General features: G+C 38.1%; 1 protein-coding gene and 1 pseudogene across 1 annotated transcript; one reads left to right on the top strand and one right to left on the bottom strand.

Annotated features, from left to right (window-relative positions):
- Positions 1-25,562: 25,562 nt before the first annotated feature.
- Positions 25,563-28,377, top strand: LOC139727622 (protein SPMIP1-like). The gene has a single exon (XM_071638606.1). It carries the CDS (start codon positions 25,725-25,727, stop codon positions 26,283-26,285), a length of 561 nt encoding a protein of 186 aa, XP_071494707.1. The 5' UTR covers positions 25,563-25,724; the 3' UTR covers positions 26,286-28,377.
- Positions 28,378-32,807: 4,430 nt separating this feature from the next.
- LOC139727992 (uncharacterized) lies at positions 32,808-113,168 on the bottom strand (annotated as a pseudogene).
- Positions 113,169-126,221: the final 13,053 nt, after the last annotated feature.

Genomic DNA, 126,221 nt, shown 5'->3' with positions numbered 1-126,221 from the left:
CCAAAATACCACAGGAATTCCTGTGGTACTGTCCTGTGGTACGTCCCAAAATACCACAGGATACTGTCCTGTGGTACTGTTCTGTGGTACCGGTCCTGTGGTACTTTCCTGTGGTACTGCCCTGTGGTACCGTCCTGTGGTAATTACCACAGGAGTACCACAGGACTTTTTCGTAAGGGGATGTTAGCACTCCCGAGGGCAAGCCGCCTCACATGGTAATAGTATAGATAAATCTGACTTCAGAGCACTGTCGCTTAAATGGCAGCCGTAACTGGGGGCTTCCAAAGAAGAACAAAAGCACTTTCAATGGGTTGTGAGATGAGTCAGGTGCGTTGCATGTCAGTGCATGAATTATCTTTTGTCAGGCATACTTGAAGCCCCCGGTTAGAAATTACCAGAAAAACAGTACCCAAACCGAATTGGTCTATACGAGTGCCTCACATACTGGCAACCGAGAATTAGATAGTGAGCATTGATTTCGCATGATATCAAAGAATCTATTCTCCGTATAGAATCTTTTATGACATTCGACATTGCAAGGGTTTATCTGACAGGGAGTTATACCATATACGTACAGTTTAGGCTGAGTAATGGAAAATCTAACGGAATCGCTGATTCGTTAACTTTTTGAACGAACCAAGTACAGTAATTAGTCACTTATATGCTGTGGAACGATTTATTCCAAACCCTTATACACTGTAGAATAAATGGACGAGTAGCAAAATGGACAATTAGAAATTGTGCGTTTGATTCAAATGTTTATTGCAGAGTCTTTATGTCTGGAAAAGTACCAAACATAGCATGTTTGTTAGGCATTATAGATTCAGGAATTCATGCATGAACAGGTATGTTTATAATAAGACTGGTAGTAGCGCAGATATGTAGCTGTAAAGATTGGTCGAGTTGCTTGCATCGGCGGAGAATATGAAATTTTGTTTCTAGAGGTATTTGGGGGGCGCTGATTTAAAGGAAAAAAAATTGCCGGATCCAAAAGACATGACCACTGGGTCGGCCCCCATCCTGAATTCCAATACAGGGGCGGATCCAGGAATTCCGTAAAGAGGGGGCGCGTTTACAAAATTAAATGGGGGGCGCACGCACCCCTCCCCCCCCCCATTTTTTCTTTTTATTTCTTTTGTTTCAACAAAAAATAAAGGGGGGGGGGGGGCGTGCGCCGGTTGCGGTCCTCCCTGGATCCGCCCCTGCAATATCATGGCCGCCATGAAGAAACAATTAGGGCTTAAAAAATTTTGTCTTGGCTTCTAAATGACTTGTGGCAAAAATATTTCATGCACAAGGGCTTTTGGACATGCTAACTTCAAATTCATGTGACGGAGGGATTTGAAATGTCTGACAAACATATCGAAAGGCAGCCATTTTGAATTTCAGTGTGCATGCCGCCTTGACGAAAAGTTGAAAATCCCTATTAGTCCATGGGCCAAGACCCGAAAAATGGGTTGTTGGTACCATCTGAGGTGGCACAACCTTTTTGGTGTCATTTTGTTTGTCGGGCATAGATATGCTTATCAAGCTATGATAGCATTTCCAAATGAGTAGCTTAGTCATAATAAATGAATTTTTAACCAATTTGGTCTCGTATTTATACCCCTATACTTCTGAATCGAAACTAAACCGCTATACAAAGAAGAGCACTGCCTTCTGTATGTCCACAGGTGTTCTGTTGTTAACGCGGTGAACTTAGTCTTTATTCAAGGCAGCGAAGGGAATATCCAATGGTTATGATGTCCACAGCTGTCACGCGGTGCGCTTAGTTCTTTATCTAGACCAATGTACCGTTATCATATCTAAAGTTCCTCATAAAAGGGATTATCTATACTGTTTTTTATACTACCCTATCAACAAATACATCTGTTTTAAACATAAATCACTCTGTTCATTTACAATATCATTCATTATAATGTATCGTAGTGTATCGGTACATTGTTTTTGCATTATCTTATATTGTTGGAGGGAAAGCGACATCGGCGTGGTATCAGCGTTTTCACCGTAGCGTTTTCACCGGAAAATGATAAATGATTGAAAAATACGGTAAAATTCATTAGGAATTGCTTTTGTTGTTGTTGTTGTTTTTAGATAAAAGGATATACACTGTATCATACGCTTTGGATATTCCCTTCGCCGTCTAGAATAAAGACAAAGCGCTGTGGACATCATAACCTTTGGATATTCCCTTCGCTGCCTTGAACAAAGACTAAGCGCACCGCGTTTACAACAGAACACCTGTGAACATACCACAGAGCTGCATTTTACAGGTCTATGGAACATACAGAAGACAGTGCTCTTCTTTGTATGGCGGTTAGTTTCGATTCAGAAGTATAGGGATGTAACAACGAGACCAAATTGGTTAAAAATTCATTTACTATGACTAAGCTACTCATTTGGAAATGCTATCATAGCTTGATAAGCATATCTATGCCCGACAAACAAAATGACAACAAAAAGGTTTTGCCACCTCAGATGGTACCAATATCTGGCCTGGCCCAGGGACTATTATATCTTAAGTTCTATTTGACGAATGTCGCTCCGTGCAGGGAAGAATTAATGGGTGCGTTTATCAACTCCTTTTCTCGGCAGAAACAGGTTATCCAAACAGCTTTCAAGGAATTTTTACGAGTTGATAAACGCAAAGCTGTTTTGATAGCCCTTTAGGAAAGCCTTTTACGAAAGGGTGCGTTTATCAACTCTCCTTTCTCGGCAGAAACAGGTTATCCAAACAGCTTTCAAGGAATTTTCACGAGTTGATAAACGCAAAGCTATTTTGAAAGCCCTTTAGGAAAGCCTTTTCGAAAGCCCGAAATTATTGGCTGCGTTTATCAACTTTCCCCAGTTTAAACTACTTTCGAAAGCACTTTCGATAGCCCTTTCCATAGCCCTTTCGAAAGCCCTTTCCATAGCCCTTTCGAAAGCCCTGTCCACTCCCTGTACCATTAAAGGACAAGTTCACCTTCATAAACATAAGGATTAAGAGAATGTAGCAATATTAGTAGAACACATCAGTGAAAGCTTGAGGAAAATCAGACAATCCGTTCAAAAGTTATGAATTTTTGAAGTTTTTGTGCAGTAACCGCTGGATGAGAAGACTACTGCAGTGTATGAAAAACTTAGATGTCACATGCGTACAACAATATAAGGAAAATATAAAGAGAATTTCATAAAATTCCATCTTTTGAAAAAAAATACACATTCCCCTGACTCGTTACCGACAAATGTTATGGGTAATATTATTCCCCCTGCCTTTAGAAAGAGGCAAGTCAAGAGCTCCTTTATTATGCGAGAAAAGTGAAAATATGTTGAATTTTCTTTTACATTTTCTTTATACTGTTGTACGCATATGACTCACAAGCTGTAGTAGTCTCCTCATCCAGCGGTTCCAACACAAAAATTTAAAAAATTCACAACTTTTGCATCGATTGTCCAATTTTCGTCAAACTTTCACTGATGTGTTCTACTATTATTGTTGCATTCTCTCAATCCTTATGTTTATGAAGGTGAACTTGTCCTTTAATGTGCCGCTTGTTTTCGTCGGCTGCGTTTATCAACTTTCGATAGCCCTTTCCATAGCCCTTTCCATAACCCTTTCGAGAGCTCTTTCCAAAGCCCTGACTGCCTGTACTATTAATGTGCCGCTTGTTTTCTAAGAAGGGACGGCGAAAAGCAATTACCATCATAAAGACATATCTTCCTTTGAGAGTGAGGAGTCCTGACACAATGCCACATGAATCAATTGTCTTCCTATCGGTGAGGCAGCTCCAGTTTAGCACATACTTCAAATATTTCTGAGTAGCGGCATGAGACATGGTATCAAAGGGAATGAGACTGTTGTTACTTTATTTCTCAAACCTTGTTGGTGAGAGAAACATCTCCTTGTTCCAAGCATATGCGTGCATTACACACAGCTGTATGTATGCACCTGTGTACACGTACTCGTGTGCACTTTACGTGGCGCGCGTCTTTTCAGAAACTGGAAACGCATGGTTGCGCAACCGCAGTATAGGGCGACCTACAGGGCTTTCAAAACAGCTTTGCGTTTATCAACTTCGGAAGGCTTTTACAAACAGGTTTCTGCACCGTCTAGGAGATTGATTGATTGATTGATTGATTGATTGATTGATTGATTGATTGATTGATTGATTGATTGATTGATTGATTGATTGATTGATTGATTGTATGAATGATTGATTAGTTCTATGCGATTTGAAATTATTTCCATTTTGTGTTCGCTAGCACAAAAACAAACGTGATTGACTTACAATAATTATACAATAGCATTTTTGTACCTCCCTGTCCTTTATTGAAAAAAACCCCACACTTTTATTAGATTTTTTTTTAATGAACAAACATATCAGATATCAATATTATTGTGAGGCAATGACAATGTCCTCGTCACATATTACTAATGTGCTTGAGACGGCCATTGCAGTTTTGGAAAATGCAATAAACTTCGATAGTCATAAGCTTTCCATTCTTTAATTTCTGGATTCAACTTCTACCAATTTCTGCTTGTTTGGCCTTACTGTTCTGCCTAACAATACCACATTATTCGTAACAGATAGTTTATAGCGATGTTAGCACTCCCGAGGGCAAGCCGCCTCACATGGTAATAGTATAGATAAATCTGACTTCAGAGCACTGTCGCTTAAATGGCAGCCGTAACTGGGGGCTTCCAAAGAAGAACAAAAGCACTTTCAATGGGTTGTGAGATGAGTCAGGTGCGTTGCATGTCAGTGCATGAATTATCTTTTGTCAGGCATACTTGAAGCCCCCGGTTAGAAATTACCAGAAAAACAGTACCCAAACCGAATTGGTCTATACGAGTGCCTCACATACTGGCAACCGAGAATTAGATAGTGAGCATTGATTTCGCATGATATCAAAGAATCTATTCTCCGTATAGAATCTTTTATGACATTCGACATTGCAAGGGTTTATCTGACAGGGAGTTATACCATATACGTACAGTTTAGGCTGAGTAATGGAAAATCTAACGGAATCGCTGATTCGTTAACTTTTTGAACGAACCAAGTACAGTAATTAGTCACTTATATGCTGTGGAACGATTTATTCCAAACCCTTATACACTGTAGAATAAATGGACGAGTAGCAAAATGGACAATTAGAAATTGTGCGTTTGATTCAAATGTTTATTGCAGAGTCTTTATGTCTGGAAAAGTACCAAACATAGCATGTTTGTTAGGCATTATAGATTCAGGAATTCATGCATGAACAGGTATGTTTATAATAAGACTGGTAGTAGCGCAGATATGTAGCTGTAAAGATTGGTCGAGTTGCTTGCATCGGCGGAGAATATGAAATTTTGTTTCTAGAGGTATTTGGGGGGGCGCTGATTTAAAGGAAAAAAAATTGCCGGATCCAAAAGACATGACCACTGGGTCGGCCCCCATCCTGAATTCCAATACAGGGGCGGATCCAGGAATTCCGTAAAGAGGGGGCGCGTTTACAAAATTAAATGGGGGGGCGCACGCACCCCCCCCCCCATTTTTTCTTTTTATTTCTTTTGTTTCAACAAAAAATAAGGGGGGGGGGGCGTGCGCCTAAACAGGTTATCAGAAACCTGTTTGTAAAAGCCTTTCGAAGTTGATAAACGCAAAGCTGTTTTGAAAGCCCTTTAGGTCGCCCTATACTGCGGTTGCGCAACCATGCGTTTCCAGTTTCTGAAAAGACGCGCGCCACGTAAAGTGCACACGAGTACGCGTACACAGGTGTATACATACAGCTGTGTGTAATGCACGCATGCTGAGATGCTTGGAACAAGGAGATGTTTCTCTCACCAACAAGGTTTGAGAAATAAAGTAACAACAGTCTCATTCCCTTTGATCCCATGTCTCATGCCGCTACTCAGAAATATTTGAAGTATGTGCTAAACTGGAGCTGCCTCACAGATAGGAAGACAATTGATTCATGTGGCATTGTATCATGACTCCTCACTCTCAAAGGAAGATATGTCTTTATGATGGTAATTGCTTTTCGCCGTCCCTTCTTAGAAAACAAGCGGCACATTAATAGTACAGGCAGTCAGGGCTTTGGAAAGAGCTCTCGAAAGGGCTATGGAAAGGGCTATGGAAAGGGCTATGGAAAGTTGATAAACGCAGCCGACGAAAACAAGCGGCACATTAATGGTACAGGGAGTGGACAGGGCTTTCGAAAGGGCTATGGAAAGGGCTTTCGAAAGGGCTATGGAAAGGGCTATCAAAAGGGCTATCGAAAGGGGTTTCGAAAGTCGTTTAAATTGGGGAAAGTTGATAAACGCAGCCAATGAGATCTATCGCAGGTGTTGATGATTTGCTTCGACGAAACACAGCGTTCCTGTTTAAATATGCATAGTTCCTCAATCACAGCAAACCGAACGAGCAGCAGTTCGAAGCCCCTTTCAATACCTTCGGAAGCAATGTGGATAGAGAACAGGACACGTGAACAAAAATCAGTTTAAAAAATTTAGGCATACTTCGGATTGTTAACTGTAACATGATACTTAAGTATACACATAAATCGGGTCATGCTTTAGCCAATTACATTTCATAATCAGAAAGATTTCACATTCACGTTATAAACTTCCCAAACGAAGCCATTTTGTGCGCAAGGTATATAGTTGAATGATTTTTTTATGAAGAAAAACTGAAGGGATTTGTTCCCTACCATATTACCCCAAGTTCCACACAGGATTTCCACATTTCTTTCGAACGGAGGTCTCCATGATATATTCAAACTCTGTAAAAGAGCGGCTTAGAGCACAGTCAAAGACAGTGGAATGTCTGTAAGCATTCAAGAATTGGCATGCAATGAATCTACGAAAAAATTGCACAAAGTGCGAAGAGATTTCGCTCCTTCTCTAAGGCTGCGATCACATAGAAGTATTCGGTATTCGCTATTCGGTATTCGCTATTCGCTATTCGCTATTCGCTATTCGAGTACCGAATACACCATCACTCGCACCGTCAACTCACCATCCCATGTAGTGAGGATTTCTTCCTCCTACATCGCAGCAAATCTTATTAACAATTTCTAAACTGCATCAGAATGTCAGTCTATACAAGCTTATTTTTGCTAAAGGGCAAATCCAGACCAAAATTGTCATTATTTCATAAACGAGAGACGGTATACGCTGCAAGAAAATCGAACAAGCTCGATTCTCACTTTGCTACACTTTTCGCAGCTATTCGGTACTTTCGAATAGTGCCCTCTTATAATATTTTATGTGAACCGGTGTGTGGAAATCCTATCGTTCGATTCAAGCTATTCGCGTGCCCTCGAAAAACGAGCCCGAATACCCGAATAGTATACTTCTATGTGAACGCAGCCTAAAGGCATATCGAGATAACGAATGCCCAAACGAATTAAAAAAAAATGGAGATGCGTTCGGATCCGTTGCTAATGCTTAAGAATGGTTCATAACAATAAACCAAGTTTGACGTTCTTTATTTCCAGTAGCTATTTCGCAGAGATAAGCTGGAGCAGGTGTTGTTTGTTGTTGTTGTTGTTGTTGTTGTTTGTTGTTGTTGTTGTTGTTGTTGTTGTTGTTGTTGTTGTTGTTGTTGTTGTTGTTGTTGTTGTTGTTGTTGTTGTTGTTGTTGTTGTTGTTGTATCTCTGCGAATCCCTGTACAGCAGAGCAACAGCCCCGAGCTTTACATGCATTATTTGCAAGATATTCGACGGTCGAAAGCCTTCATTTGAACAAAGAAACGTTACCCAATTTGGCAAATTACGCATTTACGAGCCGGGATTACCTGTCATTGACAGTAGCATGGGGGTGTCAGAGGAGAAGAAACGAGAATCTTTTCTTTTGCCCATGCTCCATGCCGCCGAGAAGTTATGCACTCTACCGCAGGTGTTGATAAATTGCTTGCACCTAAGACAGCACTTCTGTTTAAGTATGCATCTGTTTAAGTATGCATCATTCCTAAAATACAACATCCTAGCCAGTAGCAATGCGCTGCCCCTCCAATATTTTCAGCACCAATTGTACAATGTGCAAAGAATATAGATCTATATAGGACAAACGAAGGAATGTAGCAAAATATGTACTTCTTTATCTGTAAAATGCGACTAAACAGGCAGATACACGCAATTGCCAAATACTAAATTCGAAAGATTTGATAATTCAGTGTTAAACCCGGCAAACAATATTATGCACTAAATATACGCAAGATTACCTTTTTTTGAGATATTAATATTCAGTCCAGAAGTATTAATAACAAGGAGATTTGAAGAAGAAAAAGAAATATTATTCCATACACGATTACCACCAAGTTGCATACAAGATTTCAAAATGTCCTCTGAAATACAGTTCAAAATTCCTTAATCAAGAACCTCTTCTTTGGTCTCTATATCCAAACACTAGGGAAGGGCGGCGTGGAGCATGGAACATCAAAGCCAGTGAAATGCTAAGGGTAGCGATAGGGTTTGTTTTGCTATAGAACCCATATGCTATTCGCACAAATTGCCAAGAGACTCCACTCCTTCTCCGACACTTTTTTTTTTTGGAGGGGGGGGGGGGAGGGGGGGTATAGTAGTGGAGAGCATTAGCTGTTATTTTAGACGCGATCGCCATAACAGAGTGACGTTTTGATTACGAAACTGTTGTATACAGTACATAAATGTATACCTCTATTTTCTCAGCCCCTCTGACATTTACAACGCGCCCAAATTCAGGAACTACTTGATTAACAAAAGACATTGGAATGCATCTTCACAGTATAGTGGACATAACTTGGGTGTTCAACTGCAATGTCTTTTAAACATGGAAGCATGACAGTTAGGCTAGGGAAAGCTGCATTCCAATTTCTTTCATTAATCATTAGTACCTAATTGACTGACTAAGGCCACTGGTAGGATCTTGGTTTTGCAGTGGGCTTTATTTTTATGGGCGTATAAGAAAAATAATAGAAGATTATATAATGAAACATATGACATGTATTTAGACATTCATTTGGTCATTGCACATCCCGTCGAGGGTATCATGAATCAACGCAAAGTCCACATGCATTTGCATTATAGGCCCTATAGTTCATTTACAGGAAAATCGAGTCTTTGTTCAACATGACTTTTGATAAGTAAAATAATGACATCAACCAAACACGTTACCGATGTATGTTTTTTAAATTATGGAAAATTTGGAAATCAGGGCTTTTTTAATGATTTCCCAGCAAAGTCATAATGAACAACCACAGACAAATCAGATAAGATGATGAATCCGTAAAAGCTCATATTCCTCTCCTGCATAAATGTTCGCTGTTTTTATTTCTTCGTTGATATGAATAGACAGGTAATGTATTAAGATATCATGCATGCTTATGATTGACAAAAGTTGCAAAGCTTGCCGGAGGCTGGCCCTACCATGGACCTAATATGCATGGACTGTTCACTGCAGTCTTTCTTTGATGTATATGATCGTCGCCGACACCTGATTATGTGCATCTTAATGAGTACATTTTGTTTCTAGAGGTATTTTGGGGGCGCTGATTTAAAAAAATGCAGGATCAAAGAGACATGACCACTGGGTCGGCCCCCATCCTGAATTCCAATATCATGGCCGCCATGAAGAAACAATTAGGGCTTTAAAAATTTTGTCTTGGCTTCTAAATGACTTGTGGCAATAATATTTCATGCACAAGGGCTTTTGGACATGCTAACTTCAAATTCATGTAACGGATGGATTTGAAATGTCTGACAAACATATCGAAAGGCAGCAATTTTGAATTTCAGTGTGCATGCCGCCTCGACGAAAAGTTGAAAATCCCTATCTTAAGTTCTATTTGACGAATGTCGCTCCGTGCAGGGAAGAATTAATGAGATCTATCGCAGGTGTTGATGATTTGCTTCGACGAAACACAGCGTTCCTGTTTAAATATGCATAGTTCCTCAATCACAGCAAACCGAACGAGCAGCAGTTCGAAGCCCCTTTCAATACCTTCGGAAGCAATGTGGATAGAGAGCAGGACACGTGAACAAAACTCAGTTTAAAAAATTTAGGCATACTTCGGATTGTTAACTGTAACATGATACTTAAGTATACACATAAATCGGGTCATGCTTTAGCCAATTACATTTCATAATCAGAAAGATTTCACATTCAAGTTCTAAACTTCCGAAACGAAGCCATTTTATGCGCAAGGTTCAAATTCATGTGACGGATGGACTTGAAATGTCTGACAAACATATCGAATGGCCGCCATTTTGAATTTCAGTATGCCGCCTCGACCAAAATGTTGAAAATCCCTCTAAATGACGAATTTCGCTGAAATTGGTTGCACATAAATATTATAACACGCTTGGTTAGGAAATGGAATAATGTGATCTGTCTGACGAACGGTTTGCCCGCCATTTTGAATTCCAATATGGCTGCTAAGACCAGTATTACGACTAATTACATAAAAAAATATAATAGGAGCTCGGGGGGGGGGGGGGCTGCTGATTCAATTTGCAATGGTGAAAAAAAGGATTTCGTCATGAGGGCAGAGAGTAGGTCTACACATCTTGCTCCTTTGGTTATGTCTACAGAAGTTGGTCTCAAAGGCAACAGGCGCCGATAATTGCTTGAGTAATCCTAGAATTCAATTTCTCACAGTTTGCAGGATTCATATGACAGGCCCCATGTAAAGCACAAGCTGTTTTGGTTGCGTAATATAGCAGGGGCCGCGGAACGTTTTTCAGGTTTTTTTTTTTTTGGGGGGGGGGGGGCTGCGCAGCCGGGGGGGGGGGTGGATATCAAGGTCTACGGAGCTTTTGCGTTTTTGAAATCAAGCACACTTTTTGTGAGAAATTCGGGTAGTGTGACTTTTCCCCCGATTTTTCCCCTTTCTTTCTTTTTATTTCTTATCTTTGTTTTCACGATCAAAAAGTGTGGGGGCTGCAGCCCCCAGCCCCCAGCCCCCCCCCCCCCCCCCGCTTCCGCGGCCCCTGTATAGTGTATGAAATCTGCTGAATCTCTGGTTGTTAGCACTGGAGACGACAAGGAATTTGTCTTCAAGGAAGAGACTTGTTTGCTTGTTTTCCTCCTTTGTAATGCTCACCGTTGCTTGCCTCACATAGCAACAGGCAGTCAGAGTTTGCATGCATTTGAATAGAATTCAGCTTTTGAAAGCATTCACTTAACTAGAAAATGTTATCTGCACTCAGTTTGGTGGCGCAGGCAGGTGGTTTCTAGAAAAGAAGTGACATCTCTTCGCGACTTTGCAAATTTATGCGTAGGCCCTATATGTGTAGGATGACAATTGAAAAAGTAGCATTTTTCTGGCTTTGGTGTTTCATGTTCCAAGCCACTCTATAACGCCTCCCTGTTTTCCTTCAGTTAGGCTGTCGGCGGTTATGATGGGATCCAAGTAGGAAAGCATGTTTAAAATATTATTGTAACACTTTTGACAGAAACTGTAATTAACGGGTGATGAATGTCCATGGTCAAAGCAATTCAGTATGAAACCTGCGATAGAGCGTGTAATGTTTTGTAATGTTAGTAGTAGCTTGCCTCACATAGCACCAGGTGGTGGGAGTTTGCATGCATTTGAATACGATTCAGGTTTTGAAAGGAATCAACTGACTAAGAATGTTAACCGTACCAAGTTTAGGTCGTGTGATAGGCTACGCCTACTTTGAGAAACTGCTGACTTTGTTGGCACCAATGAAAGCACGGCATTTTCTCGATAAGGCATCAATCGAGTGGTCAGGTTGCCTATTTTGCGATGTGGAGTTTGCCTCACACAGCATCAGTTAGCGAGAATTCGCATGCATTCGAATATATTTCAGCTTTTGAAAGGAATCATTTGACTAAGAATGTTAACCGCACCCAGTTTGGTTCGTGTGATAGGCCAGGCCTACCCTAAGAAACAGCTGATTTTGTTCGTAGCACCAATGAAGACACGGTATTTTGTCAATGGCCATTTTGCCCCATTTGACTTTTAAACATCATAAATGTGTTTTTGATGATATTTGCACCTACATCATATGGGAAATTACACATTCTAGGGTTATAAAGCTTCTCAAAGGGACACTTTTGAAACTCACACCCTTTGAGGTTTTTTAAAGAAATAAAAATGTAGTGTTGATCAGTTCTTCATAAGATGAATACCTAGAAGCAGGCAGTAATCTTTGATTATGGGGGTGTCATCATCACATTATTGCCTACAAAATACTTGAAAAGACTTTGTTCTGTCAAACAGACTAACTTCATGAATTTTGACCTCTTCCAGTGGTAGCCAAACAAAGAAATACATTAAAATAACACAGTCATTCAAAGTTGTGTGATACTGATGACTGCTATGTACAAAGGTCTATCTATACCACAACAACACAACAACATAATAAGAAAACAAATTATAGCCAAACAGAGTTGGGGGGGGGGGGGTAGAGGAGAAGGGGGGGGGGGGGGTAGGAAGGGGAAGGGGGGAGGGAGGAAGAGATCTGACACAATACAACAACATAAACCAGCAGAATTTGTATGGGATGAATACTTCCCATAGACTTGTGTGCATTGCATGCATCCTCTATAGGGCTCACACCCATAAATATTTCCCCATAGGGACGTGTGTTAAAAATCAAATTTCAAAAAATTCTGTAAAATAGCTGGGAGAAATGAGGTGTTTCAGCTTCACTAACCTGGATAAGTTAGATGTACCCTTTCATCCATCAAATTCTCTGGGTGGATAATTCAGTTCAAATTCTGTTCAGGGGTACGAAAAGCCAGACTACGAGTTCTTGTCACTCAAAAAGTCACCCATTTTCCGTGCACGTACCCAATGAAATATAGTCCCCTCAAATTCCACCAGAAAAGCTTTCATCTTCTAACCAAAATGCAATTTGTAGAGGAATTCATACTCAATATCTACAGCTATTCAGTTTTTTGCCAAACTGCATCATTGATTTTTAATTAATTTTTTTCTTCATTTATTTTGGTATCTTTGGTACGAATTTGTGAAGGGGTTTCGGACATTCCATTGTATTTACGGGTGTGAGCCCTATAGAAGAACAAGATCAGTGGTTGAAATAAGCTGCATGCATTGGCGGAGGTCTGCGATCTCAGAGTGCTTTTCTAGTTTTCGTTACCGTTGGTTCGTTGGTTAGTCGTTCGTTCGTTTGTCCGTGTGCAAAATAACTCAAAAAGTAGTTAACGGATTGGGATGAAACTTGCAGGAAAGGTTGAGAATGACACGAGTAATTAACGATTAACTTTTGGTAGTCATCCGAGAATTTTGGGGGAATTTATGAAGGATTTTGATATTTTGGCAGGTAGGGTCAATGAACTTGGGAGTTCAGGCTGCGCGTATTTGAGGTTTGCATGCGCGCACTAAAGTGCGTGCTCTAGTTTGATCTGCTGGGGAGAGGCGCGCCGCGCATCTGAGGGTTTATGACGTAACAAAGGCTTCTATATTGGGAACTCAGGCGATTATTTAAGTGGGTGTAAATCACTTATCTCTATACGAATGGAAGAGCAAGATCATTAGTGGAAAGTACTAGTAACTGCCTGGCGGAGGTCTGCGCTCTCGGAGTGCTTTCTAGTTATTATATGAGTTGATTATTGGCGTGCCCTTCACGGATGAATGTTCAGTTGCCAACCTTTTGACAGATATGTATGTAATTAAATGTTATTATACAGGAAACTCTTCATAGTATTGAAATTGTTATGAGAAAATTGAAAAAGCAGGCGAAGAAAATGAGTTTTGTTCCGAAAGGTGCTTTGTAGATCCGTATACTAGTAATTCAGCAGGATCCAAAATCAGAAATCCGTGTGCATGATGCGTGACCACGACCCCGAGCACTGCCCGGAGTGAGACCAGGCTGGCTAGCTTTTTCTGCTTTTGCAGCTTTCAGATGAACCACTATTACCTGTTGCTGTGAATATTTCATTTCTCTGCAAATTAACTTTGGAGAGCAGGAGGAAGCGGGAGGAGAATATAGATAGCAGAAAAACATCCAAGAACAAAATTACACAAGGTCACATAAACTTTTAACTGAAACAACTTTTACAAGTTGTTCATCACTTGCTGAAATTTCCAAAAGGTGCATACTTCACAAGATTAAAAAAAAATCCAAAAACATATTCTTTAACTAGAAAAGCACTATGAGAGCAGCTACTTTCCACTGATGATCTTGCTCTTCCCGAAGAGATTTTTCTCCTCTTCACCACTGGGGAAAAGCTCTTTGGGCTCTTCCATAGAGATCAGTGATTTCCACCCATAGGTTTACTATGAGCAAGATCATCAGCATTGGTTAGGCCTAAACTGGAGTATGCCTCTGAGGTTTGGAACCCTCACGCCTTGACGTCCATTAACAGCCTCGAACAAGTGCAGAAGGCAGCAGCCCGGTTTGTTGCTGGTGACTACAGATGGTCTACATCATCTACCCGTCTGGTGTCGGCACACGGATGGAACACGTTACACCACCGGCGACTCCTGGACCAATGTTCACTTTTTTACAAAATCCACTATGGAGTGGTAAGCCTACCATTGCCCTCAGTGGTTACCCTGCAACCTACTATGAAAGGAACGATCATGACCTCAAGTTCAACATACCCAAGACAACCATTGATGCATTCAAGTACTCATTCTTTCCAAGGACAATTTGGATCTGGAACCGCCTACCTAGTCAAGTTGTACATGCCACCACCTTAACAACATTCAGAGAAGCTGCTCTCCCATGTATTACAACCTTGCAGCCTTCTTCTGGATCACTCATCCTTTAAAGGAGGATGCATTCAGATTTTACTCGCACAGTGCACACTTTTATTGTAAATAGAGATCATCACCATGGCACCTCCCAATGGCACACATGTGTAGTTTCATCCCAGTATAGCTTCTTGAAGCTGCGAGAGGGATTACAGTATCAAGCATCAAGTACTACATCATCGCCCGCTTTCCCAATATATAAGCCTTTGTTACGTCATAAACCCTCAGCTGCATAACGCGCCTCGCCCTAGCAGAAACTAGGGCACGCACTTTAGTGCGCGTTGGAAAACCTAAAAAATGCGCATCTTGAACTCCCAAGTTCATTGACCCTACCTGTCAAAGTATAAAAAAAAGATCTTTCATAAATTCCAAAAAAAAAAAAAATCTCAGATCACTACCAAAATTTAATCATTTATTACCTGTGTCATTCTCAACCTTTACTATCAGTTTCATCCAAATCCGCAAAACTTTTTGAGTTATTTTGCACACGGACAAACAAGCAAACTAACTAACTAACTTAGAAAAGCACTCTGAGAGCGCAGACCTCCGCCAAGCAGCTACTTTCCACCGATGATCTTGCTCTTCCCGAAGAGATCTTTCTCCTCTCCACCACTGGAGAAAAGCTCTTTGGGCTCTCCCATATAGAGATCAGTGATTTCCACCCATAGGTATAATTACATCACCGCCCGCTTTCCCAATATAGAAGCCTTTGTTACGTCATAAACCCTCAGCTGCGTGACGCGCCTCGCCCCAGCAGAAACTAGAGCACGCACTTTAGTGCGCGCATGAAAACCAAAAAAAAAAAAAAGAAAAATGAAAAAAAAATGCGCAGCTTGAACTCCCAAGTTCATTGACCCTACCTGGCAAAATATCAAAAATCCTTCATAAATTGCAAAAAAAAAAAAAAAAAAAAAAAATCGGATTACTACGACACTTTAATCATCTGTTACTTGTGTCATTCTCAACCTTTCCTGCAAGTTTCATCCAACTCCGTGCACAACTTATGAGTTATTTTGCACACGGACAAACAAACGGTAACGAAAACATAACCTCCCCCCTTGGCGGAGGTAACAAACCAACGGTAATGAAAACATAACCTCCTCCTTTGGCGGAGGTAAAAATCAATGTAGACGCGCGTAGATTTTTCTGAGGCACATTTTCTTTATGCAACAGTGGGATTACTCTGATAATCATAATCGCATACTATAAAATCAATGCATCGAGACACTCAGAAGCATGTAAAACATTGTTTCCCTTCAATAGTGGATTTAGCACCTTTTGGATAGGAACTCTTCATAACATATACATCATGTGTGTGTGCGCGAATATGTGTTTGTGTGCGATTTTACTTCTGAAAAAAAGAACGACAACAACACTATATGCAGTGCATGTCATTCGAAATCCATAGTCTAGTGGGATTTCTGAAAAAGGGCTCTCTAAAATGGTGTTAGAGGCATTTTTGGGTAAAAGTTGGGAACCGATCTCTTTTACCTAATTTGAGTATGCTGAATCTGAAAAATCCGGTTCCCAAGCGAAATTCGCCGATCTTGACCATCTAATTTGCATAAACAAAATGGCTGCCAAGCCACAGAACAGTTTCAGATACGCATTTACCAGGAATTCTTTGCAAACGAGCTGGAAAAAAGTGATTTGAAATGTTTGTACGGAGAATATAATTACCAATAAACGTTTCTCAGGTGGTAAATAGTATATTTTTTCATAATTATGCAAATTATTACTGAAATATGCAGATGAATGTGTATATATATATATATATATATATATATACATTAACACTGATGGAAGAGTAATCTTGACCTTTATTTTTTCTTGAGAGGCAAATTAAATACTAAATATGTAAACTTTAAGGTTTTGAGGGTTAGAAAAACTCCGGTTCCCAAGCGAAATTCACCGATCTTGACCATCTAATTTGCATAAACAAAATGGCTGCCCAGCCACAGAAATTGTCAGATTCGGAGAGGCATTTTCGAGAAATTCTTCGCAAACGATCTGGAAAAAAAAAAGTGATTTCATATTTTGTACATAGAATATATAGAAGTAGCAGTTTGAGGGATAACGTTTCACAGATGGTAAATAGTATATTCTAATCATAATTTTGCAAATTGGTACTGAAATATGCAGATAAATGTATATTAAGACTGGATGAGTAATGTTACAATTTTTTCTTGAGAGGCAAGTTAAACACTAAATATGTAGACTTTAAAGATTTGAGGGTTAGGAAAACTCCGGTTCCCAAGCAAAATTCACCGATCTTGACCATCTAATTTGCATAAACAAAGTTTAATTGTGAGTTTCAGACAAGCATTTTCTAGATTTATTTTTTTTTTTTGGGGGGGGGGTTGGGGGTGGGGGAGGGGTAAACGAGCTGGAAAAAAGTGATTTGAATCTATGTACATAGAATGGAATAAGCAACTTGAGGGATAAACGTTTCTCAGGTGGTAAATAGTATATTTCTTACATAATTATGCAAATTAGTACTGAAATATGCAGATAAATATATATTAACACTTGAAGTTTTTTATTTTTTTTTCTTGAGAAAGCAGTTAAAAACACAAGATATAGAGACTTTTAGGTTTTGAGGGTTAGATAGTGACCAGAATCCCTTCTCAGTGGTATCAAAATAAATGCAAATATTGTAATTGGTATGCAAATTATATGTAGGCTCCATGAATTTTAGATGCACGCAGTTCATTCAATAGCCTATATACCATGGTAAAATTTTATTTTTTCAAATTCTCTAAAAAGGTCCTTTTGGATTTTTTTTTAAAGAATTCAAGTTAGGAACCCGATTCTTAACCAAAATTGATTGTGCTAGGCCAAAAAAACAAACAAAAACAAAACAAAAAACAAAACAAAACAAAACAAAAAACGGTCTTTTTCAAGCGAATGAACTTTAACATCTTATTTGCATAATACATGCAAATATAGCTGCAATATTGCCATAAAATTGTTAATTCCATGAAAAATATTTGTAGTACATCGATAATCACAAAACAAATTGATGAAAACTCTCTCTATGCGGATCATGACTCAACTTTTTTAGGGGGGGGGGATGCCATTTTGTTCATGTGCAACATCCTTTATTGTATTGTTCCAATATACAAATTCTATTTCCCAGTTAACCAGAGCATGGTAATCATATATATAAATGATTATATTTGATTATATATATCAAACATTCGTTTATAGGTTGAAATGGGATAGGTGGTTTTATTCTATTTTCTCTTGAAGCATTGCCTCGGCCAATGCAATCTGCGAAATTAAGGGGTTTACACCTTCCTGTTCCTTTTTATGTTTGTTTTCAATATACGTAGATAACATGCCGCCAGTGACGACCACCAAGTATGATGCATTTTGATTTATTCCTAACTGGACGACGCCATCACGCTCTCTTGTCTGTCTGACTTATGATATATCTCACCAGGTGTGATTCAGATCATATAGAAATAACACTCTCAACAAACAGGGCATCTAACTTTAAGGGCCAGTGGATTGTAAGAACTGAAGAATAATGGATACTCGTTAGAAACCATATTGAAACATACAGAATAGATTCCACTTCATATCAGACGTAATAGTCGGCATTTTGCCTCTCATCATATTATGCTTTATCAAGTATAGTTTTTAAATATCCATGTTTCATTTGAATTTCTGCCCAAGAATTGGGATATGGATCTTTTCATAGAGGACCTGGGTTTTCCACCACCTTGCGAACATGAAGTTACTTTTGTTCCCTCGAGAGATAATATCGATCCTATAGCTACCTTACAGAGGCCTTCTTCCGTAGATACTGAAGTTGTGCTTATGCCAGACTGATACTGACAGTAGCACTCTTATTAAAGCAAGTGATCAATGACAAGGATGCTGCTTGTACGAGACAAAAACTAAAGGGTTCAAAGAATATGGTTGTTATCAGTCTTCTTTATAAGAATAAACTTATATTCGATTCAAAAGATGCATCACGCAAGCTCGTTTGGCACAAATATGTTCCGCCATTTTAACGACAAAAGTAATTCTGAACTCTCGCGGAAGCATTTCAACGACAATACTCCTGTATCAAAAAAAAAAAGATTATAAAAAGAAGAAAATCCTGCTCATTGTGCCAGACCTGATCTTTCTTCACCAGTAGACAATGGGTGGGAAGGTTTTGATCTACAGCCTGTCTACAGCCTGTACAACTGATATATCTAGCTCCAATCCTGCAAAGTTAAATTGAGATGATTTCATGTGCATGCGAAAGCAATGCAGAATTTTTCGATGCAGATGTCACAAATCAGGCCTACGATATACAGCAGTGTGTGCATGTTAGCAACAATGTGATGATGCAACCCTTGCATGAATGTAGATCAATTTAGCTCGATTGAAAGAAATAAACTTTTCGACACAGATTATGTTTCTTTTTATCCCAAATATAAAGGTGTTGATGACTAGATTTACAACGTTCATCCTTCGTTTCTGTTTCCGACACTGTCCGCGAGATACCAGGATTTTTCTGACATTTTTTTTTTTGCTTGAGCCTGCAGGGTGGGTGAAAAAAACATGAATTATGACGAGATTTATGAAAGTTGCCACTTGATTTTAAATTCAACAGATTGAAAATAATCATAAACCAATCTATCCAATGAAAACGACAAAGTACATGCAGGGAAGGATAAAGTGACATTGCACTTATCCATAGAGTAATGTATAGTGATGTGATTGCCCGATAACTTTGATGGCAAGACCTTGTTTTGGTGGTAGATATGCATAGAAAATGGGTGAATATTTGCATAATTTATTATGCAAATGAGATCATAGATGTGTGTTGTTTAGTAGTTGCTCTCTCTCGTAATCACACCAGGAATCAGTAACAGGTCTTGATGTATAAAAACTGTTATGAAACATATTCATATATTGCGGCAGTGCGTTGTAGAATCTCGAAACCTGCCTGGTCTACGGTCTCTTGAATATCAATTTGCAAACATATTTCCCTTTAGTATCATTCAGTTCTCCTTTATTGATTGATTCCAGTAACTGATTTACTTCGGACTCTGACGACATCATAATGTGCAACTTTTTTGCCCGATAACTTAGCCGTATTTTAGGGCGCCAAGGTACATTTTGATAGCAAGACTTTGTTTAAGGGAATATATCCATAGAAATGGCCAAGTGTTTGTATAATTTCTATGCAAAATAGATTATTAGGGTATTTCTAATAGTTTTTTTTTTCTTGTATCTCCTTATCACAAAAGAATCATCAACTTATGTCTTGATATCATAACTATAAATGATTCAGATTCATAAATCGTGGCAATGTGTTGTAGAATCTTGCATACCAATTTGCATACGTTATTGCAAATATCTTTATTCATTTTTTTTTATTCTGAATTGGTTGATTCCAGTACTTGATTTTCCTCGGGCTCAGATGACACCATGTACACTTTGTTTGACAGATAGCATATCTATTTTTTCACTATGCCAAGGTGCATTTTGATAGTAAAACTTTGTTTTAGGGGAAAATATGTTGAGAAAATGAAAATATTTGCATGATTTATTATGCAAATGAGATGCATATTTTATTCAATACTTTAAGTTGGTTCTTTATCCACACTAGGAATCGTGAACCGGTCTTGATTCAATGAAACTATCATCAGATTTATGATTCAGATCCCTATTGCGGCAATGCGTTGTAGAATCTAGAATCCTGCCAGTTATGTATCCTCTTGTAATTTGCGTCTAGATATTTGCATAAGTGTATAAGTCATTTCTTTTGAATTTATTGAATTCTTTTGAATTGATTTATTTTGATTCGACTTTGGCGACACCAAATACTTTTGGTTTGCCCGATAACTTGTTAAAATGATTAAAAACAGAAGTGAACACGTTCTATAGGTATATATGCACGTGTATAGTATACTATACATGTGCATATATGCGGTAATGCATTGCTGTATCAGCGGCAACTCCTAATTTGCATATTTCACTTCTTAATTTGCATATATAAGTAAAAGTTATGAACAATTGATGACCTAGCTATTGTCTTTGCACCTTAATTTCTGAAATTATTACTATTTCTGCATGTCTAGGGAGATTTTATGAAAATTAGAACATCGAAACACCTTAAAAAGCAATGAATTGGCGGCCATTTTGTTTATGCAAATTAGATGCTCTTAGACTAAAAATTCCGCTTGGGAACCGGAATTTTTGGATTCAGCGTACTTGAATTATACAAAATAGACCGGTTCCCAACTTTTACTAAAAAATGCCTCTAACAGTCACATTTTCCCCAAATCCCACTAGACTACCAGAGTCGTTCTCTCACTTCAGAACGTTGGCGCAAGTCGATTTTTGCACTCTCGCAAATAATGCATCATGTTCATCCAAGTGTGAACACATACCACACCAAAATGATACCAAAAAAAAAAAAAAGAAAACAAAAAAATCGGGATAAAACCTCCTTTCCGACCATGTATGATAAATCGTTTCTTCTTATGGTTGTTGTTGTTGTTGTTTTTTAAGAATAAATGGCAATTTTCTGAGTACAAACTTTTTTTTTACTCACACTGTTCATCATCACGAAACTAGTGACTTCTTTTCGAGCGCATCATGCCTTCTGACTAGTTTCACATAACTAATAAAATGTCCAATACCTTTGTGAATCAGCGCAGTCCACAAAATGAGCATTAGAGACTCGAGATTAGTTGGCCTACTCTAATAGAATATGTTATTGAACATGATTAAGTTGATACAGAAAAACAGGTAAAATATATCAGCTAAGTTGGAGACAGTCTCTAAATATGAATTCTGACTTTTTTGTCAAATCCATACATGACGCCATCGCTACATAAAATGACAACTAGTGAAATCACAGGAATGAAACAATAATAAGAAAAATAAGATAATTGCATGAAAAATTGCGTGAAAATTGCATGAAGTTTTTTTTTTTTTAAAGAAAAGTGCATGCCATTTCATGTACCCGTATACTGACCCAGTGAGGGTTATGTTTTCCCGCCAAATTTCATCAGATTTGAATGGAATTAAAGAGAAGGCGTTGAAATTCAAGCGATTTTCGTCAATACTCTGCTCTCATGATGGCTCAGTCAAGTTCGTTTCGGAGTCATTCCTTTTAGATTAAATTTCATTCAACTATTAAGAGAGAGAAATTCATTCAATTTAACAACGCAAAGTTTGCATTCAATTTCGCGCCGGCTAGGCAGACGTTCAATTTCGTTCCAAGTACCAATTTCAATTTCATTTATAGGCACACAACTTCGCCTTTAAAATTTCGAATTCAATCAACATATAAACAAGCTCTATTTTATGGGACTCAAACAACATCTACACACGTAAAATTCCCATTTTCTACTTTAAAGAGGAAATCCACCCTAGACGTATAGATAGACTTCAAAAGAAAGGAAAAATTATTCCCTATATACAGAACGACACGAAAATAACAAAAATCAGGCACACGTCAGGTGAGAAATAAGGAAGAAATGAATTTTGGATATGACATTTTGAATTTTCGGAAAACATTTCTTGGTCATTTCAGTCCTTATATGAATATTCAAATGTGCGAGTTGATGATTTCTTATCATATACCCTCACAAATTTCTAATGTATGTATTTGTTTGGTTTTGTTTGTTTGTTTGATGCATTTTCTTCAACATAATTTTATATCCATGAATTAGAATTCTTTTCAGTAATACCTTAAAAACATCAGCACAGATTACAATGTAGTATACATGATTCAAAGGAGAAAAGATAAATTTATAGGCCTACATTGACTCCATGCCCAGAATATATTGCATTACCATACAAATTTGCAAATAATCATACCTGGGAAATTATGCAGAAGAAAGAATGCCACTGTGAGCGGATGCTTGAACACGTGGCAGCCGAATAAACCTATCTACGTATACATTATTAGTTTAGCAGAATGGAGAAAAAAATCTGAATGTGATAATAATAATGCATTAAGTTTTCATATTCCAGTGCATAGATACTATATGTAGGTATATGGTGAATTATATGATTATGATGAAAAGGTATGAGAAGAATAATGTGATCATGAAGATGATGGAGATAAAATGAAAAGGTATAGGCATAGAAACATTGTACATATTTACTGTTTACTGTAATTCTAAATCTACTTCTCAGTTCAAACTGATCAAAACAAAACAAAAATCAAAGTTCACAGATTATAGTCTGACAGTAACATAATTTCCAGTCTTGCCTTAATAAAAAAACTTTAAAAAAATCTTGAGAAAAATATAACGTTATCTATGAAATTCGATAAATTTGTATTTTTAGCTAATATAAGTAAAGCATCCGTTCCCATACCAAGACAGTGGCGGATCCAGGCGGGGCGCACGGACGCGGGGCCCCCTCAAATTAAAGAAAGGGGGGGGGGGGGGGGGTGCGCTCCCTTTGTTAAAAGGCGCCCCCTCTTTACGGAATGCCTGGATCCGCCCCTGCAAGAATGGGTTATGAGAGTTAACATTTATTCTTTTTTATTTTGGGTGGTAATAAGGCAAGTTTTATACTTATGCTGCTGAAATATGAGATTTTTGTTATTTCTGTATTCGAAATGAATAAGAAATTGTGAGAGTATGACATCATCAACTTGCTGATTTGAATATTCATATGTACTGGTCAAGAAAAGATTTCTGTATTCGATGAATAAAAAATTGTGAGAGCATGACATCATCAACTTGCTGATTTGAATATTCATACGAACTGGTCAAGAAATGATTTCCGAAAAAAAATTAATTTCAAAATGTCATAACATAGTCTATCTTCTTTTTCTTATCTGATTTTTTTTTTGTCATTTTTGTATCGTTTTGTATATAGGGAATACTCTTCACTTTCTTTTGAAGTTCATTTACTTTTGGGGTGAAAAAGATAATGTGATTAATAGGTCTATACATATAATTTCATTTACATTTCAAAGTTTCATTTAATATAATTTCACTAATATTTTATGTATTTCTCTTCTTTCTGTTTCTTCCAGTTTCACTTTATTCATCATCAACAACATGGATACATTTCTCAAATTTTTACACGCCCAGATCCATATTTACATTATCTCTTTGGCATGCTTGGTGAATTATCACCTTCCTCGTCTCTATGTGTACATTACGTTACTTGATCGAGCCGTATAGACCTGTCCCCCCCCCCCCCCCCCCCACCATGAGTGTATCAACAGTATATAAGCCTACTAATTTGCTGGTTGTCAAATGCTTCAGCTATATTACAGTTCTGTCCATATTCAAGCTATATGCATGATTATCAAGCAGACGCAAAAGTCGTTATAAATGAACTCATATGCATGCATACGTACATATGAAAGTTGTTGCATGTATGCATATAAAAGTTGTTGTTTTGGATAACGGTTTGTGAAAGGAACTAACAATTTCAGTATAAGTCAAAGACATCATACATTAATCTTGCATTATTTGTTCAAACAGAATGAAATGGGTTACTACTGAGAACATAAGCATGACAGTAACGATAAGCACTGCCCAAAATGCTGTGAGTGCCTTTTCATGAATTTGAATTCCTTAACGTTCATCAATACATGGCGGTGCTGATGCGAATTTGAATGCGTTTCGCGTGCAGTTTTAATTTGAACTCACTTTTTTTACACATGCATGAGAAAAAAAAACATGAAATAGAATGCTGAAGCAATCAAATTGAATGAAATAGCTAGCACTCAAATGTTGATTTCGATAATCATTCACATTCGCTTGAACTTGAATGATCGCATTACTACATCAAATCAAATGCAAATCTGATGAATGGGCTGGAAAACCTATTCCTCTGTCTTCTGAAAGAGACAAATTAAGAGGTCTTTGATCACAGTTCCGCTTTGCGCATGAGAAGGAAAAGGTGATTTGTGGAATCAGGCATGTTATTAAGCATCCATGAAATATAATGATTATTTACGTATTCCTTATAAATTAAGGTTGCTAGCACATCCCCTGACAGCAAGCCCGGACGGTATTTGGCAGCAATGTTAGAAAATGGTTGTTAATGCATTCAACACAAAACAATAAAATTGACGGACCTTTCTGGTCAGCCGATCTATATGGGCAAGTTTATTGGAAAAAAAAAAACCCAAAACGAATGAAGTGCCTACCCAACTGAGAAAAAAACCCCACCAGAAATGTCATTTGTACCAATGTGCACATGAGCTGATTGCGAACTGGCTTATCATACTTAAGAAGCAAAAAATTGTGGAGAACTAACTCAAAAACACTGAAAGACAGCCCCCGGTCTAAAAAAAAAAAAAAAAAAAAAAAAAAAAAAAAAAAAAAAAAAAAAAAAAAAAAAAAAAAAAATCAAACTTCAAATTTCAAACGATCTCTTCCCCGTCTCTACGTCTCTACCCATCAAAAATCAATTTCAATTAGGGTTACAACATTGTGTCTGGCTACCATGTTGACGTCCAGGAGGCGGGGCTCTACCACCTCCCTGATACAACGATGGTATCCATGTGTGCACGGCAATCACCGGCACAAGAGAGCCGACTGTGTCTCATCCACTTCTCATGGGGTCTGACTACAAATACTAGGAAAAAATATATTTTTTGCACATTAATTCTAACATCAATACTTTTACATATATAGTTCGTATTAATTGGCTAAAGCAATTACTTCTTGTTTTTATGAAAACACGAGAATGAAGTAAGTTTAATTCTATGATGCTCACGTTGCTCCCCTATCAATTGTATGGTACATGCCGTGCCATTGTCTAGTCTTGTAACCATAACGACACCCTTGTTGATATACCTCCACGCGCCGCCGGTATGCATGTGTGTGGGCCCATACATGCCACACGTTACGTACAGACAGATACCAATTATACACAACGTACATTACGTCGGATGATTACAGCCAGATAGTTGTGTAGATGGAACTGGTTTCCGCGGTTTCCGTTAATATTTGTGCCTGGTTATCCTTCAAGTGAAAAGGATAAGAAACCTGACTTTTCTTCAGCTCAAGTCACTGAAATAGTCTTATATTCTCAAGATGCCGCGTGAATTATTTGATGTCCAACGACAAAATTTCTGGACTGAATCCATCCACAAGGAGGCTTACACCCGCCTGGCATGGCACGAGAAATACAGCAAGGAGTTTGCCAGGGAGTCCCGCGAAGGCGGACAGGCGGCTATCGCTCGAAAGAAGCGCCCGGACATGGTTCCCAAAGTAAAGCTGATTCCTGTGCAGGCACTAAAAACCAAGAAGGCACCAGCAAAGACTGACGTGTCAAAGGCCCAGGAAGAATCTAAGCAGAAATTTGCAGAGCTGGCTGGAAAAAATCCTGATGCTCTTCTTGTGGAGATGAGACCCGCCACTCCGAAGGTGCGTGCACAATTGTATGAAGGATTTAGCAAGGAAGGCACTGGACGCTATGCCTATCTGCAGATTCGGAAGCTGAAGAAACCAGAGTGCAAATACGAAGTTCCACTTACCAGCTCCTGGGAATATGGTTGGAGACTAGATGACGTTGTGAAGGAATTCAAGGCCCCCTCATTTGGGCGTTCTCGCATTGTCAAGGACTCTTTCTATCGCACCAATGGCATATTCTAGATTGAGATACATACAAGAATGTCAGTTCTTGAAACTTCTCTTGCTGCAGTCATGCTGTGCATGAAGAGGGCAAAATCACTGTTGATGTCAGGCCTGGAGCCTGTCAAACCACTAACTTTAATGTAGAACATGCCTAACGGTTAACACATTTAAAGATGTGGTGAGGTCAAGATGGTTGGACTTGTCTAAATCAGTCCACAGAAGTGTTACTGTAAAAAGAGAATGATCAATTACAATATTATGCAAATAACTGATAACTTCCAGCTCCTGTCAAGCATGGATAGCCTTTCGCAGCATGATGATTTTATTGGACAATGGTGGTGTTTTAGCAAGAAATATAAAGTAGTGCAAGTTATCATTTCGAATGTGAATATATTTCAAACTCCTGATTTTCTCAAACTTAAACCGCTGCTCTCTACTTTTGCTTTTGTGGGGTACTTCCAAGAGACATCGATTTTACAGCCCTTTTTAGAAAACAAACGAACTGGCTCCTGCAATCCAGCTAGTAGACTATTAAAGTGTAATGTGAATTCAATTGTTTCCCTTTTTGTATTTAGATTTCAGGTGTATATTTGTCTAAATTAGATGGAGCTGTAGTGTTTTTGAACTATTTTGTATATGTCATATTCACAGACTCTAACCCGAAGCACCTTCTGATCTGGAGATTCTCCCGCCTGAAACCCCTAGCAAACGAAAGACTCCAAGTTTATGTGTGCGAAACGCGAAGTTCCTAGGGTTATAGATGCTCTCTGGTGCTATCTAAGGCTTATTTTTGCAACATACGATAGCAATACATGTGAGTAAGAAATCCTTTCCAACAGGAGACATTGAGCCAGGGCGGGAGAAATTAAATCTCAAACGTGAGAACGGGAGATTTTGCAAAAATGGGTTTTCGGCAGGAGATCTCCCATCGAAAACGGGAGAGTTGGAGTCTCTGCATATTCCAGATATCCAGCATCTTAGGAGTCTATCATATTCTTCCATTCATTTATGCAGGTACAGTTTTGTAGTTGCCCTGTCTATGCATATTTTTTTCTCATCCGAGGATGAACAAACTATTTCAGTGCTCTCCCACATACACCTACGTACAATACGTCATACAAGAGACTAAATAATGAGGTGGTCAAGTGACATTTTTACATTGTTACTTAGCACAGATGTATCATCTTGAAAGTAGACCAAATGTAGGTGTACACAGTACATTGCTATTGTAACAAACACATTTAAAACTAAATTCTTGTTACAACACACAGTAATTTGAATTGAAGTCCCAAAATTATATATGTATGTAAACATCTGATACACTGTACTGTTCAGCTGTAACAACATTTCAATATAATGAAAGAAAACCACCAGTCCTGTATGAGGACTTCCCTATAACAGGAATACACTGTACCAGCAGCTTCATAATCATTTCCTTCATTGTAATTGTGCATTATGGTATTAAAACCATGTCATTTCAGTGGACTATGAACTTGACAGAGAGGAGAGTAAACATACATATAGGCAGACTGCATTAAATTAAAGTGGCGGTATACTGGATTTGTATCATACATTTTAGTATTATTTTAAGAATTGCAAGTCATGAGAGATGCCTAAGCATATCAAATTGTGAGATTGAGAATACAGAATTACCACTTGTTACTGTGTAAGAAGCATTGTTTTACGACCGAGAAATCATGGAGTTTGTGTTATTAAAATGTCATCTTGCACCTCCTACAGTAGACATTTGGTATTTGTGAAGTCATCAACATTTTGTCATCACAGACATTGAACTGGCACATGGTGCTACATCTGTGCAGCAATTAGCATCAATATCCTGATGGCATAATCATCTACAGTGTTGTGTTAAGCCCACCGATATGTATATTATTACATAGAATTTCTACCACAAAGAGCTTGTAATAATAACTTGCACAAGTCAGAAAAAAAAAAGTTATTGTGCTATGTTCTGTCCTTGGAACAAATTAAGGTTGAACAATTGTTTCACACTTGTATAAAGAAATGCGACATTTATTCTGGTTAACGATTGTTACACTTTAATACTCCACATGTTCATGTATTAAAGAAAAAGTGTTGTGCTACATAAGTGTAATTTTGCTGTCATGGTGTTAGCATGATTGAGTTCTTGAATTAATGCAGTATTTCAGGAATAGTGATGGGAAGGTTGAAAGGTTGTACTCTTTGTATATCTACATATATGCATGTGTGTGTGTGTGTGTGTGTGTGTGTGTGTATATATGTATATGTGCGTGTGAAGGCAGTGCAAGTGTTACACATGGCCATAATGAATAATGATTCCTTGACATTATTTTCATTTAAGTAAGACATTAAGTACATGTAGATACACTTCATGTTGGAACATCTGGGCCCTTTGCCTATCAAAAAGTTGAGATCAAACAGAAGTCAGAATATCAAAGTCTCAAGATACCCAATTCTGATGGGCTGATAAACTCACTTATGATAACCCGACTTCTGTTTAATCTCAACTTTTATGAAACGTTTCCACTTTTACAATTAGCCTCTACAGTGCCAAGTTAATTGCAGGGAAAGAGAGAGAAAGTGAAGTACTGTAAGTAACCACAGCTGGGTGTGGAACTTTTTCAGGGTTGGCAAGAACAGAGTTACATGTGCAATGAACAGCTAGCATAAAGTGATTGGCAACTTGAGTTTCTTTACAGGATCACCTCCATAATCACGAATGCAAAATTCAGTCAACCACAATAAAATAAATGACACCAGAAACACTAGAATGACAACGTTTGTCTGGATTAATGAAGAAAATCTCTACTTTTAATTTGTATTTCACAAAATGAGAAAACATACAAACACATATCGACTTTCGGACAAAAGAAAACATCCAAAGAAATGAGTCTTTTAAATGAGATGTAAGTGTAAATTTCAAAGGTAGATGATTGTAAATGAGCAATGTTGCACATACATGTAGTATGTCTACCATTCTAGCATCTGGTCAAACTCTTCTATGTAGCATTTGGACACCAAACACAAAAATAGCGAAGCCTTGCCTCTATTCTGTGAATGACATAAAAAGAACAAAATGCAATGTTTGAAAACATGGATTATACAGATGCACTTCCATGCAAATGCAAATTAGAATGGCCTGTTCTTGTAGCACAAAGAATAGTCATAGACCCGGCACTAAAAAGTCACATCTGACTTGGTGGTGTAAATTATAGATCTGTTTGTGCATTTTTATTTTCATCTGACGGGTCAATAAAGCTGCAATGTTTGACTTTAATTTTTGATTCACAATCAACTACAAAAAAAACCCCCCAAAACCAAACAAACATAACAAACATGTATCTCGATCTAAAAATGAACAAAATCATGCTGAGACGATATTTAACAGGTATTCCCTTTATCGATTTTTTAACACTTGACTTCCCCCACAAATTATATTTCCCCAACAGATTAAATACCCCTGAAGCATGCAGCACTGAGGGAAAATAAAAGTCTCAAGGGACTGCCAAATATTATTTTACAATAGATGAGGCAATATCTCTTGTATGATATGGTCCACATAAATACATGTGATTTCATTCTAACCACGTCAGCAGCCAGCCAATTTCTGGAATTATATCACCTGATGTGGCATCACTGCTCAGAATACATTGTATAACAATTTCGACCCTTGCTGCGCAAGTCACATGATTGCATTTTGACTAATCATTGATTAGCATTTAATGCAGACCATCAAAAATGTGATGTGTCATCAAGAGAACCATATAATGTCAGAAAAATAAATTTGGGGGTTTTGGACGGATATTAACTTTTTAGATGATAAGCTTTAAGTTGATATATTATTTGCTCCACTTCATTACAAGGAAAATATTCTTAAAAAGAATTTAAAATGTTAGAAACGGCTCAGGTTATATTGCAAAAGTCAGCTTTACACATATTTTTCTTCCTTTTTATGGTATCAGACTTTATGCTGGAAACGTGATGACACACCACATATATACATGGTAACAACAACAAAGTAAATATTCAGGTCCCACAATTATTATCAATAAAGTTTATGGGGCAAAATTTCCTTCGGTTATAACATAATCTTAATTATGAAAAAGAAAACTATCAGTCTCAAGGATTTCTTTAAAATGGGAGTTGCCTGTGTGTGTATATCTTTAACCAGTTTGTTACTGACTCCAAACAGCCTGTGTAAACTGCTGAAACTACCAAAAAGGGGGGGGGGGTCCTTGAAAGAGAGGTCTATAGAAAGAGATTATATAACACAGAATGGTATTTGGCTGTACATTTTCCAAATCACATCAAAACAAACGTATAGCAACATAGTTGAAATAATTGTACATATATCCAAAATGTGACAAAAATCAAAATCACAGAACAGTTCCATCTTTGCCATGTTTTGTTTTGGTCTGTTTTCAAAGCTGTTAGTCCATCAAATCTCATAATTAAAGTGTACCAATACCCCGAGTATTATGTTTACTATATTTGTAGAATATACGTGAGACATGCCCTCTGCAAAATATTCAAATTTTCTGTCACTCTGATTTTTATTCATTGCGGTATAAAAGTAACTTTTAAAGAGTATACAAAACAGAAAGGACTTGTAATAGACTAGTCGATTACTTGATTCTTTAAATCAAACGATCACACTATTGATATTTGTTTTTATTATTCGTAAAAATGTACGCATATAGCTAGAATGCGCACAGGCCAGTACTGGCGCTTATGGAGCAGAACTTAAACGCGTGGAGCACAAGTGCCAGATTATTATAGATATATATTTTGATTTATCAAAATATGTATAGGCCTACTTTCAAGAGCTCCAACAGGTGAATTATGGCTGTTTTTTGTGTATCCTAGCTGCACACAAATTTGATTTCTAGGGTATTGGTACATGTTAAGATACTGAAATTCATTTATCGTAAATTCAGTGATTTAGAATTGTATATGACACAGCATATATATAAATCTTTCGTCAAAAATATGAAATTGAAAACAATCACTTACTTCTTCTTATCCATGATTTTGATAGAATGATAATTTAACGTGTAAATGTAAAAGCACACATTACTCATTACTACTCTAACACACACACTCTTTAAGTACTTTGTCTATTAACTTTGAAAGACCATGCCTGCTATAAATATACAAATATTATGGATACCTGCACAACTTAACTAGGACACCAAATAATGGGCGACATTGAAATCATAGTAAAAAACTATACTAATTACAAAATAGCAAATTCTACATTTACGAATATAAGATTTCTGCATTTGATATAAGGTATATACATCCATATTGTGCAAATGATAAAGCAAAGACAATGAAGTGAGATACAGAAAAAGGAGGATTGAAACAGTCATTGGTGATAAATTTACTACAATCCAAATATTTACAGTCTTCGTGATTGCCATGATACTCATGTATCTTGTCTGAATAAGTACACATGTGATTTACATAAAAAATGTGGACGGATGCACAATTTGATTACAATCATATCAAGGTGTCAAGATTTTTTTGGAAAGCATAGTTTTCATATAAAAATGCTGCTATCCAGAGTTTGCGCTAAAAATGTGGAATAGCACAATGTGTTGCGTACACAACAATTTCAGACTTCATAGAATGTTAGAATCACACATATTGATGAGAGTTTCATGATAAAATTCTGGGATTATCACGGTAAAGATCACTTTGCCATAACATGAACAGGATAAAAAAAAAAAAGAAAAAAAAAACACTATAATTTTGATTCACTATTTGAAATTGAGAGCAAAAGTACAGTTACAAGTTGGAAACATGTATGAGCAATTTTGGGCAGTAAAGTGATGTGGTGCATACAGACAGACTTATTGGATTTGCACCTTATGCCAAACTCTGATGAATAAACATATAGAGTGACATCTTTCATAAAATCTAAGATCATAGAGAATGCTATCTACAATGTGTTAGTTAACATAATGGAAAATGTCATTCCTTACTGAACTCATACATGTATACTAAATATGTTAATCAGATCATTATATCAAGAAAAAAAGAGAGAGAGAAGAAATACACCAAAGATGACATGTACCATACGGAATTGTAAAATGCAAAAAGACAAGCCCATCGGTAAGTGTCAATAATTTACATGTTTATGTGTGTGACCATGGGAGCATTTCATGAAGCATTTTGTCCGACAAGTTGTCGGACAAATTGGGCTCTCAGCCAATCAAATGCAAGGATTTCAATAGCTTTTAACAGTTTGTCAGAAAAATATCCGACCAAAATGCTTTATGAAATGCCCCCCATGAATCATATGACTGAATGTATTGCAGACTGGAATGGTGAGGCATATGTGATGGTGTTCTAGGTAAGGTATACTTGCACACAAACTTATCAAAACACATTTAATCATCTTCCTGGAATAAATGTTGCATATCAGCATGATATGATTACATTATGATCCTATAACAACTTTGAGAGTTCAACGGAAAATCTCAGATAACTGTCACAAAAGAAGACTAATATCAAACTTGAAGCTGACAAAGATCTTTAGAGGGCAGATCCTGCCTCACTGCTCTCCTCCTCCTCCACCTCTGTTTCCAACCTTGCCTTCTTTCTATCCTCAATCATTTGAGCCAGGGAGTCCATGTCCGGTGCAGCTGAGATGCTGTTGTTAGCCACCTTCTTGATCTCCCGTCGTTTGGCCTGCCTTGACTTGATCAGCCGCTCCCTCTCCTTCTGGCCCAGAAGGCGGCCAGTCTTTGGCCGGCTGCTACTTTGAGGAGTGGATGGCTTGGAGCCTGATGATGTCACAGATTCCAGCTCATCCTCATCAGGTTCAAAGGCCTACATTTGGAGAAGGTTAAAGAACCAAGGCAGAGCGAACCCCTTCAGAATCGAGAGCATTTTTAAACAGTAAGACTTAAAAGAGAAGCCTGACATTGAATATGGGTGAAATTTTCAGAATCAATTCATATTTGTGTCTACCTTCTTCATTTACCTTAAACAGTGGCCTTTGCAACATATTCAGATGAGACTAAGGCTTATATGGTGGCTTGTGTGAATCCCTAAAGGAGTTTGATATGATTTACATGATAAATAAAGTAATCATAAATATATCACTGTGACTGCATTATATGCAATCAAAAGGCCAAATTTCATTGTTTATCCACTCAAAAAAAAAAAAAAAAATCCTGAATATGAGACCATCAAGATATCAATAGATCAATAAAATTTGGAATAGTACTATATGTGCAACATTTCACCAGGGATACTGAGTGTGCATATTTAACTTTGCATCAACTTTGAGACGAAAAGTGCACTTGCTCATATATGCTGTATATACCAGAAAACAGAAAAAATATCATTGTATCAAACTGTAATCATTGTGAACATGCAAACTGAAATTTCCAGCATTTGTGCATACCATGAAAAAAATACAAGTCAAAAATCATAGTTTGTAGATTGCATCACAATTGATAAAGAAGGGTGCCAGTCAACTCTGTGGAATTCACATTCACAGAAAAACATTATAACTATGTGATATGATTGAAGACAAAATAAATTATCATTGACTGTAAGGGTCCAGATAACAAGTTGTTTTACATGCCTGGAATGAAAATCAAAAGAAGGAAAAAATCATGAATCTCCCAACGATGTGATTAAATAAAGAAAGCTGTAAATGACAATTTAAAAAAATTGTGTATTGTAATGATATAAGAGAACAAATGCTTACGAAAAAAAAAGATCTCAAAGGATAATAAAATACACTGCTATCACTTTTTTTTTCTAGAAAAATTGTAAGACCGACACTGCATGACACAAAGGACCAATGGTGGACACATGAAACATTGCAGCTCTATTATTATATTGACTGCTTTTGCATTATTTACTGCATGTACTTGCTTAACATATATCTAGTAATGGACATTTTATGTAAATTGGCTGAGATACAGTTGTATCTAGGTTTTATGTGAGACATCATGGTAGTCATTAATATTCCATGAACTAACATGATCTTTACAATTATTGTTGACTGATAAGCTTAAAAACAGTACAATCAATGGAAATTATGAAGATGAAATGCATCATTAGTCATTCCACAACTCTCCACTGATATCATTAAGAAGTGATTTTATATACCGAGTATTTGCCAGAACTGTCTCGAAATCTCTATTCAAAATAAAGGGGTAAGTCTTTTTTTTCTATTTTTTTTGAAATGCACATGCTTGGCACCAAAAAATATCACATGTGTTGTTTACTATTTTCAGACAATGTAATACCCTTTGGAACCATCGGTGCAATGTGGTGCTAATATTGAAGAAAAAGCAAAAGCAAAGGAAAATGATTAGTCTTTGTGTATGTGTGTGTGACCTACATAACGTCTCTGGACTGAAGAAACCATAAAAGATTAGAGCTCATTCCAAAAATTCATCACAGAGACTGACACATCATGGGTTAGCTGGTGCATTACTGGCACGAATGTACCTGCAAACAACTTCTGATCCTCGATCAAAAAGACACCCTGAAGTGTAGCTTCAGATTAGACACATGCACATAAAACCCAGAGAGAATTAAATCCAAGGATAGACTCCTCACAGAAAAGGTTAAAAAACATGTCCCAAAGATGCTCCTGAAATGAAATATACAATTGTAGCTCAAGGTGGCATCAGCATGAAGTATGGTCCCAATTTTTAATTCATTCAACTCAGTTCATTTATTGCCCCGGGTCCACTTCAAGAACAGCAAGCAAACTGTGAACAACTCTCCCAAAGTCATCGATGGGAAAGGTGCAAACATCAAAGGACACCAAAGCATAGAACACTCCATGTAAATTAATCACTATGACTACTGGCAGAGAACCGTTACCTTCATTCAAATGTTTCTAAAGCCATACTATCAATCTGGGGATGAGAGTTCACTTGAAATAACCTTTGTTGACTTCAAAGCCGCAGGAAAGAAGACCAAAACACAAAGAGGGAAACAAAACCAAAAAATGGCATCACAGCAGTTACCTCTGAAAGAAGACATGTTCCATACTGAAGACAATTTCATGCCCTTATTTGCTGCTGCATTATATCTTTTGATACTAATTCACAACATTAAACCAACAAACCTAGTTCTGCTTCGACTGAGGACTGATATCTATGATGTTTGACAAAGGCATGTTATCACTTTCAATTATGAGGTCATCAGTTCAAATATAGCCATCAAAAGCAATGTCCTAACCATGAAAGTTTTGCCAAGTCAGCACAACTGAGACAGGGCACCTGCAAAATCCAGAGGAAAAGCCCTGATCACTTTGTGCGCAATCTCTGGGATGCCATGTGTTCTTGTTCACTTCATGCCACAGAAAACGAAAAGAGCATGTTAAAGTCTAGTGGACCTCTTTGCACTCCTCAGAGTTATGAGACTTTACAAAACTTCAGTACCTATTGTAACCTTTACAAGAGTCTTTTCTAGAGAGGAAGGATGCTGAACTTCTAACATCACAACCATCTTCCACTGAAAATCACTCCTAGCACTGGAACTTTCACTAGGAACAGCTGAGATATTTGCATTGTCTCCAAGTTCACATTTGCAGACCAGTTTCTACCACATGAGTAAGGAGAAATACACCACCATACTGATACATGTAAATGCCCACAATAATAACTTTTACTCTTAATAGTTGAACCCGAAGATTTTCCTTCAGAACAGGATATTTTGGAGCATCACATACATAAGTGCACGTGCTCATGTGACAAAAAAAGAGAACTGATATGTAAATGCATTGAAATTGAAAAACTTTTCAAACATAGCCACATTAAATAATAAAAAAAATTTGAACTGGCAATAGCTGCGAGTGAAGGATCGCTTGAAGCCATTTTGGGATTAGCACATACAGTTTTTTTCACTTCCTCCTCAAAAATATGTCGACAGGCGTGACATCGACGGTTGAAGCTTTTGCTGAAAATTTGATGCTATGATATGAATTGAATTTTAAAGAATAATGCAAAAAACAACCAACAAAGCAAATATTTAAAATACTCAAGTAGTACATTCATTACCAACATCTGGATAAAATTGCTGCAATTCATTTCACCCACATATGAAGATGGTATATCAATCATTGAACAAGCTTACATGTACATTTCTTCCTTATTCATCTATCCATCAAATTATCTACTTTTCCTTTCTGTCTGTCCTTCAATCTTATTCACCAGTCCAATTTAAAGTCACCTTATCATCTGTGTATTCCATTCTATCCCAGCTTACAAAAGTATTCAATAGATAATATTACCACATGCTCTTAATAAAAATTACTTCAGTCATTCCAAGCCCTGTCAGTATGAAGAATGTTTGGCAATGGAACCTCTCTTGGGTAAGACCAGCAGCACTGAAATTATCAAACTTGAAATCAGTCAACTGAACTCAAATATGTTTCTTCATAAGCATATATGCCTTTATAAAAGATATGAAGTTTGCAATAATAAAATAAATACTTTGATTAAATGTTACATCCATTAGAAATGCATTTAAATCAATAAGAACTTCCAGCTCACTGTGGCTTATCTTGTTCATTGGAAGTAGCATATATCTCAGTTGACTGACAAAGAAGAAAAAAGAATATGTTTATTTTGCAAGCAGGGGGAAAATCCAATTGCCACTTACACTTTTCTGTCCCGACTTGTAGTTGACTTCATCCTTCTTGAACTGACTGTTGATGCGATCAGCAATCCGCATCATCCTCTCATCCTCTGTTAGACCTGACTCATCTGGTTCCATGTAATCCGTGAACTGCTTTTTGGGAGCACCCTTGTGTTTCATTGTCAGGGTACGTTCATAGCGAACACGCTGAACGCGTTCCTTAACCAGATTGATTTGACGCTCCCGCTCATCCTGAATTGAGAGGCACATACAAAATTTCATTTGTCACACAGTCAGAGTCAAATGATCAAAAGCAGCAGACTTTTGACTTTCCCTAGAGAGTTAATGGGTGCTGCTACTGCACACCAGGCAGCAGATATCATATATAGTGTGTTTTTATGAAGTCATTTGGCACTGCGGCAAGCTACTATCAATACAAAACTGCATCAAAAGAATTCTTGGGCCTATAGCATGTGCTCTCAGATGGTAGCCATGTGATGCAGGAATTGTTGTAAGTTACTCATTTAAACAACATTTGATTTATGATCAGTGTGTCTAAATTTTGACTTTTGCTGCTGGAATGACGAGAAGATGGAATAAGTTATTTTCACCATTTTTCTTTAAAGAATATTGAAAAGTGGTGCCATCAAACTATCAACATGCTATGCATCAAAAGATAAATGGCCTTCATATCACAGTATTTATAAACGGGTTATAGCCCACAGATGAGAAAAAAAAAGTATATAACACTAAAATAAAATGAACAGACAGGCATTTCTTTGCAACATTTTTTTTTCCCCTCATGAATAGAACCTTACCTGCCAATTTGTAAGAGCTAATTGCAGAATTTGATCTGTTACTTTATGTTAGCAGTCACAAAGTCAGCTTAAATCCTACCATCTGAAGAACATCATGAAGGTATATTTCAATTCCTCCAAGGTTGGTAACAATTTTATTATGTAAAAGTGAAAGACTGCCTAATCTTATGTACATTCAGAGAACACATGGTGACTGCTGGTATTGCAGAGCTTATTCCTGCTATCACATTACCTTTTTAGCATTCTCCACCATAGTCTTCTGTCTCTCTCCCAAACCCAGGATGGTAGTAGCCGCATCCTGGATGCGAGTCTTTCTCATCTCCAGACGCTCTTTCAGCTGGGAGGGAGAAATGGACAGTCACAGTGAATAGACATGAACATTGTGATTTAAACTGAACTCTTCTATTTCCACTGATGATGCTGTCAGGGCTTATTCTGTACAATTATTGATATCATGAGCTCTACATCAAGTACCGGTAATAGATGCACCAGCTTGGGTGTGCTGGTGAGAGCTGGATGAACAAGATAACTTTCAAATGGTTCACATGCACAGGGTGCAGCTACACGGGGTTTACATCAAAGGGCATCTTAATTCACTGATTCACAAAATACATGTGTGCATTATACATTTTGCACATTGGGTCTATGGTGAAAATAAATTCATATGTTTCTATCATGTGTGAGGTAATATTGGGTCAGTATATGCATCAAGTGCAAAAATATAACAGGAAATTTGCAAGTGCATGGCTGGGCACAAGTCTACAGGGAAAATGTTATGGATAAACAAATGAAGGGTTTGATCACAAAAATGGGTTAAGCAACATGAAAATACCGGTAAGTCCACCATTGCTTACAGCAAAATAAACCCCTAACTTGTAACATAGCAAAGGATATTCTTTATGTCATGATTAAAAGTATCCAATTTTTATATTTTCTCTGTGTTTTTTTTTTCAGGGATTTGACTACAAATATCCCAAATTAACAAGAATGGAGATAATTTGTTTTGCAATAAAACTCTTCAAATATGCATGACTCAATCTGACTGGACACATAACATTCAGACTGTTTGGCTACTTCTATAAAAAATATGTATCATTTTGATAAAATTTGAAAGTTAACAATATATAAATTATGCATGTGCTAATTCTGTTCTATATGTATAATAGTACATCATGTCTGTGCATATGCATATGTTTGTGTGTACTATGCGTGTATAAGGTAAAGGAGATCATGTTTGCCATTATGTCTATCACACAGATTCCTAGAATGGACACTTTAGTAGGGAATGTATTGGTCAGATTCTTAAAGGCTGCTTATTTTCCTTCTTTCATTTTTAACAATTTCTCTCTGGATCGCTTTGACCCTGTCACAGAGCCCTACCTCCTTGGCCCTCTTCTGACGTTCTTTCTCCAGCTTCCACTGGGCATCGCTGCTTTGAGACAGCAACAATTTGGACAGCTGCTGCTTTTCATCCTCTGACATGTTGACGTCCACCACAGTCTTCTCCCTAACTAGTCCCGGACCCTTCATCACCATGGAGTTAAAATGGAGACAATGATAGACAAATCAGAGTTTCATCAACAAAATCTCTGCATTTCATCAGGGATGTCAAATCTGAAAGAAGCTTTAAGGATGCTCACACAAGAAAGGAAAACCAAACAAAAACTTGAAAAAATATGCAGGCAAAAAGAACTTTTTGGATACAAACTGAAACCCAAGGCAGAGTAAAAATATGCAAATTCTGCAACTCAGTCCAGCATTACAAGCTATCAGGGAGCGTATTGTAACTGACATACAAGAGTTTAGAATCTGAATAATAACAGGATGAAATCATGAGAATATCACTTACCTTCAATTTCTATCATTTTACTCTAGCTGATTCAGTCACATTACAGGCAGTGCAATGCAAAATTAGGGTCCTAAATACTCTTGCTTGCTTGGATTGGCAATGAGGCAACATGAACATAAATCTGTTCCATAGATGTCATGATTACTCTAGCTGCAAACATAACACTCATTTTTTTTTAGTTTTTTGAAACACTCATGAACCACCATTTGAACAGAATAAAAAATTGTTGCAAACAATGACATACCGAGTATTAAGCCATTTTTTTTCTCTCTCACTTGCTCTCTCACACACATTTGAGATGTCTGAAATTAAGAAAATTAACATTATTCAAATTTGCATGAAGACAAGGTTTGATTTTTTTTTGTTATCTACTATTAGTTATTAAGAAGCTGTATACAACATAATTATCTGTATATAAAACAATTAGTATTTACAAATTCATCTGTTGAATTTAAAATCACTTTTGAAGTAAGAGTAACAGTCTTGATCACACTAAAAAAAGACTTGAGTCATTTTGATTGGAACTGAAATTTTAAAGAAAGCAACGTGATGTGAGGTGTACAACAAAAGGCACTATAATCTATTTCCCTATCATAAGCTGATTGCCTCCAAAACATGTGCATTTCCCACACACACCCCCACTTCCCTTATGCATGATTAGCTTGCTACTCTTGAAGACTTTTAGTGCTACCCTGATACAGGAAATCCAGGATAAAGCCATGTTACACCTAGCAGCCCATAAAGTAAGAGGGAACTCTCGTTCTGGCAATAATGTGTTTTCTATAATTGCAATAGAAAGTGAGATATATTAACTGCATGATTTTTCAAAATATCTCTTTCACTTATAAAGATAAGGAAAAATGTGAACATAAAGAAATTGAAAAGCTGGTACATTGGTATAAAGAGTCAAAACCATGAGACAATGGAAGCTGATATGAAGTGACTCTTATTTAGACCATGGGGGCTGTTGGCAGTAAGGTGTAGTGCTGCCAATATGTATATTAGATACAGACATGCATCCATTTACCACAGTATATATAAACATATAAGAATGGAGAGAGAGGTCATTGTACATAAAAATCATATATTACTGAAAACGCATGTGTAGTTTTCGCAAAAGAGAATTAATTTTAGTATCTGTAAGATGATGGAAGAACATGTGACGAACTTTTATCATTGCAGTTACCAGTAATAGATTTACATGTAAGAAGAGGGGGGAAATATCTATTAGCAGCAGAGATAGCAGCCATCTTGCAGCAGCAGCTCAAAACAGCCAGACAAACAATGCAACAATTTTATGCAAATTTCATTACAATGTCATGCACACCTGCACTTAACAGGGCAGATAATTCATAGCCACGCCAAGGGATGCATATAAACATGATTACTGAAAAAAAAAAATAACAATAATTCTCAGCAAATAAAACAAAGGCAGAGCTGAATCCTATTTAACATGACACACATTCATTTCAACTTAAAATACATCAATCAGGGAGGTGTTACAGAAGGAGTACGTGGAGTCTCTTTGCAGTTTGTACAAATTTATGCATAGGTTCTACAGCATGACAACTGAATGCATAGCCTATAGTATCTCTGGCTTTGACGGTCCATGCTTCAAGCCGCTCTTCAAGAGACTTTGGATATGGGAACCAAGGAAGAGGTTCTTGATTTTAACAACTTCAAGCTGGATTTCAGAGGAAATGTTGAAATCCTGTATGAAACTCAGTGGTAATTTAGTAGGCAACAAATCCTCCCTGTTGTCTTTAGATCTTATTATTATTTATACCCAAGAACTGAAAAAAAGGAATAGTATCTCACAAAAAGTTAACACTAAAACATCTTGCACATATTTAGGCATAATTTTGTTTGCAAGATTTAGGACCTGAATGTTAAATCTTTCGATTATTAGTACGTGTTGGCTAATGCATGCTTCTGCATACTTGAGTAGTATTTTACAGTTAAAGGGGAAGGCTAGTAACTGATCAGTGGGAATCAGTGCAAATGCTGGGAGATGATTGTTCCAATCCTTATGGGATTCATTCAAGAGTTCATTGTATATCTATTGTTGTGTGAAAATGATTTGCTTCAGAATGGTCTCATATTCAAGTAATGTGCAGTTTAATGCTTCCAGGTTAGCGTCCCTGGTCAGTGACGGAGCATTAATCTGCACATTACTTGAATATGAGACCGTTCTGAAGCAAATCATTTTCACACAACAATAGATATACAATGAACTCTTGAATGAATCCCATAAGGATTGGAACAATCATCTCCCAGCATTTCCACTGATTCCCACTGATCAGTTACTAGCCTTCCCCTTTAAAGATGGAGACTTTTTACAGACTTTTGTTCACAGGTCCTGTTCTTTGCGCACTAAATAATTGCTGAGAAAATATTGATAGGGACAGCGAACAGCTGTTCGCTGGGCTTGTTGTGAGAAGAGTGCTGCATACTTAAGACAGAAGTGCTGTCTTTTATCAAAGCAATTTACCAATACCTGTGATAGAAAGCATTTACACTTCTCAGTGGCATGGAGCATGGGTGCAAAGGAGAGATTCTTGAATTTTCTCTAACACTTTCCTGCACCAATTTTATATTAACATGATCTGCAGGTTACATTTATTATGATTTAGTTCTTTTTGAAGGTTCACTTTCACATGCAAATGATGGAGCATCTTTTTCTTTATAATAACATGAGCAGAATTTACTCACTTCATAACAAAATGAGCACAAATGCAGAGGTTCATGTGTTGCATGAGAATCACAAAGATTAAACCATTCAAGCTGATGTCCTTATTGAGTACTCTTCTCACAGATATGATGTCATATTTATTTGGGAAACATTTGACCAGATGTCACAAAACTTGTTCTCACATGAAGTAGGATCAGGTTAAGCTAACATCAAAGGATTTCTGACATTGTAACCTAATATCTTCAGCAACAAAATAATAAGCATTGCTTTCTGTTACTCCTTAAATGATTTTACTGATATCTAGGCCCATGAACTAAAGGAAATATATGTCCAATGGGTGCCTTGCTTCAGACTCATTCCAATATCATTATAAGTATTACATTCCAATGTGATTATCAAACACACACTCCAAATGTGGTGAGTTCACAATTTAATGGCCCATATGTCTTTCAAGCTGGAAAAGGCCTATTCTCTGACTCTGATAAAGCTGCAAGCATCTCATGTATCTACTACCAGTATTGTAACATGAAGCTCTTTTTAAGGCCTTCAGTTTCTGTTTAAAATCATATATTTCATGACCATGATATAAGCTGTGTCTGTTTGCTGTTATAATGGAATGTGGTGTTGTGGGAAGGGGAAAACATTTCTACAACCTTATCGTTGGGAAAGGATGTTCAAAAGATGATATGCTGTTTCAAAGTGCGTTATCAGTCTGAAAGCAGTCACAGCCTGGAAATTATTTCATTCATGGAGATTACATTGGGGCTGGGATATATAAATAAAGATTTCACTAGTAGTTTAAAGTAAAAACATTAATGAAAGAGGCAAATATGCTTTGAAAAAAGATTTCCTTCAGTCCTGCATTCATTTAATCTTACATCCTATATGGTATAACCACACACTATGCCAAACATATAACCACATGATTGGGTTGATAGTTTGCCGACAAGTAATAATTTTGTCCATGTGCATCACATAATTTTGCATGTTGTGACTTAGTCCTGGTGTCTCCCTGAACTGTTATGCTTGTTTAAACCTTCATAAAATACATGCTTCTACATATTCCTGTAACCACTTTTATTGTTTGAAACGTTACCTTAACACTTACAAAATGTAGTTCAGTCATTACATCAGCATTCGGTGGCACACTGCCCACTATGCATTCTTTGCAGCTGTTTGAGAAGATTACAGGTTGTGAGCATTTTGTTTGCTTGCTTGTGGTTTTGTTTTCACCCACTATGTGCTGAACAACAATGCATACGGTACTGTAAAACCAGATATTTTCATGTGCCTGAAACTTATGTGGATTTGCCGAAGAGCCGAGATTTGCGAAAGTAAAATGCATGTAAAAGTATTTGCTTACATGAAGCAATACAATGAATGAAAGTGGCAAATCGCAAAAGTTTCATGCCACTAAATTTTTCTGATTTTTTTTTACGGTGTTCCACACACAAATGATAACAGCAACAGCATCATAGACTTGGAGCTATCCTAGGCAAGCCATATTCAACATCGCTTTTAACTTGGCTGTCACAAGCACTCACTTCCCACAAAACAATACTTCCTATTACACACACATGCGCACGCACACACAAACACATATTAATTTACAAATGTATTCAAATTTTTGTTGACATGAGAGGTTACTTCCTGTCTAGCTTACATTCAAGAAATGAAATCAATCTTATCCTATAGCAATTCCTCACAGCAGATACTCTTCAAGCTCTTTTACAAATTGAAAGAGTACAGATTGCACGAGAAGTTATGGTTACCATTTTGTGTCTCAGTTCAAGTGCTAGACAGTATTATCTAGTTACAAAATGATGACAAACTTCCTCAGGGAAATAAATTTGGACCTTATTTCTGTTAAGTTTTTCAGACATAAATTTACATATTTGATACTTTTAACTCTTGCTCTCAGACTTAATTTGCAATGAAAAGGACTGAATCAGATACTAAAACTGTTCACTTTTCCATATAGGAAGACATATCAACAACATTTGGATATATTTGTGAATGCCAATACGAATAATATCTGCAGGAAATGGAAAAAGGCACGCTGTCTTTATCATTCAATGCCCCACATTCTTTTTTTTTTTTTTTTTTTTTTCAATATGAGGCGTCACAGATGAGTTTCATCAATGCTGCCATCTGCTGTCCACATAGAGTCAAAAAAGAGTCTACGGTACACTCACCAGTCCCTCAACAGGAGGGGGATCCTGAAAGCTGACCCCCTTTCGAGCCTTCTTCTTTGGCTCAAGGGACTCACTACCAGGCTAGGATTGGCAGGTTGAAATAGGAAGTATGTCGGTTTGTGTTTATGGTGTACAGGCACAGAAATATGTATTGTATAATGGGACATGGACTTAAAGGCATAGTTTACCATTTGCAGATGAAACAAAAATCCAGCATAAGTGCTTCAAAATAGGCTTAAAATGTGAGTTAGGGATAAAGACAACCAATGTACAAATTTGAACCAGTATAATCGATGTTATTTAAGTATTGTTAAATATACAGAATGTGAACAATAGTGATAATAAAAATGTTTCCTGACTAAACTGTCTACAGTTATGGTTTAATGAGAAAAATAATGATATCTCCTTATATCTTAGGCTTTATTGCAAAACTTTTATATGGTATGATGTTTTGTGATACAACTGGCCTACATATATGCATCAAAAGTGATATCTTGAACATTTTCAAAATCACTGCTCCCAAAGGTAAACAGGACCTTTAACTATAATCACAGGAAACTATCAGAGTTGTGTCATAGAACAAATTTGTCAGACTTGATGCTTCTTAGACACAAAGTTGTTCAGGTAATGGACATCTAAGCCTCTGATTATAAGTTGATTGCTTGCAAAAATTAGATCAATGGTACCAGAGACTAATTACATATCAAAGAAAGGTACAATATATTTCAACTCTGTGCAATATTGTCCTAATGCCAGTGTTTGCTCCATGTAGTAGTCTCTACACAAATGACAGCAAGCATCTTAGCTTCACGACAGCGATACCAAACTGGTGTAAAATGCAATTTGGTTAATTCACGTTTGCAAAGCTTTCTTTTTAAATCAGTTCATAGTTAATACCTACATTTTAATCTACACTTTTTTGTACAGCTGGTAAGATGATTTGTTTGCAGTAATAGTGAGTAACTTTAATGCCTAAATTGAACTTTTTTTTTTGTGCTGCTGTAAAGTACTAGTAGTCTATGTTGTATAAGAGCATCTTCAGAAAGGCAGTCAAGAATCCATTCAGTACTGTCCATCTAAATTCCTTTTATAGCTGGAAAATAACTGATTGAACTTTTTCCTATCAGTATCATCACATGTCTAACAGAATCAAAACAAAGTTCAATCAAACACATGAGGACTGCAAACTAAAAATAAAATAAATGTGATTATTCATTTGATCAATGTGAACATGCAGCATGTTTTCATAAAAACCCTGCCCATGACCATCTAAAGCACATGCATATATGTCATATAATGTCATAGAACTCTATACAGTTTATATATTTTACACTGTTAATTTTATGTCACAAGTAGCAGTGTAGGTCAGTGTGAAAATGGATTATATCTACAGGTTAAAGAGTTCGGATAGTTTTGGTCTAGTCCTAACTTCAGGTTTCTAACATATTTTGGTGAGATAATAAGCAACCTCTTATGAAATGTGAAAGAGCATGTACAGTTGTAATTCTAAGAGGAATTCAATGTTTATTTGATGAAAATTGATTTTGAAATGGCTGAGATATCCAAAACAGAGCAGTCCTAATATTGCTTTGTTTTACCTTGTTTTTGGATGCCTCAGCCACTCAAAAACCAATTTTCATCAAATATATTTAATAAACTTTGAATTCCTCTTAGAATGGTACGCTCTGTACTATTTCATGAGTGGTTTCTTGGTATCTCACAAAAAGTTAAAAGCCCAATCCTTGGCTCCACCAATACTGTACCACCCCTAAAAGTAATCAGGATGAAAACTGTATATGAACCCGGATTTCTTTAATGACATAAAGTACAAAAATATAAGCTAATGTGTCACTGTAAAGTCTGTTGTGACCTCTATGAGGCAAAATTTCACAAGGGTGTTACTAGGGACCTCTTGAGATTGTGAAAATATTGGAGGAAAGGGGAAGTTGGGATCAAGCTACAAATACAACACTCAATTGGCTGGAAATCATGACCCAATGTGATTTTCTGATTAGTTAGCTTTTATGTGCGCATAATATCATAAGCTTTGCTTTGATATAACATCATGCAAAAGTCTGAGAGAAATCTCACCTTTGTTGCAAATTTGACCTGTTTAACGTCCAAAAAACAATTTGAATGAAATGGAAATGACACATGATGCAATGAAGATCTGCATGAGTTTACATCACACAATCTATCAAAGTTACATGTCCATGAGGAATTCCATTATGCTATGTTAGTTTCAATCATACAATAACAAACTTACTTAATCAAACATAAGACACTAGAATCTTGAATTTATCTGTTACTATAACAACACATATTTTCGAGGGGATGTCTGAAAGAAAATTTTTTGAAAATAAAAGTATTTGGGTATGTGCACCTGTATTCTCAATTTGTTTATCAAAAATGAAAATCAAAGTGAACAAACAAACTCAACCTCCCACACAATTCACATACACAAAACACGAGGTACATTTTGAAGACCAATTATTTGTTGAATGGGATGACACATTAAAACAAATATGCATACTTTTCAACAAGTTCACTTTTTAAATTACATACTTTGTCACAAATTATAAGTGTAATACTACATCTTATCTACATGGTAGCCTTATCCTCATTGTCTCACAAGAATGTTGACGAATGAGTTCATCATCAATGATTAAGTGGCAGTTTTGTTAAAGGGTAAACACAGAGCCCTACACATCATGCCAATGTTTTCAATGACATATGAAAACTAGAAATGTAGCTAAGGCGACTGATGCCTCCGCCATAATGCATGATTCTCCCAATAGGCGTATAGTACAATGTCTTCACAATGTGTGATCCATGACAGTTTCACATAACTGGCAAAATATTGAAATGACAGGTTTGTCAGAAATGTCTTGAACTGGGTTTGCTATAATTTTCTAAGAGTGCAGGTACACATATTTGGGGAATTTTGGGGAAGTTTATGCACTGAGTAATTTCCAAGGTATGAAGAAAGAGTGTGACGACGGTATAAAATAGATTTTTTTTTTTTTTTTTTTTTTTTTTTTTTGGGGGGGGCATTGAAACCTGTCCTTTGACCCTTAACCTTTGACCTTTGACCTTCTGGCTGGAAATTTCCCGGAGAATCTCCATTAGGTAATGCATGTATTAAGTTTTGAAACTAATAATGCAAGCATTGCATATACTAGTATATGAGGGAAATAGTAAAATTTTGAGGAGTTGACCTTGACCTTTGACCCCTGACTATTGACCCATGACCCCTAAATTCCCTAGATAATCCCTGCCAGACAGTACACTGTACATGCGTATGTACCAAGTTCCACGAAGATACATTGAACCATTTGCGAGAAAAGTGATATTGCAACCTTTTCACCTAACCTTTGACCTTTTGACCTTTGACCTTATGACATGAAACTCTCTCTGGAGAATCTTTACGCAGTAGTTCATGTCCACACCAAGTTTCAAGAAAATACCTTTGGGCATTGCATAGATATGGGGGAAATTGCAACATTTGTAGTATTTGACCTTGACCTTTTGACCTTTGACCTCTTGCCAATGTCACTAAAATCTACTCAACTAATTGTCCCATCATACATCATCCTTGGACCAAGTTTGGTGAAAGCTGCTTCATCCAGTTTTGAGTTATCACGTAAACAGATAAATTTTAGGATTTGACCTTGATCTTTGACCTTTGACCTCTGTCCGATTTCACTGAAAAACTAATCAAGTAATTGTCCCATCATACATCATCTTCCAACAAAGTTTGGTGAAATTTGCTTGATCCAGTCTTGAGTTATCGCGTAAACGGATACAATTTCATGATTTGACCTTGACCTCTGACCTCTGACCTTTAGCCGATTTCACCCAAAATCTAATCAAATAATTGCCCCATCATACTTTATACTTGGACCAAGTTTGGTAAAATTCCAGTAAATATTACTAAAGTTATCGCGTAAACGAAAGCGGCCGTACGTACGGACGTACGGATGTACGTACGGACGTATTTACGGACGGACGGACAACCCTAACGGACAGCCTAAACGGATACAATTTCATGATTTGACCTTGACCTTTGACCTTTAGCCAATTTCACCCAAAAACTAGTCAAATAATTGCCCCATCATACTTCATACTTGGACCAAGTTTGGTAAAATTCCAGTAAATATTACTCAAGTTATCGCGTAAACGAAAGCGGACGGACGTACGTACGTACGGACGGACGGACAACCCGAAAACATAATGCCTCCGGCACCACTTCTTGGCGGAGGCATAAAAAGAGTAATGAAAAGTTTTGGATAGAGAGAAACAAACTTTTCCCAAGAAACAAATCTCCATGATTCTTGATGATTCAAAGGACTTACAATGGAGACAATTCAAGAACACTGTTCATTCAACCGACCTTCTTTTTCTCAGAGTCACGATCAAATGAGACCTCCTTTTTACGCTGCTCTTCCTGGGCCAGCCTCTCAGCTTCTGCCCTCTCCTCAGCAGCCTTCCTCCGCTGTTCTCGCCTGGCAGCAAGACGCTCTTGCATCTACACAGACAACGTTATAGATTAAATCTGATTGAAATGTTCATTTGACAGATACCTTAAATATGAAACAACTGGATGAAGGAAATAATGAATTTGAGGTCTAGTGAAAGAAACCTCTCAGGCTTTACTGATAAACAGTAAAAGGAACACTGCTACAGTCATGTGCTGGTATACTTGAAACTTTTATGAACATCATTTTTCTGTAAATCACTTGAGCAGATAAGTTTCGTGACAGAGAAGGACCTCATGAAGGATGTACGTGGCTTCTCAATATTTCCAATGCATATATGGTATCAAAACCCGACTATGACAATGATATGTCAAATGTCTGATGGATGAGGTTGCATGGCATACCAGCTCATTCTGTTTCTTCTTTTGCTCAATGGCAGCCTCCTCCTTCTGGCTCTTGTTCTTCTCAGCAGCATGGATGAGAGCAATAGCCATCTGGTCCTCAAAGTCGCGGTCCTCCTGCCGCTGCTTGCGGGCGGCAATCTTCTCCATGGCCTGGCGACGCTGCTTCTCCAGCTGTTGCTGCATGGCCTGGTCAGAGCACAAGCATACATGCACAAAATTGGAGAGAATGCCACTTGGAAATTATGGATTTAAAAAAGACAAGCCAATGATGACCTTGCTATTTACTTGTCGTCTGGACTTTGACAATGTTCTCCTTATAAAAGTTGCTTTGCGAAAAGAGCTCAAATCTAGTAACAAGTGAACAATACTGTGCCATATCAAGCATATTTAGCTCAAACTAGGTCAGGAAGGAGAATACCTTCTAAAATGTGGTCATCCCCAAACTGTATGTCATTTTTATACATTGCAAGATGTTGATATTATCATATAAGTCCATCCATCTGTCAACATGTTGCATCCATATTCTTATGTGTGTGCAGATGAAATTGATGCAGTCTTTTATCATATATATGTCTAAAGGCCAAAACCTGCTTTTCAATAGATTTACTAGTAGTTTAGGACCCTACTACTGAAATGACAGGCACTAAACAGCCGCTAGTCTTTGCTCAGCTGCTTTGCCCGTGTATCATAAATGCACTGAAATTATTTTGTGTGTACAGTTCACTATAACAACATAGAGCTGATGCTACCCTGAAAATTTTGGAGAAATGGCTGGCGCAAAGGTCATTAAACTTCTCACTGCTTTTGGAAGATAAAATACCAGAACAGACAGATGGAGCTGATTCTATTGTGCAAAGAGGAGTAGACATATCAAGTTTGGATTTGCCAAGTTTGAGGCTTTTTTTAGCCTGAAACATCTGGGGCTTCCTGAGGTCACAGCAGACAGGCCTGGACTGGATGGTGAATGGAATAAATTCTATTTATGTTGTGAGGATGAGTCTTGGCATATAGTGTTGGTTACATTCATCTTTTTTTTTTCAATCAAATGACAAGGGTCCATACCACAATTTTATACAACAAATAATGCACATTATTTTGTTCTTATTAGTAAGATTATTCTCCATCTGTAACTTAAGAACACTTTGAAACACACTGGCTTTGCCTTGAGTGTTTCAGGCTGTCCTAAAATTGCTATTGGATAAATAATTTTTGGCAATTCTCAGTGTAAAGTGCATTATTTGTATGCTAACTATCTGTCCATCTGTCTTTCTGTTACCCATTTTCTCAAATGAGGTCATCACCACACACTGTGTCTCTTTTATAAGTATTGAAATGCCTGTTCAAGATAAACATTCTTTTTGAACATTTATCTGTTTGTCTCCTAATCAGTCTGACAAGACCTTGGTGGTTTCCAACAAACCTTCTTCTTTTCAGCAAATTGCATCTCAATTTCTGCTACCATGGCATCAGCATCGTAGGATTCACTGGGACGTCGCTCTCGCTCTGAAAATAACACAACAACATGGAATGAATTGGTATTCCTATTCAACAATTACGAAACACTTATTAATGTCAATTTCCAGCAGCAGATGAACTATATATGAAAGTAGACATGGATTGCATTGTCGTGTAATTTTATAGAACTTATAAGTTGTTAAGCAGGCTTGTGGACTATCAACCTCATCTTACTCAAACCAACAAAATCTCCACCTTTTTCTGTCAGTAAATACTTATCAAACTACCTTCGTGTGTACAACTACACGGCTACAAAAGGAAGAAGTTGTTGCATTTGTGTCGGGAGGTCATGGTTTACAGTGGTGATACACTTGTACTTTACATGATGTATCTCTTGGTACAGTGGGGAACTGGCCAAGTTACTTGCTCTCAGATATCTCTCATACTTGCTTTCACATTATACATTTTTAAGGCATTATCGTAAGATACAAACAAACATTTGGTTATGAAAGTAGGCCCTGTGTAGTAACCCATCCTTCAATGTTGGAAACAGAATATATCTGGGCATATTTGTGCCATTATTTCTACTTTCATTTGCATCTACGTGTTTACTAATCAGCAAGACTTGCTGGGCATAGCTGCATGGCTGGTTTACCATTGAAATGAAGACTACTTTTTAAAGCTGTAGACAGCTCCTATTGTGGGCAGCCAATAGTACTGTCTGCTGGGGGGATGAATTTAATTCCTCTATTTCCTAGACAGAATGGACCTATAGTAACATGTATCTAAAAACTGCTTTGCACATCAATTACAGATTGCGTCACAGTCCTTTGGGTTTTTGGAAGTTCTCTAGATGAACCGAAATGAACTATTATCAGTGACAACCTGATAAAAAATTGGGTTTCCTGTCATTTTTTGCTCGTTTGCCAAACACTTGTGCCACCAAGCCAATAAGACACAGGTGAAGCAGTATTAAAAGGTTGGCAAAGTGTAATTGGACAGTGTAGGCCATATTCACTCACAAACTTGCTTGAAGATCAATGTATCTACACAAAACATGGTCTTCATCAGTCTGCTCACAACTATCACAGGAAATCAATAACACCACTAACACATCAAATAATGACAGCAGGTCTCTACGTCACCACACATTTGTATCTGTGAGATACATTCAACAACCAATGGCAGATTCAGGAACTACTTGGGTTGAGTTACCAGTCACAGAGATGAAACACAATTCTGCAATTTGAAAGTATGTGACAGTAATGTGCTGTGTAATTTCCACTTTCCTAATTTGGGTTATTTGTTCAACACACAAGTCGTCTTTAAGACAACGGAGTGCTTCTGGTGGGTATCAAAATGATCAAATATACCACTACATTGACATCATTATGACCATCTTTCAAGGACCATGCAGATCATGCAGGCTACTTTAAACGGTAAACACTGACATGAAGAATCAGATATGAAACACGAAGAGCATGACATACTTTCCCTACCTTCCTAAGCTCATCGCTGAAAGTGGTGTGTGAGAAGAAGTGTGTTTTGGAAATTGCCTTCTAGCATCACTCTGTCATCATTTTCTCCCACAATTCATACTTCTCATAACTCTCTACAAATTGTTTTGTTTTCTTTTTTTCTGAGGAAAACTCACAGCAACAAAAAGGCAGCAATGTGTGAAAGACAGTGGTTGCACCATCAGCACAATCAAAAATGTGGCATGTGCAGGATTTCAGTAAAATCTATGTGCTCCTGGCTCACTTCTCTATCTGACAACACAGACTCAATCCTCTATATTGGGCATGTCATGTGCTAAGAAGCTCAAAAGTGTACAAAGTGTTCACCCATAATGGGACTATTTGTATAATCACAGCAGGTATCTTTCCATTTCAAATTGATGCTCTCAATTTTGTGGGGGGTTTTTAAGAGCAAGCAACATCTATTTTTGACAGAAGCAACTTTTTTTTTCTGAAGAACTACTCCATTTACAAATACTTTGAATTCACTCTGTAGCACTGTCTACAAGAACATGTCTCAGTTCGAGCTTTTAGTTTTTGTAAAGTGTTTATATAAAAAAGCCCTTAATTACATGTTGTACATCCTACTCGGCTAGACGTGTTAACATATTAGCGCCGACAGTCATTGTTTGTCATGAAAGAATGTACGTGGGAACAGAGGACAATCTTTCACAGAATTCAAAGGGAAAAGCATGTAAGTTGGTGGGAAGAGGACAAAAGACTCATACCCACATGCATTGACACAGCAATTTCTTTCTTTTAGTTCTCGGCATCGAGGAGTGGGGGATTAGGTGGGTACAGGCAGGGAAAAGAGTACTAATCCCTTTTGATGGTAAAATGCAGGTAAAATTAGGGCATTACCTTTACATGCTAAACAAACATGCAAAGAAAGCAAGCACATAATACGAGAGTAAAGACCTTTCTTGAGTATTAACCACAAATAATATTGTCTTTCTTAAATGTGTATTTACCATGTCCATGTCCATCACTTGCCACATTTGGAATACAGGGTCAGCTAGTGTGTTTTACACAGCACAGTGCTTATATCCTGACATTGCTCTTCTGTCAAGTTCACTTTCGACACACGAGAAAAATTATACTTGGTCCTGCATAGAATTTAAAGTTTGGGATTGTTTAATGTTTTTGCAAATGTTAAAATTGGTGATCATGTTTATTTCACTAAAAGAGGATTACTTCAAAGTGTGTGTGCAAATAGAACACAGACTTCCCTGGAGCTGGTAACTAAAATACCATACTTTCAGGGGGAAAATTATCAAAGCTTATATCTTCTTCAGTGTGTCTGCATAGGGTGCATATCTCTGCTTTAATATGAACTTGGGTCATGTTCGTTTGCTTGTTTATTTGTTTGTTTTTGAAGGGGGTTTCATAGATGTAAGCTCAAAATTACTGTTAAATTTTGACATGTTTTATGAAACACATGGTGGCATGACTCGTGAATCCATACATCCCCAGAGTTATGACAATAGATGGTACAAATGAATATCACAGCCTCACAACCTGTTGCACCAGTAGAGAACTTGGGAGACACTAGAGGCAAACAAACTATTTGACACAACTAAATATACAGCACATCTTATTTGTATTAGTGGGTTTTTCTGAGTAGCATGCATCAAGAGTTCCATGTTAGTAGCTTTGCACACATTCATACTCACTTTTCCCTAGATGGTGGATGAAGAAAAAGTTACAACACTCAATTTTGAGATAAAGATGAATAGCAAAGGAATAAGAGTACTAAGGCACAAGGGCCACTTCAAACAGCTTACAAATAATTCACACATTACGAAATACTCAAATGCACACATGCTCAGTTACCAATTAAAACACAAGTGAACCTGTGTTTAATGGCCATTCAGGGAAATGTCCCAGGCTGACATGTAGGTTACTGATCATAATTAATATTTCATGGAAAGTGAATATGACTTCTGGCAATGTTAAACAGGTGGTTACTATGCACAAGTTTCAATCACATAATTTCTTTCCACAGGAATCTGTAATGGCTGCATTAGGCAGGTAGCCATTATAGAAAAGTGACCATAACAATTACAAAGTTGACAGGACTAAATCAAACTCTAAATACAGCTACAGTCATAGAAACACAGTATAACATATTAGTATCATAATAACAATATATTATACAATATAGATAGTATTAGTTATAGCATTATCAAAAGGAATGCAAACAATTTTGTGCAGTCAACAAAATTCAGTTGGTTAAAGGACAAGTTCACCTTCATAAACATAAGGATTGAGAAAATGCAACAATATTAGTAGAACACATCAGTGAAAGTTTGAGGAAAATTGGACAATCGATGCAAAAGTTATGAATTTTTTAAAGTTTTGTGTTGGAACCGCTGGATGAGGAGACTACTACAGCTTGTGAGTCATATGCGTACAACAGTATAAAGAAAATGTAAAAGACAATTCAACATATTTTCACTTTTTTCGCATAATAAAAGAGCACTTGACTTGCCTCTTTCTAAAGGCAGGGGGAATAATATTACCCATAACATTTGTCGGTAACGAGTCAGGGGAATGTGTACTTTTTTCAAAAGATGGAATTTTGTGAAATTCTCTTTATATTTTCCTTATATTGTTGTACGCATGTGACATCTAAGTTATTCATACACTGCAGTAGTCTTCTCATCCAGTGGGTACTGCACAAAAACTTCAAAAAATCATAACTTTTGAACGGATTGTCTGATATTCCTCAAACTTTCAATGATGTGTTCTACTAATATTGCTACATTCTCTCAATCCTTATGTTTATGAAGGTGAACTTGTCCTTTAAGTAATATGATTATGATTGAAGAAAAAAAAACAAAAACAAACAAACAGTGTCTGGCTTGTGAGAAGGTACACTTTTAAAGAACTGTTTTGAGTGAATACTTATCTGGAGAGAGGTTCGTGATCAAGAGTGCTAGTGATAAATGGCTCTCTATCAGCACAGATCTGTCTATAACTGACTGCTATTCTTCATAAAATTATGGGATATTGGCAACTTGTGTAGTTGTCATACACATGACTCTCCTATAAAGAGACAATTAGAATCGCTATGACAAAAGATTTGGTAAACATAGTACAATCAACACTGACCAATTTCTACATGTTATCTTAAAGTGATGTTCCAAATTGTGAGTCCTAGTTTCATGACATTCTCTTTAAACTGAATGCTGCAGGTATGATATGTGAGTCTATGATTAAGTAGCATGAGAAGACACAGTTATAAACTGTACTAAAGTGTTAATACATTGCAAAAATTGTTATCATTTTGTTTTCACTTTCTTTGCACAACTGAAATGATAAAGTTTTCTCTCTCTACCTTTCCTTGTACACACTCACCTTTCTTGATGGCTGCTGCCATCTCCTCATCAAGTTTCTCCAACTCTTTCTCCTTGTCCTCCAGCTCATGATTGACTTCCTTCATCTCAGTCTCCTGCCGTTTGTCTCTGGCTAACTCTTCCTCCAAAGCCTGCATCACAATTACAGTTAACAGGTTAAGAAACAAATAGTACAATGAGATGGTTTCACTTCAGGGGAATTTCAGTCTCCCTTCTTTACTGTCAAACTTTTGACAATTCATTGTAACCTGATGTTCTGTCACTGACTGAATGAATCCTAATGTATAATCCAACATTCAACTCACTATTTAAAAAAAAAACAACAACAACAAACACAAACAAATACCTCAAACAGTAAGGTTGTTTTGACGGGAGTATTTTCTGCTCCAAGATCACCGGCGCATATCACAAAGATTGAACTCATTTTACGATGCAATTATTGCCTTTACAATGGTGCCAGCAGATATCAACATTAGCAGATGTTGAGTGTTCAAGTTGTTACTGTATGAACTGCAATTATTGCAATTCACAGTCACCACAAACATCAGTTTTATTAAAACAGCCCTAGAAATCCAATAGCTATGTGATCTTACCTTCTTCCTGTCAGCATACTCCTGCTCCAACTTAGTGATCATCTCATCAAGTTCTTCAGCAGTTCTTCCTTGTGCTAAATGAAATGATGAATTAAAATAGCGATTACAAAAATAATGCATTATTCTATTACTCACAAAGTATTATAATTGCATGCCAACACTCCATGTCACATGCATGTGAAATTTAAAATGCTGTCATGTGACTGCTGTCCATCACCAAGCTTTGATAATGGACGGTCAAAACAGAAAATAAGTTTGTATCAAAAGAAAGCCCACTCGATAGAGAGCTGCTCAATTGAAGGAATATGGTTTTTTTAAAATGACTGATCAACTAATCTGAAGTGAAGCCATTCAGGAAGTTGAAACAGTCTGAGAGTCAACACACTGTCTATCACTGCTTCCCTTGAGGATCCAAAAAGTCAAAGCTTAGCCTTCTGATTATGTCACTCGCATTGATTCCCTCTACACATGACCAATAGATGACCTATAGATGACCAAGGACAATTTGTTTGATTTTGTTAAAAGTGTCATCAAAGGGAGGGACATGTCAATGATATGTTTAACGTTGCATCTTAGGCTGGTGGCAGAAGGGGCAGACTGGGGTGAGGTCATCATATGCACGAAGCTTGGGCATCTTTGATAAAACCAGGGTGCAGGATGCCAAAATAGTTACATCCAAAGATCTTCAGGTAACTTGGGTAAAATTGAATTTCACTCCATCTGTAAACACCATACGTCTGAACGATAGTCTGGTGGACACCATGGTTCACAGAAGACTTGTGGAAAATGGGACGTTGACTTTCGACAACTGCTGGTGTTTGTGCAGGTGCATGACACATGAAAGTATGCCCACATCCACAAATATTCACAACCTTGTTACAGATACACTAGATCAACTCTTTTGAATATATCTCATGTTGCTGAACTCACCATTCTTCTTGACAAGGGCTTTCTTCTCCTCAAACTCCCTCTGGAGAGTTACCAGGCGCTCCTCCCGTTGTATGATGCGCCTTGAAATCTCCTCAATCTCTGTAGTCATCTCCATGGTGATAGTGGTGGTATCAAATATGGTCACTGCCACATTGTCCAGCCATCCCTCTCGCCGTGCACGTCTCTGGTTCACCTTCATCTGTTCCAGGAACTCATCACTCTGCAAGAGGCAAGGTGTGAGCTCCAGTGAGAAGTCACATTTCTGGGACAGTGGACAAGGGACTATTCACAGAACAAGATCAGCATAATTTTTGGCCACATTTGAGCACTCAAAAGTGAACCGAATCAAACCAAACAATACCTTACTCAACATACGATGGCAGATTGGTAGCTTTCAACCACTCTGTAAAGAAAGCATACCCCATTAGTTATAAACGTGTCCCAAATAATGAGTATTAATTCTTTGTAGTACATGTTATAGACATTTTTCTCATGCCAATTTCTGAGATACAATATGGTATACTTTTGGAGCACATTGGGAAGTGGTCAACTTTTGGCTTGGTATTGCATGGTATGATACACTTTGGGAGCATTCCAGTGCTCCTCTGGCATGTATACTATGGTACAATGTTAGCTCCATTGATATAGCAGAATATCTTTCATTGATCACAACTGAATTGTGATACACACAGTGTTGAAGGAGTATTAACTGGTAACTGTTTTTCTTTGAAGTCCTGGATACAACTCTACTAAACAACTTGTATCACATGGCAACACTTATCATGTTCTGGCAAACTTAACTCACCAAAAGTGGTTTAACCAGCTAACACAAAAACTTTTATTTTTTTAGGCATCTAAACATTATGGCATACTTGAATTAAACAAAACTCATTGGCTTTACAAGACTGCACATGACACAAATGTATCACAATATCCAATTTGTGAAGACATAAAGTCACTGATAGATTAAAAACTTTTATCTTTCACAATTCACTTTAAAATGCCTAAAGCTTTCTGAAAATCTAGAATAATCTAATTTCTTATTGCTAAGTTCACATGCAATTGGAGGTGAAAAGACTATGACCATTTTTGATACCACATACCCGTGCAGTCATTGAGAATTTACAGGCTTGTGAAGTATGTTGGTGACAATCAAGCGCGTAAGATATCTCATTCTCTCTCTCTCTCTCTCTCTCTCTCTCTCTGTGTTCTTATTTGTTTTCAACTGAATTTCACTAACTAGCATGAAAATCTTCAGCCAGTGTTAAACATCAACTTTGAAGTATCCTGAGATTGATCAATTTAGCAGCTACAGTCATTGACTTTAATCTCTTGGAATTGTCAGCCAATATAGTCATTTTATTAAGTTCTCTTTGAAATAAGGCAAGATGATTGGTAAGAAGTCTTCACATTAAAATCAAAACTGTTTCTTGTACTTAATTAGGATTAGCAGCTATGTCCTATGTGGCTCTGTGTTAATCATGAATGGTCAATGATCTAAGTGTGGGATATGAAAGGGTAAGAGAATATATAGAATAAACGGATGTAAAACATGCATAAATGGTATTCTTTAATCTTGTCTGAACACACAGACGATGAATATATCAGACAGCCAAGCTCTGTCCAATAAAGTGTCATGTGATTGTCATCATCACAAGGAAGCTGGACCATACTACCTTTATTTCCATTTCAGCCACATCCTGGGACGAAGAAAAGAACTGCTTGACTCCGGCTGCTAATCCAGCCAGGAAGCCTCTTTTCTCGACACTTTTTTCTCCTCCTCCTCCCTGATGAAATGCGTAATGTATGCAAGATGCGACAGGTGGAATAAATACATGCAAAGGAGGTTGCAGACGGGAAAAAAAAAATGAATGCAGGAATCAAATTAGGAGAAAAGATTATGAGTGTAGTTTCATTGGATAGAAAGCTGTCCATTAATTAGGCATGTGAGAAAAGATATGGCATTAATTGAATTCTGTTCAATGGAGGAACACCTTGGACTATGATGAGTAATCTTTTGTGACACGCAAGGAAGTTTCACATCATCAAGCTTCATAGATAATAGATATAGATAATAGATAGCATTATTTATGAAAGCAGTGACATGCTGCAATTGCATACGTAGAGTGAAAACTGTTTTGAGAATATCCACAGCATCTTTGTACATTGAAAGCTTGGGAAACATAGGACAGTGTACAGAAATCATTTTAAGGTGATTTAAGAAAATATGATAAATGAGCATTTCATAAATAGTCATGAAAAGTATAATGTGACCCGCTACAACAAAAGGATCCTAAAGTCGCTGATAGCTTAGCCGAGAAAATCGAGTTTGGGGAGAGACCGACTCAGCTGATAGTCAGCGAGTCCCTCAATATTATCTTTGCACCTACACAAAACAGTATGATTTAATTCTGTCAGAACTTTTCTGGAATATATTATTCATGTGATCTCATGCAATAATATTGAACTGACCTAGCATTCTTTTTCTTGGAAAACCTGAACATACAAGACGTCATATCATTTACATCTTTCTTCTTGATATTTTGCCTGTGTCATCTCGATTACATATTCAATTCCCATTTTGATACGTACTTCAGAATTTCTATTTCATTCAAAATGGCTGGCCCCAACACCAGAGCCAAAACCAATGTAGACACCGCAATATATCAAGCTGCCCAGGATTATCTGCAAAGTGACGCATTTTTGAAGGCCGTGGAGGTAGCAATCGAGAGGGGGATTAACAAACAATTAAGCAGGTTGTTTGAGCGGATTGAGAAACTGGAGGAAAGCACTACCGAGTCAAAGGAACGATTGGAGCAGAACACCAGCTCATTGATGGACTTGGAAGTCCAACTCCGAGAGAAAACGAACCAAATTGATCGGCTGGATAGCGTCATTGAAAAGCAAGCAGTGTCTCTCAACAACCTCAAACTTGAAATGAATGAAATCCAACAATATTCGCGTAGGAACTGTTTAAAAGTCTATGGCGTTCCCAAAAACAAAGGAGAGAACACAGATCATGTCGTCTGTCGCCTCGCAAGTGAGCGATTAGGTGTCCACCTGTCAGAAGAGGACCTGGACAGATCCCACCGTGTCGCAAGCAGGGTGGGGCAGAACTCCTCGTCGAACGCTGAGGGCGCAAATTCCAAGAAGAAGAAGCCACGAGCAATAATAGTAAAGTTTTGCTCCTACCGCAAGCGGTCCGCAGTCCTGCGTGCAAGGAGAAAGCTGAAAGGCAGCGGCATAGCGATCGATGAAGCTTTGACGGCCTCTAATCAAGACCTGCTATGGACTGCCAAACGTCATGAAAAAGTAAAAGAGGCCTGGACCTCTGATGGTCACGTGACTGTGCTGCTGGATGGTACAAGCGGAAAAGACATCAAACGGGTCATTCGAAACAAAGATGAACTAAAATCTCTAAACTGATTAAGCACGTGATATGATATATTCCGTTATATTTACTCAAATTCATACGTCATTATCATTAATTTGATGTTTTATTGTCTTTATTGTATCCATGAATTCAAATTGGATTTTCTTTCACAAATTCGACTCTTTTTTTGGTCAAAATTCTAGTTGCAAACGTCTTACTATTCTGTAAGTGGTGTTATTTTTTAATAGTTCCTCTGTACATTTGAGGGCTCCTTTTCTTATTCTGTGGCCCGTTTGTTTTTGTTAGCTATTACCTTAGCTTAGTAATTAATACAGTTTGGTAAAGTATTTTTTGTATTTTTTTTTTAATTTGCTTGTATGATACAGTGTGATTTTCAATTTCCATTTTCAGATGTAACAAATATTGAATTTGGCAATTTATTTCCAGGTACCCTAAATGTGTTAGATAAAACCACCGGAGTTAAAGACAACATATTGCATAGTAAATTAAATGAAGATTCTTCTTTCGACGACCGTACTGAAAACCTTGATCCTGATGACAACTTCCTTAGTTTTGACAAGACAAACAAATACTGGCTCCCAAAAGAATTTAACCAAAATATAAACTTCGACAATGCTACTTTAAGCTTGCTCCATTTCAACTCACGTAGTCTCTTCAAAAATTACAATGCTATTCATGATTTCATTGGTCAATTAGACACAAGGTTTTCAGTTTACGGTTTTAGTGAGACTTGGATTCATGATAGAACACCAATTACTTTGTTTCACCTTGATAATCATAAATTTTTCCATAACGACAGAATAAAGAGTAGGGGAGGGGGAGTTGCTATGCTTATTCCCAATTCATTAAATTCTACTGTTAGATGTGATCTCAACTTAAGCCAAGATTTGTGTGATTCACTCTTTATTGAAATTAGTGTCACAGGTCAAAAAAACATTATTGTAGCTGTTATCTATCGTGACCCGAAATCTAATATCAATGAATTCAACACACAGTTTAATGAATGTCTAGAGAGATTGACCAAAGAAAACAAAGAAGTTTATGTCATGGGGGATTTTAATTTAAATTTATTGAATTGTTCGTCCTTAGATTATGTAAATGAATTTGTGAATATTGTATATAATAATTGTTTTCGTCCTTTAATTGATAAGCCTACAAGAATCACTAAATCTTCTTCAACTTTAATTGATAATATTTTGACAAATGTATGCACAAAAGATATTATCTCAGGTATATTCTATAGTGATATCACAGATCACTTACCAATATTTTCATTAACTCATAATATTTTCATGAATGAACATGGTGAAAAAAAGTTCGTACCCAATAGAAAACCTCTCAATCTCAGAAACATTGCTTCTTTAAATAAGGAACTAGCAAAAATTGACTGGAATATTATTTTTTCATCCAACGACGTTGAATTTACATATGACATATTTCTCACGAAGTTTAAGCAATCTTTTGATAACATCTGTAAAGTTGAAATATCCGTTAATAAAAAGAAAAAGAATATTCCCCGGAAACCATGGATCACCAGATCTCTACTTAAATACATTAATAAAAAGAACAGACTTTATAAAGTATTTTGCTCCAAACGCGATAAATCGTCCGAATTGAAATTTAAGAAATACCGTAATAAATTAATTGCAACTTTGCGAGCCGCACGAAAACAATATTTTGGTGATTTACTTCAGACGAATAAGATTAATCTAGTTAGAGTTTGGTCAATAATTAATAGTCTCATTGGTAAGAAAAATAAAGATGCTTTCCCTTCTTTTTTTATAAAGAATAATGAAAAAATATATAATGATCAGCACATTGTAAATGAATTCAATGAATATTTTTCAAATATTGCATCAATTGCTCTTGAAAAATTGAATAACACTTCCATGACTCACTTTTCTTCTTATCTTAAACATTCTTGTGAAACAACTTTGTATTTTGCTCCAACTAATGAATCCGAAATTATTAATATTGTAAAAAGTTTTAAGAACAGTAACAGCACAGGATTCGATGAACTAAGTACTTCCCTTCTAAAAAAGGTAATTTATTCAGTTGTTTCCCCCTTAGTACACATATTTAATTTATCTTTATGTTGTGGAAGGGTTCCAAAAAATTTAAAAATTGCTAAAATAATACCTGTTTTTAAAAGGGGAGACAAACACTTATTTTCTAGAAACACTTATTTTCTAATTACAGACCCATAGCTTTGTTGCCTTGTATTTCGAAATTTTAGAAAAAATTGTTTATAAAAGATTAATATTTCATTTGGACAAACACCAACTACTAAATAATTCCCAATATGGTTTCAGGGCACGTCATTCATGCGAGCATGCGTTAATAGACCTTCATGATAGACTGCTGAATAATATCAATAACGATAATCACTCTTTCGGAATTTTTCTTGATCTAACCAAAGCTTTTGATCTGATTAATCATGATATTCTTTTGTACAAATTATCTTACTTTGGAATTAGGGGTACAGTGTGGGACTGGTTCCACAGCTATTTAGATGAAAGATACCAATTTATTTTCTACAATAACTGTAGTTCATCATATTCAAGGGTCCAGTGTGGAGTCCCCCAGGGATCCATACTGGGCCCTCTCCTGTTTCTTTTATATATCAATGATTTATGTTATGTATCCTCCTTCTTTAATTTTGTGTTATTTGCTGATGATACCAATATTATTTCCTCTCACAGTGATTTTAAGTACCTTGTCTCTAAAACAAATACTGAGCTTGATAAAGTGTCTGAGTGGTTTGATGCTAATAAATTAATTGTTAATTACGAAAAGACAAGCGTTATGTATTTTCGTAAACCCACAATATCTCGTGTCTTAGATGAAGTTAAAATCAAGATGAATAATGTTCAATTATGTATATCAACATCAGTTAAATTTCTAGGTATTATACTTGATGAAAAATTAAAATTTAACGAACACCGTTTTTTGATTTGTAACAAAGTTTCCAAAAATATTGGTATAATATGCAAGTTACGTACTACGCTCCCTGAAAAGCAGCTATTTATGTTGTATAATTCTCTTGTCCTCCCATATTTACAGTATTGCACCATTACATGGGCAAATGCTGGTGTTACTCATTTAGATCCCATACACAAATTGCAAAAGAAAGCTCTACGTATATGCTCTAATTCTGCTTATTTTGCCCCTTCTCAGCCTCTATTTTTTCGTTTAAAAACCTTAACAATATATGATATTTATAGATTCAAAATCGCTAATTTAATGTTCTATGTTAATAATAATTTGGCACCAGTTAATATTTCTAATTTATTTCGCCACAATAAAGATGTTCACCAATATAATACTCGCTCACGTCTTAAATTCAATTATCCTGCAGCCAATAGTCACTCCATACTAAAATCTGTTAAGCATACCGGTCCCCGTATCTGGAACAACCTTTCAAATGACATCGCTTCTTGTTCAACCATAACTTCTTTCAAATTTAAATTGAAGAATCTTTTGATTCATACATATAAAGAAAATAACCAAGTTCAATCATTTTATTTGATTTGAATTCCAGAAGAATTTACAATAGTTATAATATATACTCATGAATTTTATTACCATGAGGAATATATATGCATCATGTATGTGGCTGTATTTATGGGGGGGGGGGAGGCGTCGAACTTCACTGGGCTATAAGACCTCCTTACTTATTTTTTTTCCATTTCAATGTATAGTATCTTCTGTGTTTTATGTACAATTTCAAACAGTTTATTATTTTACTTCATTTAAAAATTATGTTCACTTCGTCATGTACATGTACATGCATTCTATTTATCATTGTAATCTGGGGGCTTTACGCCTTTTCAAGCAATCGCTTTTTGTAGTCCCCGTTCTCGTCATCAATACTTCTTTTTTGTTTGCTATGTTGATCTCACAATGTATTTGTTTTATGATGATTGAGATGAATAAACGAATTGAATTGAATTGAATTGAATTGAAGTCAGATCATCAAAATCAGTCAAAACTATGGGATTTCTGTTTTTTTGCTTAATTTTGTAGTCTAATGTGTCGTCTATCATCTACCGAAATTTTGAAGCTAAATGGTCAAAGGAAAGAAAAGAAAATAGCGTTTTTCTGGGCCATGATTTTCCGACTTTCAACGGAACAGAAATGTGTCCGAAGATTTGGATTTAGCGCCACAGCTAGACTCTGCCCCTAGCAACGAGGGAGTGATCTTATTGGTCAGTGCATGGCATCCTGGTTACTGATTGGTCGTGCTTAGACCACTGGCGCTAAGCTTGAATGAACATCGTGGAGGTTGCTAAGAGCATACCGTCTATTGTCAAGCGGTAAAAACTGTCTTGCCTTCCCTTGATCATGATAGCGTCAGAAGGAAAACTTTGAAGGCGATTTTCTCGAAACGCTGATTTCCTTAACCACTCGATATGCGCGAATAAAATCATCGATATCTCTGCAACAGAGTACTTTCATGAGCCGTGTTATATATGAAATTAAAGTGGAAGAGCAAGGGAATAATATCATGTCATTTTCAGAAAATTGTCCTCCCCCAACTTTCAGATCCTTTTGTTGTAGCGGGTCACATATGCACATGAAACAGGAGTATATAAATGCTGATGCTGGTTTCTCACAACAGAACTTCCTTCTCCCTTCCTCTTCTGGTCATTATTTCTCAGCAATATGGCTTGCATTTGAAGGGTAATATCATGCATTTTTATCAAAACCAACAAAATGCTTACAAAAATTGTCATCTCTGAGCTAGATAACTGGTCTAGAATATCAAGGCTTGGAGGGCTTACATTGGCTAGAATCTACAGTCAGTTACGCAAACGATTTATCCATTAATTTCCTCCTTATCACTTTAAACTAATATTTGTTGTTTCCAGATCATTACATGTGACTTTACCATCATCACTCCCATAAGTTGCAATACTGAAATGCAAAGATATGAGTTAGAACTAGAAATATCACTTAAGGTGATTAATACCCCCGCCCCGTGACGACAGTCTTACCCAAGGAATGATCTTTCCTTGATCTTCTGCCATTTAAATGCCGTTACCATGGCAACGCAGCTTCCGACACGTCCGAAAAATATGTCTTGCACATCTTCCCACCAAGACTATTGTGTGTGCCACATTTCATAAGCTTTTGTCAAAAACTGAGGAAGTAGTTCAATCCACAAGATCTTTCCTTGATCTTCCGCCATTAATATGCCGTTACCATGGCAACGCAGCTTCCAACACGTCCAAAAAATATGTCTTGCACATCTTCCCACCAAGACCAATGTGTGTGCCACATTTCATGAGCTTCAGTCGAATACAGAGGAAGTAGTTCAATCCGCAAGATCTTTCCTTGATCTTCTGCCATTTATATGCCGTTACCATGGCAACGCAGCTTCCGACACATCCGAAAAATATGTCTTCCACATCTTCCCACCAAGATCAAGGTGTGTGCCACATTTCATAAGCTTTGGTCAAAAAACTGAGGAAGTAGTTAAATCCGCAAGATCTTTCCTTGATCTTCTGCCATTAATATGCCGTTACCATGGCAACGTACTTTCGGGTACTGTCAAAAAATGCGTCTTGCACATCTACAACCAAAGGCACACATCTGTACCAAGTTTCATGGAAATTGGGCAAAAACTGAGGAAGTAGTTTGCAACACAAAATTTTCCATCATTTTGGCTCATGTGTGAGCTGTTACCATGGCAACATACTTTTTGTCACTGTCAAGAAATGTGTCATGCTGACCTATATCCTAAAACAAACATTCAATATGAATTCCATGAGAATTGGAAGAACACTGATGAAGCAGTTTTGCCATGAAGCATTTTGCCCTATATTTTACCAATAACATGCCGTTACCATGGCAACACACTTTTTGCCACTGCGGAAATATGTGTCTTGCACATTAACATATTCAGATGAACATCTGTACCTAATTTCATAAAAATTGATCAAAAACTGTGGGAGGAGTTCGCGACGCAAGATTTGTACCCATTTTTGCCCATAATATGCCGTTACCATGGCAACGTACTTTTGGGTACTGTCAAAAAATACGTCTTGCACATCTACAACCCAAGGCACACATCTGTGCCAAGTTTTATGGGAATCGGTTGAAAACTGAGGAAGTAGTTCGCGACGCAAGATTTGCAACGGACCGACCGCCCGACCGACCGCCCGACCGACCGCCCGACCGACCGCCCGACCGCCCGACCGCCCGACCGCCCGACCGTCCGCTGATTCCTATATACCCCCTTCAAACTTCGTTTGGCGGGGGTATAATTATACTGTGGCAGATATCAGGAAAAACAAGAAAAACAAATGTCAATGGGAATATCACTGCCCCTTTCTATTTTTACTCCTGTATCTGTATTTTGGCCTGCCAATTATTCAAGACTCACATATCTGATGGCTACTCACATGATAATTCTTATCTTTAACCCCTGACCTTTTACATATTGCTTGATTGACTACTCTAAGACAGGAAAGATACACTAAGCTACAGTTACCAGCTCAGCCATGAATAAATATGAATGATTGATGTTCTAATACTTTGATACAGAGAGGAGGTACTAACTAAGGTATTGAGTAAAAATCCTCACATAGAATTCACAGGAATTGCAGATATGTGGTAGAAGGGCAAAAAAATGTAGAAAGCAAAACAGACAGCAACTATACTGCTATGCTGCTGGAAATAAATGTTGAAAGTGTGTGGGTGGAAGGAAGAGGGAGGGTTGCTGACTTACAGGGAAGGTTTCCAGGACACCCTGGACAGCATTGGTCTCTACTGTCTGCTTCTGCTGTAGCTCTGACAGGATTAAGACTGAAATCTCTTCCTCTATCTCCTCCATGGTCAGCCGGTTCTCTTGGATGAGGGTACGACGCATCACTGGTAACAAATGATATATTATTTGCTGTCACTTACAAACTATTTTGAATATAACAAATCAAAATGAATGATACTGACACCTGAACCATTGTGAATTCTTTATCTGGATGCAAATGACTTAAATCAATCACATGCTTAGAGGTGGTAAAGTGTGAAACAGGTACCTTTCTCAGTGACTCACGATGTCGCTGGGTTTAGGCAAGGAAATGAATCCAAACAAACTGCAGTCCCACACATTCTTTTTACTAAAATTCAAACTGCTTTCCTGAGTATATCATTCCAATTGCACATTCTACATTTGTTGGAAAAAAGGTATATTTTAATGCTTTCCTTTATGCACTGAATTTCATTCAGGCTTCTTTGAAAGATATTAGAAATGAGCAACATTTATAGACACAGCTAAACTTCTTGCACAAATCCACAAAGTGATACATTTACTTTTATCTAAGTGCACAACAGTGGACACCTAGTAATGAGAAAATACAGATGAGAAAGTCCTTTAAAATACAAGTAATTCTGAACTGTCAGGCAACCTATTTAATGATGATCACACTGATATTTCGGTCAGTGAGTGTTTCTTTGTTTATACCAAAGATAGCAGAGATAACAAGATAGGAAGGCGCGCGATAAAAATGGACACAAAATGGCTACCCTACATGACGATACAAAAGAGAGCTAAGTACAAACTCAGTACACCTAGAAACATCATTCATTTCCAAAGGTAGTGGTATCTTTATTATCATAAAAAGATTTACAAATTACAGTCGTAGCTTTTTTTCGATTAAAGGGATTATTTTGATGAACGAGATTTGAAAGTAATAAGGATTATTTTGTGGAGGTAAAAATTTGGCAACAACATGATCTCACAATCAAAGACGCTTGATAAACAACAACATCTTCATAGACAGCGCGTCTCAGGCAAAGACGCACATCACCTGAGACGTGCTGTCTTGAAGTTAACTGAGTGGTCTCAGGTGATGAGCGTAATACGCATGAGGACCGCGCGCTGTCCATTTGTTTTCTACAGGATTAGCGCACACTTTCCTGTCTTATCAGTTAAGTGTCTTTGGTTTATACTGTACAGATACTACTTTTTCTCCATTTTCAAATCATACACAATCTACATTCACACTTGCTTTGAAGTCCATGTAACAAGGTTAGATATTACGTTCAGCTTTGAGAGTGATGGCGCTCTTCAGCAGGCGATGTTGTTGTTCTTGGTACTCTGCTACATGGGTCAGGTGACTGGCTAGTTCCTCCTCACTCAGCTTGGAGACATCCACCTCCCCAAACTCTAGGTCTGCATCTTCCCGCAGCTGGCGTCGTTCCTCCTTCAGGGCTTCAAGCTGGGCCAGTAGGTCCTATGATCAGATTAGAAAATTTACATATTGTAGGATGACAATTTGAACAGGCTCATACATTTTCCTGGGGCTGCAGTCAGCCTTTATACATTACATATCACTCTTGTACACTCTGTCTCTCTACTCTCTACTCCAACCCTTTTATGTTCCACTGCTAAACATGTTTTCTCTTCTTTCTTTTTTTTATACTTCATCTAATGATTTGCATTCCTTTCCTATTGCATTAAACTCTCCTTCCTGCACCGATTTGCATGTATATTATTTGTACCCCTCATAAATATTTGTGTTATTCTTTGTATATATGCACCAGTATGAATATTCAGTATACATAAATCATGTGACATAAACCTCTGGGGTTTCACGCAAAGACACCATGGCAGTTGAGTTCCAGGCAGCCTCCAAGTACAGATCACCTCCTACTTACTCCTCTGTCTTGTAATTGTAGAGAAGAACCAATGATTGGAAACCCTACAACTGGTGGCAAATGTACATTTTAACAAAATATATGCGACCAAAAAATATATTGACTACTGTTTTATAACTCATCTCACTGAAAAAGTAAATGTGAATAGTATCACAACCATTCAGGAATAGTCCCAAATCAACAAAGTTGTAACATTGGTTTAGTTCATAATTCCATTCTGTATATTTTATTCACATTGAGTGATGAAATGTGAATTTGTATATTTGACCATGACCTCTGTACCACGATCTCTGCCCAATATTGGATCACATAATCTCTTGAATATACATTGTACTGCTCACACATAACAACTTTAGAGAAATTACATATCCAAAACCAAAAGAGTGATTCTATATTGGTAAACTTTGTCAAAGTTGTCTAAGTAACCTTTGAAATTAGTTTCACATCCCCCAAAATCAAATAGTCACCCAGACCTATGCAAAGACTAACAAGCAAGGTCAGAATATAATGCCTCTGTCACCATTGGTGTGGAGGCATGATGACTCAGAAGGAAACAAGGATACAAATCAATATCTGCGAAGTGATCCATCTCATGGTATCCCAACATAAAGCTAGATTGCTGGTCCAATGAATGGTCTTTGAGTTACTTGCCTTTGTCAGAGTTAGATCATGGAAACTGGTGGTATATTAATGTGAATATGAACCAAACTTGGATCTTTGTGGGGAAAACTGACATTGTTGATATGTAAAGCACTGCATAAAGTAGGTAGGATTCTTTGACAGGAGAATACTAGAACTGAAAAGAGGACATTAAAGGGATCGTACAGTTTTGGCTGAGACCTAATTTCAGGTTTCTAACATATTTTGTTGAGATAGTGAGAAACCTCTTATGAAATATGAAAGAGCATGTAATTCTATCGGGAATACAACATTTATTTGATGAAAATTGGTTTTGAAATGGCTGAGATATCCAAAAAGAGCAATTCTAATAAAGTGTGGGACCCACACTTTATTACAATTGCTTTGTTTTACTATGTTTTTGGATGTTTCAGCTATTCCAAACCCAATTTACATCAAATAAACTTTGAATTCCTCTTAAAATGGCATGCTCTGAACTATATCATAAGTGTTTTCTTGGTATCTCGCAAAAAGTAAAAAGCCCAATTCTCATCTCCACCAATACTGTATCATCCCTTTAAATGTATATACCACAACACGTATCACACTGTAATAGCTGTCATATTATCATAAGAAATGGATGGTCATCATTTAATGGTCCCTGCAAGATTTGTAGACAGTTTGTGGTGACATTGTCATGTGATGGCAAACAAAATCAAGACACAGAATATAAACTGATGTTAATGCAGTACTATTATGCATGCTACTCCCTTTCTAAAAAAAAAGAAGTTAGGGACAGTACAGCAGGGCGGGGCATCTGACATAAATATTGTGAGATTCAAAGTAAAACATACTGTGATATTTCAGTCACTGCCTTTGATTACATTGGCTGAGTAGCAAAACTTATCTTTTGTGGAAGGATCAAGATACAAAGAAAATGAGTATCAGATCTTGGAGGCAATCCCAAGAAATGGCATACCTTGAGTGCCATCTCCTCCAACCTAGTTCTCTCCTTGCTGTTGGTCATGGCACTGTCCATCATGGTCACCAGCACATCCCTCTCATGGCTCTGCTTCTTGTCCACCTCAGTCATGACTGATGATATGAGGGACACTGGGTCTGGAAGATAGTATCATAACAGGTCAAAGGTCAAAACACAGCTACAGATGCTTGGTCACGAATCCAGCAATTTGGTATGGCACGATTTCTCCTCAAAGTATAAATGAAAACACAGTTACATTCATCTCATCATGACATTTGACTTGCTATGGTTAATTGTTTAAAAATTGTATATTCAGTAGAAGAGAGAGAGGAAATCAAATGTCACAAAATCGCATACAGACATGTAAACAGTTCAAAAAATGTTAAAATAATCAACATTTGGGAAACTGTGAAGTGACTACATGCATGCTAATGATTGCACAAACAGAAACACTCATATTGTGTAGATCAGCTTTGATGTAGTTGTAAGTGTTAAAGAGTGCAGTGTCCCTCTAGACAATCCTATGCAATCCTTACTTCTCAGAACAAAACAGCTGACACCATATCCTGTGAAAGTCATACAAGAATTGAAATCATGGATTACAGGCAATGACCATTATTCTGACTTCATTGACATAATCTAATACTGGCATAGTCTGCTAGAAACATGAATCATCACCTTCCTATAGCATATTAGTGCAGTGAAAGTCTCTCTACATGCTTGGAGGATGTGTGCATTGCAGGATGCATGACAGATTTCCAGAATTCATGAAACATCACATCACAACATTTAGTGCCACACTAGTAAGCAACAACTTGAGCTAAACTTTAATAGTGAATAAAACCTTGATGCCAGTGACCACCCTCTACAGATACAACATGTGGAAATATGGCAGCTCACAGTGGGGCATTACCTCTAAAGGCCTGTTTACACCAAGCATGGTACAGGCAACGGTCTGCGTTTTGCTGTGGTGCACCAAAAGGAACCATGTCTGGTTCTGTTACAATATCACTTCCCCGCTAATAATTTTGTTACAAAATTAATAATCTACTGTTTATTTTGTTGCTCTTGATTTTGACATAAGAATAACATCTTGGGTGATTTTGTTCTACATTTCTGATTCTTTTTTAATTGAACCAGACATGGCTCCTTTTGGCACACCATAGCAAAAACCTGGACCATTGCCCCTACCGTGCTCGGTGTAAACACACCCTAACACTGTGAATATACACATTTGTCCCCCTGTTTACACACTTAACGAGGTTATGCACGTGTATGCTCAGATAGGCTCTGTGAGGAGTATTTCTGATATCAACATCAAATTATCACTAACTGCTAAAGTCATGCATCTCATAAAATGAAGGCACATCATTTCCATCATTCTGTAGTAATCACATCCAAGGTGGCACTAGACTATAATACTAAACTAGTGATGGGCGTTGTTATGGCAACAGCCTGTGTAGATATGAGAAATTACCTTCACTCTCTGCAGAAGCATCCTCCTCAGCTAGAGGTGATGAGGGTGAGTATGGAGGAAGATGGCAGATGAAGAGATGACAAAGTGCATGCAGCATGATACAAGGCAGGCAAATGAAGAACATACACAAGACACTACATCACACCATGCAATGAAAACACTTACAATGGGTATCTGCCTGTGATGGTCAACAGTTTCATCTTTTTTTTTTTCTCTCTCTCTCTCTCTCTCTCTTCAAGCCAATCTTGTTTTGCTTTTGTTTTTTAACAGAATGAACATTGAAAAATAATATTCTTTATTGTCTGTTTCAGTGCCCTTGGTGGATGCATTTCATTCTGTAAGCCAGACACAAGACACAGACAAATGTGTGATATATCAGGAAAAAATGAATGGTACCCTAGTGTCACAGCAATGGTGTTCCTGTCTTGGTGGTTTTGTCAAACAAGATATATCCGCATGAAATAACAATGTCTGGGATTACCAAGGTAAAAACAATTCATAAATTTCTTCAAGAAGAACTTTCATTCTTATTTCCTGGGATCTTAATTGCACCAATGTGTGCAGGACACCGAATAGGTGCAGCCACAATTTAATGAGCAGCATGTTTTGATTCCTAACATAAAACACACACACATACACACACAAACGCGTGCGTGCAAGCACACATGTACATGCTGATGAAAAACACATGCAAATACAATGTTTAAAATGTTGAGCTATAATGAATTAAGAAAACTGGCTTTTTGAGAACCTGTTCATTTTAGATTGCAGCTGTGAATTTCTACAAATTGATGCTCTTGATTCACTTCTACAGACAGAAATATTCAGTGTTCTGAAAATTCCACCTAATCAGACTGATGGAGATCAGTCAGATTTTAACATTTCTATCTGACACAGAAATCTGGTTACAATTGAGACTGCTCTCTTTCTCAATATGCAAGAAAGTGTTGTAGCATAATAAGACATCATAGATGATGATACATTATGAAGTTATTAGAGGAGGCAAATTCAAAGGTTAGAAAGTTAAAGAGAAAAAAATATGCCAATATTGTGGTGGATATAACAGTATATGACACATCTCTCCAATTCTTGATCAGATTTGACATAGTCACTACAATGAAGTTGACTAGTAGAAACAGTGTGTGCTGCATGTAAGTTTGCAAAGGCAGAATATGACGAGCAATTAAACTTAAACAGAAGGTTACACATGACATAAATCTTCAAGTGTGAGTATTGATGCATGCACATGTTGCTCAAATGGAATGAGGAGAAGACTATTGTTAAAGTCTGAAAGTAAACGAAAAAGGTGAAGTGATCAAGCATGAAGTATTGCCAATATGTTCAGTGAATGAGGCAATATGTGTGTCAATACTCACCGAACCTTTGTGAGCAAGTTCAAAGGGCTTGCTAACTGACACAAACATGCAAGGTATTGAGACAAAAAGAAAAAGTGAGAGATTCCAAAGATGTTGTTATACATTGAGGTTGCCAAGGATGAGCTGTATGACTGTGCTACCTTTCTTGGAGGCCTGTGATGCATCAGCCTTCATGTTCTCTCTTTCCTCCTGTAGGAGCCGTTCCTCAATCTCAGTCCTGGTCATCTCTGATGTCGCTGTGGTAGTCGTGGCTGCCTGGCCCTCCTGCTGTTGGGCCATCTTGGCTCTCTTGGCTGCCAGTCTCTCCCTAGCCAGCTGCTTCTGCCTCTCCCTGTCCTTCTCATAGCTGTGGGCAAGTTACAAAGGAACTTTAGTTTACTATCCCTGCCTTCTCAGAAGTTAATTGGGACAAATCAGAGTGTGTGATGTTTCCAAAGGATCGCATCTTGGAAAGCCAATTTATTTGATGATGATTGAGGTAGCATGCAACATTGTTTGCTTGTTTTCCTTTTCCATCTGACAAGATTGCTGATAGCCTATATTCAGCTGCAATAGCTGGTCTTCCATGGGGTCCAGTTGTGAGTACTGGGGCAGACCACTTCACCATGTGCTCTTGGCAAATGAAAGAATGAAGTGGGATCTTTTACGTGCATGGGTTGTGACTCTCTCACACACTGGAACTTTATTTTATGCCCTATGCAGCATTCAGCACTAGTTGAACCAGAGGCAATGCAATACTTGACAACATGACGATTAGTATCCCTTTGCATACTCTGCCCATGTCCTAACTCACAAAGGGTATATATTGCAGCAGATGTGAAAAGTGCATTGATTTGGCTAAACTTTCTCTAGATAATGCCACGAGCCAGTAAGCTACATCTCCAGTTTGAAAAAAACAAACCACAACATCAACAAACAAACAATTACTTTCACAAATGTATTAATGAAATCTATAAAATCCATCAAATATTTTCTGCCACTGTCTAGCCTTGTTCATATTCTGATAAATAGTGATAGTAGTGGTGATGGTGAAATTGTCTCAGAGTAATCTTGTAGTTCCACCTTGTCCACTGGCATCCCTTTCTACCTTACACACTTCAACCTCAAGTTCATCTCGAGAAAATGCTCTCTGATACTTGAATTGCTTTCAAAAGTAAAAGTGTATTAACTAAGTTTATTGACAGAAGCAGATATCTACAAATGAATGTTGAGATTAACACAATCAATAGCATTGTTGAATGACATTCCCTCTCCATATGCATCATTTCATGAGAAACATTTTTCTCTTCAGGCAGTCTGAAACATCATAGGAATACAGTGATAATAGTACATTCACTGGTCAACGTAATGATGGATGGATGTCAAATATGACACGTGTCACCATGATGCCAACTGCTATCCTCACATTGACAGTATGTGAAATGTTGGGAGGGTTTGCAACAACAGGCTACTAACTCTGATATAAATATCTTCAATAGTTCACAAGCATGTTCATGGAAGGCATGAGGTAAAATAAAACATACTGTTCCAGCATTCCCCCCAACTGCATAATGCTTTCAAGCAAATTACAACTGTGCTAAGGTTTTGTTTCTCTGACTACAGGTTTTGGGACAGTATATGAAACGTAAATGCAAATTAATTCAGATATTATTAGATGCCATCTGACAATAAAAAGATACCATTCTGTGCAACTGTCTGTAAAATATCCTATGTCACACTGACTTGGCAGGCTGTCTTACTTAGCCTCTCGGGCCTTTTCATGCTGCTGAGCCAAGCCAAAGAGGGCAGCAGCAGCCTCAAACTTCTCCTCATCTTGCAGCTTGCGTTGATCTCGACGTAGTTTGGCCAAGGCCAGCTGTCGCTCCTTCTCTGCCATCATGGACTCATTGTGGTCCTTGAGACCAACTAGGAGGGCATTCTTCTCATCCTCAAAGTGGTTGTTCAAATCTTCAAGAATGTTCTATAATGGGGATAGACAGAGACAAAAATCATGACAGACATTTGATAGCAATCAAACAAATACCAACAAGCCAATTAATATACACACTTTGAAATTGTAATTGTCATTTGAAAGTACATGTAGAAACAAAATGATTACATTATACAAAGATTGGAATAGCTGCAAATCAATCCTTAAATTCTTGTAACAGGGAGATTTTTGCATCTAAAAATGAGAAATTCAAATGCATTCAGAATTGTTTGTGGACAATTTAGCATATATTTCAATTGATTCTTTTATCAAAATTTGACCCTGAAAGCATAGAGCATGGGTAGTTCCTTTGCTGTTAGACCTTAGCCCTGCAGTGTTGGTTAAACATTTGTGCAACTCAAATGGACATCTTCCTCAAATGATGGGCTATCATGACGAGAGCACATACAAATATTTGCCAAAATACCATACAAAAAATATAAAAAAATTAACACACTTATATGAACATCAAGAACAATAATTTCATTATGAAATGGAATGAATGCTGAAATAATATAATATAAAATGAAAGAGAACAATATTTCTTCATGACTTTCTTCTTCAGACATCATCTGTTCGAACATTCTTATATAGGAATCTACTGTCCAATGCACCTTTGGAAAAACTCATACTTTGTGGCCCCTGTACACAAGCAAAACGACATCTTCATCATTTGGCCGAGATGGCTTGTTTCCAACACCACAACAATGCAACATTGAGATGGCTTACTAATGCACTGTTGTTGTTGTTTCTGTAATTTCTTTTTTTCTTTGATGAATTTTTGTTAAATGCAATGTCTACAGCAGACTAACATGTCTTTTCTTGCGTTCCTCCAGGACATCTCTTCGGGCCTCCTCGTGATCCAGGATGTCATCCAACACTTCCTCATCCACTGCCAGACCTTCTGCCTCCCGCTCCTCTTTCAGCTTCTTCCTCCTCTCCAGACGAAGCTTCAACCTCTCTGCCTGCTCTGTCTTTGTTACACCGAGTAGACGAGCCAGCTCTTTAGGCCATGTAGGGAGTGTGGGAGAGAAAATCAAGTCACAATCATATCACTGGAGGGTTGACACAATAACACACTTGTGAGAAATGCAAGGTTGATGCCATTATCACTAGTGTGAAGTAGGGTTATTGCTTTAATAAGGTAGTCTTTCATCAAATATAAAATGTCCCCATGCATAATCAGCACTCATTTCCTTCTTATTGATAAAGGTTAAAGAGGATGGCTAGTAACTGATCAGTGGGAATGAGTGGGAATGCTGGGAGATGATTGTTCCAATCCTTGTGGGATTCATTTAAGAGTACATTATATATCTATTGTTGTGTGAAAATTATTTGCTTAAGAATGGTCTCATATTCAAGTAATGTGCAGTTTATTGTTTCCAGGTTAGCATGCCTGTACAGTGATGGGGCGATCGTTAACGGCCCGTTAACACACCCATTGATGGCAAGCTTAATGGCGAACCATGGCCCATGGCTTGGAGCTTTGTCCTCACATCAGCCCAACAGAGATATAGAACACATATCTCAAAGGCATCAGCTTCAGACTACTAAGATATACCTTGGCAACTGATGTTGGCATTGTCAGTAGGAATATTAGTGCACATCTGTTTAGGTTTTAAATGATGTGGTGAGCTGGTAAAATTCCCCAACATTGTAGGGAAATGAAACATACAACAATGCAAAAATCCCTCATTAGAATTAAAGACCTCATAGGTACAAAGTTTTGTGATGTTCCTTCCTCTGCCACTCAAAACAAAAACAAAATATAAAAATGAAGGACTTTCACATGTTAATAACTTCTGTTATGATAAGTCACTGGTACATTATATGATGCAGACAATATACTGTAGAGTGACATAATGACAGGCACTAATGGCTGCAGCTGTTCACTGTCTCATGCTGTGGGTAAAATGGCTAACTCATGAGAAGATTGTATGACTGACCTGTCTGGTCCTTGATGCCCTGGCTGAGCAGGGCACTAGCCTCGTCAAACTTGTTCTCCTGTCTCAGTTTGCGTTCTTGGAGCTTGAGCTTCATGAGGCGAGCCTGGCGTTCACGCTCAGACAGCTGGGCCCACTCTGCCTCTCCCGTCTGCTTGATCAAAGCCTGGGCAAAGAGCAACACATCCATTCATATTTCATGTTTGACAACAAACTTCCCCATTTGCAATTCTTAAATTGTGTGCATTAAAATTTTCCCTTCTGTACCTGGACAAAACTAATGATGAAAAGAAAAATATAAATACTGCTGCTTTCATGTTTCTGATCATTCTGCAGCAAAACTCAACAAAACAGAACTCTTGCGCTGTTTGGGTGTGATTCAACATTCAAAATATGATGCATAAATGACTGTAGTCATATAAAAATCCTTTTCTTTTTTGGTACAACTCATGACAAAACTGTTTTTTTTCTCCATATGTGCACAAATCACAAATCCTTATATCAACTAAAACACACGGGAGGGGGGGGGGGAGGATGAACAGATGCACAATTTTGCAGCCAAATCCAGTAAATGACTGCACTTGTCCTGCATATAGCACATGAGCCTCTCTGAAGTAATACCTCAGGAATACAGACATTTCTACACATACACTGTAGGTAGGCTGGTACCTCGGCTATATCACATACCTCAGCTAGTAGCTTGTCCCTCATGGCATCATATTTACTCTCCAATGCCTTGACAAGCTGCTCCTCAGTAACTGCCTCTGTCTCCTCTTTGGTCACAAGCACTGTGGCAGCTACATTGTCATTCCACTTGTTGGCCCTGGCGATGAACTGCACTTGCTTCAGCTGCTTCAATGTCATCAAGGTCTACATAGAAGAAACAGATATATCACAGACACACTGTTTCATTGCAGGCAGCAGTTGTACATGTCAGTGTTTAATCCATAACAATTGATGGTATGACTGCTTGCATGTCAAGATTGTAAAAAGGAAGAGTTAATCCTTCTGGTGACTTTCAAGTAGAACATTTGATAAACACTTAAATACTAAAACTTGTATTTTACTGGTTTCATGCTGTAAATTGTTCTTACAACCACTCCAGCTTTTCTTTGGTCTCTTTGAGTCATCCTTATTAGGCAGGTTCTTGTGCAAGAATTTCAATTATTCATTAATCTCTGCTTCTCAACAGAGTGGGTCTTGAAGCTTTCTCAGGTGGACTGCACTGTCAGCCAAAAATAAGATAAAAAAAGATTCATACTTGATCTAAGTGGGCCTAAAAATTTTTTGTAGGAGCCAAGCCAAAAAGGTTGAGAAGCATGGCAATATACTGTGAATATTCTGTTGAGTCAGGCATTGCTACATAGCACACAGGTGTATTTCACAAAATCCATAATAGTGAACATTTTGAAGACCTCATGTGTAATGTCAAAATGATGTGCACAATCTAAAGGTGAACAATTATCCAAATGATTTGATCACAACAGTCCATATAATACTCATACTCCATGCTTGGATGAGTGTTGTATAGCATGATTTACTCACTATGTTGTTTTGGATCCAAATACATGCATTCATTTTTCCACCACTGATTTCATCTACAGTTTATACATAGACCAAACTGATCTAAACTAAGATCTGTGAAAAAAAGAAGAAGCTAACTCGTTGACAAAGATGTCTCAGTCCTTAAACACCTCTAGCTGAGCCACATACGTACCTTGTTGTCTAGATCCTCCATCAGGATACCTGCTTCCTTGTCCTGCTTCTCCTGAAGGTCAGCCAAGAGGTTGACCTCTATGTCTTCATCTGAAGCCTCCTCACCTTTCTCTGTCTTGTCAAGGAGACGACATTCAAGCTGGATAGCCACTCCTTTCTGTTGATTGATGGCAATGTGGTGATATCCATGACAGATTGTGGTTAATGACAGATAGAGTAGCAATTAGGAGAGGACTTTACATCTCATTTTTATTGATTGTCACATGATCTACTTGATGCAATTTGTTATTGCACCAATGATTTGAAATTATGACAGCTTGACTAATTGTAATCTGATATCATGGCATCTCACCGTAAATCAAAACAGAGTCAGTATGGCAATGCACTGTCACTTGCATGTCATTGCTCACATGTCTTGTACACAAAATAACCCAAACTGTGAAATCTGTTGATAGTGTGTAGGAAACCACAAGCATACTTATTGTCCAAATTCTTAGCTCTTTTTATTTTTACAGATATTTTGTGTGTGTGTGTGTGTGTGTGTGTACTGTGTGTGTGTGTATTCAATGTCTCTATGAAAAGAAAAAGAATCGTGGTGACGGCCATAACTTCATCTAAATGATTGAAAAAGTATAGAGAACACACTGGGTAGAGTATCCAATTTAGCGAGAGCTAGGCTGCATTCACAACTGTGTCTTTTCAGTGGGAGAAGAGCAATGAATCTGACCTTTAATATCTCAGTTTGTTCCTGCTCAGTCTCCTTAGTGGGGCCACTCTCCCTCCACTGCCTTCGCTGCTCCTTTAGCTCTCCCAGTCGCTGCTGACGTTTCTGCTCTGACATCAGGTTGGCGTTCTTACGCAGCTCACCCTGACTCTCCTCTTGGACAAGCTGCCATACAGAATGGATCAAATACTCTATCATTACAAACTATTGAAAGGATGCAAACATGAATATGTTGGCAACAAGACGGTAGCCCTTGAATATGATACCAGATTGCAAGAATCAAGACATCTCAGTGAAGTCATTGGTAGTGCTGTCATAGAATTCATATCATTCTCTAGTTAGTTGCCAAAGAAAAATAAAAGGCAACTACCTCTTCCATAGTGGATAACACATGTAAACCATTCACTGGAGAGTACCACATTTATGTCCTTTTCCTATTTTTGGACTTGTCAGACAGAAAATTAGTTCATGTGTTAAAACAAACCCGATTAATAAACAGTCAGTTTTCTTTATGTAATAAATACATTACAATAATTTCGGCTCTCATGAATATCACAGACAAGCAAAAGATGAGCATTGCAAAATTGTTCCTCTTATTCCCATTTCATACCATTTCTTTCCAGTGAGAGGTATCCCAACTGACCTGCATGAGGAAATCTCTCTCAGAGGAATGTCTCAGCTCCATCTCCTTTACTACTGCCTCCTGTAAGGCCTGCTTGTCATTCTCATTTTCTGGCATCACAACAGGAGTGTCTGTCTCCTGTTTAGCTCCAGATGCCTTCAACCTACGCCTCTGCTCCAGACGCTCCTTGGCCAGCTGCTCTTGCCTCTTGCGGTCCCTCTCTTTCCTGGGAAGATTATCAATCCAACATTTTCATTGAATTAACCCTATTGTTTGCAGTAAAGTTCACACTACTTTCTGAGAACAAACTTGCTGTCATGTGTGAAATTCTATGAAGTACCATTTTCAGGAAAGGGATATTTTTACCATGGTAACAGTTTCTGCACAGACATACTAAGTCAGAGTGGGATGTGATGATATGTGATTATAAAATCTTTCCAAATCTTCAATGCCGGAGTATTGTATCACCTTGCAGATTACATGTATATGACAGGAAAGATTATCAAAGTGCCTTCCTTGACATGACTTCTTTATACTTCTCATTATAAAAAATGGAAGTGTCTTGAAAACAAGTAAGTTTCCATCAAGAGCCCATCTGAACTTTGATGTATGGGCATATACATATGCAAAAATCAATTAAAGTCTGAGTGATGTCTGAGAAAAGTTACCAGATTTCAAGTCTTTGGGTCACTGGATACTGCTTTCTTCTAGAACATTCAAAAAGTCACATAACTGATGAAGCTGTACATCTTTTTCATTTGTTTTGCATGCAACAGACCTCTATGAATAAAGACAGACAAGAATGACTTGTGCAATGGGACTCACGCATCCTCTGCCTGCTGGGCTAGACCCATGACGAGGGCAGCAGCCTCAAACTTGTCCTCCTGCCTGGCCCTCCTCTGTTCCCTCCGTAGCCTGGCCAGCTCTGCCTGCCTCTCCTTCTCACTCTGGAGACGATCACTCTGGCCACGCAGTGCAGCCAACAATGCTGCTTTCTCCTACAGGTGTTTGTCAAGGAGACAATTACGTGTATCACCATACCATGTGTTTTGCTATGAACTGTGCAACATTAATTTCAGTGTAACATGAACAAGTGAGGTGCTCATGTAATTTGGAAATGGGAAACTTTAACAAGAGACCCGCGGGTCTAGCGCTCACCTGAGTATCGCAAGTTCACCTTTTACGCAGTCACTAATCTAAATTATTCACAGCTCTACCAAAATTTGACGAGGCATTCTCAAGTGGAAGATGAAAATGTACAATAAGGGCCCAATTTTTTCAAGATTCCTTAATTTGGGGGAATTGGGGCCCCCTGGGGCCCTCTGGGTGGGGCATGGTGCCCAGTTTGATAAATTGAGATCCTGACCACCTAGGGATGCTACCTGCCAAGTTTGACAAAAATCCATCATGAGGTTTTCAGGAAGAAGATGAAAATGTACAATTCAGGCCCCCATTTGGACCCTTCCAACCACCCCCCCCCCCCCCTACCCCCAAGAGGGGCACCCCTGGATCTCCTATGAACAAACTTGAAACTACAGTCATTAATGTACTCACTCATAGTATTATCTCAGCTCTATAACTTCTGATTCTAGAGAAGATTTTTAAAGATTCCTTCATTTGGGGGGTTTGGGCCCCCTGGGGGCCCCCTGGGCAGGGCATGGTGCCCATTTTAACAAATTGAGATCCTAACCCCCTAGGGATGCTACCTGCCAAGTTTGGTGAAAATGGGTCATGGGGTTCTCAAGAAGAAGATAAAAATGTACAATTTAGGCCCCATTAGGACCCCTCCTCACCCCCCCCCCCCCCCCCCCCTGGGTCCCAAGGGGGGCACCCCTGATTCTGCCATGACCAAACTTGAAACTACAGTCATCAATGTGCTAACTCATAGTATTAACCTAGCTCTATCACTTCTGGTTCTAGAGAAGAAGATTTTTGCGGATTCCTTAATTTTGGGGGGTTTGGGCCCCCTGGGGGCCCCCTGGGTGGGTCATGGTGCCCATTTTAACAAATGGAGTTCCTAACCCCCTAGGGATGCTACCTGCCAAGTTTGGTGAAAATGGGTCATGGAGTTCTCAAGAAGAAGATGAAAATGTACAATTTAGGCCCCATTAGAACCCTTCCCCACCCCCCTCCCCTGGGTCCCAAGGGGGGCACCCCTGATTCTGCCATGAACAAACTTGAAACTACAGTCATCAATGTACTAACTCATAGTATTAACTTAGCTCTATCACTTCTGGTTCTAGAGAAGAAGATTTTTACAGATTCCTTAATTTTGGGGGGTTTGGGCCCCCCTGGGGGCCCCCTGGGTGGGGCATGGTGCCCATTTTAACAAATTGAGTTCCTAACCCCCTAGGGATGCTACCTGCCAAGTTTGATGAAAATCGGTCATGGGGTTTTCAAGAAGAAGATGAAAATGTAAAAAGTTTACGCACGACGCACGACGGACGACGGACGACGGACGACGGACGACGGACGACGGACGACGCACGACGCACGACGCACGACGCACGACGGACGCCGGACGAAGGGCGATCGCAATAGCTCACTTGAGCCTTTGGCTCAGGTGAGCTAAAAAACGAATGATAGTATAGCACAGATATTGTTATTATAAACATGAAGTACTCATTTCTCGATAGACTGCTGTGTACATATAAAACTACTTGGTAGATGCAAAGTGAAATGGTGATATGTAATGATTTTCCACATGAAATGTGATTTAGTTTCATATTGTATGTTTGATATTTAATTAACCTGCAAATTAGCAACATGTCTTTGTAGTTGACCTCCCTACGAAGCTATAAATTTGATTAATTCATTGGTAGAATATTTAATTGTTTTGTAACACTGATACCAGTTGCTACAATTAATACAATTCAGCTTCTTTCTACTATCTTTATACATAGTTTTAATGTAAAACAGAATACACTATGCATACACGTAACTGGCAGCTTAACGAGTCAGCACACCTACAAAAGAAGGTTCAAACTGGAAGAATTGAATTAAGTTGAGAGTATTTCAAATACTAATGATGGATTCAACATAAAATTCTACAACATGGCATAATTGATGACAGGGAAATTTTAAAAGCCAGACATGCAAATGAATCTGCAAAAGAAGCAGAGGGTAGTTGACTATGCACTTAAATATCACTTACATCCTCTAGCCGGTTGTCCAGATCGAGGAGAACATTGCGACGTTGCTTCTTAAGCTCCTCCTCCTCCTGCTGAATCTCCTCCTCTTCCAGTCGAGTCACCTCCTCCTCTGACATTCCTGATTGGTTTTGGAGGGGGGAAAAGGAGAACAATTGATTTTCTGTCTAATAAGCAAATTTAAAAGAAGGATCCCATTGTTGAAATAACACTGGGATGAGTGAATAAATTCATCAAAATATCTAGCTCAGTTTATCATCATGGTATTGTGGTAAATGGAAATATGCGGTATGTTATTGTTGCGTCAATGCGTTGAGGCGCGTTGTGTCCATGCCAATGGCGCAGTGTGCGTGTGGTTGGCATGGGCACAACGCAACTTTTATTTTTCATGTGAATATAATGACGCAGATTTGATTGATTCTTGATTCTTGACTTTGACCTTTCACTTGAGAGAGAATGGATGGTATACTAATGTATTCTCTACGAGCTCTGCTATGTTGAATAGTTAATAGGCCTGTATCTGTTATTCACTCTGTATTCGACATGTAGCTGAGGATAGTGCGGAGTTTAGACTGTCTGTTTGATTTGCTCAATAAATCATTGCAATTTCAACTCATGGAGACTGTCAGCGTCATCATTAACCCGGCTTACAACAAATGGTGTCAGGAGTGGGATGATGACAGCCTGACGGAGTGATCCACTTCATCCAGTTGAAGAACCCTGATCGACGAATAACAGCCTCGAGTATGACGGAATAATGGTCCACGTTTCGCTCCGAGGAGACCTGCTGTTTTGACTACACTTTGGTAGCGGACAGGAGTATGGAGGAGTGCTGGGTAATCTTGATCTTGATCTTGATGGTGTACATTGATCAGCCCTGGTAGAGAGCAGCACTTCTCTGTGAGGCAGCTTCAAGATGATCAGGCTCGTCGATGGCGGGCTGGAGACTGGAGCTGATGCGAGCGATGGTGCGTCGGGAGTTTTGCTGTGCACTGGACGTCGGAGTGCGCTGGCGTGCGTCGGGGGCGGCTGAACATCAATCGGGATGCGAAATCGACGGTTACAGAGCTGCGATATGGCATCTCACGCACTGAGCAAGTATTTGGTAACTGAAATAATGGATGATGCTGAACTTTCGTTTAACCGATTGGACTTCATGCAGATTTTGGACCTATGATGCCATTTGGGCATTACGTTTCATGTTTGAAAATGATGTGTATTAGAGATTTCTAATTGGTCAGTTAACTGTGTGATTAGTCATGTGTGAACAGTTTGTTTATAAGGATGTGCAAATTGATAATTTCTCTTCGACATCATTTGGACAGGCAATGAAAGGGTTGTGTGTAAATCTCGCTCTAGGCCATGCTCAGATTGAAAAGTTTAGTGGGTATTGTGAAGATGGCACTGAAACACCTTTTTCTAACTGGATGGAAATGTTTAATCTGACAGCTGAACCTTTCAGTTTAAGTGATGAGGAAAAGGCTAGAGTTTTAGTGAGCAACCTCACAGGGCCAGCAAGAGAGGAGATTATCTATTGCCTGTCTGAAGAGAAGAGGAGGAGTTTTACAGAGGTTGTAAAAGCTCTCCGTCTGTGTTTTAGTCGAGAGAATTCTCACTATTTGCGGTGTTTGTTCTATAAACGTGTTCAACGTGATGATGAAGACTTGGCAGGCTTCAGTAGGGCTCTCATGCGTCTTTATGCAAAATTGGTAGATGCTGCAGACGATGAGAAGGAAGCTGCGGCTCTGAGGCAGCTTAGAGACGAAGCTCTGTCCAGTCAGTTTGTCAGTGGAACACGGGATGAGAGGGAACGTATCTTCTTGAGGCGTTTGCACATGAAAAATAGGGGAGGCCGATTTGAAGTGTTTAGGAGAGAAGCATTGTTAGTTCTCCGTGATGACTGTATGCTAGAGGGAGATGGGCTGAAAACTGGGAGTGCTGATGCTGGAACACAAGGAATGTTCACTGACCCGGTTGCTCAGCAGCTAGATCATTCCTCAGATACAGCTGGACAGGAGAAGGAGGACGTCATATCTCTTTTGGATGGGGGATCGCAATTTCTGGGTTGCATTGATGTAGATGAGGGTGGTGCAGAAATTGATGCTGGGGGACATGGACATGAGTCACGTGATGAACAGGTTGATGCAAAGGATTTAGATGCTGGGGTGCTTCTAATTGCAAAACCTGTAGGAGAGGGTACCAAGAGGGTTCCCGAATTATCACTTGAAGGTCAGGATGTCCAAAAGCATGCAAAAGTGCAGCCACAAAGAACTAACGTAGCGCCAAAGGAGCGGTCAATTCCAAAAGGGGAGAATACTAGTATTTCTCATGGTGACATTGTTGTCAATAATGTAACAACAAGGGAGGCATGCATACCTATTTGTAACATGTGGAAGCATGGATGTCATGTTCAGGGAACGGTATGGGGGCCCTGGGAGTCAAATTGGAGACCGGATTTTGTTTTGGTCGCTGCAGGTTAGAAATTCGTTGTCCGTCCACGGAATTTGTTGTGAGTTGATTCGCTTACAGTGTATGTATACGTTCATGACTGCAGCTGAAACTTGTGTACCATCTCAAGTAGCAATGGAATTAGGAACTATGCGCATTTAGAAATGCAATATCAATGCGAGAAATGATTATCAATATAATATGGTTATTGCAATTGATATGTGATTGATAAGAAGTTTTTAATGAGATATTGGAATAGTGATATGAAAGTATTTGAAATTACTACTACGTGGAAAAATGAAGGAACTATAGCCATTGTTTTCATTGGTTTGTTGGAAGCTGAACAACATGGCATTCTGACAATATTAGTGGTTGTTCAGTGAGTCAGAAACTTTTGATAATGAGAATAGTTGGTCAAAAATTCATGCTTTGAATGATCCCTTAATTTGTGTGAAGTTTTGTAAATGAGCAAATCGCTGACTGTGACGATATGACACATAAAGCGGGGAAGTTACCGTGTATCAGCAGAGAAGCTTATTTTTGAGAGAAGCTTATTTTTGAGAGAAGCTTATTTTGTTGTGAATTCTAACATTCTGTGACTTCACTTTGTTTCAACTGTGAATTTCGTGATATGTGTTATATTGATTCATTGAGAAGTACATTACTTTTAGAAAATCGATTATTATCATACGGGTCGTATGATATAATCGCGGGGAAGTTGTTGTGTTGTTGTATGCATTTGGCATGTGTATTAAGAGACTTGTCTGTATACTGCGTCTCGATAAATTTGAACTATACACATTGATGTATGGTTTTATATACAATGCATAGAACATGTTCTGTTACGGCATGTTTGACGGGTTTTCATGCATTGTTTTCTCGGATATTCTGTACATAACTGACAATGTGGGACGGCTGAGTTCTACATCGAAACGGAACTGAAGAAAATTGTAACATATTGATGTGTTATTCTCTTGGCGCGGAACATATGCCATGTATCAAATATGAGTTTGTATGATTTACTGTAAATTTGGAAGATTCAAGAGTTTCAGCTCTTGGCAGATTTCATGTGTAAAGTTCAATTTTGTAGTATATCGACGTTTGTATATTTGACTGGAAAAGCGGGGAACACACGCTTTCCTGAAGTATATTTTTGTATAGCATTATGTGCTGTTAATCCGCTCTTATATGAAATTGCTGTAAAGTGTAATGATTTGACATGAAAAGCGGGGAATTTTTTGTTATGTATTATTATGTATAACTAGCAGCACCCGTGGAAATCCACGGGTCTGAGGGGTTTAATTTTTTTTCTCATAATACGATTTTGCACATTTTTATTGAAGAAATAAAAAGAAAAGTCTTCTCATTCTTTCGTTAATTGTGCTGTCTTCTAAATGACCACCCTTCCCAGAAATGTTATAATACATTTTTGTAGTATATGCCAGGCGATCCGGTCCATTGGTAGGGATCATTCCCGCCACTACTTGCTTTTATTATAGAACTTGAGTTTCGAGGGGTTATTTGCACCCGTTGAAGTCCAACAGTTGTCTTGTTGCCCCTCACCCCTCCCCCCCCCCCCTCACGCACACACACATTTCCACCTCCGCAGGGCAAAAAACAAAAACATTCAGGAAAAATTACCAAAAACGCAAATGAGATTCCCCGAAAGTTCTGCCCACGGGTTGTTCCCGTCGAAACGGGAAGATATTAACACTATGACTTTGATTACCCCCTGCTCTTGCATCCACGCGGGCACCCGCGGGAATCCACGGCTGGTCTCAAGGCCTCGGTTTGTTTTGTGGGTTTTTTTTTTCATGTTTCTTTTCCCCACGTTATGAGAGAAAAATAAGATATTTTCGTCTTCATAATTTTGCTCCCTCCTTTTTGTTTTTAATCACCAAAACTTGGCTTGATATATCATATTAATATAGAACTACATCTGCTTCAGATTGTACATTATCATAATTAATATTAGGCCTACAATTATTGCTCCTATTATTGTTATTATTATATCATTATTATCATTATCCTTATTATTATTATTATTATTATTATTATCATTATTATTATTATCATTGTTATTATTTGGGGAGGGGGAGATCATAGTCATCAGGTTTAATAGGCACCCGTGTGAGTAGGTTCTCACGACCTCGTATTTTTTTCTTTAATATTTTTCCCCATGTTATGGAAGAAAGAAGAATATATACATCACTGCATTCGTCTTCATTTGCTCCCTCTTTTTTTTGTCACCAAAACTTGGTTTGATAGACCATAGAACCACACATTCTATTTCCACTTGCAATTTTAAAAATAGGCGGTCGGCAAAGCGAGGTTTTCCTCTACGTCCGCTCATCTTATGAATATGTATGATTACAGCAGCTCTGCAGTAAACGAATGGACACAGCTGCGCGTGTAATCTGATACGTAAGGATACGATCGGCAAATATATTTAGCCGCGTCCTAAACAGTCTGCGTACAATGACACCGGACTTGAGAGCAAACGGCGAGCAAACTAAATGACGTACCTGAGCTGCATATAGTATTCTGCAGTTGTGCAAAATACAACTACATAACCAACGTTCGTTGTTTTCATTTGGGGACGCCAATAATGGCGAACTGTACGTAAATGCCCTTGTAGTCCATATCACGCACACACAGATTCGTGTAACCATCGTCAATACATTCAGTACACGTAACAGGCGGAGGCAAAGGTACATCACCGAACTATATACACACAGTGTAGAGTGTGTATAGAGTTCTGCGAGGTACATTGTGTGTGTGCGTGCGCGTCCGCCGGAAGATGTCAGAGATTTCGCTGCACCATCATCTTTAGTATCCCCCAGTGTCTCTGCAAGCTAAAAGATGGAAGATCGAGAAAGCAGGAGGCCAGCGCAGGTTCCGTGAATATTGAAATGCTCGGCTCTTTCGTCACGCACAAAAATGCATTATGCATGTAGCTAATTAATTTTTCTTTTTCGTCCTCGACGTCGACACGGAGGCGGAGAGGGGACGAAACCCGCGCCATTCGATGTAGGATACTCTCCTGCGGCCGACGGCACCGGTCGCAACTGCCCGGAGCCGACGGCTCGGGAGGAGATAGAGAAACCAGCAACGCCAAAATAAAACAGGAAATACATAAGGCCGCGACAACAACAACAACTTCGAGTATTATAGTATAGGATGTTATGAAAATGATATGATGTAATTGGGATTATATAACCCATGGTTGTGTTATATAATCGCGGGGAAGTTTGTGGTAAATGGAAATATGCGGTATGTTATTGTTGCGTCAATGCGTTGAGGCGCGTTGTGTCCATGCCAATGGCGCAGTGTGCGTGTGGTTGGCATGGGCACAACGCAACTTTTATTTTTCATGTGAATATAATGACGCAGATTTGATTGATTCTTGATTCTTGACTTTGACCTTTCACTTGAGAGAGAATGGATGGTATACTAATGTATTCTCTACGAGCTCTGCTATGTTGAATAGTTAATAGGCCTGTATCTGTTATTCACTCTGTATTCGACATGTAGCTGAGGATAGTGCGGAGTTTAGACTGTCTGTTTGATTTGCTCAATAAATCATTGCAATTTCAACTCATGGAGACTGTCAGCGTCATCATTAACCCGGCTTACAACAGTATCAGGATAATTCTTCACAGTCACACTGTTTGATACTACATCTGCATTCACACTAATGGTGTAAGGTGGTAGCAGCAGTACCAGGAAGATGTTTGAAGCAAGGCATTTTGTTCTCAGTCAGAATGGCACAACACTGTCAGTTCATTGTTATTTCATCATAAACACCCAATTGCCTCTGTGATGTCTACATCAAATAAATCAAAACTTGGACTAAAACTTTAAAGACAAACCTTCAGCCAGCCTCTGCTTGCGTCTTGCTAGTCTTAGTCTCAGTCTCTCCTCTTGAGCCTTCTTGGACTCCCCCATTAGGGACTCCAGGGCTTGCTGGGACTTGGCAGCATCACCCAGCAGCATGGCTGCCTCATCAAACTTGCCCTCTTGCCGCAGCCGGCGTTCTTCCATCTTCAGCTTCATGAGGCGTAGCTGGCGTTCCCTCTCTGATAGCTGTGCCCATTCTCCCTCTCCAAGCTACAGGCATCAAAGACGAGTAAAGAAGCAATGACAGTTTACAGGGAATGCAGTGCAGAGGCACACAGTTTGCATTAAAAATTGTCACATTTGAAATTTGCCCGAGTAGTCTTGGGACTCGTCTTTAATGGGTTAATGCAGCTAAAGATGCAAAGACTGCTGTTCTGGATCTCAGACATATTGAAAACATGCAATAGATATAATGCAAAAACACTGAGACAGATAGAAACACAGATAGAACCTTTCTGACATCACCACATAAACATTACATCGAATGACAGGAACTGTTGGAATACTAGGGGACTGAAGATGGGATGTAATCGCTATAAACATGGACAAAATTTAAAGATAACATAGCATGAACTCCCATTATACACAGTAAATCTGAGTTCATGTCATATCTTTCTCACTCCAGTGTTTGCAATAGCACTAGCTTGCCTTTTACAACAGAGAGTCAGCACAAAAGATGATCAATGTTTGGAGCTTATCAACACTACCCCTTCTGAAGAAGGTACTTCATATTTTGTGTCCATAAACCAGTACTGCTTATGTACTTCAAGCCTTTAACTAGAGACCGAAATCTGAGAAAATTCATTTGTATATGATGTATGTGAGATGACAGACAAAGGACAAAATTTGCTTTAAAAAATTCTTAAAGACATACTTTCATTTTTTCCCTTTTTTGTATATACCAGCTAACATACGTTCCTTTGAAAAAAAAAAATTACGAGACTGGAATCTATTCTCTATGTCTTAAACCGTTGAGGACGAGTCCCGAGTATACTCAGGCAAGTGCCTATGGAAAATGCGTGTTGTCGCAAAATCAGTCCATCCTCAACAGGTTAATTTGGTAGTAACACGGGGGAATCCTGACCTGCTTCATGAGGGCATCAGCAAGTAGTTTGTCCTTGAGGGCATCATACTTGGCCTCCAGTGCCTCTATCAGCTGGTTCTCTCCAGCCTTAGTGGTAAGGTCAGTACTGGTCACCACAATGGTCACATTCTCATTCTTCTCATTCTTGATTGCCTCTTGGTTCTCAGTCTGCAGCTTGGTAAGGGCACCATGATCCTTTCATGATGAGGGCAGTTAGAAGAGACACAAAAATAATCACAATATGTGAAACACTTGTCACTGCTTGGCTAAAACTGTACACTCAGTATCTCACTTCCTACCAAACATGACAAACTGTATCTTCTCTAAGCCTGTTTTGTTCAAAATGTATATCATATTTCTGCATAATTTCTTTTTTTTTTCACCACAAGAGTTGCTCCCAGTTCAGAGATGTTGTAATAGGCTTAACATATCCTTGAATGGATGAAACAGCTGTGACATCTGCCAATGTATGTCAGAAATGAAGTACCGGTAATACATACAGTACTAAGTCTCAAGATATGCAGAGTTCTTTGCTCCCCGTCCTCATATGATTAGCATGGCCTTACCTTTGCTTGGTAATGGAAAGATGTTTAGTATAAATACATGTCTGAGACAGTTGACAATAATTTTCTTCTAGTCAGAAAGGTTTACAGAGTTACGCTTCATTGTTAGATATGCAAACAACTCTCCTGTGTACAGTGGTCTATGAATAAAACCATGACAATGTCATTGTACTTTTTGCTTTCATCAGCCTCGCTATAAGTGGCTTACAGTCTGCCCTCTATTATCCAGCCATCTCTTATCTGGACTTCTCTATCCTCTACAGGCAGTGAAGATGGAAAAAAAAAGATTTCAAACTCTATCAAAATTCCTACAAATCTCACATGATTAACCCATAATATTCTGAACAGATACATGCAACGAATTCTACATTAAAATGCTTCAATTTCTGTTATTCTTTAATTAGCTAGCATAGATTACACCACTGCTGCAGTGTACGCTATCTACTTAGCTACCACTGGATCAACAACTACAAGTACATGTGCATAATCATTATCTCCCCCATATCCAGCCAAATCACTTATATCCGGATGGGCACTGGTCCCAACATGGCCAGATAACAGAGGTCAGACTGTACTTCAATAACTTGAAACAAAGGAATCAGATGTTAGCAACCAGCCATCAACAGAGCCATACCCACACCAGTCTTGTTTTCAAGAATGTCTTACTTTGTCTGGTAGAGAATGGATGATGGCTTCACACTCCTTGTCCTGCTGTAGCTGTAAGTCAGCCATGATGGAAATGATCACTTCATCTTCTGTCACTTCTCCCTCCCGACTGGATTCCAGGAGTTTGGATCGTGAGACCATCTTAACAACAGCTGCCTCCTGCAGTAACGTAGCTCTCTCTTCCTTTTGACCTGTGTACATGGGAAATGATTAGAATAGAGAGAGAGAGAATATCACTAATTTGTGTCAAAAAAGCATCGCAAATAAAGCCAAATCCACTATAAAAAAAAAAGCCCGAATATTGAACAAGACTTGTGTTTGAACAAAGCTATCAAGGCCAATCTTGCATTAGGTATTAAAAAAGGAGGATATGACATATTCTTTCTAAACTCATGAGAAAGAATCAAATCAGATTACAAGGTATTACTGAAGAGGAATGAATAACATTATAAGGCTTTTCACAAGGACATTGTGATGTATAGACTCACTGAGTTGTAGCTGCTTGATCTGGTTCCAGATGTCTTGAAGTCTCTCAGCACGTGCCTCAGCTGACATGTTTCCAGCGATGAACCTCTCCTCCTCACTGCCACCATGTTGGAGGAGCTGAAGGAGAACCACTCTCTCTCTCTCATGTTTCCTCTCTAGCATCTTGAGGACCGCATCCTGGTGTACAGAACATTATCAGGAGGGAACCTTCAGCACAGACTACACTTAATGAAAACTCCTCATAATTGAAAGGAAAATTTGTCCCCTGGGTGCAAGAAACCATCATAAATGTGAACTCCTCTACACTGTACCACAATTTGTTTAAAGCAGTCTACATCATATTGGGTATATTTGTACCTGTTTCCAAACTGGTATGCATATGAGCAGGTATACATGCATCAGAACACTTCTGAAATACATCTTTAGTCCACCAACACAACAAACTATTTTGCTAGTAGAATCACTCTAATGAGAAATAGCACTAGAAAGAGTAGCTGTGCATACAAGTGAGTTGAGGTACAATACATCAACACATTTCTACTGGTAGCTCAAAGCAATATGCATGGAATACAAACCTGTCCAAGGCCATGAACATGATTGAAATTCTGCTTATTTGGAATACCCTCGATCTAAATTCTCAGTCTAAATCTTCCTTTTTAAGACATCTGTCAACAATTAAACAACTCGTCATGACTAAAGTAAGACATAATGAGATCAGTACATGTATAGAGTTTCTCTGGATTCAATCGCGAGGAGATGACCAAACATAGGGCGTGATCTTATGAAATCTCACCTGCATGGCACCTTTGTCTGCCACATCAACAACATGTAGCTCTTCATCCTGCTCCTCTTCAATAGTTCCTAGCTTCTGTCTTCTCCTTGCTGCCTCAAGCCGTTCCTTGGCCAACTGCTCTTGGCGTAGCCGATCCCGCTGTAATCTGGGCACAAAGTTTGTGTTGCACAAACATTACTCTATTCTCATGTTGCTGAGGTGTATATGAATTACTACTGTGATACCCTGCCTTGAAATCAGGTTGGCATAAAACCTAGAATAATTGTGAATACTCTGGAATAAAATTTGATTGGAGTAATGCTGTGGTCATCCTTTTGTCTAAAAAATAATGCTGAGTACGGAGATTGTGTATATGTGCTATCGCCACATGACACATCAATATTCAGATACTGTACTTATATAAGATGAGTAAAGATGTAAATATGAATATAAAGTTGTTTGAAACAAACAAATGAAATGCTGATAACTCTTCTCCAGCACACAGTACACCGACTCTCATGTTTTGCATTAGTTTATAGTAAAAGATGAAGAAGAGTACAAAGTTGGTTGGTAAAGACTGGTATATTACCTCTCATCCAAAGCGGCCTGATGTCGCTCTGCCAGGCCAAGGACCAGGGCAGCCGCATGGAATCCATCCTCTCTCCTGGCCTTCCGTACCTCCCTCTTAAGGCGGGCCAGTGCTGCCTGCCTCTCCCGCTCATTGAGGTACTGTGCATCAACACCCCTAAGCTGGGCAATGAGGGCTTCCCGCTCTGCATCATAGCGCTTCTGGATCTGAGTGAGAACATCATCCTCTGTCTCCTCTTCATCTTCTGAGATGCCATCCTCCTCACCCTCTTGAATTGGATCAAGGCCTGGAAAGTTTAATGTGAAGTTTGATTTGTGTCAGAATAAGATTTTGTTACTGGGCACAATCAATACAAGCCGTGCTTTCACAGGGGTCCATGACCTTTCAATGTCTTTTTATATATTTACACTTTCTGAAATAATTACACGCATATTTTTGTTTGCAAGTGTATACGTATGTTTTTACTGAATGGCTGAATAAAAATTGAATTGAATTGAAGTGAAGTGAAAGTGAGGGGGATCAAGAAGACAGCTTGATGTTTCCATGATAAACACTGCACTGGCACAAGGACCCCAATAATCAAACATTTGCTCAAATAGTCAAATCTCACATGAATATTTCTGCAATTCAAATCACAAAATCTCAACTACATTTAGAACAGACCTTTAATATGATCAATTAGAATGAGTCAAATTTTAGTAATTGAAGCATTACTAAAGCAAGCACACAAAATAACGTGGATGACACTATTACATGCAGATATTGTTTGAAATGGTAATGCATTTGTCTGCATAAACCAGTTTAAAAAAAGTAAATTTATCATGGACATTGATACAATATGTGCCATTTACCTTGTGATACTCTCTTCTTTCTCAGTTCCATTTTCTGCCTTCGTTTCTCTTCGTAGCGGTCCCTCTCTGAACCCATCAACTTCTTGAGATCATCTGATGCCACCTCAATCTGAAGTAACTCAGAAATCTCAGAGGTTTTGCCTGTTGAAGAGGTCATGGTTGTCAGTCATATGTTCTGGTGTGTGTGTTTTTTTTTATGAATAAGCCATGAGTATAGGATTGTAAAACACGGTCTACGGCCAACTTTTGTGAGAAAGCAACTTCTGCTGTGTGAGTATATAAATATCACTGCAGCTACAGCTGCTTTTATCTACCCTTTCTGAATTCCAGCAAATTCAATTCAATTTTGGCCTCATTGCTAATAAAAAGAACATAACGGTACGTCAAAAGTCAATTATTGTCATTCATACAGAGAAAAAAATTATGACTACATGAAACACACACCATCACATCTGTTTTTCAATACTACATTGTAAACATACAAAACAATGAACACACAATAAATCTGTTTAAAACTCAAAAACTTGTTACTTGTTCATGGTCTTCAGCAGGCATTTCCCCTCAAAAATTAGGAATATTTAGGGAAATTTTCTCATATGTAAGATCATACAACTATCAACTGAACTACAAACATATATCATTTGTTCTTCCGTTAAGCATTTGAAAGCAAGTCACCTTCAGCCCGCAGCCTTCTCTCCTGCTGTTTGAGGTCCAGAAGCATGGTATGTTTCTCCTCTTCAGACATTGTCTCCCACTTCTCTTCACCAACCTTCTTGATGAGAGCCTCCTTCAGCAGCTTCTGTCTCAGGGTGTCATACTTCTTGTCAAGGGCCTATAAAATATAAGGCATAATTAAACATGTTTAGCGATCAATGTACATCTAATGCATGGCTGACTTAGCCATTTCACTTCCACCTTGTTCAACAGTTGTTATGACATTTTTTTTTCTTCAAATATTAGCATATCTCAACAAGGAAAAGTAGAAATTACGCGGTGCGTAATATATGTCCCCGCCGGAAGTAGCATTTAGCAGCAAAATATACAATATAGGTAAAAAGATGAAGGTCAAAGGTCAACGAAGTCAAAGGTCAAAATTCTATGTAGAAGTTTTGAAGCCCTCACCTAGTGCCATCACATAAAGCAAACGGAATCGAAATCGGGTTAGAAATGGCGAAGGAGTGGCATTTTGTAGCCAATGTACAATATAGGTAAAAAAATTAAGGTCAAAGGTCAAAGAAGTCAAAGGTCAAAATTCTATGTAGAAGTTTTGAAGCCCTCACCTAGTGCCATCACATAAAGCAAACGGAATCGAAATCGGGTTAGAAATGGCGAAGGAGTGGCATTTTGTAGCCAATGTACAATATAGGTAAAAAAATTAAGGTCAAAGGTCAAAGAAGTCAAAGGTCAAAATTCTATGTAGAAGTTTTGAAGCCCTCACCTAGTGCCATCACATAAAGCAAACGGAATCGAAATCGGGTTAGAAATGGCGAAGGAGTAGCATTTTGTAGCAAAATGTACAATACAGGTAAAAAAAATCAAGGTCAAAGGTCAAAGAAGTCAAAGGTCAAAATTCTGTGTAGAAGTTTTGAAGCCCTCACCTAGTGCCATCACTTAAAGCAAACGGAATTGAAATCGGGTTACAAATGGCGAAGGAGTAGCATTTTGTAGCAAAATGTACAATATAGGTCAAAAATCAAGGTCAAAGGTCAAAGAAGTCAAAGGTCAAAATTCTGTGTAGAAGTTTTGAAGCCCTCACCTAGTGCCATCACATCAAGCAAACGGAATCAAAATCGGGTTAGAAATGGCGAAGGAGTAGCATTTTGTAGGCAATGTACAGTATAGGTCAAAAATAAAGGTCAAAGGTCAAAGAAGTCAAAGGTCAAAATTCTGTGTAGAAGTTTTGAAGCCCTCACCTAGTGCCATCATATAAAGCAAACAGAATCAAAATTGGGTTAGAAATGGCGAAGGAGTAGCATTTTGAAGCAAAATGTACAATATAGGTCAAAGGTCAAGGTCAAAGGTCACAACTGAAATTCTGTATAGAAGTTTCAAAGCTCCCATGTAGTGCTATCATATAAAGCAAACAGAATCAAAATCGGGTTAGAAATGGCAAAGGAGTAGCATTTTGAACATTTTGATCACACACGGACGCACACACGGATGGACGGACGGACACACAGACGGACACATGGACACACACACGTTTCATAGTCCCCTGCTCGAACTCGTTCGGCGGGGACAATTAAATCACAACTGTGTTCCCTATTATGAGAACAATGCTCTTGAACAATAATACCATTATGAGCTTACTGCAATTTCAGCACTGAAATTTAACATTTGGATTTGCTCAATAGCTTCTTTTATCTGCTGATATTAAATTCAGAGCAACTATCAGCAGGGTTATGCTACATAATAAACTGGCAGAGAAAGAAACAGTTATTCTAAATGACAAGAAAAGCACTCATTTGTATTCAACAATTCCTCACCTGTAATAAGCTGTCTTCATCACCAACACCCTCATACTGTGTGAAGATTGTCAACACATTGCGTCCCTGCTCATTGTGGCGAGCCCAGATCTGATCCATGCGCAGACGAGACAGTTGCTCCTCAGTCTGGCAAGGTGAAAAAAAAAACAAGCACAGACATATTTTGGTCATTCCAGACACAACCACAGAGATTCAAGTTCAGCTTCTCACTTTCTAGTTATTAAGTTGTCAGTTGTTGGGCACTCTGATTATTAGCTAGTTCCATTTCTTGTAATAAAAATTTGAAAAAACTGTAATCTTCTTAAAGCTACACAAGAGAGCTTTCTTGGATCATATCCTCCAATTTTGTGTAATGCATTACCCCCTTTCCTTCAATTATCAAAGCAATTTGATGAACTTCAGACCAATTTTAAGATGTTTGTCTTCATCTTTGCATGTTTGCTCGAAAGTAAAATCAAGCATTTTTGTTATGTTATAGCATTCAATTATTTGAAACATATATCCCCCTAGATCCATGAACGAAGGGAGTAGAATCACCCAGCACAATCAGATCATTACAATATTATCACTGTACACTTCGACATTGTCGTAACCATCTCTGAGAGCACTGAAATAAGTACACTGTCTGGTAGTAGTTTAATGATAATCATGACCGAATGACTGGGAGAGTATAGTTGTGAAGTTTGAATGTCTAATACGGCATTTTTTATGACACCTAAATCAAGAAACATAGTGCTGGATTAATCCTATATGTTTTACTAAAATCTAATTATTGATGAAAATGGCAAAGAATTCACCAAATAAAAGTCTATCACATTTTGATGAGCCTCAAATCTTAACCGTACCACAAGGTAAGTGCAAACACCAGACAATACCAAACTGAACTGAATTTGCATATACAGTGCTCATCATAGATTTGCAGGGTGACACTATTTTTCCTTTTAAATCCATAAGCAGTTTGAAGGACAAAATTGTCACAAGCACATTCCGTCAAATGGATGATAATTTGAATGAGGGACAAGTTGTCACCAAGCATTTTGAAAAAAAAAGAAATGAAGACTGATGCACTAACTAAGATATAGTTCATACTTCTACTTGCCTGATAAAAGGCTTCCCAAAGCCAAGGTCCTGAACATAATATCTTCTCATGCAAAATGCACAATGCACAATGCATGAGACATTCCTTCCATTTGTTCAACATAAGTCACCTCACAGCGCGATTAGCATGGAAGATGAAAGCAGCCCATTGACACCCAGTACATTCAATGGAGTAAGTTGTAATTGTCTTTCATGTACTACACAAAGAAGTACACAGGATTCATCTCAATTACCTATGCTAGTAGCTTAGATTTACAACTACTGGTACTCTTCATTTGAAACAACAGCATTCTGTGTGATGCTGCAAAGGCAAATATCGAAAAGAACAATGACTTATTTAAATCTTCACTGACAGTTTTGAATAACTGTGTACGCAGAATATTTCGCTAGGTTTATATTTCAGAGAATTTCGAGAGTTGGGCGCTCTTCATGAATTTAAAAACACACAAAAATATCAACTATGATCCCGACATGAATGTGACGTGCATGCATATATTTCTCCATTCAGTGTTGTGCTCCACAATCGTGAATTTAACCATTTGCAAAATTGTTGGGAAGTCCCTTCTCGCAAAAAAATAGACCCGCTAATTGGCGTATACAGTAGATACACATGTCCCATCTGTCTTACCATTGTGAAGATGGTTGCCATGACAACCTCACACTCCCTCTCCTGTTCTTCCTGTAGGTCTGCTAAGAGTGTAGCAGTCACCTCCTCCTGCTCAACTTCCCCTTCTGTCAGCTGTTCCTGTAAGGTTCTATGACGGAGGATACTCTTTATGGCTCCTGCCTCCTCCAAGATGTCACGATTCTCTTCTTTTTCCTCTGAAAGAGAGTTTTATAGTTGTCCACAACTTCACATTACCCAAGGAGTTTAAAAGATAAATAAACATATACAGTAGAATAAATACATGCAAGACTTCTGTCTTCACTTTCAATCCTAGCATTACCTACTACAAATGCAGTCATTATCACTTACACAATATTTCTTACATGTACATCAAATAATGTCACAGTCAATGACTGCAGCTCCAAAACACCACCAGTCCTTCCTTAGATATTTACAAATGGGATTTTACCTCTCACAGCACAAGAAAATGACGCATAATTTACTCTTATCAAACCCTTCACAACAGTTTTTCAATTTCCCCAAAACTTTTAAATTTCACTGATAGTATTTATTCTACACTGACTTTGTAATGTGTACAAGACTGTAGGTTGATTACAAATATGATTTTTTTTTCTCTTTTTCAGAAATATCCTATCTTTCTTTTTTCACTAAAAATAGTCTTGCTTCTACAGTTTCTACTGATTTCTACAGTTGAGTGTACTGACAAAAGTTCATAAATATAGTCAGATTAAACCATTACACTATAAAATGGGGCAACAAATCCTGTTTGAGTCTCTCCATCTTACTACAGTCACTGTACCTTTCTTTTCAAGGTTGAGTCCCTCTGCCTTGGACCTGAGGTGAAGGAGTCTTTCCTGCCTGCCCTCTTTGCCCATCTTTCTGGCTGCATCTCTCACATCCTCACTGCCCTCATCCATGATGATGTTCACCAGAAGCTCCTGCTCCGCCCGGTGCCTGCGATCCATCTCTCGCAGGACTGCATCCCGCCAGGCCTCAAGGTCACCTGGGGGGACAGTACAGGGTTAAAGTGTAATGCCCTGCAAGCCAAAGTTCTTGCTTATTTAAACCTAATCATCAATGCAATTATCTGACGCTAAAGCATTGACAGGTCTAACTGTTCAATTCGTTATAGGGGCAAGTAAAATATGCCAGGACATCTGTTAAAGATAATGAATATATTGTTTCCCTGGGTAGTCTCTTCAACAGGATCCTGTAATTATCATTATGTTACCTGGTACCCATTTGTAAATTTGGGACAGCCATGACGTTGTGGGTGAAACAAATATCCACAGATTACGCACTGGGCAGAACTTTAAATCATGATTATCTTCTGTTTACAACTCGAGAGCCGTACTCACCAAACTTAAGTGCTTCTACCATATATACGTGAAGTGAATGCTACATGTGGTCTCTGGTATTCAGTAAGTGTCCCAAGTATTGAAATAAAAAATCCCACAAATTACTTTGGATGACATACCTTTGGGTGGTAAGTTTGGCTCATCAAAGTCATCCACAATCTGCTCAGACTTGTTTTTCCTTGCTGCAAGCCGTTCTCTGGCAAGTTTGAGTTGACGTTCTCTCTCTGCCTTCAATCTACAATCAAATTGTGGTTGGAATTTATACAGTGATGTTCTATCTCCTCTGAATACCAAATGGTTAATTGAAGGAGTAAAGTGATGAAAAACACTCAAAAATACAATATGAATATCAAAATGACTCCACGTACTACTTACATAATTCTTCACAAAAGTTTGCATGAATATGTTTGTATTTTGAAAGGGAAAAAAAATCACAACTCAAAAAGTGGAAGATTATGGAAGCTGAATGGTATTGACACATGACAGTGCGGCAAAGTAATAGTAGTATTGCTGCAAGCTCAGACTTCTACCAATTTGCGTACTTTTCCTCCATGTTGGCTTTGTTCCTTTCCGCCAATCCAAGCAAGATGGCTGCCTCGTCAAAGTTGTTCTCCTTGGCTGCACGTCGGCGCTCCCTCTTTAGCCTTAGCAGTAACTCCTGCCTCTCTCTCTCACTGAGGTACTGGTTCTGCTGTTGCCGTAGCAACATCATGATGGCATTGAGCTCTTCATCCTGCCTCTTCTGGAGGTCCTTCAGGATGTTGCCTGTGGTTGTCTCACTCTCTTGGATTTCTGCCAGAAGTGAGTATATCAGATTTTTCTTCAATCAGAAGTTCAATTTGAAGCAAAAGACAGTCACTGCTATTACAATACTACTGCTGTACTTCACTTGAGTGCAAAATTGCACTTGATTCATTTCACTTACATGTAGCTAGAAATTGCAGTTGTCCTCTAGTGTTTTGTTGATATGAGATTGCTTGAGAGCTAGTGCTCTTTATGACAGAAGAATGCAGTACAGAGAGCTGTCTTAGTACAGAAAGGGACAATGAAAATATTCAATGAAAAGTCTTGAAGCACAGGTGACTGCCGTTACAATGAAGTCCTTGGGACCAGCATTTTTCTTTCGTCATACCAAAATTTCATTATAGCCGAACAGTGAATTAAATAAAGACACATTGATGATAATTTTGGGACCTAAATTTCTACTTCGTTGTAACAAGAACACTGTAATAACCATGTTTGTTATAACTGGAGTACTGTATACCTGAATCACTCTCTTCATCAGATTCAAGGCCCTGGGCTTTACGCTTTTCCCTCATGAGAAGCCTCTGTTGTAGCTTCCTCTGGAACTCCTCTCGATTGGTGCCCATCAATTTCTCCAGTGCTTCCTTGTCCTATAGCAAACACACATAGAGAGCATACTGCTCAGCAATACAATTCTCCAGCAATCTTCATATGTACTGATCATTCTCACACCTTTGTACCAAGATAACTTTTAACTATCATCACTGCTGGTGGTGACTATGTTTTCTCAAGAACATGATAATTTCGTAAATGTGTCCTTTATACTTGATTAAAGAGAAATATTACCAATACTGTAGAATCTCCCTAGCAAATCAGAAACAGCAATGCTATTGCAACTGATTGACAATTGCCCTATATCGACGTAAATAAATGAAATTCTTGAATTTTCATGAATATGTACAGCAATGCTGTTCCAAAATATGACGCCCTTAGTTATACCAACATCTATGAAGATGGTTATATAATGACATCAACCATGTGGAAAAAAAAAAAAACACAAACAACATCAGTTGTGATCACCATTCCAGTCATGCAAATATCAATGACAAGTAATCACTGTGAGACTGCTCATGTTTGATACACTGCACGGCTAACTTATAGTATCACTGAAATAATGAAAGAATTTCTAATCATGGCTTTATCATCCAAACATGATAACTTGGAAAAGTTGAACATACCTTGATACTGTCTCCCAAAAGCTTTGCTGCCTGGTCAAACTTGCCCTCCTGCCTGAGACGCCGCTCCTCAAGCTTCAACTTCAGGATGTGGCGTTGGCGATCTCCTTCAGTCATCTTCCTCCACTCAGCCTCTCCAAACTGCTTCAGAAGGGCATCTGTCAAGAGCTTGTCCCTGGAAATATGACAGGCAAGAGATATGAGTTTGCATTGCTCATTCCTGCTTCACAATAAAACATGCTGCATATATGACAGACCAAATGAATAAGTAGTTTATGTTTGTGACTTGCCAAACACTGTGAGTTTTTATTTAACCATTCAAAATCCTGACTTATCATACTGTATTTACCCATTGAAATTTGGAGACACTATACTGATATCATGCTTCAAAATACTGGAATTTCAAGGTAAACGTTGCACTGTTTCACTGTTTACTTTCAATTCCATTCTTATATACATTTTATAGTCCCCAAACAAATATTGAAAATAATTGATATGCTATTATGCCTACGACTTGGCTCGTAAATTGTATATTTAAAGTATGGATCTGTGTAGGTAATTTCCCTTGGTTGTATTAAAGTTCTCTCAAGAGACTACTAATCCTGTTGTTGTTGTTTTATAGAAAGAAAGAAGAGAGAGAAAATCTACTAATCCTCTATGACTTGATAATTACGTGTTTACCTAAGGACATCATATTTTGCTTCTAGGGCAGCTACTATCTCGAGTTCCTCCAGGGTGAGTTCAAAAGTTCCTAGGATGACAGCAGAGATCCCATCCAGCCATTCCTCATTCAGTGCACTGTACTCCCTCCACCAGATGGACATCAGCTCTTTTACATCCTGCACATGAGGTACAAGCAATATATAGAATACACAATTTTATTTCACAATAAAATATTGTGAAATATTTTTCACAGACAAAAAAAAGAAGCAACCAGGCAGGAAACAGGGTGGATCTAGATCTAACACTCATCAGATCATGATCATGGGCATTTACACTGTCACCAAAAAAAAAAAGTATATATATATATAGTTTTCTACACATTCCAGTATTTTGTTGGATGTTGCTAGGCATCTACTGGTGCGTAAGCGAAATGAAGCAATTGAAAAGCCTTCCTCAGGAGTGAATTTATTGAAATTGGCAGTTTTATTCAGTTTTTTTTTTTTTTTTTTGTGCCAACGTAAACACCGACACCTAGCTCTTGAGTTTTATTCCAATGTTTGGTCATGTGACATCCATCCTTGGCATGTGAGATTTCCTGCCTGCCTGCCTACAGCACTGATCTCCATGTAAGAATCAAACAGATCAGTGGCCTTCATGCAAAGACAGATACAAGTTGCACATGCACACCATCTACCTAGAAAACTAATATATACCAGTTTTTCTGCGCATGCACACTTCTTGCCTAAGAAGCCTAAAAAAAGGAATAATTCTAATTTTCTGGCAGTATAAACGGTACATCAAAAACTATGGACTTTCCATTTTTTACTCTTTTTTTTCAAACAGTGTAAGTTCCCCAATGTCTGTTCCACTATGCCAATGGCATGCAACAGAAATTTAACTCTACTGGTGTATAATTTCTGGAACTAGCTAGATCAGTGCCAACCTGCTATCCTTGGTGAATAGGACAGTCATTATAATTATGATTATCATCATTATCATCATCGTCGTCACCATCATCATGATTTTATCGCTGCTATATCATATAGACATCTAAAACAAAGGCTTTTTTTTTTCAAAGGTAGAAAAATGTCAGAGCACAGCGGGCAGAGAAACTCCTGATGAGTAAGGATCTTTCAAACCTTGTGCTGCATCTCAAGAAGGATGCGCTCCAACTCCTTGGTGTGATGCTGCTGGATGTCAGCCAACACATGAGCAGAAACCTGGGTCAGGCTGAGGTTGTGGCCTCCTCTGATGTCTAGTTGCCTTTATCATACATATGAGGAAAGATAGAAGGAAGTGAAAGTGCAAGCAGATTACTTCCAGCATCTTATCCTTCAACTGGAAAAAACAGATAGCAATTCATTGATATCATCATTTCCCTGGAAAGGATGGTCCATCAGCAAAACTGGATGTGTATTCCTTTACTTTCAAAAGACACACAAAACGACATGAGATGTCATTAAGTAACAAACTGAACATGCATGAACAAGCAGTATGTACTTGTGTATGCACTACAAGCATCTTCATTGGGATAGGAGAAAGAGGACTGAGATTTTACTCTTACAATGCTTTTGACACTTCTAATCAATAGCAGCATGAGTGAAGTAGAAAAGTAACCACACTAGCAAAAAACAAATTCTTTTCTAAGCTTTATGCTTGCATGGTTTCCTTCTCTCTGACATGTATGCAAAAGTCCCTACTCTAATATCAGTTTCAAACACGGGAAATTATTCGAAGGGAAGTTTTCCGTCCCTCATATTTATATCTTCTATCATTGGTGGGCATGGTAGCAAATTTGAATTTCTGCTGAAGGAAAAGGACTATGGGCCTACCCAGCCAATGACAGGCTTTTTGTTTTCTTTCAATACCATGATAACACTGTTTCTGAGTATAATGCATGTCATAGAAATAGGAGTACAGAAAATAATAGTGTTTAGCCTACTCTATGTCAGACCAATGTGGTTATCACCTGACTGACAGACTTCAATAAAACAGTTTGAAAGAGCTTTTTCAGACTCTAAGGTTCTTACCTATTCTCATGGTAGAGCCAGGTGCCTTCAAGCAGCATTTTGATGTGTGCCTTCTGCTTTGCACGCATGAAGTCTGCCGAAGACTGGCGCCAGTTGGAGCACTGGGCTCTCAGCTCATTGATTCTCTCCTCTCTCCCTTCCCTAGTGGTCCTCCTGCGGGCTACTGCTCGCCAGGCCTTGCTCTCCTTGCCTTGAAGCATGTACACCATCATCTACAGAGAGCATAAGGCAGTGTGTCATATCAACTCTTGTCTTGACACTGTGGGTGTTTCTGGCTTCATACAATCCTGGCTTCATACAATCCTTGCGTCAAATGTAAATATTCTATGAAACCTAGATATCAACCCAGCTACGCTGTGGAATGCAACTCAAGGCGAAGTTTGGACAACTTCATATTCCTTACTGCTCTACGACATACTGACTTTATTAAATTTACGCAGTCATGGGCAGATTTACTAGAATGAGCACGAGAAAGTGAAGCAGGGTACAAAGTAATTAAAACGACAACATCCACCAATGCTCACCTGTCTTTCGTGGATGTGTTTACGGAGTACAGCACGCATGACCTGAACTTGGATGTCTACAATCCCACGACTGCGGCCTTCCATGGGTGGGTGTTCTCCTGACGGCTTGTCTGGGAAGGTCCCCATTGGGGCCTTGTGAAGACGCTCTAAAGCTAGCAGCTCATGCAGATCACGATCATAATCATAACTGCATGCACAAGAGGATACAAGAGTACTTTTACTTTTCACACTTTTAACTCACACATCGATCCAATATACTCCTGTTTGACTGCACTCCTTTCTTGAGATGGCATTTAATAAACCACTCATCAGTTTCCCACCACATTCAGGTGATGCAGTTATCAATAAAGTTGCAAAACAGTATGCATATGTATCTTCATTGACTCTTCTGTTTGAAAATTGATTACGAATAGAAATAATTGATCATTAAACATAACAGTGATGGGAATTAAGAATTAAACACGACAATGAAGGTAATTAAAGATTAAACATGAAAATACATGTAATTAATCAAATGTTTTTGAGTTAAATCCAAAACTAAGATTCATAATGTTCATGTTATCTACTGCGAGCAAAGATTTCCCACTGACCAGGACATTTTGATATCCTGTGTCCGCTCAGAGATGCCCATGGCCATTGCTGAGTATTCCAGCTGAGAGGGCTCCCAGCTTGCAATGAGCTGCTGGCTGACATAGTAGACATACTCAGTCACCATCTCTGCAGCAAAGAGAGGTCTACCCTGGCTGCCCTTCAACAAGGAGAGGACAAAGTCCTTTTCAGACATGTGTCTTTTGTGCAGGTCAATCAGAAGCTGGCCAGCTGTGGCTCTGCCTACAGATACAGAGAGAACGAGATTTTGTTTACAATCAGTTTTGTCTTAACTGTATGTTCACATTGTGAACTTTAATTGAATCAGACAATCAGACACTATCAGTTATTTTGCTAAATGACAACAAAAATGCATGATAAAGGGACTTTGCAGGCATTCTAAAGTTCATACCATCTAATAACCAAATTAATACGGGAAGAGGCATAAAAAGGGGTTTCACACACAAAATAAATACATCATCCTAGTCACAAAACTTAGATATTTCAATTCCAGTTATCACAGACTCATAATTACATGAGGTTTGACTTACTTTTGTTTTGTTTTTTTGTTTTTTTGCTGCCCCCATTCTCCAGAAAAACTTAAATTACACAAGTAAACATTAATGACTGCATGATTCTGCAATTGGTCTAGAAACCTTGAGAAGTACAATCTGAGATTTAGAAATGTTTGTACTTAAAATGCCTGACTGTGACAAAATCTGACCTATGCTTTGTGAACAACATTTCTCAAAACATGATCAATTATATGGTAGTTTAGCTGTCATAGAATCATTTATTTAGGCTACAAACTATCTACCTTGAACTTTCTGCATGTGTTCAGCAGCAAATGCCAAGTAGCGCTCCTCTTCTGACTTCCCCTCTGCCTGCAATTTCTTCTCATTGTCCTGCAACTCCTTCAGGTATTTGAGATGTGCCAGTCGGTCATAACCCATCACAGATGTCAGCGTGAAGTCATAAACCTGGTATGAGACGCTCAGCTGGGTGACTTTCTCAAAGTCACCCTTGATGCGGTATTCTGTCTCTTTGGTCTTGACGCGCAAAACCTGTTCCTCACGCTCGCTCTCACGCATTGAGGACCAGATAGTATCACCTGAAGAAGAAAAACAAAAAACAGAAAGAGTTGTGTACGCAAGTTTACTTATTTTATGACAGCTTTGCCAATGTTTGAACCAATTGATATGTAATGGATTGCCTTTGACAATAATTTTCACCTCTTCATCTTGCTCATATTGAACAATGTACACTCGGACCACAAACGCAAAATGACCTGGTATTATTTCTAGAGAGAATGTTCCTTGTAGCTGAATTTCTGTTGATACTACAGACAAAAAAGCAACAACTAAACAACAACAACAACACAAAAACAGAAAATGAAACATGCTTTTATTATATAATTACTTAGCATGAAAAGAGTTATGTCTACATTGCTGCTTGGTTTTCTGTTCTCATCTTATTCCATGACATAAAATCATGAAATAGAAAATGTGTCATGCTAAGCATGAAAGTAGGGGCATGCCTCTGGTGGTGAAAACTGCTACTTACCGACATGCTTCTGTGTGGATTCCCAGAGCAGCTTCTCTCTCAGGATGTCATACTTCTCTTCCATGGCCTCCATAAGATCCTGTACTGTGACAGTATTTCGCTTTGTGCCATCTCCTTCAAAGGCATCATAGCCGTCATCAAACAGGAGAGATTCAACCCCAAGTTGCACCCACCTACATCAGCCAACAGATATATTTCATTTGTTTAATCAAATTTGACTAAACATGAAAGTCATATGTAAAAAATCAATCACATCAATTGCAAGTCAGTGCATATATGCCCACAAGAAATTACTACAGGATAATGTGTGCAAATTACTGTGTAAAAAGGCAACTACAGAACTCTGGTGGCATGACTGAAATATCACAAACAATATGATGCAATTAAAACTATGAGGGATTCCAAACGCTGAAGTTTATTTGATGTCATCTACTTATGATCATCATATTTTTTTCTTTTTTTTTGCAAAGTATCTTTATTCCAATATGGCCATGTTCTTTGTGCATGTAGGAGTATACATGTAGGACTATATTCTATCAAATGATTGCACAATGTAGTTTCTTTCTGCACATCCATTCTTAAAAGCAAATCAATCAATTTGTCACTTCATCAAGTTCAAGCAAGTCAACCTTTAAAGCAATTAAATCGATATGTCCTACATCTTTTACGATGACAAAGAGATATGTTCATGGTAATAACTATCACTACTACAGGTGAAATTTATCACATATAAGGCAATGATAATCACTGTGTTTTCAAACAAATGCAAGGTAGAAAATCATACACAGCTTGCCATACATATACATCCATGTACTGAATGTAAATAAATTTGTTCATTGCAGCTCTGCAGCATCCTAAAAATCAGGGAAAAGTATTAAAGGTTCAGTGGCATCATACAGTACCGGTATATAAGTTTGACTTATATATTACAAATTACAAGTTCCATGACTTCCTGGTCAATTTCTATTGAAAACATGACTCACTCAATATTGTAATTTTAGACAAGAGTAGTATATCTTCAATCTAAAAATGCATGGAATATCTCCTCATAACACATATGATTCATTACTACAATAGTGGGCTGATTACCTTTCACTTAAAACTTATGTGAAGGAAGTGAATGCACAGTTAGCCTTACCTGTTGAGTTTTCTCCTCGCCTCATTCCTGAATCTATTGCTGTACTGCTGCTTCTCTTGGGCTTCTATTGCCGAGATGAAATCATCCTGGCAAAATTACGGATGAAATATAAATTACAATATTGTCAACAATTATCATGGAACAGTGTAAGGCAATGTGCAATCTCATTGGTCGAGAGCTGTGTGTTGATTTTTACTGGCCAGAAGTTTAATATCAAGCGATTATTACAATCATTGATGATAGCCACTGTAAACACGCTAATAAGCAGTTAGCTCACTGCAATAGGTCACCAAGCAAGATGGCTAGCATTACACCTGATAGTTTTGCCATGCTTTGGTTATTACTAGAAGCATGATTTTTAAAAAAAATGGAGGTTTGGAAAAAAATTGGTCACTGCTCTACAAAACAGATAATGTATATGCTTCTTTGTACGTCAGTATGAATAGTGTGTGCATACGGAAACTGGTCTTAACCCGTGAGACACAGACGAGTGGGTTGAGCAATGCCACAGTTATCTTGTGCAAACAATTCATATTATATCCCTCATGTAAAGTTTCTTGCCATAGGATTATACGGAGCACGAAAATGGTGTAGTTTTACTAGCTAGCTATGAGCAGCTGGATGCGGTGGAAAGAGTTACTAGCCAGCGTGATATAGTACTTTTGGGAATCCACGATCTGCACCCAATCGTGATTGTGTGATCGATATCTACATTTCTCACTTGAGAATGTACGCAGTGCGCGTAGTAGCGATACTTTAGCTAGCGACAGTCCTGTGGCTTGTAGCGAGCTAGCGCTAGAGTGCGGTGCGCGATGGCATTACAGAAATCTGTGGTGCGATGGTGTGTGTGTGTGTGTGTAACATTAGTATGATCAATGCAGTTCAGCTCAATTGACAAAGTGACTGCTTCAAGTAACGGAGGAATGATTGCAGGAGAAGGACAACATATCAGGTACGAATTAGGAATAAACTAAAACCGATTTTGAAGATGATATGGGCAACGAAGCTGCTTTAGGCCTACTTCTAGTCCTGGACCTCCTTGATCGTTCGGAGTTTAGCACGCTGTAGTGTAGCTTGTGCGTAGGAACCAACAACGGTTTAATACACGGTGGCCTATACAGCGCATGCAGTGGTGTCGTTCGCTACGCACTGCACGCACTGCTGCTGCACTGCCACGGTCTAACGTTCGATTTAACGTTAAACCTGCACATTTTTCCAAAAGGGAACCTTGTCATCACTCTTGTAAAATGCTCGAGAGGGATATAAAACAAATATTGACTGCTTTCTTTCGGGCCATGGTAAAACTATTTGACCTCGGTGATTTCTCAACAGTGCCATGTCCCTCGACTTCGTCTCGGGACATAGCACTGTTGAGAAGTCACCTCGGTGCAAATAGTTTTACCATCTCCCTCTGTAGCAGTCGATATTTGTATACTAATACACTCAGATCTGTGCATCATTTGTATACTACATTGTATTACTATCTGGGATGTAAGTGCACTTCTGCAATGAACGTAATGCACCGTACATAGTGCTGTTGATACCATCAAGTTCAAGAAATATGTGAAGCAAGGTGGTGTTTTTGGAACATTGGGTCTACAAATCAGTAATACTCAATGTAATGAAGGAATGTGGCATGCATTTGTCAAAATTCAGATCAAGTACATTCTGCTTTCAAAGAGAATGATGGAAAATGCATTATGATATCTTTCTTTAGTATTGAGTGTGTTTTAAAAGTAACCTCTGTTTGCTGATAGAATGCTGTTTACTCTATTCCATCTACTATTGCTTGAAACTGGACCATGAATTCAAGGTTATGACAGTGGTCGCTGTGATGAGTGTTATCCAGTTGGTGATAAATCACAGTTCAAGTTCGTTCTGCTTTGCCAATCTGTTTCATCAAGAGATTCACAGTGACTGTCCTTATTAGGACAGTCATTTTGTGGGTAACATCAAACAAATTGACCACATATGAAGTACTACGAAATACTCTAAACTGCTGGCTTCCCCTTGGACCATTCATAACCATCTACCTAGGTGGATACACATTACATAACCTTGGCTCAATTTGTGAATAATTCCGAGGAGTATTACAAAATTTGATGTAACAAGCTTCTGGCCCTTTAATAAAGCACCAAACAATAGTCATGATAAGCCTTTGGCTCAGTGGAACTGCAAAAATACTGCTACAGAGCATTTAAATCATTGCTGGGGACATCATATCAGTAGTCATTATGGTATTAAAAAGACAGGGAGGAAGAGAGTGAGAGAGTGAGAGAGAGAGAGAGAGAGAGAGAGAGAGAGAGAGAAAGAGAGAGAAAGAGAATAAAATAAATTAGATACATTTGTACCTAAGCTCTGAAGATTTTTTTTTTAAGTGGATCATCAGGCAAACTAAGCAATGCCTGAAATAATTTCACTGATATTTCAAGATACCAGGACTGATTTCAGAAGCAACAAAGCAAGGAGAGCTGAAGGACGAATATTTGCACGAAAGCTGTCGTCACAGGCTAAGAGTAATTAATGTAAAATGCAGTACCTGGAGATTCATGACCTTTCTGCGTCTGTGCATGTCCTGCTTCTTTTTCTCCTTGTCCAGCATGTCTGCTGTAGTAATGATCTCCTCATAGCTCCAGCTAGTCCCTGGTAGTGGCCAGTTACAGAGCCACAACCGAATCTCAGAATAGCTGACGTCCTCATTAGGATGGGCTCGGGACTCCAGGAAACCCTGCCAAGTGGCAAAGGTGAAGTGCTCCTGGTGTGTGGCTTTCATCAGGAACAGGGCATCTTTTGTCGAAATCCTGTCTGCATCCTTAAATCAAGATGAAAATTGTAAAAATCACGACATCAGTGACAGAATCAATTTGTGTTAACTGAGCTGACGCCTAAAAACACATGATGAAATCATATTGAGCACTGAGTTTTGGAAAGGCACAAAGCAAACTTGTTACACTTTATACTTAAATAGTTCAAACAGCAAAAATGTCTCAAACATGTAAACAGACAAATGATTATGACATCATACAATTTGTCATCATATAGCACTGTATTATCTTTTTAGTGCTCTTCAAGTGCAAGCTACACTAAGGTATAAAAGTATAACAGAAATTGTAAAATGAATAAGCATAACCTTTAAGATTTGCTCTTACAAAGGTTTTCAATATGATAAAATCTTACCTTTGTATCTAAGCCTTTAAAATCCCACCATGTTCCATGCTCAATCTGGCGTCTGCGCTCCAATTCCACAACTAGATCCAGAAATTGCGCTTTCTGGCATCTTCCATTCGCTTCCTTTCCGCAAACATGTTTAATGGCTTCTGACACCTGAATAAAAAATAATTGTCATTGCTAGTTGAGACTTAAGGAGTCATGAAACCCAGTAATTTTTGGGTAGAAATGAAAAGGAAATCTGAAAATCGCTGATTTAAAAGCTTGATTCTCTAATTGTGACAGAGACTGATATTTCTTCCATTTAACAAATGCTAAGCAGAATATAACGGTGCTTAGCACCACAATTCCGAAAATCGAATGCAATTCTTGTTCTGCCAATGTGGAACAATCATTATTCATTAGTGAGTGATCAGCAAGTAACCACTTTATGTAACACAAAAGGATTTCATCTATTTTGGGCACGATCATCATGACTAATAACCCATGTCTCAAGTTGTTGTCAAGTTATTTTGATAATAAGAACAGAATGTGTCTTTGGTATCACAATGTAAGGTGGAGAAGCATAAGTCTGTAATGTGGAGTCATAGTGTATGTATGTGGACACTGGTATTCGATCTCTTATTTCACTAAATTTATAACTTCTTACTTGGTCTCTTGCTACTGGCATGAAGTAGAATTCAAGGTAAAACTCCAGGACTTCTTCATACTCAATGAATCCTCTCTGACGCGAATCAAGGATGTCGTAGACGGCATCAAATTCTGAACTGACTCCCATCTTGGTAGTCAGTCAGTTCAACAGGACTGGTGTCTACTATCAGCAAGGACACCTGGTGAGAAAGAAGAATGCAGGCAGTAAATAAAAAAGTAACAGAACACAAAACTTCTGCAAAGACTATAATATATCACAATTTGCATCCAAAGTTTTCCTGATAAGGGGTCAATAGCCTTATTATCATTCATTTAAGGCAATTTTGTTTCAGATCATTGCAAACTATTTCATAGTCTCTAGAGATGATGAAAGTACCTCACTGTCACGTGACTGGAAAATCTCCCTGTACACAAAGATCTCATACTGTATGTGAGCAAACATGGATGTCCACCATGGAGTTCATGTGAAATGAAAGTTGTATTTTTTTTCTTTCAATATCAGGTGGTGCATACCTAAAAACTGTAAGCACAATCAACACACAAACAGAAATGTCAGAATATTTTTGCAACTAATAAACAAATACATTGTATAAACACTTTACATGGAATATTTGGGTATATGATTAGACACTTTCTAAATGCCTTGATACCAGTATAAATTTAATTTTTACGTGCCATGTGTGCATGCCCAATTCAGTCGTGGCGTGCCAAGTACGAATATTTTGTTCAAAAGCATAACCTCTGCCCCCCCCCCCCAAACTGATTGATAAAATGCCAAATGTCACAATACAATGAAAGCTTCAATCGCAATTTTATTCCTCACACAGATAGCTTGTGTTGCATGTGGTTGAATAGCTGTGCTCCATGGGGGGTTTTCAGGAAAACTCTACATTTTTGTTGTAGTTGTGGTAATGTGCACAGGTATGTCTGCAAAAGTCATGCCTCCCAGACCTGGACAATAAGCTGCAGGCCATTCACAAAAAAATAACCCTAGCTCTGTCACAAGATTTACACCCCAGCAAAGCTTAATATTTTCTCTACAACTCTGCTCACTGAACATCTAGTATAAACATTCCTTTGAAAAGTTACATGACTTTGAAAAACAGATGTTTCTACAGTGCTCATACATTGCGGTCTCGGCACAATGTGGCACACAAGGGGTTTACATCTTGGCACAGAGTTAATTAATACAGTGGCTCTTGCTAAAACAGTGGTTGGTACGACCTCAGACAAGAAAACGTTGAGGAGTTTTATAGATAACATTTTTTTGAACTTTTATGGTCCTCCTCAGGAGTCCCCCATTCCATGAAGGCATCGGGCGTAGTCTCCGCGGAACATATCCTCGAAGACAAGATACACACTGATCTTTTGGTAAAGTACGACCTGTGCAACTCATCCGGTGTATGAAACCGTCTATCACATCAAATTTTGAAACCATGCACAGTCATCATTTAAATTTATTGATATCCAGAGCAAAAAATAACAAAAAGAATATAAAGTAAGACTTGATCGCATTTGACGATGATACCTAACCAGTTACATGTTTCCAGTATCCATCACTGAACTTGTGGTTTTGACTCTCTAAGGACTCTCCTCTAGATCTATGAGAGTAGGATTTCATAGAATTTTAGTTTCAAGGGTGAATGACATATGAAACATGCATAAACTTTTTACTACATGGCAATGTGCGGGACACTACTCTGTACTCAAGTAGAAAGTATTAGTCTATATCATGAAGTCGATCGCTCTTCTTCTTCTTCTTGATAAGTACAGTCCACCATTGCATTGGATTACTTAGTCTTACTATTTGGCAGGTCTGGGCCCCGTTTTATCAAAAGATAAAATCGATTTTAAATGTCCTTACTACACAGGCTGCCATAGACTTACAGTTGAAATCAACTATATAATCAATCTTAACTCTTCATAAAACAGGGCCCTGGTGTGGTGTATGTACCACAGTGACTATTCAAAAACATTCCTAGACCTCTAACAAGGTTAGGCCTACATCTTATTCTTACTATGTAGGCCTATGTGCAGGTATTAATTTTTCTTTGCTGTTCTCGTCCTGAAGTAAGATTATAAGAAAGCGTTGAACTTGGGGGGTTGAACTAGGAGCCTAAGCTCATTTTGTTACGCACTTTGGTACCATTTGATAATCCGGTAAAATTTAATAGACTAGTCTACTACTAGAACTAACCAAGTTAGTAGTACTAACGCTAGACCTCAGGTCTAACACTTAACAGGTTACGTCTAAACTTGACCAAAAGATCGGTCTGTATCTGGTCGTCGGGGATATGTTTCGCGGAGACTGCGTCTGGCTTCATGGATCCCCTCCTGGAGCGTGATAACGACAACATCAATAAGACTCTTCTGTACAGACGGATCTTTCTGTGTACGACTACGTCTAACTGTTAGACAACAAAGAGGCGAGCCTAACGTTACACTACCACTAACTACACACAGCCGCTTCGCGACAGCGGCTGCACGTCTCCTCCTTCGCAGACGTTATTTTTCAGCGGTGGGTGTACGTTTCCTTCATGAATATCTTTATTAATTGTGGAAAACTAAAATATAAGAAATCCCCGTAATCTATAATAATCATTCAATAATCTATATGCGTATTTTTTAAATTATGTCAAAAACCCACCGAAATCCGTCCTTAAAATCAGGTCTGTAAGCGTTCGTATTGCTTCACTCCTCATCTTCTGCGTGTTATTGAATGGCAATCACTCTCCTATACTACAACGTAGCTAGTCGGAGCGGAAGTGGATGAGCTAGTCGGAGCGGAAGTGACGTCAAATCATGAGAGCAGCACGCGCGGAAATACATGTACGTAGAAGACGACAAGCTTTACGTAACACACGAAACGCAGGGCGTACGTAAAATGCTACCACAGTACCTCGGTTTGCGCGTTCGTGGTAGTTCGTTGATTTTGTGAATCATCGCACAATCTACTCCAAAAAATTCAACAATTAAGGTTTGGATACCAACAAAACACCAAATTCAACTCAACCATCAGCAAAATACGATATAGGTGGGTGGTATTACTGTTAACAAAAAAAAAAAGAAGACATTTTTTGTGGTCTTGCCGTCAAAAGCGACGGTCGTTTACAACGTTTAAACACTAGACGGTCTAGTAATTTACATGTCAGACTGCTGTGCTTTGCACAGCGGTCTGGTCGAGGTCAGGCTACACTACCACATGATTGACAGAATTAAGATAATAAGAATGCACTGACGACACTAACAGTAGTGACATGACATTGACAGCTAACTAAGTACCGTAGTTATGGGTAAACTCGGCATAGCGGGTAAACTCTGTCTCGGCCCCCAGCGCGCACGGTACAATTACTTGTACTGCGCGCGCTGGGGACCGACTTTACCCGCTAGGCCGACTTTACCCATAGAATCTAAGTCATACATATGTAACTACGGTACTCAGTCATGTCAGTAGGCTACCTTCTTCAAACCAAGAACATTAAATTAGACTACTGCATATTCTTAGAGACCTTGGCTTTACTTTGGACAAACACTTAACTCTTAAACACCATATCACAAACATTTGTAAGTCTGCATCATGGGGTATTTTCAAAATAGGGAAGATCAGGCGTCTGCTTGATCAATCATCAGCTGAGCGGCTCGTCCATGCCTTCGTCTCCTCCTATCTGGACTACTGCAACTCCCTCCTTGCCGGCCTCCCTCTTTCTCACATATCCCCTCTCCAACGTATCCAAAATTCAGCCGCTAGATTAGTCTCCCTTAGTAGGAGACATGACCATATATCTCCTGTTCTCCGCTCACTCCATTGGCTTCCAGTACATTCCCGTATTATTTTCAAGATCCTACTTCTGACGTACAAAATCACACGTAATCTTGCACCCATATATCTTCAAAACCTAGTCTCTCTCCGCTCCTCCTCTTCTGCCAGACCCCTCCGTTCATCTTCCTCTCTCCAATTACTTCATGGCCCACGTACAAAAACCCGTTATGGTGACCGAGCCTTCTCTTCCATTGCTCCCACTCTTTGGAATAAACTCCCTCTTTATATTCAGAATGCCTCATCTGTCGAATCATTTAAAATTCTTCTTAAAACTCACCTGTTTAATCAGCTGTAATTTTTTTTTTTTTTCTGGAGGCGCACACAGTTATCAATTGTTGTACCATTGTATCACATGTATTTTTCTTTTCTTTTCTTTTCTTTCTTCTTCTTTTGTTACTGTTAACGTTAATTTTGTTAATGTTATTGTGTTTTCTAGTCTATTTGTATGAGTAGCAAAGTGCGCTTAGAAACGTCAGTATGAAGCGCCATATAAATGCAATTATTATTATTATTATTATTATTCTTCTAGACCCCTACTCTCCATCTAGCTGTAACATAGGAAATGTAGACTGTCTACTCTCAAACATCCACTGTGTAAAGCAGGATGTAAGTAGCGAGTGAACGCCCGACGCTCAATGGAGAACTTCTCAATCGGCCTCGGGCTCGAGCTCTAGCTCGTATTCGTTGCAGCGGCGGCACACTGAGCATAGCAAAGCCTCAAAGGAGAAAGCAAAATTGCAAAAGGAGTTGCAGATTGCGCTGATTGCGCCGTGTGACCCTGATTTCAAGATCCACTCCAGGATAATATGGATAAATTTACCTATATGGATACCTATGGAAGATTCTGAACGCAGGCTGAGCCTCTGGCTCTGTATTCAGATCCAGGTTCAGTCCTTAAGATGAGCTGGGTAGTGACTAACCCCGTCGCGGGGCGCTGTAACACATACGTATTTGTCCGTATGGGGTTGCTGCTGCGGTAAGGTAGTGACCAGGTGGCGTGGCGTCAAACTTAAATTTCATGGGTTCATTTTCCCAGAGTTTATCCAAACCAATTTCAAAGCTGAAGACACTGGGTGCATCTATTAAATTTCTAGGTAAACTATTCCATGGTTTCCTGATGCGCATGTAAAATGAATTTCTTCTTGTAGTGGTTTGTGATCGAAAAATATACAATTTTTTACTATGTCCTCTTGTGCATTTTTTTATTAAACCCAAGTCAGGCACTACTTCCTCAAGTTCCTGATCATATTTATGAAATAATTTAAAGGCTTCAATCATGACACCTCTCGCCCTGCGGTATGCTAAAGTTGAATATGAATATAATCTAGTATGGAAATACCTTTTTTATTTGTGCTCCTCCTCGGTGTTCTCGCTCATTCATCCCATCTCAGCTAGAACTAGAATGGTCAAACAGTTCGCAGTTTTAGTGTAAAGTAGTAGTAGAACCCGGCCAAATAACAACGTACCTAGCGTCTAGAGGCCTACGTAAAATGAATATTCCTTACATACTGTAGCTAGCTATGTAGCGGGTTAGCACGTCCGTACGTACGTATAGTACAGTGACCACACAGTGGTGAGATCGGTCTATGCAGCAAAAGCTTGGGATTGACGTCATTGTCGCAGGGGCAACACTGCAGGTCCTCGGAGCCATTATGTAATTGTTGCCAAACTAGAATGGAAGTCTCGTTTACATGGTTTTAGAAGTATTTTGTACTTATATTCAAATTTATCATCGTAATATATGTAAAATAAATTTATCGGACTAAAAATAAATAAAATATGCAGGTTTATGAAAACTGAAGTAATATTTGATAATGTTCCATAACTGGAGAAACACTAACAAGCATGCCTGTTATCTAGCGCTAGCAGCCGACATTATGGCAATTGTGATCTTGATGGGAGACCGTTCTGATTCTGGACTCTCTCATCTCCGGCTGGACCCTGAGTGAGATCCCTATCCCTGAGTCTGCACATTTCTTCCTTCTGCTTCTGGCAATTCGCTTGGCTGCAGAAGTGATCCACGGCTGATTAACGACCAGATGTTATTCTTGATGGTGCATGCTTTAGTTTGGAGTAACTACACGCAGCCGCTCTGGTCAGGCTAGCTTTGGAGTAATTTGTGTAAGCTGAGTGTAGTGTAAGATGGTCTTGATTTCCTCCCACAATGTTAGCAACAGAACTCTGTTCATTATGTGACTTTAGGAATTGCTACTTGTTGAGTGGAGAAGAGATGATTGAAATAAACTGGGTCTATTAAACATTAAACAGGTGGGGTGGGGATGGGAAAAGGAAAATTGTGAAATAGCCCCCAATTAATCGTAGACTGACGTTATTGGTTTGTTGGCCACAGTCTTCTGCAAGCTCGTGAAATGGCCCTATAATCATACAGTGTCGGTAGGTTCGTTGACCAGAGACTTCGGCAAAATCATAAAATAGGTCCCACCATAGGGTGTGTGCGTCTGTGCATTAGCAACCAAGGTTAGGGTAGTGTAGGGTTGTATCTATTTTTAAGATTAGTCGAAGGACATTATCATATTAGATTTAGAAATTGAAGTCTTTCTGAGAATAAAAGAAAGAAAGGAAAGAAAGAAGAAAGAAAGAAGGAAAGACGGAAGATGAGCACTACAGAGACTTCATAATTCACATCGTTATTTTAAGTACTGGAGTGGTAGGCAGTAAAACTACCGAGTACCAGTACTTGAAATAACGATGTGAAGTCGTTGGTCGAGCTACTGTCGTACGCCTCGCATGATTCTGCACTTATTCCACTGTCTGGAATTTTGGTGGCCTGAAAAAGAAATGTTGTCTAAATTTATTATGGAAATGTGACAATCCATTGTCTTAAGTGCCTGATTAGGCCACCAAAAGATAGCATTTGGAGAAATTTGGTGGCCCAACATCAAATTTTAGTGGCCTCGGACCACAGGGCTACTGCTAGTGTGGAGCCTTGAATATTGTGCGCTTAGAAATGCCAGTATGAAGCGCCAAATAAATGCAATTATTATTATTATTATTATTATTATTATTATCGTTATTATTATCATTATTACATTATTATTATAAGCATTAAAGGGATGGTATAGTTTTGGATGAGATGAGACTTCAGCTTTCCAACATTTTTTTTTTTAAAGATATATTTTGAGATGGCGAGAAACCTCTTATGAAATATGAAAGAGCATGATATAGTTGTAAGGGGAATTCAAAGTTTATTTGATAAGAATTGGTTTTGAAATGGCTGAGATATCTGAAATGAAGTGACCCTAATGAAAGGTGGGACCCACCTTCTTGGATCGCTTTGTTTTACTTTGTTTTTGTGTAACTCAGTCATGTCAAAACCGATTTTCATCAAAAATTTGAATTCCTCACTGAATCGTATGCTCTTTAACATTTCATAAAGTGGTTTCTAAAATATCTTGCAAAAAAAAAATAAAAGCTGAATCCTGATCTCAACCAATACTGCCATGTACTGCCAAGAGTTTTTTTGTCCTATTTTTGTAATGGAATTGAATAATTATGATAATGAATGATACTCTTCTCTGCACTACGGAGGAGGGCTGTCATAATCAGTTGTTTTTGGAGGTCCCTGCCAAACCATTTTGGGTTGGGTATATAAAGTCATGTTTGCATTAGTGGGTATCCTCGCATGTACGACCCTTTATAGTATGTTTGTTAGTAAGGAGTTATTCAAATATTTGAAAAAAAAACATGAAAAACACAGATAAGTGTTCAAATTGTTTGTACCAAAGAAATGGCTTTGTGTTGAAGTAATAATTTTGTATTTCATCCATCCTCTGTATAATTATGTTGCTTCGAGAAATCAATAAATTCTATTATTTGAAAAAACAAAAAACAACTATACCATCCCCACAAACAGGTTTATGTTCAATTAACTATACACAGGTTTACACCCCTGCCTCGAGTGCCTCTACACATCAGACACGTCTGTACTTGCATGACATCTGGTCGGGCTAATGTTCAACGAGCTATAGGCCCACAGGATCAGAATCCAAGTCTTGTGTACTACACTTTGTATGTTACAGGCAAGAGCCCAACAAGAAAGGGCAGCTTGTTTGGAACATAGTGAAGCACATTCTGGCACTGCACTGCAAGTGCAAGGTAGATACAATCAATGTGATGTACATTTAGATCCCTGCTACATCAGCTCATCAGCTCAATCGAAAAGTGCTTGACAAATTTGGAGGTTATCACAATCGCCACTCACTGACGCTGGGCTCGTTTGCTGAAAGTTGGAAGTGCACATGCAGGATTTACAGTGTTTTCCAAGTCGAAACAGAATGATCTGGTAAATGATACATAATGAACTTACAGTCGGCAACAAGAAGTTATCTTGGAAGAGCAGCTAGCAAACATTGGAAAGAAATAGTGTGTGACATTTCTAGTGTTATAGGTGGAGTCAAGCCAGCTTTTGTATATGATTATCCTCCATGTAAACCAGAATCTTTGCAAAGATTTGCAAGCGATGTCGTCAAACCATTATGTTGTGTAAATGTTGAGAAACCTTCTCCACTTGTACAAGCACAACAAAGTGAAGTTGCAGAAGATAGCAGTGTTGTGCAAGGGACACAGTACATTACTTTGATATTGCATGATGACATTATATTTGTTAACAGACTATTGCTGTTGAAGAATATAAGGAAGTTCTTGACTACATTAACTCCAGTCAACAATGTGATGGATAGTGACAACTACGACACTGTTGATGTATCAACATGTCGAACATCTCAGTTCTCTGCACTTCTGGTGGATGTTACTGGGGCATTAGAGAAGCCAAAGATAGCGAGCCAAGAGGATATTTCAAACTTTGCTCTTGCTGCAAGGAATGCTGTGTTTCAGGTTGAAAGAGATTCTGGAGATGTGGTGAATCTCTCATGTAGTGAATGGAATCTCACGACAGTGTTTGGTTTACTGTTGGGCTATCCTGTACTGTATTGGTATGAAGTGGATGTCCATGGAAACTGTCTCTCCTACACTCCATTATGTGTTCACAAGTGCATATGCAATTTTACGTTTGAAAGCTTTCCATCCATGAAAAATGAGCACCCAAGCAACACTTGTATCATGCAGAAAAAAGAGCATGTTGTTTACTCATTCAGTGCTCCAGAATGTTTGTCATCAAGTCTAAATGAGGTAATTTTGCAGTGGAAAGAAGAAATCAAAGAGCGAATTCAAGCATTCAAACAGTGTTCTCTGGTTGCATTTGAAAGCAAAAATGTTACATTACCATCTGTTGCTTTATGATTGTATGAAGACTTACATTGTAATACATATTGTACTTAGTATAACTATATTGTATTAATATGACTTCATGACATAAAACTTTGGTTATGCAGTACAATACATGATTTTCTTAGAAGTTGATCTCATTTAATGCATATGTATGTAGGTGTAATTTGATACGTCTGGCGCACTCATACTTTGCTGATAACTACAGTGCCAGAGAAACATCAGAAATTTCGCCTGCGAAGTCCATAATTCAGTCCAAGAGGGAATGGTTGACAATGTCTTGTTTCTTTGGTTTATGATGTAGGCAATCAGTTAGGCAATTCTTTGTGCATTGTATATTTATGTTGATTTTTTTTTTTTTTTTTATACTGAACCAGCTGGTGATAGGAAGTATGACATAGTTCTAAAATCATTTCCATGAAATCAATGAAAGTACACTAAAACCATTACCTGTATAGGCCTTTTTGTTTCTTTTTTGTTTCTTTTTTTTTTTTAAGCTATGTGTGACTGAGAAAGATGGAAACCTTTAACCTGTTTAGCCTTGAATAATTCATCAAATACACATGACTTTTCATCTACATGTGTACATGTACCGGTAGTTGATTTTTTTCTTGGTAGTTTATGCCAGATTTCAGGGATGCCAGTTTTTGGCGAAAGCCTGAATTTAAGCCCTGGTACGTGTAGTATCAAAGTACCTCTATGTCAATGTTTTTTCAGGCCCATTCTTTCATTCTAAATGGCATCCTTGGAGTGTCCTTGGGGTCTGCATCAACAACTGTTAGGCTAAGAAAACTCCCTGTTTCTAAAGCCGGAAACTCTGAATATCTCTTTTTTATGTTGGATTTAATTATACATGCATTTTCTTTCTAGAAATATTGCTTTTGTTTTGTTTTAAAGGTAATTCATGTCTGTCATATTGCTGTTATTCTGCTCTTCTATCTTGTGTTGGAAATAAGGACTTTGGCAATACAGTCAACCTTGCCTTTAAAAGTCGAATCTATTTGGACTGAAGAAACAGCTTTGACCTTTAATAAAGAAAATTAGACCTATGAGGGATTAAAATCAATATAATATAAAGAGAAGAGGATTTGAAAAAACCTTTGACTTCAGCGATTAGTCAACTTATGCAAGATCGACTTAAGCAAGGTTGACTGTATTATGTGTATTTTTGTTAATGCATGTTATGTTTATTTTGTAAAAGTCACTTCACTCTCATCAAGCTTGTGTACTGTACCACTACATGGTATTCACAACATAGAAAAGTACACATACACATACTTCTAGCTGGCTGAATGTTCTCATTCTATTTAATAGAAGAAAAAAAAAGACAATACATGTAACTGTTACTATACAGTTGTACTTACACTGTTCATCTTATGTCTTTCTGTGTCTTCTGTGATTCCCTGACAGTTCCATGTTAATTACTGTCCACCATTCTATGTGGGCATGCTGTACATGAATGCAATGCACAGGTGACACATCTTGATATACATGTACCAGCAGTTGTGACTTGGGTAACTGTACAAAAAGTGGAGAGAACCCGACTTGAGACCTGCTGTAGACAGGTACAGTATGAAAGATGCTTTGGTCATAACTCTTATTTCTTATAAGTTCCTTAATTTGATTTCTCTATCATGAATGTTATCCATGTTTATACACTTGTACATTTGTATAATGTACAACATGTATACACACTGCAAGCACACAATGAGTGTGGTGGATGAGTAATCTCTAATCCATTCAATTTCAATGCAAGTTTACTGGTGCAGAAACAAACAGTACACTGTATACTGAAAACAGAATACGCATACTTTTATTCAGTTATACAGCAGTAAATGTATGATACAATTGTAAATACACATAAAGGACACTTTGAAGAGTTGAATTGTGTTTTGATGACCAACAAATACACACTGCATTACTTTGATACATCGCACTGCACAATGTACTGTATTGTACTGATTGCCAGTATGCTGGTACACAAAGACCATCCAAGATGCATATATTACAATGCATATATAGTATATGTATGTACAAGTACATGTACTGATGTACATCAATGCTAAAAGTTGTAGACAGTACATGTATATACAGTTTACATACAAATGCAATGATATACATTTCATAATTCTTGGCATGTGTGAAAAAAAGTAGCTAAAAATTAATGAACCAAAAAATGGAACCTGAAAAAAAACAAAAAACTATCCAAAGTCGTAGCCTCTGATCTGTAGTCAATTGAAAAGGGACAAGAGGAATGTGAAACTCACACTTGACCTGTGGAAGAAAAATAATCTGTGATCGCAGTGGCATCCATTCTTTTACCACACACATATAGGTAGGCCTATATGTATACAAGCGTACTCAAAAGATGTTTGCCATAATCATTGAAAATAACTAATTTCAGCTACACTTCAGCAAGTTCATTTGCTTGAAAATAAGAGATTACATGGTATTAGAGTGAAAACTTACTTGCATGCAGATTTTTGCTGTTATTCAATAAAAGTGGAAATTTGCACTCGAGTTAGTTTTCACCCCTGGCCCAGAAAGATGAATTTCAAGTCTTTTTAAATCCATGGAATCAAAACATCAAATAGAGTTACATATAAAAAGCGAAAATACTCACAGACTTTTATTTTGTGCTGGTTTTTGGACAAGTGAAATGCGCAAAAACTTCTACTTCTGCAGAATTTTAAGCCCGAATATGTATGTTGCCTCCTCTAACCCATACTTGATCTAATCTAGTTGATCTAATATTTCAAGAAGTTGACACACTTGACATACAGTTGAACCTCTCGTATCCGGACAAGTCAGGACCGGGGCTCATCCGGATAAGGGATTTGGCCGGATACGGGAGACTCAATGCTTTATACATGTACATAATATACATACACATGTACAGTAGCCCATTGTAGTACCACATGTAGTAATGTGTATACTGCAACCTTTTCATTGTTACACTCAGTAACAGACCCCAAAATAGAGGTTCGTGTTTGCAAGAAGGAAATCATTTTCTTTTATAAATTCTTGGGATTATTTACCTAAATGATTATTAAGAAATGTATCAAGTATATGTAATTCATGTGTGTTTGTGTAGGAGCTCTCAAGGAGTTGGGAATCCCCCTTTCCTCCCGTAATTATTAAAAAAAAAAAAATCACGGCGAGATTGCGTCTGTATAATAGAGAGATCCGGATAAAGGGAGGCCGGATAAGAGAGGTTCCACTGTACATGTATACTGGACCAGAAAAGTTCGACGATGTGTAATTTGCCAACTTTCTGACTCATTACTCAGAATGCTACTGAAGCTACAAGTGATACACACAGTGTACATGTGTATTTCTCTAAATTTATACATGTTCACTGTAGTTGCTTCTTGAGAATGAATTGCCAACGGATCAGATTGCATCTGAAGTACTTGTATGTGCTGCATGAACACTCAAGAGTACATGTAATTATCGTAGGGATGTTTATAAGTACATGTACAGTACCTGCAGTCAAACTTCAGTGTACACGTATAACGCACCTTCACATCACAGAGCAATGAATACCTGGTACTAGTTGTCCATTGCCAAATACAGTATGCATACAACAGTAATCAGTCAACATGGAACTTCTACAGTCACTTTTTTAAAGAATCACAATATGTATCAAAGTGCACAATTCTACCCGTTCCTTTGTTGATGCTATCAACTACCTTTTTTTTCCCTCAAAGTACATACACGGGTATAGACCACATTACGCTGAGAAAAAATGCATGTCTGATTTCAATGGCACAAGTACAGTACCTGCATCTTTGGACAAGTTGAATTTCATTATGACTTGTCTTTTTGCCCAAGAAGCCTTTCAATTCCTTGATATACTGTATCATTGCTTCCAACATTTCTAGCTTTTGCACCTTTCTTAACTGTTTGAGATGCACAATATATTCAAGTGAAATTGATCTTGACCAGATGGACATTTGTGTTTAATCAAAATAAAAACAGTACAGAAAACTCATTTTGTGAAGTTAAATTATTATAATCCCATAGATTACAATGCAGGTTTTGACTAAATTTCGCTTTTACTATCTTATGTACAATGGCAAATTTTCTGCATTTTGATGTACAATTGTATAGGGA

The sequence above is a fragment of the Diadema antillarum genome, unplaced genomic scaffold, assembly GCF_040938485.1.
Source record: "Diadema antillarum isolate AM-2024a unplaced genomic scaffold, OU_Dant_1.0 scf00000018, whole genome shotgun sequence".
Lineage (NCBI taxonomy): Eukaryota > Metazoa > Echinodermata > Echinoidea > Diadematoida > Diadematidae > Diadema > Diadema antillarum.
This window is presented reverse-complemented; position numbering and strand designations above follow the sequence as displayed.

Excerpts from the sequence above, each read along its gene's own strand:
- LOC139727622 (XM_071638606.1), top strand. The coding sequence starts at position 25,725 with ATGCCGCGTGAATTATTTGATGTCCAACGACAAAATTTCTGGACTGAA.